Raw genomic sequence first — 144179 nt, forward strand, 5'->3', positions numbered from 1 at the left:
TGTTGAAGGTGTTGACGAATCTTCTGGAAATAGATGCGGGTATTTCTTCTTCATCTGATCTTCACGCTCCCAGGTGAACTCGGGTCCTCTACGAGCATTCCATCGAACCTTAACAATTGGTATCTTGTTTTGCTTAAGTCTTTTAACCTCACGATCCATTATTTCGACGGGTTCTTCGATGAATTGGAGTTTTTCGTTGATTTGGATTTCATCTAACGGAATAGTGAGATCTTCTTTAGCAAAACATTTCTTCAAATTCGAGACATGGAAAGTGTTATGTACAGCCGCGAGTTGTTGAGGTAACTCAAGTCGGTAAGCTACTGGTCCGACACGATCAATAATCTTGAATGGTCCAATATACCTTGGATTTAATTTCCCTCGTTTACCAAATCGAACAACGCCTTTCCAAGGTGCAACTTTAAGCAAGACCATCTCTCCAATTTCAAATTCTATATCGTTTCTTTTAATGTCAGCGTAGCTCTTTTGTCGACTTTGGGCGGTTTTCAATCGTTGTTGAATTTGGATGATCTTCTCGGTAGTTTCTTGTATAATCTCCGGACCCGTAATCTGTCTATCCCCCACTTCACTCCAACAAATCGGAGACCTGCACTTTCTACCATAAAGTGCTTCAAACGGCGCCATTTCAATGCTTGAATGGTAGCTGTTGTTGTAGGAAAATTCTGCTAACGGTAGATGTCGATCCCAACTGTTTCCGAAATCAATAACACATGCTCGTAGCATGTCTTCAAGCGTTTGTATCATCCTTTCGCTCTGCCCATCAGTTTGTGGAAGATAGGCAGTACTCATGTCTAGACGAGTTCCTAATGCTTGCTGTAATGTCTGCCAGAATCTTGAAATAAATCTGCCATCCCTATCAGAGATAATAGAGATTGGTATTCCATGTCTGGAGACGACTTCCTTCAAATACAGTCGTGCTAACTTCTCCATCTTGTCATCTTCTCTTATTGGCAGGAAGTGTGCTGACTTGGTGAGACCATCAACTATTACCCAAATAGTATCAAAACCACTTGCAGTCCTTGGCAATTTAGTGATGAAATCCATGGTAATGTTTTCCCATTTCCATTCCGGGATTTCGGGTTGTTGAAGTAGACCTGATGGTTTCTGATGCTCAGCTTTGACCTTAGAACACGTCAAACATTCTCCTACGTATTTAGCAACATCAGCTTTCATACCCGGCCACCAAAAATGTTTCTTGAGATCCTTGTACATCTTCCCCGTTCCAGGATGTATTGAGTATCTGGTTTTATGAGCTTCTCTAAGTACCAATTCTCTCATATCTCCAAATTTTGGTACCCAAATCCTTTCAGCCCTATACCGGGTTCCGTCTTCCCGAATATTAAGATGCTTCTCCGATCCTTTGGGTATTTCATCCTTTAAATTTCCCTCTTTTAAAACTCCTTGTTGCGCCTCCTTTATTTGAGTAGTAAGGTTATTATGAATCATTATATTCATAGATTTTACTCGAATGGGTTCTCTGTCCTTCCTGCTCAAGGCATCGGCTACCACATTTGCCTTCCCCGGGTGATAACGAATCTCAAAGTCGTAATCATTCAATAATTCAATCCACCTACGCTGCCTCATATTCAGTTGTTTCTGATTAAATATGTGTTAAAGACTTTTGTGGTCGGTATATATAATACTTTTGACCCCATATAAGTAGTGCCTCCAAGTCTTTAATGCAAACACAACCGCGCCTAATTCCAAATCATGCGTCGTATAATTTTGTTCGTGAATCTTCAATTGTCTAGACGCATAAGCAATCACTTTCGTTTGTTGCATTAATACACAACCGAGACCTTGCTTTGATGCGTCACAATAAATCACAAAATCATCATTCCCTTCAGGCAATGACAATATAGGTGCCGTAGTTAGCTTTTTCTTCAATAACTGAAACGCTTTCTCTTGTTCATCATTCCATTCAAATTTCTTCCCTTTATGCGTTAATACAGTCAAGGGTTTTGCTATTCTGGAAAAGTCTTGGATGAACCTTCTGTAGTAACCAGCTAGTCCTAAAAACTAGCGTATGTGTTTCGGAGTTTTTGGAGTTTCCCACTTTTCAACAGTTTCTATCTTTGCCGGATCCACCTTAATACCTTTTTTGTTCACTATGTGACCGAGGAATTGAACTTCTTGTAACCAAAATGCACACTTTGAAAACTTAGCGTACAGTTTTTCCTTCCTCAATACTTCTAACACCTTTCTCAAATGTTCACCGTGTTCTTGGTCATTCTTTGAGTAAATAAGTATGTCATCAATGAAAACAATGACAAACTTCTCAAGGTATGGTCCACACACTCGGTTCATAAGGTCCATGAACACAGCTGGTGCATTAGTTAAACCAAACGGCATGACCATAAACTCGTAATGACCGTAACGTGTTCTGAAAGCAGTCTTTGGAATATCATCTTCTTTCACCCGCATTTGATGATACCCGGAACGTAAGTCAATCTTTGAATAAACAGACGAGCCTTGTAGTTGATCAAATAAGTCGTCAATTCTCGGTAGTGGGTAGCGGTTCTTGATGGTAAGTTTGTTCAACTCTCGGTAGTCGATACACAACCTGAATGTACCATCTTTCTTCTTAACAAACAAAACAGGAGCTCCCCACGGTGATGTGCTTGGTCGAATGAAACCACGCTCTAAAAGTTCTTGTAATTGGCTTTGCAGTTCTTTCATCTCGCTGGGTGCGAGTCTGTAAGGAGCACGAGCTATTGGTGCAGCTCCTGGTACAAGATCTATTTGAAATTCAACGGATCGATGTGGGGGTAATCTCGGTAATTCTTTCGGAAATACATCGGGAAATTCTTTTGCAATGGGAACATCATTGATGCTCTTTTCTTCAGTTAGTACTTTCTCGACGTGTGCTAGAACAGCATAGCAACCTTTTCTTATTAGTTTTTGTGCCTTCAAATTACTAATAAGATGTAGCTTCGTGTTGCCCTTTTCTCCGTACACCATTAAGGGTTTTCCTTTTTCTCGTATAATGCGAATTGCATTTTTGTAACAAACGATCTCTGCTTTCACTTCTTTCAACCAGTCCATACCGATTATCACATCAAAACTCCCTAACTCTACTGGTATTAAATCAATCTTAAATGTTTCGCTAACCAGTTTAATTTCTCGATTCCGACATATATTATCTGCTGAAATTAATTTACCATTTGCTAATTCGAGTAAAAATTTACTATCCAAAGGCGTCAATGGGCAACTTAATTTAGCACAAAAATCTCTACTCATATAGCTTCTATCCGCACCCGAATCAAATAAAACGTAAGCAGATTTATTGTCAATAAGAAACGTACCCGTAACAAGTTCCGGGTCTTCCTGTGCCTCTGCCGCATTAATATTGAAAACTCTTCCGCGGCCTTGTCCATTCGTGTTCTCCTGGTTCGGGCAATTTCTAATAATGTGGCCTGGTTTTCCACATTTATAACAAACTACATTGGCATAGCTTGCTCCGACACTACTTGCTCTGCCATTACTCGTTCCGACACCATTTGTTCCTTTCGTTCTATTAACCCCTGGTCCGTAGACCTCACACTTCGCCGCGCTATGACCATTTCTTTTACACTTGTTGCAAAATTTGGTGCAGAACCCCGAGTGATACTTTTCACACCTTTGGCATAGCTGCTTCTGATTGTTGTTGTTGTTGCGGTTATTATTGTTGTTGGGATGATTGTTGTAGTTGCTGTTGTTGTTGTTGTTGTTGTTGTTGGGCCGTTTGTTGTAGTTGCGATTGATGTTGCGATTGTTGGGATAATTGTTGCGATTGCTGTTGTTGTTGTATTGGTGATTCTTATCACCATTTTCCTCCCACTTTCTTTTGACTTGCTTCACATTGGCCTCTTCAGCAGTCTGTTCTTTAATTCTTTCTTCAATCTGGTTCACTAGTTTGTGAGCCATTCTACATGCCTGTTGTATGGAGGCGGGCTCGTGTGAACTTATATCTTCTTGGATTCTTTCCGGTAATCCTTTCACAAACGTGTTGATCTTCTCTTCCTCATCTTCGAATGCTCCCGGACACAATAGGCATAATTCTGTGAATCGTCTTTCGTACGTGATAATATCAAATCCTTGGGTTCGTAACCCTCTAAGTTCTGTCTTGAGCTTATTGACCTCGGTTCTGGGACGGTACTTCTCGTTCATCAAGTGCTTGAATGCTGACCACGGTAGTGCGTACGCATCGTCTTGTCCCACTTGCTCTAGATAGGTATTCCACCATGTTAACGCAGAACCTGTGAAGGTATGCGTAGCGTACTTCACTTTGTCCTCTTCAGTACACTTACTTATGGCAAACACCGATTCGACCTTCTCGGTCCACCGTTTCAATCCGATCGGTCCTTCGGTTCCATCAAATTCCAAAGGTTTGCAGGCAGTGAATTCTTTGTAGGTGCATCCTACACGATTTCCTGTACTGCTAGATCCAAGGTTATTATTGGTATGTAGCGCAGCCTGTACTGCGGCTATGTTTGAAGCTAGAAAAGTACGGAATTCCTCTTCATTCATATTCACGGTGTGTCGAGTAGTCGGTGCCATTTCCTTCAAAATAGTCAAATGGAACAAGTTAATCATACAGAATATTAAGAGTAGTTAATAGTATTTCGTAGCATAATATGAACTCATTTATAAAAGCCTTTTCTTCATATTAGCGTTTTATAAGTTTAAATTCGGGTAGTACCTACCCGTTAAGTTCATACTTACTAGCTAATATACAATTCAACTACTACAATTCTATATGAAAAACTGATTATAATAATATTTCGCGTTCAAACTTTTTCACAATATTTTACAAACTTACAATACCGCTTATTTTACATATAGCATGAAATATAGCACACAATAAATTTGATACAAGATGGTTGTGAAGATAATTCTAGCTAGTACACAAGTCGTTCAGCAAAGGCAATAAAGACACGTAATTCATACGTCCAGAAACAAGTCATGCATTCTGGTTTTACTAGGATTACTTCCCATCCTTGGTCTTGTGGAACATAACCGTTATGGCCGTTGATAAGACAGCGTGTTGTAACGTCGTCAAAGGGACGAGGTTTACGTAATGTCCAACAGTCCCGTAACAATCTAAAAACCTCATTTCTTACCCCAATTACCGACTCCGTCACTTGTGGGAACGTTTTGTTTAATAGTTGTAGCCCGATGTTCTTGTTCTCACTTTGGTGAGAAGCGAACATTACTAATCCGTAAGCATAACATGCTTCTTTATGTTGCATGTTAGCCGCTTTTTCTAAATCACGAAGTCCAATATTCGGATATATTGAGTCAAAATAATTTCTTAACCCATTGCGTAAAATAGCATTTGGGTTCCCCGCAATATATGCATCAAAGTAAACACATCGTAACTTATGGATTTCCCAATGTGATATCCCCCATCTTTCGAACGAAAGCCTTTTATAAACCAAGGCATTCTTGGAACGTTCTTCGAATGTCTTACAAACTGATCTCGCGTTAAATAGTTGTGCCGAAGAATTCTGACCGACTGTAGACAAGATTTCGTCAATCATGTCTCCGGGTAGGTCTCTTAAAATATTGGGTTGTCTATCCATTTTTTGTTTTTATACTGTAAAATAGACAAGAGTTAGATTCATAAAAAAAAATACTTATTAATACAAGCAATTTTTACATATATCATAAAGCATAAGCACGCTATATTACTTATATTACACCACACGAATACAACTATCTTATTCCAACTCGCTTGTTTCTTCTTCTTCGGTTTTGGTTCGTTTTGCCAAGTTTCTAGGGATATATGATGTTCCCCTAATACTAACTGTCGTTTTCCACAACGGTTTAGAAAAACCTGGTGGTTTAGAGGTTCCCGGGTCATTGTTACAACTTAAGGACTTCGGGGGTTGACGATACATATAAAGTTCATCGGGGTTGGAATTAGATTTCTCTATTTTTATGCCCTTTCCCTTATTATTTTCTTTTGCCTTTTTAAATTCAGTTGGGGTAATTTCTATAACATCATCGGAATTCTCGTCGGAATCCGATTCATCGGAGAATTGGTAATCCTCCCAATATTTTGCTTCCTTGGCGGAAACACCATTGACCATAATTAACCTTGGTCGGTTGGTTGAGGATTCTCTTTTACTTAACCGTTTTATTATTTCCCCCACCGGTTCCGATTCTTCTTCCGGTTCCGATTCTTCTTCCGGTTCCGACTCTTCTTCCGGTTCCTCTTCGGGAACTTGTGAATCAGTCCACGAATCATTCCAATTTACATTTGACTCTTCATTATTATTAGGTGAGTCAATGGGACTTGTTCTAGAGGTAGACATCTATCACATAATATCAAACGCGTTAAGAGATTAATATATCACATAATATTCACATGTTAAAAATATATAGTTTCCAACAAAATTTGTTAAGCAATCATTTTTCAAGTAAACACGGTCGAAGTCCAGACTCACTAATGCATCCTAACAAACTCGATAAGACACACTAATGCAAAATTCTGGTTCTCTAAGACCAACGCTCGGATACCAACTGAAATGTCCCGTTCTTATTGATTAAAAACGTTCCATATTAATTGATTTCGTTGCGAGGTTTTGACCTCTATATGAGACATTTTTCAAAGACTGCATTCATTTTTAAAACAAACCATAACCTTTATTTCATCAATAAAGGTTTAAAAAGCTTTATGTAGATTATCAAATAATGATAATCTAAAATATCTTGTTTACACACGACCATTACATAATGGTTTACAATACAAATATGTTACAACAAAATAAGTTTCTTGAATGCAGTTTTTACACAATATCATACAAGCATGGACTCCAAATCTTGTCCTTATTTAAGTATGCGACAGCGGAAGCTCTTAATAATCACCTGAGAATAAACATGCTTAAAACGTCAACAAAAATGTTGGTGAGTTATAGGTTTAACCTATATATATCAAATCATAATAATAGACCACAAGATTTCATATTTCAATACACATCCCATACATAGAGATAAAAATCATTCATATGGTGAACACCTGGTAACCGACATTAACAAGATGCATATATAAGAATATCCCCATCATTCTGGGACACCCTTCGGATATGATATAAATTTCGAAGTACTAAAGCATCCGGTACTTTGGATGGGGTTTGTTAGACCCAATAGATCTATCTTTAGGATTCGCGTCAATTAGGGTGTCTGTTCCCTAATTCTTAGATTACCAGACTTAATAAAAAGGGGCATATTCGATTTCGATAATTCAACCATAGAATGTAGTTTCACGTACTTGTGTCTATTTTGTAAATCATTTATAAAACCTGCATGTATTCTCATCCCAAAAATATTAGATTTTAAAAGTGGGACTATAACTCACTTTCACAGATTTTTACTTCGTCGGGAAGTAAGACTTGGCCACTGGTTGATTCACGAACCTATAACAATATATACATATATATATATCAAAGTATGTTCAAAATATATTTACAACACTTTTAATATATTTTGATGTTTTAAGTTTATTAAGTCAGCTGTCCTCGTTAGTAACCTACAACTAGTTGTCCACAGTTAGATGTACAGAAATAAATTGATAAATATTATCTTGAATCAATCCATGACCCAGTGTATACGTATCTCAGTATTGATCACAACTCAAACTATATATATTTTGGAATCAACCTCAACCCTGTATAGCTAACTCCAACATTCACATATAGAGTGTCTATGGTTGTTCCGAAATATATATAGATGTGTCGACATGATAGGTTGAAACATTGTATACGTGTCTATGGTATCTCAAGATTACATAATATACAATACAAGTTGATTAAGTTATGGTTGGAATAGATTTGTTACCAATTTTCACGTAGCTAAAATGAGAAAAATTATCCAATCTTGTTTTACCCATAACTTCTTCATTTTAAATCCGTTTTAAGTGAATCAAATTGCTATGGTTTCATATTGAACTCTATTTTATGAATCTAAACAGAAAAAGTATAGGTTTATAGTCGGAAAAATAAGTTACAAGTCGTTTTTGTAAAGGTAGTCATTTTAGTCGAAAGAACGACGTCTAGATGACCATTTTAGAAAACATACTTCCACTTTGAGTTTAACCATAATTTTTGGATATAGTTTCATGTTCATAATAAAAATCATTTTCTCAGAATAACAAATTTTAAATCAAAGTTTATCATAGTTTTTAATTAACTAACCCAAAACAGCCCGCGGTGTTACTACGACGGCGTAAATCCGGTTTTACGGTGTTTTTTGTGTTTCCAGGTTTTAAATCATTAAGTTAGCATATCATATAGATATAGAACATGTGTTTAGTTAATTTTAAAAGTCAAGTTAGAAGGATTAACTTTTGTTTGCGAACAAGTTTAGAATTAACTAAACTATGTTCTAGTGATTACAAGTTTAAACCTTCGAATGAGATAGCTTTATATGTATGAATCGAATGATGTTATGAACATCATTACAACCTTAAGTTCCTTGGATAAACCTACTGGAAAAGAGAAAAATGGATCTAGCTTCAACGGATCCTTGGATGGCTCGAAGTTCTTGAAGCAGAATCATGACACGAAAACAAGTTCAAGTAAGATCATCACTTGAAATAAGATTGTTATAGTTATAGAAATTGAACCAAAGTTTGAATATGATTATTACCTTGTATTAGAATGATAACCTACTGTAAGAAACAAAGATTTCTTGAGGTTGGATGATCACCTTACAAGATTGGAAGTGAGCTAGCAAACTTGAAAGTATTCTTGATTTTATGTAACTAGAACTTGTAGAATATATGAAGAACACTTAGAACTTGAAGATAGAACTTGAGAGAGATCAATTAGATGAAGAAAATTGAAGAATTAAAGTGTTTGTAGGTGTTTTTGGTCGTTGGTGAATGGATTAGATATAAAGGATATGTAATTTTGTTTTCATGTAAATAAGTCATGAATGATTACTCATATTTTTGTAATTTTATGAGATATTTCATGCTAGTTGCCAAATGATGGTTCCCACATGTGTTAGGTGACTCACATGGGCTGCTAAGAGCTGATCATTGGAGTGTATATACCAATAGTACATACATCTAAAAGCTGTGTATTATACGAGTACGAATACGGGTGCATACGAGTAGAATTGTTGATGAAACTGAACGAGGATGTAATTGTAAGCATTTTTGTTAAGTAGAAGTATTTTGATAAGTGTATTGAAGTCTTTCAATAGTGTATAAATACATATTAAAACACTACATGTATATACATTTTAACTGAGTCGTTAAGTCATCGTTAGTCGTTACATGTAAGTGTTGTTTTGAAACCTTTAGGTTAACGATCTTGTTAAATGTTGTTAACCCAATGTTTATAATATCAAATGAGATTTTAAATTATTATATTATCATGATATTATGATATATTAATATATCTTAATATGATATATATTCATTTAAATGTCGTTACAACGATAATCGTTACATATATGTCTCGTTTCGAAATCCTTAAGTTAGTAGTCTTGTTTATATGTATGTAACTCATTGTTAATATACTTATGGAGATACTTACTTATCATAATATCATGTTAACCATATGTATATCCATATATATATCGTCATGTCATTTTTACAAGTTTTAACGTTCGTGAATCGCCGGTCAACTTGGGTGGTCAATTGTCTATATGAAACATATTTCAATTAATCAAGTCTTAACAAGTTTAATTGCTTAACATGTTGGAAACATTTAATCATGTAAATATTAATCTCAATTAATATATATAAACATGGAAACGTTCGGGTCACTACAGTTGATATCTCGGTTCGAGATTGGTTGAGTTTTTCCCGATGTGAGGGATTGAGCATGGTTTTAGTGATCGGATTGTGGAATTGATAAATCGCGGGTGACGATTTAGTTGTTAAAGGCATTTCAGTGGGAAGAATTGCTTAGGAAAGTCGGTTGGGACTTATGTTTGAGGACCGTGAAGTGTGGTCCGTTTGGTTAAGTGACGAGGATCACGAGGACGTGATCGAATCTAAGTGGGGGAGAGTTGTAACACCCCGTTTTCCCCGTACATGATTTATAGGTGTATTGTGTATGTACGATAGGCGTATGAAGGGTTCGGGACATATTCGGGTGTTGAGGTCTTGTATGCAAGGAAAGGTGTTAGACCACGTTGAACGTCGCGGCGCGATAAAGGAGGCCGCGGCGCGGCATTTAACTGAAATCCAGATCAGAATCATGATTAAAAATGATCCCAGAACTAGGCAAATGTCGCGGCGCGACATTTATGGCCGCGGCGCGGCATACTGCACGGACTGGCACCAGATTCTTGTAATTTTAAATGAAGTTGAAGGGCAATTTGGTCTTTTTGCGTTTGAGCCAGATTTGAGGATTTAACCTCATCCATTCATTTCATTTCTCATTTTAATTTCCCTTTTCTTTTCATTTTTCTCCCAAGAAACTCAAACACCCACTTGATTTCAAAGGGATTTTTGGAAAGGAAGAAGCGGGATTTGATCTTTGGCGTAGTTGACTAGTTTGTTCTCCTCGTTCTTAGCTACACGGTGATACTAGTGGTAAGCTCTAACTCCAAATTTCATTTTCGTGTTCATCATTCAAATTTGGGGCTTTTGATTGTATATTCATAGATGGAACCCATGTAGTTGTTAATTGGAGATTAACACCAAGATTCGGGTTTGTAAGAGTTAAAGGCGGGTTTTGGGTTGGTCAATAATTTAACCATGTTTAAGACTTGTGAATGATGTATAATCACTAGCATTAGTGATTATTAATGTTTTGGAGACTTTTAGGGTTTTCGTGGTTGACTAATTTTGACTAGAGTCAAAATTAGGGTTTGTTGAGGATTATGACCCGAATGTCGATTCGTTGAGGTTTGTAAACTTAAAATGGATTAAGTTGAAGTATAAAAACGAGTTAAACATGTTTTGGTGTCAAAACTTGTAAATGGTGAGATTTTGACCTTATGGGTCAAAATTAGGGTTTATGGGCGATTTTGAGAACGATAAGTGTTTAACACTTGTGTTTGGGTTTAATTGGCATAATAGGACCATTATCACTTGTGTCAGTGATAATTGGTTAGTTTGGGCACGGTTTGTGCCTGGAAGTGCATTTGGGTCAAAATTGCACTAAGGGTCGAATTGGGTTGGTTTGTAAATCCATCCTAATTGTGTTGAGGTATTTATGATAATGGAATAGGTACATTCCTTCGGCGAGTTGCGGATTATTCGAAAGCGTTCATCAAGGTGACAAGGTGAGTGTTAATATCCTATATGCATATGTATGTGTAGGATGCGTGCGGGTCGGGTGAAGTGGTTCTCAGTTATAGAGCTCACTTCACATATAGGTGGATTGATGGACTTGTGTATAGGTCCAATTGGCACGGTTGTGCGTTTTGGTTAACCACCTTTGACGAGGTGTACACCTTGTGTGTACGTTACCACATGGGCGTGTGATGTGGATTATATAACCCCAATGGCGAAGGGTTAATATTGTGAGTGGAATAATTATACGTATGTGTATATGGCGTATTTATTTGTGAATGTTATGGTATGAACCATCGAGCCGGTAGTGCCATAATGTGTGTGTGTGATAGGATGTGAACCACGAGCCGGTAGCATCGAGTGTGAACCACGAGCTGGTAGCACTATAAAATAATTGGTGTGAACCACGAGCCGGTAGCATCGAGTGTGAAACACGAGCCGGTAGCACTATAAAATAATTGATGTGAACCACGTGCCGGTAGCATCAAGTGTGAACCACGAGCCGGTAGCACTATAAAAGAGTATGACTCAAATGCGTATGGTGTGAACCACGAGCCGGTAGCACCATAGCGTTATGGTTAACCTTGGGTGTTTTACGCGTTGTTATATATATATATATATATATATATATATATATATATATATATATATATATATATATATATATATATATATATATATATATATTGTATACGTATAATGTTGTATTGACGTGATTTAGCTAACCTTCTGGTTGTAGCTTATTGGCATTGTTTACAACGTTGTTTGCGAACTTACTATATTGTTGATGTTGTTAGCTTGTGCTTAGTGAACGTACGGTACGCTAGGTTTAGCTTGCCTTATACCTTGATGCTTCGGTATGCGCTATTTGATTATTATTGTGGCGTGTCCATTTTATGCATATATATGTATGTAGTATATTTTCACTCACTAAGCGTTAGCTTACCATCTCGTTGTTTATATTTTTATAGATTTGCATGGAGGCGGTGACTCGGGTAAACGTGGGGACTAGTGGACTCGCGTAGTTTGCTTTAGAAGATGTGCTTTTGGATTTATTAGGATTGGGTAGCGTATCCCCAATCACCATGCTCGATTTTGTGGAAACTAAATTAGTCGGGTCGTGTATGCCCGTTTGGATAATTAACTCACGTATTAAATGTTTTAAGGTTATTAAACCTTCTATTGTATTAAAGATGTTTATGGAAACACAATTGGGACCTAAAGTGTTATTTAAAGCGTATTAAAAGGAAAAAATTTTATGGGCCGGTTTTAATACGGATTGGGTCATTACACCTTGGTATTCTGAAATATTATTTTGGGTATTGAAGTTATTAATGTCGATAATGGTATATATTTATCTCAAAGAAAGTATACTCTTGATTTATTATCTGAATTTGGTCTTTTAGGATGTAAATCTAGTAAGACACTTATTAAACCCAATAACATTTTTGAAAGTCAAAAGGATTTAAATGATTTATTATTAAAGAATATTAAAGAGTACCAGAAGTTAGTGGAAAAATCAATCTATCTAACCCTAATCAGACCTTATATTTCCTACTATGTTCATGTATTAAGCCATTTCATGCATTCTTCGAGAGTTTCACACTTTAAGTGTGCATTCAGAGTGTTGGAATACTTAAAGTCTTCACCTGGTAAAGGTGTTTGAATCAACATATTTGATACCTTTAATTTATGTGCTTATGTTGATTCTGACTGGGGAAAAAAGGTTATGATTTAGAAATCTATCACTAGATTATGTTTGTTTTTAAATGCTTCTTTAATATAATGGTATAGTAACAAATAATTAGTTATCTCAATATCATCAGCTGAGGTTGAATATAGAGCTTTAGCTAATGCCATTTGTAATGTGATTTGGGTTTTAAAATTGTTAGATGAGCTTAAATGGAGCCCTACTATTCCTATTAAAATATATGTTGATAACACTATTAGTATTAAAACTGCTTCTAATCCCGTTTTTCATGAAAAAAAACAAAACACTTTGAATTAGACTTACATTTTGTAAGAGAAAAGATTAGCAATGGTATTATTCAAACAGAAAAGGTTTATTCAGATAAGAACATAGCCGATGTCTTTACTAAAGGTTTAAACATTAGTCAACCTAATACATTGTGTATTAAATTGGGTTTGTTCAATTTATTTATCAATTAGATTGAGGAGGGATGTTAAAATGATCAATCTAATTGTATTATTGTTTGACATTATCCTTGGTATGTGATTAATTGTGCAGGTTTATGTTGATCACATTGTTTTCAAGTGTTGGAGTCTAGAGTTGAAGCTAAGAGTAGAAGATGTTAAGCTGGTTTGAAGGGTTAATCTCTTTGTGAATCATGTGTGATTCATATTTGGTTAACATACCATACCTAGTAAGGGGACTAAACTGTAATTGCACAAAGATGGAACACAGTTGAGATTAACTTCCATCACTTGAGGAACTTAAAGTGTAAATTAGCATAGGTCGGTTTATAATTCTGTATAAAATAGAATTTAGGGTTTAGTTTTATTAATTCAATCATATTATTTCTCTCCAGTTTATCTCTGATTCATGGTGTTCATTTTTTAAGTTGATCATCATCTTGATACAAAACTGAGAAGACTGTAATTCGTTTTTTGTATTTAGTAATACATATTATTGCCTTGGTTATTGTTCGATGAAAAGGGAATAATTTTCTTTATTGTTCAAATTTTAATCAATTTGGTGTTTGTTATCTATTGATAAAGTGATAATCACATAGTTTGTGATTTTGTTCAATAGGTGAATCATTTATTAAGGACCCTGACTACTTATGGTTTATTCACATTTCTTTCATTGATATAGAGCACAACAATGTCTAAAAACGTGACTACAAGTGGACTGCTATTTGGCTGACCATCTTCTTCCCATTCGGGTTGGGTTTTGAAACATAGGGTAGATGTTCTAGCTACCCACTTGTAGTTGCGTTATGTACACTGTACCTCCTTGGTCAGTAGTCGGTAGTTAGTGTGTAGGAAACTGATAATGCTAAAAACGAACATATAATTCATAGCATTATTTCTCAAGGAAGACAAACTTTTAGTTGCAATTGTTCTATTTACAAGTGATATTCATTTAAATAATAAAAGGTGAAGACAAAAGACATATTCGACGAATTGAATACGCAAACGACCAAAAAGATCAAAAGTACAAAATACAATAAAAGTGGTTCAAATTATTGATGAGAAACGTCTCAAAATTACAAGAGTACAAGACGCGAAACGCAAAATACAAGATATTAAATTGTACGCAAGGACGTTCGAAAATCCGGAACCGGGACCAAAGTCAACTCTCAACGCTCGACGCAGCGGACTAAAAATTACAAGTCTACTATGCACAAGAATAAAATATAATATTTAAATAATTATATAAATTATTTATATATTATATATTATTATATAAACCGTCGGCAGAATGCAAACAACAACATGTGGGCTGGAAAAAGGAGCCATGCGATCGCATGGCCTGGAAGGCAAAAAGCCATGCAATCGCATGGTGAGCAGTATCAGGTCTGGTCCTATAAATTCGCGTGTTTTGGCTCAGTTTTTAGAAGATATATATCCATCTCTCTATCTATAAACGTATATATATATATATATATATATATATATATATATATATATATATATATATATATATATATATATATATATATATATATATATTTAATTTTAATTTTAATTTTAAATTCTAATAATAAAGGTATGTTAGCGAATGTTGTAAGGGTGTAAGTCGAAATTCTGTCCATGTAACGCTACGCTATTTTTAATCACTGTAAGTTATGGTTAATGTTATTTTTAAATTAATGTCTCGTAGCTAAGTTATTATTATGCTTATTTAAGATGAAGTAATCATGATGTTGGGCTAAAATATTAAAATTGGGTAATTGGGCTTTGTACCATAATTGGGGTTTGGATAAAAGAACGACACTTGTGGAAATTAGACTATGGGCTATTAATGGGTTTTATATTAACTAAACGATACCTCGTTAAACTAATATATAGACTTATAATTTGACGTATTTATATATAACCACATACGCTTGACTGGGTACGGTGGGCGGGATATCTATAAATACCAATAATTGTTCATTTTACCGGACACGAAACTGGATTAATAGTTAATAGACTTGTTAAAACAGGGGTGGATTACATTCAAGGGTAATTGGTGTAATTGTTAACAAAGTAGTAAAACCTTGGTTTACACGCAGTCAATAACCTGGTGTATTCATTAAACAAAGTATTAAGACCTTGTTACAATTCGAATCCCCAATTAGTTGGAATATTTGACTTCGGGAATAAGAATAATTTGACAAAGACTTTCGCACTTTATATTTATGACTGATGGACTATTATGGACAAATCCGTATGGACATATTGAATAATCCAGGACAAAGGACAATTAACCCGTGGGAATAAACTAAAAATCAACACGTGAACCATCATGATTATGGAAGTTTAAATAAGTATAATTCCTTTATTTCATATTTAATTTCCTTTATTTTATATTTAATTGCATTTTTAATTATCGCACTTTTATTTATTGTCATTGTATTTAATTGCACTTTTAATTATCGTACTCTTTAATTGTCATACATTTTATTTATCGCACTTTTATTTATCGCAATTTCATTATCGTTATTTACTTTACGCTTTAAATTAAGTTGTATTTATTTTTAATATTTTAAATTAGGTTTTAACTGCGACTAAAGTTTTAAAATCGACAAACCGGTCATTAAACGGTAAAAACCCCCCTTTTATAATAATAATATTACTTATATTTATTTTTGTATTTTTACAATTATAAGTTAAAAATATAGCGTTAAGCTTGTTTAATTTTCCCTGTGGAACGAACCGGACTTACTAAAAACTACACTACTGTACGATTAGGTACACTGCCTATAAGTGTTGTAGCAAGGTTTAGGTATATCCATTCTATAAATAAATAAATATCTTGTGTAAAATTGTATCGTATTTAATAGTATTTCGTTGTAAAAATAATACTATTTCATATACCCCTCGCATAACATCAAGTATTTTTGGCGCCGCTGCCGGGGAAATTCTTGCTTAAACGCCGGAAGCGCAACGCTATAAAAAAAAGATTTTAATTAATTTTAGTTTACTTTTATAAAAATACGCTTTTGTAAAAATACATTTTAAATATACGAAAATATAAAAAGAAAAACAAAAATATAAATATTTTTAATAGTTTGTTAAATATATATATATATATATATATATATATATATATATATATAAAACTATAAAGTTTCTTTATTTTTATTTTGTAAAAATATAAGTTTTATTTAATTTATATAAATATATTATTTATATATAAATCAAAAAAAAGAAAAAAAAATAATAAAAATTACCCGAGGCCCGGTACTGTAGCAGCCCGTAACCTGGCCCGAAACCCTAGCTCATGCGATCGCATGAGCCCGAAGGCAAAACTTCATGCGATCGCATGAAGCTGTCTGACACGCCACAGTTAACCCTAATTCAGCATTAATTACGGTGTATTAATTATTATTATTATTAAAACCCTAATTAGGTTATATTTATTTAATTATTTAGTTTAGTTTTTAGTTTTAATTTATTTTAGTTAGTTTAATTAGTTTAATTAAATTATAAAATTAATAGTTTTATAAAATAAATAATATAAAAATAATATTTTTATAAAATTGTACTTTTTACAACTTTAAGTTTATTTTTATATTTTGTATCTTTTTATTCGTTTTAGCGTAATATTTGTATTTCTCGCTCGTATTTAGTTTTAATATATAGTTTTTGCCATAGTTATTTTTATTTTTAGATTTTTAAGATTTGCCATAAAATCCCTTAAGTGCTTTTTCTTTAGACTAAGATTTAAGTGCTTTAGAATTTTGCGACGCCGTTTTTATATTTTAGTACCTTTTTAAGTTATTGCCGTTTTGGGATATAGTATTTCTCTAAGCTTTAATATTTTTAGACGTAACTTTTAATTATTAGTTTTTAGTTCCTTTTTAAGTATCGACGCGCTACGTTCTTTTTATTATTTTTCGACCTTTTATTTTTCGCCATTTTCCGAGGCAATTTTTTTCTTTCTTATTTCTCGACGCTCTAGTTTTTAGGACTTAGATTTTTTCTATTTCTTATCTAAAATTTCTTTAAATTAAAACAAAAAATTATTTTAAGTGGTTAAATTGATAGACATTAAAATTTTGTGGTTCGTAGTAATAGTTGGATTTGTACGTGGACCGGGTTATTGGAGCCAAACAGTACTCAATTATATTGAGACCAAACGAATCCTGCCCCTCTGCTGCATCTTTTGGCTATTCGAAACGTGGGCAAAATCAGAAAAGTCTATTAATTGGATAACTTATATAATTTTTCTTTCTTTTTAAAAACTAATAGGATATTCAGTGAATGCACCTAGCAAAACGTTCACCACCTTTTGTACGTTCACCACCTGTAACTCGATCAAGACATCTAGCAAATATTGTCGCCGTTGATTTTTCTTTAGAATCGACATCCAGTCGTCCAAGTACTCCAACTCAAATTTTCGATAATCCATTTTTTGAACCCGACCTCACAATTGAAATTCGGAGAATATTCAGGGACAATTCATAGATCCTGAACCACTAATCTTTCCTCTGGAACCACCAATCATTCAAACAGAGATTGTAGAGGAACCAACCATTAAATCAGAATCCTTTAGTGATTCAGATTCAACAAATTCAATTATGGAGAATCTGGAACATCTAAGTATGGAAGACCGAATGAGAGCTAAACGCAATGGCCAAGGTCACGCAATTACTCAACCAGACATTAATGCGCCAGATTATGAAATCAAAGGACAAATTCTACACATGGTAACAAATCAATGCCAATTTAGTGGTGCGCCAAAGGAAGATCCAAATGAACATCTTCGTACATTTAATAGGATCTGTACACTATTTAAAATCAGAGAAGTTGAAGATGAACAGATCTATCTCATGTTATTTCCCTGGACTTTAAAGGGAGAAGCCAAAGATTGGTTGGAATCGTTACCTGAAGGGGCGATTGATACATGGGATGTTTTAGTTGAAAAATTTCTTATACAATTCTTTCCGGCATCTAAAGCCGTGAGACTTCAAGGAGAAATTGTTACGTTCACACAAAAGCCAAATGAAACTCTATATGAGGCGTGGACAAAATTTGGAAAGTTATTAAGAGGATGTCCGCAACATGGTTTAGACACCTGTCAAATAGTACAAATATTCTACCAAGGATGCGACATCACTACAAGAAAAGACATCGATATAGCAGCTGGTGGTTCCATTATGAAGAAAACCGCAACTGACGCTTACAAAATTATTGATAACACTGCTTCTCACTCACATGAGTGGCACCAAGAAAAAGATATCGTTAGATCATCTAAAGCAGCTAGAGCCGATTCTAGCCATGACTTAGATTCCATTTCTGCAAAGATATATGTTGTCGAGAGATGAATGAAAAAGATGACTAAGGATATTCACTCAATAAGAATTAGTTGTGAGCAGTGTGGAGGATCACATTTAACAAAAGATTGTCTCAGTATTGAATTAACAATGGAACAAAGAGAAAATGTTTCATACATAAACCAAAGGCCTGGAAATAATTATCAGAATAATTATCAACCGCCAAGACCGATCTACAATCAAAACCAGAATTATAACCGAAATATTCCATATAACAACCAACAAGGTCCTAGTAATCAACAAGTATCCAATAATACTTATAATCAGCAAAGACCTAATTTTCAAAATAAACCACCATAAATCGATGATAAAAAGCCAAATTTAGAAGATATGATGTCAAACCTAGTTGAATCTCAAACACAGTTTTTCACATCTCAAAAACAAACCAATGAACAAAATGCTCAAGCATTTAGAAATCAACAAGCTTCTATTCAAAATTTGGAACAAGAAGTAAGTAACCTAGCAAGATTGATAGATGAAAGAAAACCCGGAAGTCTACCTAGTGATACAAATGCTAACCACCGGAATGAAACAGCTAAAGCCATTACCACAAGAAGTGGTATTACACTTAAACCACCTGAAATACCTGTAATTTCTGATGAAGCTATTCCTACTCCACAAGAACCACAATCTGATCAAGATAAGGAAAAAGAACCGGTACTTGAAAAGGTTAATGAAGATAACACAGTTAAGGCTAAACCTTATGTTAAACCATATCAACCACCACTTCCTTACCCGAGTAAAATGAGAAAAGAGAGACTTGAAGCCGAGCAATCCAAATTTTTAGATATGTTTAAACAGATAAATGTAAATCTTCCTTTCATTGATGTGATTTCAGGAATGCCTAGATATGCTAAATTTCTGAAAGATCTAATCACAAATAGAAAGAAAATGGAAGAACTCTCGGCTGTTACTATGAATGCTAATTGTTCTGCAGTGTTGTTGAATAAGATACCAGAAAAACTTTCAGATCCAGGAAGTTTCACAATTCTATGTTTTCTGGGAAGTCTTAGTTCAATAGAAGCATAGGAAGACTTAGGTGCTAGTATAAATTTAATGCCGTATTCATTATACGTTAAACTAGACCTTGGAGAATTGAAACCAACAGGAATAAGCATACAACTAGCCGATCAATCAGTAAAATATCCTAGAGGGATAATGGAGAACATGCTAGTTAAAATTGGTACTTTAGTATTTCCAGTAGATTTTGTTATTCTGGATATGGAAGAAGATTCTCGAGTTCCTCTCATATTAGGAAGACCATTCTTAAACACAGCTAAGGCAATAATAGACGTGTTTGGTAAGAAACTGACCCTAAGTATAGAGGACGAGAGTGTTACCTTTTCAGTTGATAGAGCAATGCAACAACCGCAATCTGCAGATGATACATGTTATTATATTCAAACTATAGAATCACATGCAGAATTGTTAGAATAATTTCCAGAATTATAAGGAACAGGAGAATGTTCTTTAGGAGAAGGAACTAAACCAATTGATGAAACTGAAATGTTAGCTACACTTATGGCTAATGGATATGAACCAACAACAGAAGAAATTCAAATGCTAAAAGAAGAAGACAGATATCGATATAAATCATCGATAGAAGAACCACCGACATTAGAGTTAAAGCCACTTCCAAACCATTTGGAATATGCTTATTTACATGGTAAATCTGAATTACCTGTAATAATATCGTCTTCTCTTACTGAAAATGAAAAATCTCAACTCATTTCTGTGCTAAAAGCTCATAAACCAGCTATTGCATGGAAGATTCATGATATTAAAGGAATAAGTCCTTCGTATTGCACACATAAAATCCTTATGGAAGAAGGTCATAAAACATATGTGCAACGCCAAAGAAGACTAAATCCTAATATGCAAGATGTTGTTAAGAAAGAAATTATTAAACTGCTAGATGCAGGTTTAATTTATCCAATCTCTGATAGTCCATGGGTAAGCCCAGTTCAATGCGTACCTAAGAAGGGTGGCATGACTGTCATCACAAATGAGAAAAATGAGCTTATTCCTACTAAGACTGTAACAGGATGGCGTGTTTGTATTGATTATAGAAAATTAAATGACGCCACCAGAAAAGATCACTTTCCCTTACCTTTTATTGATCAAATGTTGGAAAGATTAGCCGGAAATAGTTACTATTGTTTTCTTGATGGTTTTTCCGGATATTTTCAAATTTCAATAGCACCCGAGGACCAAGAGAAACCACATTCACGTGCCCTTATGGTACTTTTGCTTACAAACGCATGCCATTTGGACTTTGCAATGCCCCTGCAACCTTTCAAAGGTGCATGATGGCGATTTTTCATGACATGATAGAAGAATGCATGGAAGTTTTCATGGATGACTTTTCAGTCTTCGGTGATACTTTTGAAACATGTCTAGTTAATCTTGAACGAATGCTTATTAGATGCGAACAATCAAATCTAGTATTTAATTGGGAGAAATGCCATTTCATGGTTAAAGAAGGCATCGTTCTTGGACATAAAATCTCAAAGGAAGGAATTGAAGTGGATAGAGCTAAAGTAGATGTAATTGCTAAACTTCCACATCCCACCAATGTTAGAGGAGTTAGGAGTTTTCTAGGGCATGCCGATTTTTACCAACGTTTCATAAAAGATTTTTCTAAAATTGCCACTCATATGAATAAACTCCTAGAAAAGTATGCTCCATTCATCTTTTCAGATGAATGCATCAAATCTTTTAATATTCTTAAAGAAAAACTCACTAATGCGCCGATCATGATAACTCCAAATTGGAATCTACCGTTTGAACTTATGTGCGATGCAAGTGATTTTGCAATGGGAGCCGTTTTAGGACAAAGGATTAAAAAACGATTTCAACCTATTTATTATGCTAGTAAGATGTTACAAGGAGCACAAACGAACTATACAACTACTGAAAAAGAACTCCTTGCTATTGTCTTTGCTTTTAACAAATTTCGATCATATCTCGTTCTAGCTAAAACGGTGGTCTATACCGACCATTCTGCTCTTAGATACCTGTTTTCAAAACAAGATGCCAAGCCACGATTAATCCGTTGGATCTTACTCTTACAAGAGTTTGATATTGAAATCCGAGACAAAAAGGGAGCAGAAAATCTCGTCGCTGATCATCTTTCTCGTCTTGAAAATCCCGAATTAGAAGTTCTAATTGAATCGGCCATACAAGACAACTTTCCTGATGAATATCTATTGAAGATAGATTATAATGAAATTCCATGGTTTACAAATTATGCAAACTACTTAGTATGTGGATTCCTTGAAAAAGGATTATCGTACCAAAAACGAAAGAAATTCTTTAGTGATATAAAACACTATTTCTGGGAAGATCCACATTTGTTTAAAAGTTGTCCCGATGGAATAATACGCCGATGTGTATTCGGGGATGAAGCTAGTCAAATCTTAAACCATTGTCACACAGGACCAACAGGAGGGCATTATGGGCCTCAACTTACAGCAAGAAAAGTTTACGATGCTGGATTCTATTGGCCTACAATTTTCAAAGACGCACACCTTCTTTGCAAATCCTGTGATGCTTGTCAAAGGGCCGGAAAAATAAGTCAACGTGATGAAATGCCACAAAATGTCATTCAAGTATGTGAAATATTTGACATTTGTGGTATTGACTTTATGGGTCCATTTCCAAAATCTCAAAATAATCTCTACATTCTCGTTGCCATTGATTATGTATCTAAATGGGCGGAAGCACAAGATCTCCCAACTAACGATGCACGAGTTATAGTCAACTTTTTAAAACGTCTTTTTGCAAGGTTTGGAACACCGAAAGCTTTAATAAGTGATCGGGGTACTCATTTCTGTAATAATCAACTTGAGAAAGTTCTCAAAAGATATGGAGTAACTCATAAAATCTCCACTGCTTATCATCCACAGACAAGTGGACAAGTTGAAAATACCAACCGAGCATTAAAACGTATTCTAGAAAAAACCGTAGGATCAAATCCGAAGGAATGGTCCATGAAATTGGAGGATGCACTCTGGGCTTTTAGAACAGCCTACAAAACTCCAATTGGAACCACACCTTTTAGACTCGTTTACGAAAAAGCATGTCATCTTCTAGTAGAAATTGAACACAAAGCATTTTGGGCTTTGAAGACATGTAATCTTGATTTACATGAAGCCGGACGTCTACGATTAAGTCAACTAAATGAATTAGAAGAATTAAGACAAGAAGCATATGAAAATTCGTTAATCTATAAGGAAAGAACGAAGAAATGGCATGATAAAAGAATCAGAAGTTCAAAAGAATTTAAAGAAGAAGACATAGTTCTTCTTTTCAATTCACGATTCAAGCTATTTCCTGGAAAATTGAAATCAAGATGGTCTGGACCATTCATAGTCAAAAGAGTTTTCCCATACGGAACAGTAGAATTAATAAATTCAAATGGGATTGAATTTAAGGTTAATGGTCACAGAGTTAAACATTACATAGATAGTCCAATGGAAGTTGACAACGAAGTTAATCACAATTTCGACACCACAGCTAACTAAGTGTAGGGAGAATCAAGTCTTTAAAGGATAATATGTATTTCTGTTAGAGTTAGATGTTCTGTTTTCGTGTAGTTCTCGAAAATGGAACCCGAATGGTCTTTCCCTAGCAGACCCTAAAGAACTAGTCTTCTCCCCCCATTCTGAATTTTTATTTTTTTTAGGTTTTACGAGATGAAGACTTCCTGTGAACTAAACCATGGTCTAATGCTACACGCTTTGATCACTAAATGTAATAATGACACCCTTCCAAGTGAAATAGTATCATTAATCAGAAAAAAATTGGACGAAGTAAGAAAAGAATCCAGGAACGAAAATAATAAGTTACAATTTGGTAAAGGAAAATCAAAATCCGCAGCGAAAAGGAGAGCTCGACACCTTGAAAGATGTCACAAATGCGGAAAATGGTCACACGAAGGAAAATGTTCGACGAATCAGACATATTCCAATATCGAATTCGTTACTTTATGCAGAGATGGACCGTTCATATGTTTCGAAGAAAAAACATTGAATGCTCGAGGTTACGCCTATGTAGCTATGGAAAACCAATTAGTCCGACTATCTTATGAGTGGGCTAAAGCAGGTCACTAAGAATTCTATTTCACAGGTAAGTATGTACAGTTTTTATTTTTATTTTTATTATTTTTAACCTTTTGATAATAAACGCTAAATCGTTTGCTATAAATTATTAAATTGGTACTCAATAAAATTAAGTTTTGCGACCGAAATTATTGATATCATACAAAAATTTACTACATCACTGCGAAATTTACCGTTTATTCTTAAGGTATAAATATCTTTAATCAACCCAAAATATTTCAAAAATTCGTCAGGAGTAAAACTAGGTAATATAGCCGAAATTACTTTACCGAAAAGAGGGGCGTGTATTTTTGATAATATTTGATTGATTAAAGTGGGATAAAAGACCAAAAAGATTTTTAATTTTATTTTACCATGTTTTTAAAATTAATATTTAAATATTAATTTATTATTGTAAACTTTTTAAAATCAATATATTTAAGTTTGTAAATATTTGAAAAATTAATATTTGGTGTGAAATTAATATTTTAAATATAAGTTTGTATGTATAAAATCAAAAATATAATTTAAGTTTGGTGTGAATTTTTAATATGAATTTTTGAATTTAATGCATTTTAAATTTAATTTTGGTGTGAATTTAAAAACAAAAATTTACTTTATTTCGCTAAGTTAAAAATATGATTTTTAAAATTCGTCGTGAGTTGAAGACTAGGTCGTTGAACCGAAATTGCTCTACCCAAGGGAGGAACCAGAACTTTTATTATCATTATTTTAATCTTATTGAACTAAAGTATGCCAAAAACATTTAAAAAAGCCAAAAATCTTTACTTTTAAAACCGCGCTTTGAATTGACAAATTTTAAAATTTTGTCGAGGGACAGACTAGGACAACGATCCGAAACGCCCTCATCTTAAAAAGAAACAAATTTTTAAAATTTTATTAATTTTATGTTTTATTAAAGTATAAGGTTTTTATAAAATAAAAAAAAGCGCCAATATGTTTGGAAACTTTGGTAAAATTTAATCATTTTTCTACGCTAATCACCCTCAATAATTTAAATTGTACTGATTTCTTGCAAATGAGGGCATTGCAAGATCTTAAGTGTGGGAAGGGATTAAATTCTTTCGGATTTTTAAAATTTTTAGACCTAAAACACTTGGTTACCATTAAAAATACTAGTAACGCAGTAGTTGTATTAGAATCTAGTGCTCTCTGATAATAAAGAACAGCCCTAGTCTTATATACTGACTACCCAATTCTAGTAAAAATTTTCAAAATTTTCAATTAAATGAACTCAAAATCATGTTTATACATATTTATGAACGATAAAACTAGGTGTTAAACATCGAAATTATTGTTACCTCAGAAAGGACATAAATTGAGAAACAAACCAAAATGTTAGAATTCATTTAAAATGGAATAGAGGACAATAAAAAGGAAAAGAAAGGAAAATAAAAGCCAAGTGTGGAAAAAATTTACCAAGTTATTTAAAACATAAGTCACATATTTTTGTAACAAATAACTGCAGATACTTTTGCTTTAGACTAATCTAAACAGTTTTACCCAATTTACTGTAATACCTTTAAAAGAAAGATGGATCTACACGATGAATCAATTCCATCATTAAAAGGAAGTAAAGTCTTCCGAAAAAGAAACGCACTTCTTGATTTAGGTCATGAAGTTGTCGTCCAGACCAGCTGTAGGTTGACGAAAAATCTAGAAAAGTCATCTCTAAAATCAGCAGGAAATCCACGGACTTCAGCATCAAACAGGGTCGCCAAGTGGTCAGACTTATCCTAACCATGAGAGGATCTGTCTCATAAAATGGGGAGGATGCCGTGCAAATTAGCTTGATAAGACTAATGAATCAAACCCCCAGAAAGGATAATCTCTTTAAAAGATCAAAAATCAGCTTTTAAGCCTGATATTACTCAATCCTAGAGATTGACCTTAAAGATTGAGAATTACAAACTCATGGAATTCGATGATATCTAAACTCGAGCTTGAACGAGAAAATATTTTGATCAAAATTACAAATCCATTTGTTTTCTAAAAACCCATTTTCAATGCGTTCATTACCATTGAACGTACAATCCTAGGAATTCACCTGAAATTCATTAGGTCACCTGAACCAAATCGGGTGTCAACCGTAAGAACGGTGGTTGCATAGCATGGTCAAAGACAGGAACTTGTGCCAGACCGAAGAAAATTATAAGGGTGAGCTTTACTATTGCTCCTACCAAGGATAGTAATTGCATCCGACACGTTATAGACCATAATTAAAAACATGTCAGGGGACATTGCCTTAACAGTTGCTTGTTCAACGCTTTCCTTTACAACCGGACGGTAGTTTATCGAAAGGTAATATACGGAACAAGTAAACTGGACGTGTTGCTTTCCCAATACAAGGATAGCAAGTGGGTGACACAAAACAGCAAGTTTTGAGCTAAAGTTTTCAAATCTGAAACCCACCAAACCCACAAAAACAATTTGCAAACACCGGTGAAGGGTTATTCCAGAAAACTTATCTAGGGTAAAAGCTAGATTGTATTTTCAAAAGATCAAATGTTTTCATAAAGATCCAATTTCCTTAAAGGATCTAAAATTTTATAGTCATGTGGGACTGTAAACCACATCGTTACTACCATTGTTTATACCGCCGTATAGAAATCACTGATGTACAAAGTGTGAAGAATAAAGAAGTGATTCTAGTGTTTTTATTTCAAGACTATATTGCTTGAGGACAAGCAACGCTCAAGTGTGGGAATATTTGATAATGCTAAAAACGAACATATAATTCATAGCATTATTCCTCAAAGAAGACAAGCTTTTAGTTGCAATTATTCTATTTACAAGTGATATTCGTTTAAATAATAAAAGGTGAAGACAAAAGACAGATTCGACGAATTGAAGACGCAAACGACCAAAAATCTCAAAAGTACAAAATACAATCAAAGTGATTCAAATTATTGATGAGAAACGTCTCAATATTACAAGAGTACAAGACGCAAAATGCAAAATACAAAATATTAAATTGTACGCAAGGACGTTCAAAAATCCGGAACCGGGACCAAAGTCAACTCTCAACGCTCGACGCAGCGGACTAAATTACAAGTCTACTATGCACAAGAATAAAATATAATATTTAAATAATTATATAAATTATTTATATATTATATATTATTATATAAACCGTCGGCAGAATGCAAACAACAACATGTGGGCTGGAAAAAGGAGCCATGCGATCGCATGGCCTGGAAGGCAAAAAGCCATGCGATCGCATGGTGAGCAGTATCAGGTCTGATCCTATAAATTCGCGTGTTTTGGCTCAGTTTTTAGAAGATATATATCCATCTCTCTATCTATAAACGTATATATATATATATATATATATATATATATATATATATATATATATATATATATATATATATATATATATATATTTTAATTTTAATTTTAAATTCTAATAATAAGGGTATGTTAGCGAATGTTGTAAGGGTGTAAGTCGAAATTCTGTCCGTGTAACGCTACGCTATTTTTAATCACTGTAAGTTATGGTTAATGTTATTTTTAAATTAATGTCTCGTAGCTAAGTTATTATTATGCTTATTTAAGACGAAGTAATCATGATGTTGGGCTAAAATATTAAAATTGGGTAATTGGGCTTTGTACCATAATTGGGGTTTGGATAAAAGAACGACACTTGTGGAAATTAGACTATGGGCTATTAATGGGTTTTATATTAACTAAACGATACCTCGTTAAACTAATATACAGACGTATAATTTGACGTATTTATATATAACCACATACGCTTGACTGGGTACGGTGGGCGGGATATTTATAAATACCAATAATTGATCATTTTACCGAACACGGAACTGGATTAATAGTTAATAGACTTGTTGAAACAGGGGTGGATTACATTCAAGGGTAATTGGTGTAATTATTAACAAAGTAGTAAAACCTTGGTTTACACGCAGTCGATAACCTGGTGTATTCATTAAACAAAGTATTAAGACCTTGTTACAATTCGAATCCCCAATTAGTTGGAATATTTGACTTCGGGAATAAGAATAATTTGACGAAGACTTTCGCACTTTATATTTATGACTGATGGACTATTATGGACAAATCCGTATGGACATATTGAATAATCCAGGACAAAGGACAATTAACCCATGGGAATAAACTAAAAATCAACACGTCAACCATCATGATTACGGAAGTTTAAATAAGCATAATTCCTTTATTTCATATTTAATTTCCTTTATTTTATATTTAATTGCATTTTTAATTATCGCACTTTTATTTATTGTCATTGTATTTAATTGCACTTTTAATTATCGTACTCTTTAATTGTCATACTTTTTATTTATTGCACTTTTATTTATCGCAATTTCATTATCATTATTTACTTTACACTTTAAATTAAGTTGTATTTATTTTTAATATTTTACATTAGGTTTTAACTGCGACTAAAGTTTTAAAATCGACAAACCGGTCATTAAACGGTAAAAACCCCCCCTTTTATAATAATAATATTACTTATATTTATTTTTGTATTTTTACAATTATAAGTTAAAAATATAGCGTTAAGCTTGTTTAATTTTCCCTGTGGAACGAACCGGACTTACTAAAAACTACACTACTGTACGATTAGGTACACTGCCTATAAGTGTTGTAGCAAGGTTTAGGTATATCCATTCTATAAATAAATAAATATCTTGTGTAAAATTGTATCGTATTTAATAGTATTTCGTTGTAAAAATAATACTATTTCATATACCCCTCGCATAACATCAGAAACCTTGTCCACCAACTAAATAATTTATTGACACTATTGTTACTTGATATTTAGGTATATATTTGTAAATATGAGCTGAGCTTATATGAAATATATAATTGTAAGTATACATATAAGTTTGTATTCAGATTTTGAGTATTCGTATACAATATAATAAAAATGTTTTAGGTTTTGTAGAAAAATAGATGAATCATTTATCAAGGAATGTAACTACTTATAGTTCATTCATGTTTCTATCATTGATACAGATTACAACAATGTCTAATATCATTGATATAGATTACAGCAATGTCTAAAAACGTGACTACTTTATCATGTGTTTGATGAAAAGTGTCCGTGGAGGGGATTTTATTTTTGGATCCTGTTGGTACTATTTTCTGTTTAGCGGCTATAAGGTATCAGTACAATACTAGAACTGCTCAGCGTGATGAGGTGTGTTGCCAACTGATGTTTGTCCTCGGGATAAGATTCCTGCAGACCCGAAACACGGATGAGATCTTCGTGGGGTGGCCTTATCAGTCTTCTAGGACCAAACTGTAAGTTGGTCCGTCTAGCGTGTTGTTGCTAAGCGGTGAAGTTCTAGAGTGAGAAAGTACTGTGTGAGAGAGAAAGTGTGTTCTCTGCCACAAGTGACTAAACTATGAAATGTGGTGACCCAGGGGGTCTATTTATAGGCACGGATCCTCCTGATTTTTCAGAAACACGTGTCAGATGCTGATTAATTCAAGTACGTGAAATATCCGCAATTGACTTGGGCTTGACACTGATGTGGCATGTGTGTTTCTCACGCGCTAATTTAAGGGCTTAAGCATAGAAGCTCCCTTCAGGGCTTACGCATGACGCTGAGCGGCTTGGCATAATCCGTAAAACGATGGACGACCAATTAATAAAATATGCTATTATTACTGTCTTTTACGCGTTTCAAGCCCTTCTTTCGTACAAAAATGATGTTTTTATGCGTGCAGCCCACGTGATACACCATTAAGTCCCCCAGTTTAATGTCTTTATTTTCACAAAAAATAAAGTCATTAAAATATAAAAAAATAAGAAGTGCCTTTTTTCTCGAGAACATAAACCTGTTGTAGCCGTCTGTGTCTCTGAATTACTAGTCTCTTTTTGTTGATTACCTCCAAAATTCAGCTTTTTGAATTTTGAATTTTTATAAATTATTTGCAAATTCCACATATTCTTTTAACCTTACACGTGGGCATTTATCAACTGTGTGAGTTGAATCAACTTTTCCTCTGTATTTAAACCCCTTTTTACTGTTCTTCATTTACTTCGAACCCTAATTACTTCAACTACCTTAATTGTTCCAAAAATTCCTTCCTTTATTGAACGATCATCGCTCCATTAAATGTAGAAAACATTCGCAGTGGTGTCACATCTGCGTATTTGGATAACGTCAGGAAATATTTTCTTAAATTGTTTGGGGCTGGTGTTGTTATACAACTACCACACAAACGTGCTTCAAAACCACCACCTGGTAAAGTCGCCATTTATGTTCGTGTCCTATTTTATTCAAATCTTCGTATTCCTTTTACAGATTTTTATTTGAGGGTATGCAGTTATTATGGTGTTAAGTCGGCCAATTTGAACCATCATCAATTCGGAAAATCATTCTTTTGGAAATGTATTATCGAGCCCGTAATTTAACTCCTTAAATTAGTATCTTTTCCCATCTTGTTCATATTAAGTCCTATGATAGAGGATGGTTCTATTTTGAAAAATGCCAGGGATTATTCCGTACATCTAGTGACTCTCCAGACGATAGGCATAATTCTTTCTTCTTTATTAATAGCGACGTGATCCCCAATACATCAACCAAAGCTCGATATTGGCGTACTTCTATTGAGCCTCCTACCGTTACCCTTAGGAGACTGTCATTGGATGAACGAAAACTGTTACATTCCATTATGAATGAAAAAGTTCCTGATCGACGGTATCCGGAGCATATGATATCCATGTGTTCAGTGAATGCTGAATGGGATATTGTGACTCGTAGTTGTCCCAATCATTCTATTGAGGAATAAAGGTATGCTTAACATAATAACCATCTTCTGAAATATATTATGTGTGCTTCTAATGGTTGCATAATTTTGTTTTTGCAGAAATTAGCCCGCTTTCCGCTTTGCATCATGAAAAATTTGATGACTTGCAATTTACATCATAAATGCTTGCAGATGAAAATCTTGATGTAGAAAAGGCTTCTGAACATAAGCCTTTGGAAAACTCTAGCTTAACCCGAGCAGGTGCTCGTAAGCGTCGTGCTGCTGGTAATGTTTCTTTTGATCTTATTGCGGATGGAAACTTGTTTTGCTTTTACAAAATGCCAAGTACCGAGGATTATTATAATCCTGATCCATATAAGTATCCCTTGTTGAAATTTGAGTCGTCGAGTTTAGTCTGGAAGAATTTTATGAGTAATAAATTCTATTTTGATTCAGCCATGCCGTCTGAAGCAGGGTCATTGACAGTGCTCCAAATAAACATATATTTAATATAAATATCCTTCCAATATGTAAAGTTTTTAGTTGCAATTGTTCTATTTCCAAGTGATATTCGTTTAAATAAATAAGTGTGAAGACTGAAGACGCAAATGAAGATTTGAAGACGCAAATGTCCAAAATGCTTAAACGTACAAGCTACAATCCAAGTGGTTCAATTTATTGATGATCAACGTCTAAATATTGATAAAAGTACAAGTCGTGGAACGCAAAGTACAAGATATATAAGCATACGAAAAGACGTTCGAAAATTCGGAACCGAGACATAAACGGAGCATCAACGAGCGAGTCAACGGACCTAAAATTACAAGTCAACTATGCACAAGAATATAATATATATATATATATATATATATATATATATATATATATATATATATATATATATATATATATATATATATATATATATATATAATTATATAAAATTATATGTATTATATTATATATTATAAAAATACAGCAGCCCACATTTTAAAAATGTTGGTGAGCTGGAAGACGTACATCCACGATCGCGAAGCTACAGAGGGTAAAACCTCCACGATCGTGGAGCAGTCAAAATCAGAATTTGCCTATAAAAGGCACGAGCTTCTGCTGAATCCATTACACCATCATTAATCTATCTCTCCCTCTGTATAATATATATATATATATATATATATATATATATATATATATATATATATATATATATATATATATATAAATATAAATTAGTTTAGTTTTATATTAGTTTAGATTAGGTAATGTAATGGTTATTTACGGGTTTTAAAGTCGAAGTTTTGTCCATGTAAAGCTACGCGATTAATAATCACTGTAAGCTATGTTCTTCCTTTTTAAATTAATGTCTCATATTTAAGTTATTATTATGCTTATTTAAGTCAAAGTAACCGTGATGTTGGACAAAATATTAAGACGGGGTTATTGAACTTTGGACCATAATTAGGGTTTGGACAAAAGACCGACACTTGTGGAAATTAGACTATAGGCTATTAATGGACTTTATATTTGATTAATATAGAGATTTACAATTTGACGTATTTATAAATAGCCACATACGTTCGATCGGGTACGATGGGCGGGATATTTATAAATACTAATAATCTTTCATTTGACCGGACACGGGAATGGATTAATAGTTAATGGACTCATTAAAACAGGGGTGGATTACATACAAGGGTAATTGGTGTAATTGTTAACAAAGTATTAAAACCTTGGATTACACGCAGTCGATAACCTGGTGTAATTATTAACAAAGTATTAAAACCTTGTTACAGTTCGAATCCCTAATTAGTTGGAATATTTGACTTCGGAAATAAGGTTAATTTGACGAGCATTTTATAATTATGACCGATGGATTATTATGGGCAAAAACCAGATAGGTTTCAAATAAACCAGGATAAAGGACAATTAACCCAAGGTAATAAATTAAAATCAAAACGTCAAACATCATGATTACGGAAGTTTAAATAAGCATAATTATTTTATTTCATATTTTATTTCATCGCAATTTTATATATCGTCATTTAAATATTGTTATTTATTTTACGCACTTAATTATCGTCATTTATCTTTACGCTTAAAATATAAAATCGACAAACCGGTCATTAAACGGTAAATCCCCCTTTTATATATTATTATATATAATTATATATATTTTGTACAAATATAGTTATATAAAAATATAGTGTAAAATAAGCCAGCTCACTGTGGAACGAACCGGACTTACTAAAAACTATACTACTCTACGATTAGGTACACTGCCTATAGTGTTGTAGCAAGGTTTAGATATATCCCATATGTAAATAAATTAAATTAAAACTTATGTAATTTGTATCGTATTCCGTAATAAAAATAATAGTATTTTCGTACCCCTCCGCTGCATCATCAGTCATCAAAGAGACTTGCGCTTCCGTCCTCCGACCAGCACAATACAGTCGGAGAAAGTAGCTCACAAATAAACCTCCCTCATTTGGACACAGCTAGTCTGTCTTCATTTCTTGCAGGTCCACCTGGCAGTTATGCTGAGTTTATAAAATATCTGGAAGCCATGGTGTCGTCTTCGCTTGTTGAATTCTTTCATACTCTATCTAAAAGTGATGCCCGTAAATCTCGTTCTCAAGGTATAATCTTTAATATTGCTTCGGAACTTGATAGTTTAAAATGCTTGGAGTTTTCTGACCAAGTTCACCGTGAAAAATCCAAAAGGATTGAGAAAGATATAGGAAAAATTACCCAATTAGAAGGCGCTGAAAAGACTGATAAGCTTGAGTTAGATGTTGCAATTACTACTCAGTGTTCTGCGAAAGCTCGTGTTGCTGAGCTTGAATTGAAGGAAAAGTGGTATCTGCACAAGATTGACACTTTAACTGAATCAAATAAATCTTTGGAGGAAAAACTGCATGTAAGCAACAATGACACCAAACGCCTTGCTGCAGGTATTCCCATCATTATGAATAAAGCTTTTGACTCTGAAATACTGACAAAACCGTTCAACAATTTCATTAATTTTGCGCTAGACGCTGAACAGATAAAGTTTCTTGATGCGCTGAGAGAAAAAGTGCCAAATTTCCCAGATCTATTGCCTGATGTTATTACTTCCAAAATTAATCTGGATGCTGTGAACAAGGTTGCTATTGTAGGAAAACAAGTAGAGGAGCTATCATTTCCCGATTTAGATGCTATTTGTAATGATCCTCGATCATCTGTGGATGATATTTGAACTTTAAACTTTGATATGCAATGTTTATTATGATTAAATGTGCATGTGTTGTATATTTTAATACTTTGTACGTATTTGCCAAAGCTTTATATGTTTGATTAAAAAATTAATTGAAGTGGATAGCCCTGTATTTTTTAGAATTTTACGTCATGACGGTCGTAGATACAATCTATTGTTTTGATGCTCAGCGGAGTCTACGTCATCCGCTGCCGATTCAACCTTTTATTTATGATTGAACTTCTGCCAACGAGAATAAACTTCTCTTATGTGGGCAGGGATGACACACAGCTCTTTGTCACCTGAATTAAAAAATCCTTGGCCGGATAAAAAATATGAATATTATGCCATAAGAATAATTGCATCAATTCTTATTTCTTACGGCTTAGAGAAATTTGTACGTTTATAATTGCATCTCATATTCAAAATAGGTGATCAAGCTATTCGAATATACAATATATATTACGCTTAAAATTTCTCTAAATTCATTGCATTCCATGTTCTCTGCATTTCCTCACCGGAGGGCGCTGCAAGGTTGTAGGAATCATTGTTATGTGTTTTTATGATCTTGTAAGGTCCTTCCCATCTTGGTCCTAACGAACCGTGTTTTACTTGCCTACTTGCTTCATTATCTCTTAACACCAAATTCCCTTATGTAAATTGCACATGCTTCACTCTCTTATTGTAATATGCATTGCTTAGCATCTGCTTGACGTATGGCAGCCATTATACGTCTTTCTTCCATCACGCAAAACGGGTGAATTGTTGTCAATATCAAATGCCAAAACTCTGTGTGTTGGTACACGAATCTCTGTTGGTATTACTGCTTCAGTACCATACACTAGGCTGAACGGTGTTTCACCCGTGCTCCGTTTTGGCGTTGTGCGGTGAGAGCCCACAAAACATATGAAACTTCATCAACCCATTTTGTTTTACTTAAACCCAATCTAGCCTTTATGCCGGCCATAATTTCTTTGTTTTTCACTTCAACTTGACCATTCGCCTGTGGATGAGCAAAAGAAGTGAATGTTTGTTGAATGCTCAGCTCTTCACACCAACTTTTGAATGGATTTTAAGCAAATTGCTTTCCATTATCACTTACAATTTCATGTGCCAATCCATACCTACACACAATATCATTCCATACAAACTTCTTCATATTCTCTCCCATTATGCATGTTAACACCTTTGCCTCTACCCACTTGGTATAAAAATCAATTGCAACGACCAGAAATCATGCATTTCCCACACTTCGTGGAAATGGCCCCACTATATCAATGGCTCACTTACATAATGGCCACGCAGATGATACTGAAATTAAGTCATACTTTGGCAAATGCTGAATTGTTCCGTGTCGTTGACACGCATCACATATTTTGATTACCTCAAACGTATCTCTGTAAATTGTTTGCCAGTAATAACCTCGTGCTACAATGGTTCTATACCCAGAATGTTGTGTGCATAATCCTTTACCACATTCATTGCTTGTTGTGGTGTTAAACATATCTGATTTTGACCATTATAAGAGTTTCTATAAAGTATGTCATTCTCCAATACGTACAACGGAGCAGAAACCTTTATTCGCCTTGCTTCAGCGGCATCTGCTGGCAGCGTTCCGTCTTGCAAATACTGAATATATGGGGTCATCCAACAGGGTCCTTCCTCTTCTATTGGGGAAACCAAAACCTTCTCATCTATTGATTTTTCTTTCAACACTTCCACCAAAACTTTCTTATGCAAATGATCAAAAGTTAATGTTGCCAATTTCCTCAATACATCTGCCTTTTTGTTCTTGTTTCTTGATATTTGCACAACTTCTAAACTCTCGAAATTCTTAGAAATCTTTTCAACCATCTGTAAATACCTTTTCATTGAAATATCTTTTGCTTCAAATGCCCCATTTACCTGATGTGTTACAATTTAGGAGTCTACATAAGCACACAGACGTTTTATTCCCTTTTCTATGGCTATGCGCAAGCCGAAAAGCAATGCTTCATACTCTGCTTCATTGTTAGATTCATAAAAAACTTGAGTGCATATGTATGCTCTTCTCCATCTGGATTGGTAAGTACTAATCGTGCTCCTACACCTTTTTTGCTTGATGTACCATCTGTATGTAATTCCCACAACAGATTGTTTTCTTTAGAATTATTAAATTGATCAATTTTCTCAGTTGTTTTGAGTAGAAAGTCTACTAAAATCTGCCCTTTTACTGTATTCCTTGGGGAAAATTGATTTCGTATTCTCTCAATTCCACTACCCATTTTGATAAATGCCCTGATGACTCTGAATATTTCAAAATCTGCTTAATTGGTTGATCAGTGAGAACTAAAATTGGATGCCCTTGAAAATACCTCCTTAACCACCTAGCAGTGTGCACTAGAGCGTATACCAACTTTTCAATTGGTGGATAATTTGTTTCACTCTGCTGTAAAAGTTTACTAACAAAATATATAGGCATTTGGGTTCCACTCCGCTCTGCAATTAAAACAGAACTAATTGCTTCTGCTGACACTGCCATGTAAAGTATTAATGTCTCCTGTGATTGATTCAGTCAAAGTTGGTAATTCTTTTAAGAGTTTTTTAACTTCTTGAAAAGCTGCTTCAGCTTCCGTCGTCCACATAAAATCATTTTTATTCAAACAAGTTTTTAACACTTTCGTAAATAGCAATGAACGTTCTGCTGCTTTTGATAAAAACCTAGTCAATGGTGCAAGGCTTCCATTTAAACTTTGCACTTCTTTCTTTGTTTTTGGAGAGGTCATATCTTCAATTGCTTGAATCTTCTTGGGATTTGCCTTTATTCCCGTTTCCGTGACAACATAACCCAAAAATTTTCCATCCTCAACACCAAAAGGAAATTTCTTGGGATTTAACTTCATATTGATTTTGCGTAATGAATCAAAGGTCTCAAGAATATCTCTAATCATTTTTTCCTATGTATTGCTTTTGATAACAATTTCATCCACATAGGTTTCCACATTCCTGCCAATTTTCTCTCTTAGTTGCTCCAGCATTCCTCAGGCCAAAAGGCATCTTCATATAGCAAAAAATTCCCTCCGTCGTGTGAAAAGTTGTCTTATCCTCATCTCTTTCCGCAATGAGAATCTGATGGTATCCTTTATAAGCATCCAAAAAGCACTTATAACGAAATCCAGCCAAAGATTCTACTTTCCAAGCTATTTCTAGTAGAGGATAACTATCCTTTGGACAAGCTTTATTTATGTATGTAAAATCAACACCAAGTGTTATCTGGCTTCTTAACCATTACTGGATTTGCTACCCAAATTTGGTATTTAACCTCTCCTAAGATTTTTGCATATACCAAATTTCGAACTTCTTCTCTAAGGAATTTACTCCGTTCTAGAGCCATGCCTCTTTTCTTTTGGCAAACTGGTGGAATATTTGGATTTACATTCAACTTATGCACATCAATGTTTCTTGTCACCCTAGTCATATCAGAAACTTGCCATGCAAATACGTCCAGGTTTGTTGCTAAAATGTTGTAAAGTTTTTCCTTGATTTCTTTTGATAACGTGCTTCCAATCTTGATTTTTTGGTCTGGAAATTCTGGATTTGGAGATATAGATCCATTGCTATGTATTATTGGTTTGACAGTTGTTTGATTTATTTGCACACATTCAATTGTTCTTCTCCGTTCTGCATATAAAGTTGCTATTCCAGCTGGTGTGGGAAAATTCATCATGCCATGTACTGTTGATGTTATAGCCCCAAAAATCATCATTGCAGATCGCTCCAAAATGACATTATATTGAGAATTTCCCCTTGACGACAAGAAATTCTATGTGAGCCATTCTCTTATATGGAGCTTTTCCCAATACTACTTCCAAAAGAATGCTTCCTTCTGACCATGATGGATCATTAGCAAAACTTGCCAGTGGAACAAGTGTATCTTTCATTGTTTCTTTCACTCTTTCTGGTAGCTAAACGAAACAGTGTTCATACATAATATCTTCCCCCGCGCCATCAGTGTATATTCCCCCCAACAATGCAATTTACAATTCTGGCTTCAATTGCCACTAGGCATCGGATGGATGAGTATTAAATAGTGAAGCGAATCCAATTAATTCTTACTTCCAATCTTCCAAAGCTTCTGCTTTTCTGTGTTGTCTAGCTTTCCACTTGTGTCTCATGTGTATTTCAATAGGAGTTGTCTTCTTGTTTTTCGCTTCCTGCTGTGCTTGGTTGAGTGATTCTTTAAAAAGGATGACGCCATATGTTGGTACTATTTTCAATCTAGCAAAAAGGTACCAGTACAATACTAGAACTGCTCAGCGTGATGAGGTGTGTTTCCGACTGATGTCTGCCCTCAGGATAAGATCCCTGTAGACCCAGAACACGGATGAGATCTCTGTGGGGTGGCCTTATCAGTCTTCTAGGACCAAACTGTAAGTTGGTCCGTCTAGCGTGTTGTTGCTAAGCAGTGAAGTTATAGAGTGAGAAAGTACTGTGTGAGAGAGAAAGTATGTTCTCTGCCACAGGTGACTGAACTGTGAAATGTGGTGACCCAGGGCGTCTATTTATAGGCGCAGATGCTCTGGATTTTTCGGAAACACGTGTCAGATGCTGATTAATTCAAGTATGCGAAATATCCGCAACCGACTTGGGCTTGACGCTGACGTGACATGTGTGTCACTCACGCGCTAATTTAAGGACTTAAGCATAGAAGCTGCCTTCAGGGCTTACGCATGACGCTGGGCGGCCTGGCATAATCCCTAAAATGTTGGACGGCCAATTAATAAAATCTGCTATTATTACGAACTTTTACGCGTTTCGAGCTCTTCTTTCGTACAAAAATGATGTTTTTATGCCGGTAGCCCACATGATACACCATTAGATCCCTTGCAATATGATTTTATTTGGCCAAAAAATGATAACTATACAACCAATCTTTGTTGAATGATAAAACTCGTAGGCTATTCTGTTATTACTAATATGAATATATAGAGTACATGCAAACCCTAGAAACCTAGTAAACCTCGAAATCGTAGCAGACCCAAGTCAATAATCAACTTGGGCCTAACTTATCATCTAACATTCCCCCGCAGGCCGAACGGCAAAATTGCGAAAGTTCGGACTGGAACAAAACACCATATATTACATATTACATTAAGAAAATAAAATAAACTTTATATTTTTTTTTTCTCATTTGTTGCATCGAATAGCCGATATTCATTGATTGAGTTACATATTTCTTGACGGCTTCTCCTTTTCCGTAACGTTTTTTTTATGTCGTGGCTTGCTATGCCTAAGGATCAAGTACCGCTTTAATATGCTACTTTTGTCGATGATAACTGTATTCTTCAATGATGCAAACAAATATTTTGACTATATTCTTTTTTTTTAAGTTTGGAACTTAGTCAAGTTAGGCTGCTCAACCTCACGCCAATTATTATATTAGAGTAATATAAAAGAGATAAAACTGGACGACTTGAAAGCCGCGTGTGAGGGTACGTTACAAAAGCCGATTAAGAACATTTTTTATAATCACGATAAATCATATGTGAAGGAAATAAATAAATAAAAAGGAGGTATATGGAAACTAACTACAAAGAAATTCAAAGGATGCAAATAGGTTTGTTTGATGAATTATCACTTTTTTGCTAATTTTTTATACTATCTTGCGTCAGAGCCCAAAAATAAAAATTAGCAAAATGCCCGCGCAAGTCGCATGACAACCTGTGAGCAGGCCCGCGCAAGGTGCAAATTCATTGGTCTTGTGACCTTGCGCCTTGCATCCTTGCGTCTTATCCTGTCAAGATAGGATTTTCTGGATAAGATTTTGTTGGATTTCTTATATTTTTACGGATAATATTTTGTTGGGATATATAGAATGGCCCTGGTAAAGTTTATTAACACTCTAATATTCCAGTATTTCAAATTAATTTCAGAGATTATAGGCACGTAAAGGTACACATTTAAGCATTTTTGCACTTATTTAATTGTTAATGAATTGTTGTAATGATGATAAATTTGTTGTTCATCTATGTTGTGGGGGTTCTTTCCAGTTTATTAACAACATTCCCATATATTTTCCCCTAGATTGTTTTAGAATTCGGTTAAAACTCCCAATTGCACCCCAAAAACCCATGAATCGAAGAATATTGTTGAAAAACGTTCTTAATAAGCTTAATATGCCACTCAATGCAGCTGTTTCAATGAGATATTTGGTAGATAATCATGTTTTTGATATTACAGATGATTATGAAGAATTTCATGAGTTTTTACAATACGCAATTGCAAACGCTCCTATTGATATTTTTATTGTCGAGAGAGTACGAACGCACCAGCTACAACGAAACCCAGAAACACACCAGCTACAACTAAACCCAGAAACACACCACCTATAACCAAACCTAAAAATACACCACCCACAACCAAACCAAGATATACACCATCACCAACAAAACCCAGAAACACACCTGCTAGAACCAAACCTCTATAATAACAATTTAGAAGAGGATCTACCTGAAATACCACCTCTAAACATAGAAGAGTTTGATTTGTTTAACCATGGTGTTGAGAACATATGTAAAATTAAAAAAAAACAGACCACTTGTTCGAATCTATTGTCGCATCTAGTGATTCGGATGAAGCAAAAGACGGAGACAATGAAGATGAAGATGAAGAAGAAAAGCAAGATTTAATCTGGAATATGCCACGTCTTTTGAGTCAGCAAGAAGAAGAGCCTGAATTTACCACCCAAATACTAACCACGTATCAGGTATTTGATTTAATTAAAGGTCGACATACATTTTTAAATAAGGATGACTTTATAAACCATCTGTTTAGAAAATGCCTTGAAGAAAACTTTCAAATCAAGCCGATAAAGTCAGAAAAATCTCGATACACAGCTAAATGTATGTTGCCAAACTGTGATTGAAAATGTAGTGCTTACAAAATAAGACACACTGAGAACTTTATGGTTAAAAAATTGCATGACGTACACACATGTTCACGCACACAAATTATGGTAAACAATAAACATGCAAGCAAAAAGGTGTTAGATAGTATTCTTATGGATTCATTCAAATCTGCAAATCAAGAATATAAACCAAAAGATATACGCGAGGACATAGGCAACCTGTTTGGTGTGAGCATATCTTATGTAATGACCCGGAAATTTCTGACCAAATTTAAACTTAATCTTTAACGTTTCCGACACGATAAGCAAAGTCTGTAAAGTTGAATCTCAAAATTTTTGAACTATTCAATTACCTTTCGATTGTTCTCAACGATTCGTGAACAATTATATGTAAATAGATACATATATATACCATAACTTGAAAACGTAACAAAGTGTTGAGTATATGATACTGTGCATTAAACTTATTGGTTTGATTATCTGATTGATATATTTAGATACAGAGTTAAAAGATTATGCCAAACGATTGAATTAAAAGATAATTATTGAGTCCCTTAAGGATTAGGATATTATTACGGGTCTCTGTTGTAAGGTCCACGTTGATTTGGAAAATCATTCATTCTTAACGGTATTCGGAATAAATGGTAAAGTGTTTGTTTAAATAACGTAATTTGGACACATACAATAATAAGGAATATCAACTGTTGGAATTAGATATATGAATAACTTGCGATATGTATTTTAAAACGTGTTTATTAATATTGAAAATATATATTTAACAATACGATAAAATATAATATTAACTTGGTCATAAAAATAAATTGTTATTATATATATATTAACAAATAGCGAGACGATGATTTATAGAAGTAAATGATCAAAATACTCGAAAGTTTAAGATATACTTTGAGTGGTATAGTTTAGGGATAATTTAAGGATATATTTTGACAAAGGTACGTGACACGAAATGTAAAATACAAGTTTTCTCAGCGTACGAAAGGACATTTGAAAAACCGAAACCGGGACATAAGTCGAGTGATGACGTACGACTTATCGGAAAAAAAATTACAAGTTAACTATGCATGTGAATTTAATATAATATATAATTAATTATATAAATTAAATATATTATATATATTATATAAAATTATGTCGACAAACAAAAAGTTAAAAGTTTGTGAGCTGGATCAGAGGGCCATGCGATCGCATGGCCTTGAAGCACAAATCTCATGCGATCGCATGGGGTACTTTTCCAGAAAAGGTTCTATAAATTGATTGAGTTCTGGCTTAATTCATACACAGTTATATTTATCTATATCACTCCGTATTATATTTATTATTTATTATTTATTATTATTATTATTATTATTATTATTATTATTATTATTATTATTATTATTATTATTATTATTATTATTATTATTATTATTATTATTATTATTATTATTATTATTATTATTATTAAGATTAATATTATTATTATTATTAATCTTAATTAGTAGTATTAGTATTATACATAAAATATTACGACGAGGTTTTGAGCGTGTCACTTTCAAAATGGGTTTTCAAGCGGGATAGAGCTAAGGAAATTATGGGTAATGTTCGGGGGTATATTTATGAATCAAACCTATGTTTATCATCTCCGTTACGTCTACGTACTTTTCTGAAATATTGAATCACAATATTGATACGTAAGCATTTATATTTTATCTTTTATATACTAATAGTGTATCCATGTCTAGTGCTCGAGTATATATATTTATACAAGCTTGTATGATAAATTTCGTCGTTAAACAGTTTATGATGAATCATGAATTAAATACATATATTACTGGTAAAAGGTATATGATATACATGTTTTTGGAAAGCTGGCGAAAAATCAATTACTTTTCTTTTAGACACCGAATAGTTTCGATAAACGGATTAAAAGATATGATCAACTGAATTATGATTGACGTTAATTGAAATTGCTTTTGAATCTGCAATTAAGATTTAAACAACTTGTTTACGAAATTGATAAAGTGAACTTTTAAATATTACCAACCGAGTAAATGAATCCTTATATAAGGCACGTCTCGTTTTGTTGAACTATTGTCAAAATTGACTTTTTGAAACGACTTTGGATAACTATTATATGTTGATCTCGAGCATTAGGATTGTGATACACTATGACCTGACCTAGCTTGATAGACATTTATTGATCAACATATGTTCTCTAGGTTGATATCTACGATTATTTGGTAATCCGAGTTTCGGTCACATTATGATGAACAACTTTATGTGCTGCTAAGGTGAGTTTCATTGATCCCTTTTTAATTGCTTTTGCAATATATTTTTGGGCTGAGAATACATGCAATTTATTTTAAACGCAATGGATACAAGTACATACTTAATTCTACACTGAGTTTAAACCAAAAATCCCTTAGCTTTGGTAACTAGTAACTGCCAGTACATAGGATGTCGACTGGTGGGCGCGAATAACAGTATATGGATCCAGAGCGCTAGCCTTTTAACGGACGTGTGTTATTTGAGTTTAGGACACGTTGGTTTGCGTGTATTAAAACGAATGGGGTATTTATCATTATAACATTAAAGCTTAGTTATCAGGGTGCTCTGTTACGTAGAATCTATTGACAAACTTTTGATAAACGTTTCTGGATGAAACAACTGAAATCTTGTGATCCACTTTTATATACAGATTATGTAAAACACTAAAACTATGAACTCACCAACCTTTGTGTTGACATTTGTTAGCATGTTTATTCTCAGGTTTCCTAGAAGTCTTCCGCTGTTTGCTTATATGTTAGACAAGCTATGTGCATGGAGTCGTACATGGCATATTTTTCAAGGAAACGTTGCATTCACCAAATCATCACCATGTATCTTATTTTGACTGCATTGTCAACGGAAGTACTATTGTAAACTATTATTTACAGTGATTGTCTATATGTAGAAATCATCAGATGTCGAAAACCTTTGATTTAAATATTCATTTATGGTGTGCCTTTTCAAAAGAATGCAATGTTTACAAAACGTATCATATAGAGGTCAAATACCTCGCAATGAAATCGATGAATGACGTGTTTGTCCATATGGATTTGGAGCGATCGTCACAGTTGGTATCAGAGCGTTGGTCCTAGTGAACCAGGTCTTGCATGAGTGTGTCTAACTGATAGTTGTTAGGATGCATTAGTAAGTCTGGACTTCTACCGTGTCTGCATGTCAAAAGTTTTGCTTATCATTTCTTGTCGGAAATTACCTGCTTATCATTCCTAGTCTAGACACGTTTTACTGCATTGATTGCATGAATAGTGTATAGACAAAATTCATATCTTAGCGTATCTGTTACTGTAAACTTTTTCTGACATCTTCCTAAAATTTCTCCGTGATTTATGGAATTTAGTATTATATATACATATGTAAATTATGTATTGAAGAATACCAAACTAAATTCTATAATCTAATTCATATCAAAAATCATCTCCCTAATTATACAAGATGGATCCCGTATCTAGTTCAAATTCCTTAAACTCTAACAGCTATTCCGATATGGATATTCACCTGAATTCTGAACACAGTATAACCGGAATGGATCAACCAATTAACCATCATCTATTCTGGATGAATTGGGGATGGGTTCGTAGCCTACTTAATTATTGGAGACAAGAAGAAGGCGATCCCTTCCATCCACTACATTGCCCTCTTGGCGAAGAATCTGAAGCACTTACCGGCGAACCTGTTCGAGACACCATTTTCTCTCTCATTTCCAGAGTATCTCGTCACGATAATATACTATCTCAAATTCTGGATCTTATTCATCCGCTCGTCCGAACCGCCAATCATCCCGGTGTAGTAGAAGAAGTCAACGAGCTTCGCGCTCGGGTAGTAACTTTAGAGAATATGGTGCAAAGGTTACATGCACCAGCAGCATCACCGGCATGAACAGTACCACCAACAACAACACCAACAGTATCATTACCATCACCATCAACATCCGCATCGCAAACCTCAACTTCACAATCAGTCCCACGAGCATCAACGTCATACGCACCGTAGTTACCAAGAAATACCAGCAACAATAACCGATGAAGTATTAACTCATTTCCCCTGAAGAAATTTTATGTATATTTAATATAAATGAATTTTGAAATAAAAATAAATCTTTTCGTACTAAGCTATTACGTGTGAATCTTAACTGGTAGGTACTATTTGGTTAGTTCATATTACTAATATGCAATGATGTACATCCTTCGTTAACAACTTAACCATTGTTAACTACAATCTCTGTTTCAACTTAATGAATTCCATTTCATAATAAACCAAGTGTATTATTCAATTACATAATTGATTTTACATTTTCATTTTCGATGTACTCAAAACTTTCCAGAAAACATCATCTGTGCCTTGTAAGGTTCACAAAAATTCCACGAGCGTCAACATCCTTCATCGAGGAATAAGAATAAATAATGAAGTATCGATTACATTAGCGAAATACTCCGCAAAGATTATGTAATCTTTAATGTTTTAGAGATTAATCATTTCTAAGTCAAGCCGAAAATTAAATGAGCTTAATATGATATTAGCTCATTAAATCTGTGTTACATCTGATGAAAATATACATACATATATTTTCATAAAGACGGTAATAAAAATTCTTTTGTACAAAGTATTAATTGTGAAATCTTTAACGGGTAGGTAAAACCCGAGAAATATATAAGTTCGCAATTAATATGTTACACTGTACATTCTTCAACTTTGATTCAAAAATTATTAACAATCCTCACAACGATATACAATCGTTTTCATACAAATTCAATTACATATTCTGATATTGACGGATCAGAATCCAAGTCATAACTCTGAACCGGTGACATCATTCTTAGATCTCTACATCTTTCAAAGCTATACTTTGACTTTAAATCTGTGCAAGATCCATTAGCATTGTTTTTTTTTTACCGAAAATAACCTTTCAATTCGTTTTCAAAAGTATCCAGTATTATCAACCGTTCAACCAGTCAACGACGACCTTTCAGACTTGTAACTTTGGCATATACATTTTTGTTACTGGGGAACCTTTCATGTTCCACCACATTAACAGTAAATGTACCAGCAAATTCATTAATATGTGACTTAAAGTCTCTCCGAAAAACTATTATAATTGTTCATTGAAACCCTATCATGTACTCGTCTACATCTTCTAACAATAATTGCCATACCAACTACCGGGAATTAGCAATCAGTATTTTGAATCTCGCAACATTTTCTACGACAAAAGTTATATATAGATAAACATCTATCTTCTAGACTTACATACTTTGAATGTGAAGTTTCTGAAAAACATCCCAAACTACGAAACTAGTTCTCTAAATTTTGAAAAATGCTGATGAAGCAGCAAAAACTGTAAACGACCTTAACAGTCAAAAGTTTGATGATAAAGAATAGTATGGTGGTAAAGTTGAGAAAAAGAGAAGGTTTAGAACTGGAAAACGGATTGAGCAGACCATGAAGGAGGTTGTGGACAAATCACAAAAACGAAATCTACCTTCAAAGAATACAAATGATTCAGTGTCTACTGAAATCCTTAGTAAATACCTTGCTCCTTACTCTAAAACCTTTGCGGACAATATTCTTCATCATCATCTTATCTTAAATATTCTAAGATATCATCGTATCTTCCATTATAAATATCCTCCATATTTCTGAAGATACATTTTTTTATAACCATTCTTATCTGAAATCATTCATCTCTTCGCGCTATCTGTGTTACATCATAAAAGAAACTATTTTAGTTTCTAAAATCTGAAAAATTCAAAAAATAGATGTTTTGAAGTAATGTTGGGAATTGAAGCATGAGTTAGTATAATATAATGACACTTGAACAACGTGATTATATTACAGTAAGTCATGCTGAGTTTCTAATAGAACGTGATAAAGGTTCACAGATCCCACCCTCATCATGAACCATGTTACATAACTCTTTAATTCCATATAATCCCTAAATATATCAAGAAAATATATTTCTTGATGATTCGGTCTTTTCCGGATATTCTGATAATTTGACAAATCAAGATCGTGTCATTACAATTTCTTTCTTAGAACATTAACTATGTTCATCCAAAACTCCATACCTACGAATTCTGGACCATTATCCGCTTGACTTAAGGTCGGGAAGAGAAAACGAAAGCATGAAGCTCCGAAATATAATGGTGAATATAAAGCCCAATAACAACCCCGAAATTACAAACCGTGTATATCAATGCGTATAGCAATATAAAGACACAGGAGAATGAAAAACACTATAACCCCAAGGTAATAGTAGAAGAAAATAACTTCCTCTGGTGGCAGATGAAAAAGAAGAATGAAGGATACGATAGCCAGGAAAATATCAAGAATCAGAACTGGATTAAGCATTTTCACAATCTATTGGGATGTATGAAATAAGAAAGAAGATTATAGGAGCGGTGAAAATAAATGAAACGGAAGAGGTCAATTTATAGCGAAATATCAGACATAGCAATCGAGGCAGATTATGCATTTAATCAAAGAAAATCCTAATTTCCGCAAATTCCGAAGAATCAAATCTTATATAGATTATGAAGATTTTCTATTCCTTAAATTCCAAAAATCAATCGTTACTACGTCAAGAGTTAAAAACGAATCACTATTTCCTCATTTCACTCTTTTACGATAACTTCTCTCATACGCTTCGAGTAATTGGATTGTTTTATCCATATTATTCAATGGTGATAAAAATTCTATTTATCAACACATATTCATCATGAAAACATTTTTATTGTTAGCCATAACGAACTCACTCAAATTTCGGGATGAAATTTTTTTAACGGGGAGGTACTGTAATGACCCGGAAATTTCTGACCAAATTTAAACTTAATCTTTAACGTTTCCGACACGATAAGCAAAGTCTGTAAAGTTGAATCTCAAAATTTTTGAACTATTCAATTACCTTTCGATTGTTCTCAACGATTCGTGAACAATTATATGTAAATAGATACATATATATACCATAACTTGAAAACGTAACAAAGTGTTGAGTATATGATACTGTGCATTAAACTTATTGGTTTGATTATCTGATTGATATATTTAGATACAGAGTTAAAAGATTATGCCAAACGATTGAATTAAAAGATAATTATTGAGTCCCTTAAGGATTATGATATTATTACGGGTCTCTGTTATAAGGTCCACGTTGATTTGGAAAATCATTCATTCTTAACGGTATTCGGAATAAATGGTAAAGTGTTTGTTTAAATAACGTAATTTGGACACATACAATAATAAGGAATATCAACTGTTGGAATTAGATATATGAATAACTTGCGATATGTATTTTAAAACGTGTTTATTAATATTGAAAATATATATTTAACAATACGATAAAATATAATATTAACTTGGTCATAAAAACAAATTGTTATTATATATATATTAACAAATAGCGAGACAATGATTTATAGAAGTAAATAATCAAAATACTCGAAAGTTTAAGATATACTTTGAGTGGTATAGTTTAGGGATAATTTAAGGATATATTTTGACAAAGGTACGTGACACAAAATGTAAAATACAAGTTTTCTCAGCGTACGAAAGGACATTTGAAAAACCGAAACCGGGACATAAGTCGAGTGATGACGTACGACTTATCGGAACAAAAATTACAAGTTAACTATGCATGTGAATTTAATATAATATATAATTAATTATATAAATTAAATATATTATATAAAATTATGTCGACAAACAAAAAGTTAAAAGTTTGTGAGCTGGATCAGAGGGCCATGCGATCGCATGGCCTTGAAGCACAAATCTCATGCGATCGCATGGGGTACTTTTCCAGAAAAGGTTCTATAAATTGATTGAGTTCTGGCTTAATTCATACACAGTTATATTTATCTATATCACTCCGTATTATATTTATTATTTATTATTTATTATTATTATTATTATTATTATTATTATTATTAAGATTAATATTATTATTATTATTAATCTTAATTAGTAGTATTAGTATTATACATAAAATATTACGACGAGGTTATGAGCGTGTCACTTTCAAAATGGGTTTTCAAGCGGGATAGAGCTAAGGAAATTATGGGTAATGTTCGGGGGTATATTTATGAATCAAACCTATGTTTATCATCTCCGTTACGTCTACGTACTTTTCTGAAATATTGAATCACAATATTGATACGTAAGCATTTATATTTTATCTTTTATATACTAATAGTGTATCCATGTCTAGTGCTCGAGTATATATATTTATACAAGCTTGTATGCTAAATTTCGTCGTTAAACAGTTTATGATGAATCACGAATTAAATACATATATTACTGGTAAAAGGTATATGATATACATGTTTTTGGAAAGCTGGCGAAAAATCAATTACTTTTCTTTTAGACACCGAATAGTTTCGATAAACGGATTAAAAGATATGATCAACTGAATTATGATTGACGTTAATTGAAATTGCTTTTGAATCTGCAATTAAGATTTAAACAACTTGTTTACGAGATTGATAAAGTGAACTTTTAAATATTACCAATCGAGTAAATGAATCCTTATATAAGGCACGTCTCGTTTTGTTGAACTATTGTCAAAATTGACTTTTTGAAACGACTTTGGATAACTATTATATGTTGATCTCGAGCATTAGGATTGTGATACACTATGACCTGACCTAGCTTGATAGACATTTATTGATCAACATATGTTCTCTAGGTTGATATCTACGATTATTTGGTAATCCGAGTTTCGGTCACATTATGATGAACAACTTTATGTGCTGCTAAGGTGAGTTTCATTGATCCCTTTTTAATTGCTTTTGCAATATATTTTTGGGCTGAGAATACATGCAATTTATTTTAAACGCAATGGATACAAGTACATACTTAATTCTACACTGAGTTTAAACCAAAAATCCCTTAGCTTTGGTAACTAGTAACTGCCAGTACATAGGATGTGGACTGGTGGGCGTGAATAACAGTATATGGATCCATAGGGCTTGACATCCCCGTCCGAGCTAGAGCGCTAGCCTTTTAACGGACGTGTGTTATTTGAGTTTATGACACGTTGGTTTGCGTGTATTAAAACGAATGGGGTATTTATCATTATAACGTTAAAGCTTAGTTATCAGGGTGCTCTGTTACGTAGAATCTATTGACAAACTTTTGATAAACGTTTCTGGATGAAACAACTGAAATCTTGTGATCCACTTTTATATACAAATTATGCGAAACACTAAAACTATGAACTCACCAACCTTTGTGTTGACACTTGTTAGCATGTTTATTCTCAGGTTTCCTAGAAGTCTTCCGCTGTTTGCTTATATGTTAGACAAGCTATGTGCATGGAGTCGTACATGGCATATTTTTCAAGGAAACGTTGCATTCACCAAATCATCACCATGTATCTTATTTTGACTACATTGTCAACGGAAGTACTATTGTAAACTATTATTTACGGTGATTGTCTATATGTAGAAATCATCAGATGTCGAAAACCTTTGATTTAAATATTCATTTATGGTGTGCCTTTTCAAAAGAATGCAATGTTTACAAAACGTATCATATAGAGGTCAAATACCTCGCAATGAAATCGATGAATGACGTGTTTGTCCATATGGATTTGGAGCAATCGTCACATCTTACAATCAATCATGGAGGGCCAAATGTCATACATTACAAATGCTTCTTAGCAGTAGTGATGACTCATTCCGAATGCTTCCAATTTACCTATATAGCATCAGGATCCACAACCCGGGAAGCGTAACTAATGTGATCACTAACAAGGAAAATAAATTTCTGATGTGTTATGATATCGGCTAAAAAGTCACGTTTTCACCCCGGTATTAAAGGCCAAAAACAAGAAAGATTCGAACTTTGTCTACAAAATACCTACTTCGTTGGTTAAGAATTGAAGAAAAAGTAATTACGAAGACGGTGCAAAAAGAATCAAGAGAATCGGAGCCAAAACGAAGATTCTAGAGCGAAAATGGTAACAATTTACGATCCAGGGAACCAGGCAAGCCAAACGGCCTGCCTGGATCAACAACGGCCTGCCAATTGGCCCAGACAAACGGCCCCTACAAATGGCTTGCCCTGGCAAATGGCCCCTGCAAACGGCCTGCCAGCCGTTTGTAGGAAAAATCATAGCTTATTTAAAGGGTCATTGTCATTCATTCCAACAGAAACTTCAATTCACTTCTTTCTCTTTCTTGTACAATATTAGTCATACTTTCAAGGTCTTCGACTCCGTGTGGGAAACCTAGTACACGGAGAAGAACGCTGAAGATTGTATTAGGAGCGGTCTGGAGTTTGAAGTTGTCACTTTTGTATTCGGAACTAGTTTAATCTACAGGTACTTCTATCCTTAATCTTTATATAATGTCTTCTATCATTATGTTCTGTGATATTGTTGCCATGATTAGCGAGTAGTTATCTTTAGTGTATGCTATGATGTAAGCAGTTATCATGCCGAAATAATGTTATGGTTTGTGTATGTTGTCGAAATGCTTTCCGATTATGCTTTAAACTCAATCGCTTTTCCAACTAATAGAACGTAGTTATTGGCTCTATTAATGGGAAGTCGCGAACCCCGATTCAGAGTACACTATCTGTGTCACCCCTTGGTAAGAGAAGTCTTTCGGATACAACGTAAGATCGACTGAGGCACACCGGTTGTAGTAAGTCTATCGAGCTTTGGATTCCGACTGAGGACTCTTTTGTAGTGAAACATCTGACTAGACCCTTAGTACATTGTCGGTCTCAGACCATGCTAGTGTAGTCACCAAGCATATAAACTTCGTACGTGCATGCTGAAGCACAGCGGTTGTTGTAAGCTGTACCTCTACTAAGTAAGGCCATGGAACCCGGTCAGTGTAGATTAGTACACTGCACCATAATGCGGTCTCAAGCATTGTACCCCGCTTGAGGGATTCTTAGTTAATTACGGAACTGTTTGTTTAGATACATAAATGATTGGACCATTAGGATAACCGAACGTGTTCATGGAAGTCAACTTGACTTGGCCATGGTGTTCTTTATGGTTGAACTCTTTTTAAGGGCCTAACTATCTTTTAAAACCAGTCATTAATGAAAGCATTGAAACACATCACGTCTCTCGAATATGGTAAGCCATGTATTCTATTATGCTTAAGAAAGTTTAGACCTTTGTGGAATATTAATACGTCACCCAAGCGAGTCGCTCAATTGGATGAGCCGTCTGAACATGTATGCCTGTAGTCAGACTGCACGGGCTTCGGGGGTAAGGGACGTTGCTGTATATTCAGAATCTTCAAGCCTATCGCATTACCCAGTGACATGTCTTACGACACGGGCGTTTAAGACCAGTGTAATGAATACAAGGCCTCTGCCTATTCATGAGCCAGCATTCCATAATCTCGGTAGAATAACTGATGAAATCATAGTATGAACTTACTTTAACCTTATCTGAATTACGAGTTTTATCGCATTTACTTTATCTGTCTTATAAATTAGAAAATCCCAAAATTAAGCAACCACTACTCCTTCATAACTATCTTAGGCTTTAATATAGGTTCGATTATATTGATATCACAAAAATACGACTCTCGGTCATACTTTCCTTACTCATACTAAGGAGTAGTATGATTTAGGCCCCGCTAAATATAAATTTAAAACAGTTACCCCCTCTTGGTGGTTGATTCTGACGGATTGCGACCTAACGACACCGCACAAATAAAACCGTTCGTTTCGGCCATATCAAGAGGAAAGCTAGTTTTTGGTGCCGCTGCCGAGGAACTGGTATCAAAAAATACTGCTCTCTATCAAACTTATTCACAAGCATTTAGTGGTGTCTAAGGAAGACAATTATCCACGGACTTGGTTGTTGGATTTTTCGAACAGTCTCCAATTATATTGGGACCAAAAGGATCCTGCCTCTCCATAGTCGGCCTGACCACTTGGTTTATTGAATAGTTCGTGCAGAGCTCTGTTATCGAGATACCAGGGAATCAGTAGCCAGAACCAAAAACATATTCAACCTTAGGATAGTTAGTTAAAATTAGATTACTTTAAATTAGACTACCTTAGATTAAGACTACCTTAGACTACCTTAGATTACCTTAGATTACTTTAGAAATCTAGTTTATCTGCTTAAAATTAAAAAAAAAAGGCATACCCAGTGTATGACCCAAACCCGATCTAGACCAGGGCTGTTGTTATTTGTACCTGATCCAGACACTATAATCTCTAAAGCATGCAGGGAAGCACGAATCAGAAATCAAAAGGCGGTACGCGTTACTTTAGCAAAAAATACAAAACCCTCGATTGAAGGTCGAGAAGGACCAGTCAGATTTCCAGAGATTCAAGGACACTCGTTCGAGTTAAAACATCACATCATCCAGCTCATCCAAAATAGCTGTCAGATTCATGGATTACAGAATGACGATCCTAATTCTCACCTTGATAAATTCATATCTCTTTCGAACTCCTAAAAACAGCCAGGGATAGTACAAGATATAGTCCGGATATATTTGTTTCCCTATTCTCTCACTCATCATGCTCAAACATGGTTCGAAGGACTGGAAAAAGATTCCTTCACATCATGGACGGAGATGGCAACTAAATTCCTAACCAAATATTTCCCTCCTTTTAAACAAACCAAACTAAAGAATGACATCATTAACTTCAAACAAAGTTATGATGAATCTCTTTACACTGCATGGGAGTGATTCAAAACCCTGCTGAAGAAATGCCCTAATCACCAGCTAGAACGGTCAGCTCAAATCTGTACCTTCTACAATGGTCTTACGGTAAATCATAGGATGATGATCGATGCAGCAGCTCAAGGAAATTTGATGAACCAAACCGCAGACGAAGCATGGGAATTTCTCGAGAATATGACAATGCATCATCATGACTGGAACAGTGGTGAAACAACTTCATCATCTGGACCACTCTCTGCACTTAACAATCAAACGGAGGACATCAAATCCCTCACGGATAAAACGGAATCTCTCGCTAACCAACTCGGAGAATTGAAGACGCAGCCACAGAAGGTCAACCAAGCTCAGGCTTGTGTTAATTGTACCAACCCGCAACCTATTGAAGAATATCAAGCTGAGTACGAAAACCCTAACGGTTCAGTCTGTTATGTTCAATACCCAACTCGTCTACCAAATTCTGGATTCAATCAACAACCCAGGGTCAATCAATTTCATCGAAGCAACCAGCCTTTTCGCTATCGCTACCCACCTTATCTAGCTCAATAATCTCAATTGACCTACGATCAACCACTTCCACTCACTGGTCCACCAGTCGAGGAAAATTCCCCTACCACCCAGATTACAAAAGCAACTAACCCCACTCTCGGAGCTGATCAGTTGACTCAGTTCATTCAAGGACAACAACAGCTAAATCAGAGAATTCTAGCCAGTCAAGATCAGACAGAGATACTAATGAGAAATAAATTGGCTCTGCTCAAAAGCCTAGAGACGCAGCTCGGACGGTTATCACAACGCCTTGAAACCCGACCACAGGGAAGGTTACCCAGTAATACTATCCAAAATCCCCACATAGAGGAAGCGAAGCAAATGGATTCCTTGATCCCAGAGTCAGAACCACGGAGAAGGTCAGCTAGGCTCAAGAACAAATCAACGTATACTCAGAAGTTGACCCCTGCAACTCCAGTTCGTGTACCTTATCCTGGAAGGCTACAGGAGGAACCATCCAAGCTTGATTCTTTCAAACTTGATGGGAGATTCCTAGACACTATGTCCAAAGTTCCCAACCCAAAGAGATACATCCGAAGGCTTCTCTCTACAAAGGAGAGGATACCATATTCTAATAAAATTCCCCTGAGTGAAGAATGCTTTGCATTACTCAGAAACTCTCTACCACCAAAGCTAGAAGATACGGGCCGATTCGTTTTCCCATGTTTAATCTACCAATCTGGAACCATTCATGCGCTAGCAGATTTAGGAGCAAGTATAAACCTAATCCCCTACTCTCTCTACAAGAGATTAGAGTTAGGAGAATTATCGCCAAATAAATTGACAATCCAACTTGCCGATCACACAATTCGATATCCTAAGGGCATAGTTGAGAACGTCTTGGTAAAAGTTGACAAATTCTTGTATCATACGGATTTCATAGTAATGGATATTAAGGAAGACCTACACACACCAGTAACGTTAGGAAGACCTTTTGTGAATATGGCTAGGACTGTCATTGATGTGTACAATCAAACCTTGATCTTGCGATCACATAGGGAGAGCGTTACCTTCAAAATTGAACGACCAACCAATCTTTCTGGACAGGCAGAGATGTTTTCTATTTCCACCGGACGGATCACTTCCGATGACCAGCAGATGATATCGAGATAGGTGTCGAGTCATAGTCTGTAGATGACCCAGAAATGGAAGAAAAAGATCCCAGCAAAGAAATAGAGGAAGAGGAGGAATCTGAAGAGAAAGAGGAAATGGAAGACATAAAAGAAACTACGATAATACCCTCTCTAAGCATTAAGCGTCACGAAGAATTAATGAGGCTTGAGACGGAAGATCACAGTTTAATCATTCGTTTCAAGAAGAAGACTAACAAGGTTAAGGTTAAGGATATAGAAATTGACCATGCAAGTGTCAAAGTGGAGAATCAGAATATTAAAGAAACCCGTTCATCAAACGCATCCTCAGAAGAACACTATACCGATGATGACGAGGAAGAGCAACATGAAGACATTCTGGATAACTCACACTCTCTAACCGAACCAGATCAAGGGGAGTCAGACTCTTCTTCAGATTGGATTCCGGTCATATCTACACGCGCAGACATGATAACCTTCATCAATGATACCGATGAATTTGAAGATATTCTCGAGGCCATCCGTAAATCAACAATTGATTTCACGCTACGCTTAATAGAATGAATTATGGATATCTGAGAGGAATACAACCTATATCTCCAAATATAAGAAAATGATGTTGAAATCCTAGAAGAACGCTGTCACGACCCTACTTTTTCCGTTACCTTTTACCGTTTATTATTTAATGCCCGTTAATTGTTATTCATGCCAGGTCATTTCTATGATCTATATTATTACTTTTGTAATAATATATTAATTATTATGTGTTAAGTGGATATTTATATTCATATTTAAAGTTGTACGTTTCTACGTGTCGTGGATTTCTATCCGGCGAATCTTTTCGGTTTTCAAACCAACTGTCAGACTTTTGAGATTTTTGAATCCCAATTATTTTAAATATGATATTTTTATATCATATGTTTATATATAGTGTTTATATATTTTATTCGTCGCGTGTGCGTTATCTCTCTGAAGATTTAATCGCGTAACAGTGTTTCCGCGTTTCGGGCTTCGTTCGGGCGTTCGGGCTAAAAGCTATTAGTATTTTTATCATTTTGGCCCACAAATGGGGCCCACCCAAACCATGTGGCTGGACATACCCCATATCCCTCGCATTTTTCCCATTTTGCAATTTACTAGTATTTTGGTTATTTTCACATTTTAATTCCAAACCTATTTTCTCTCATTTTTCTCTCCTTCCACTTTTTCTCTCTTTGAAGCCACCACCATCACTCACCATTATCATCATCATCTTCATCAATCAAGAGCTTATTTCAAAGGGCTTTTAGTGTAATCGGATTCACCGCATCGTTCTCTACGCGCTCATATCTTTCATTTCTCGATTAGGGTATAAACCCTAACCTTATCTTTTTTATTTTTATTTAATTTTACAGATTTTGATGTTATTATGATAGTATAGCACTTGTGTATTGTTGTATTGATGATTGTATGCGTAGAAGTGCTCGATTGTGCATGTTTTCGGTTTGATAAAATTGAGACAGCGGACTATTTGATCATTTCAGTACATTTAACTAATGTTTTTGATAAATTAAAGTATTTAGATGTGTTCCTCTCATCAAAACATTGATTTTAGACTCCGGATTCATGTTATTTTGAGTCCCGGATCTTATGTTATGATTAATTTGGTGTTTTCATGGAATTAAAATATAAAAACGAATGTAATCAGTTGGGGTCCAACTTTGTGACTATTTTTGAAGGCTCTAGGGTGTACTAGTGGGTTAGTATTGATTATTAAATGAACATTCATGTTCGGGTCATCGAAATCCGAGCCACGAATCACCCGGAATGGCCAAAATAAGATTTTGAACGGATTAAAATTCCAAGTTGATTTATGGCTGTAGGTCACGACTTGGGGACTGACTTTAGGGTGTTCTTGAGTGCACTAATGTGTAGGGTTGTTTGGTTAGACGAAGATATATATAAAATTCGTCAGAAACCGACACCCGGGGCTCAAGTTATGACCCGACGAACGTTTAATTAAACTTATGGTTATAAAATTTGAATTTATGATATAAATAATGATTTTTGTTATTATTAAATTACTTATGACATAAAATTAATTATTTTAATTTAAGAATTATGATATATATATTTATTATATCATTTATTAATTACATTATGATTTAATTAAACTTTTAATTAAATTTATGATTAATAATACTTTTATTATTAATGAAAAACACTTACGATAAGTATTAAACTTATGTATGAGATTATTATTATAAGACTTATAATAAAGATTGATTAATTATTTAATTATTATAAGGCTTAGTTATTATTTAATTATAATTAAATTATTAAATACTTATGGTTTAATAAATATTAATTAAATACTTATGATATGATTAATAATTCATTATTAATTAATAATACTTATGATATGATTAAAAAAATTTTATTAATTAATAATACTTATGTTATGAATGATATTTAATTAATAAATTAAATACATATGTTTTATTAATTATATCATTTAAACTTATGTTAACTTTATTAATTCAATTTAATTTAATTAAACTTATGATATGACATGATTATACATATATGACTTTAAATAACATTATAACTTATATTATTACTATAACTTATACTTTAAAATTTAATGTTGACTATGTTTGACCAAGGTTGACTTTTGAGTTGACTTTCGATGGACTTTGACTTTCAGTTGACTTTTGTTGACTTTCTAATTAAGAAAACTTTTCTAAGTTAAAAACTTTTCAAAAATAGAAACTTTCTAAATATGGAAACTTTCTAAATATAGAAACTTTCCAAAAATAGAAACTTTTCAAAAATAGAATTTTTCCAGAAATGGAAACCTGCCAAAAATAGAAACTTTCTAAAAATAGAAAGTACGTGTTTTTACGCTGTCCTGATCAAACTGAAGCATACTGAGTGTTGTTCTATGTTTACTTGCAACAAGTACTATAGCTATCATACTAAGACTTGGCATAAGTTAGTTATTTATATCGACCTGCTTTATTTATAGGTCGGCGTTGTGATCATTCTTGATCACTTTATCATTTGCGGTTCACATTTCTGTGTTGTTACTTAGATTTCGTTAAGGTGAGTTATAGTTCCATTTTTCTATTTTAAATCTTTTGGGATGAGAATACATGCATTTTAATTCTACATATTGGACACAAGTGGAAGATGGTTTAAATTATTCATTGTGAGTCGAACAAAAATATTCCCTAATCTGGTAATTGTAATCACTGGTTTCTACTGGTGAACGCGAATCCTATGGATAGATCAATCGGGTTTGACAACCCCATTTCGAGCTAGTCGCGCTAGCAATTTATAATCGAAATGTATTAGTACTTCGTAATTATTTGAAGATACACCTGTTCAGTATACATTGTTGTTTGGTAAGGGTATGGAAATGGTTAAGTGATTACCAAGTGGCTCCTGGGTTAATGAAATAATGTTTTTATATGTTTTCGAGCATATAATTTTGTGGTCCAAAATGAGTCTTTTTGTTTTCAAACATAAATTTTTATGGTTTAAATTGATTGTTGTTTGCAATATCAAACCTATAATTCACTCAATATTTTTATTGACAGTTACTCGCATGTTTTATTCTCAGATTCATGATTGATTGCTTCCGCTGTGCTTAGAGTGCATATTTATGATGGAAGCTTTTGTAAAACATTAACTTGCATTCTATTTTGATACATTAAATTGTGGGCGTTTGTTGACTTTATTTTGGTCAACTTTTGGTTAAGTATTTATGTATGGTTTTTCTAAACTTACATATTTTGGTAGGTTTCCTTTATAAGAAATCATTTTTAAATAAAGAATGCAAGGTTATTTATTAAATTCATTTAGAGTTATGATCAAGCTGTGGGACCAAGATAACGATGGTCGTCAAGTGTACTTTGACGGGTCGTTAAAGTTTGTATCAGAGCCAGGTTGTAGGGAATTAGGCTGCATTGATGTCGTTACCCGAGTTAATAGGGTGCATTAGTGAGTCTAGTCTACAGTCCAACCTATAGCATATTATTATATGTGATTATTTGTATTCTATGGTATGTATTTTGTTATCATACATACAACTCTGTTATGTTCTGAATCTGGGAGGAACTCCCATTCCGATTTAGACGTATTCTCCAACTCGTGCGAGTTTATCTTTATAAGAACACCTCGGATAGTGAAACCGAGGGATGTCATTCTTGACATCTGAAATTCTCAAAATTTCTATGTCATCTATTATGGTTATGTATATAACGTTTGAGTTATATTACGCGAGATGTCATTCTTGACTTCTAAATGCTCGGCATTTCAATGTCAGCTATTATGTTTAGGTATATAACATTCTTGTTATATTACGTGCCTTTGTGCTGTTGTGCCTTTGTGCTTTGGGTTGCGAACCGGAAACGTCATTCTTGACATTTAAAGATTCTTAATACTTCAAAGACATTTTTATGTCATAGTTACTCTTATTCATTACTTTTGATGTTTTTTTCTCTTGTGCCATCCTTAGCACATTGTTTAAGAAATCGTTTTAGAAAAATTGTGTGGAAATTCGAGGTTGATCGCGTGTCCTGGCCCCATGTAGTGCTATTGGAATGGAACTATGAATTAGTATAATATAATGACGTCAGGCCAACGTGATTATATTACGGTAATTCATATAAAAATTCCAATATTGTGACATGAGGAATATAAAGTGAATCAAAGAAAATCCTCACGCTACTCATTCAGAAATTCCAATGTTATTACACGAGGAATGAAAATACTCATTATCTTATTTGTGGATATACAAAGAACTCGTTTTAACCAAACAATCCATCTCGTGCTTATGAGTGGATTTACAGTCTCTCATATACCATAAAGGTTGTGAAGCGAGGAGCTGTGGAATTTTACATTCATTCTTGTTAATGGCATACCTCTTATTCCTTGATAATCATCATCACTTGTTGAATCTGGGTTCACCCTATTACACTTTTTTTTAGTTAAATGTTAGTTCGATACTCACCACCATATCCTTGCTGGGAGGCACGGTACATATTCTTATGTGACTGGTAGTGACACCCCCTGAAATTTCCTAAAGCGTGCATCTTGTTATCTATTATTAAGCTTTTGGCGTAGATTTTCATATGACTTCCATGACCACATTTGGAAATTCAACGGAGATAATCGACAATCACTTGTAGGAAATTTACTTGAACCCTCAAGCGTCGAACTTATAAACACCTTACTACTTCGTTCCTTATGTTAAGATGGTAATTAACTCATAGACATAACCTTTTGAAGAATCAAACCTATCTACGGTACCTTTTGATTACAATGACCAATAAAATTTTCACCCTCGTACGTTCGTTAAATAGCAGATTGCTCGGCATCATACGAGTAATGATGTTGTACCCGACTAAAAATCGTTCACTATGAATTTAAATACTAGGGTGAGATACATCCTGTGAAGTTCTCCCATTTACCTGCGGGCTGTGATATGAACTAAATCCATCCTAATTACATCCAAAAATTTCTATGATAATATTTTTCTCAGCTAGAGAGGCTCACATGGATCCTGATTTTGATGATAGTGTATTCCTTCTCAAGATTTTATGATTTTGAAGTTGTTTAGCACTGGTACGGTAGAAGCCGTATACCCGAGGAATTTGGTGTTACGACATATGATCCACCAACAACCATGGACGTTAAAAATTCTATAGAACCAAGTAAAGGGTAAATTGACAAACTTGAGTGGATGATTTGAAGTTATGCTTTAAATTTAACAGGAAGGTCATTTGAAGATGACCTCATACCAATAAAGCTAAGGAGGTTTGAAGTCGTGTTTGGTATGGATTGGTTATCTGCGAATCGTGCTGAAATTATGTGTTATGAGAAAGCTATTTGTATTACTAGTGTGGTCGGAGAGCCGCTGATGGTTTTTGGAGATAAGAAATGCAGACAGTTGAATCTTATTAGCTGTTTGAAAGTTCATAAATATCTTCACAAAGGCTGTCATGCTATTCTAGCCCATGTTGTTGATTCTGATAAAGAAGAGAAGAGCATTAATGATGTTCCCATCGTTAGAGATTTTTCCTGAGGTGTTTCCCGAGGATTTACCTGGCCTTCCGTCGCAACACACGATAGAATTTCAAATTGATCTTGTTCCCGGTGCTGCTCGTATAGCACGTGCTCCTTATCGACTCGCTCCTTCCGAACTTCAAGAATTGTCGAGTCAACCCCGTGAGTTGTTAGACAAATGTTTCATTCGTCCCAGTTCGTCCCCTTAAGGAGCTCCTATTTTGTTTGTTAAGAAGAAAAATGGTTCGTTTCGGTGGTGTATTGATTATCACAAGTTGAACAAGCTTACCGTTGAAAATCGTTACCCTCTTCTGAGAATTTATGATCTGTTCGATCAGCTTCAAGGTTCATCCTTTATTCTAAGATCGATCTTCGTTCCGGTTATCATCAACTGCGGGTTAAAGAAACTGATGTTTCGAAAACCGCATTTCGTACCCGTTATGGTCACTACGAATTTCTTGTCATGTCGTTCGGATTGACTAACGCACCTACTGTGTTCATGGACCTCATGAACCGTGTGTGTAGACCGTATCTGGACAAGTTCGTTATTGTTTTCATCGACGACATCCTTATCTATTCCAAGAGTGATCAAGAGCACGAAGAGCATTTGAAGTTAGTGCTCGATTTGTTAAGAAAAGAAGAACTGTATGCTAAGTTTTGAAAGTGTGCATTATAATTGAAAGAAGTTCAATTCCTTGGACACGTTGTTAGTAAGAAGGGAATTCAAGTTGATCCTGCTAAGATTGAGGTGATAGAGAAGAGGGAAATTCCGAAAACTCCTACTCAGATTCGTTGGTTTCTAGGATTAGTAGGCTATTATAGAAGATTCATTCAAGATTTCTCTCGGATAGCTAAACCTATGAATGCGTTAACGTACAAGGGGAAAAAGTATGAGTGGAAGGATGAATAAGAGGCCACTTTTCAAACTCTGAAGAAGAAGTTAACTTCTGCTCCGATATTATCACTACCTGAGGGTAATGACGATTTTTTTTTCTATTGTGATGCATCGCGTCAGGGCTGTGGTTGTGTATTGATGCAACGAAAGAAAGTCATCGCCTACGCGTCACGTCAGTTGAAGATCCATGAACATAATTACACAACCCATGATCTAGAATTGGGAGCTGTTATGTTTGCACTTAAGATTTGGAGACATTATCTATATGGGGTCAAAAGTACAGTGTACACTGATCACAAAAGTCTTCAACATATTCTTGATCAAAAACAGCTAAACATGAGGCAGCGAAGATGGGTTAAGATGTTGAATGATTATAATTGTGAACTTTTATATCATCCAGGAAAGGCCAATGTTGTGGTCGATGCATTAAGTCGTAAAGAGAGAGTTGAACCTCGTAGGTTTAGAGCCTTGAACATGACCATTCGGACAAACCTCGCAAGGCAGATTCTTGCAGCTCAACAAGAAGCCTTGAAGGATGAGAATTCTGTGGACGAGAATGTCAGAGGCATGGGTAAGAAATTTGAGGTACAAGCAGATGGTACAAGGTATTTTGCGGGATGACTTTGGGGGTTCCGAAATTTGGTGGATTACGACAACTTGTGTTAGATAAGGCTCATAAGTCAAGGTACTCTATTCATCCTGGTTCAGGAAAGATGTATCATGATCCTAAGGAGCTATGCTGGTGTCCTAACTTGAAAGCTGATGTGGCTACTTATGTGGCTAAGTGTTTGACCTTTGCTAAGGTTAAAGCTGAACATCCGAAACCTTCCAGACTTCTAGTGCAACCTGAGATTCCCGAGTGGAAGTGGGAAGGTATTACGATGGACTTTATTACTAAGTTACCGAGAGTCGTGGGTGGATATGATACCATTTGGGTGATTGTAGATCGACTCACAGAGTCAGCTCACTTTTTGCCGATTAAAGAAACGGATTCGATGGAGAAACTTACTCGTTTGTATTTGTAGAAGATTGTTTCGAGATGTGGTGTTCCCGTATCGATTATTTCAGACCGAGACAGTCGATTCACATCGAGGTTTTGGCAGTCCTTACAAGAAGCTTTGGGAAATAAGTTGGATATGAGCACTGCTTATCATCCACAGTCGGATGGTCAGAGTGAAAGGACCATCCAAACGTTGGAAGACATGCTGCGAGCTTGCGTAATTGACTTTGGTAATGGTTGGGATAGGTACTTGCCACTGGCTGAATTTTCTTATAATAACAACTATCACGCAAGTATTAAAGCCGCACCGTTTGAAGCTCTGTAAGGTAGAAAGTGTAGGTCTCCTATATGTTGGAATGAGGTTAGGGATGCTCAACTCATAGGCCTGGAGATTATTCATGAGACTACCGAGAAGATCGTACAGATTAAGGAAATATTGAGAACTGCTAGAAGTCGGCAAAAGAGTTACGCTGATGTTAGAAGAAATGATTTAGAATTTCAGGTCGGTGACCATGTTATGTTGAAAGTATCACCTTGGAAGGGTGTGGTACGTTTTGGTAAAAGAGGAAAGTTGAATCCTCGATTTGTTGGACCATTTGAAATTACAGAGAGAGTTGGACCCGTGGCTTATTGTTTGAAATTGCCACAAGAACTTAGCGCCGTTCATGACGTTTTTCATGCATCGAATTTGAAGAAGTGTTTGGCCGAGGCCGATGAAACCATTCCTCTAGATGAACTTCATGTTGATAAATAACTCCATTTTATTGAGGAACCTGTCGAGATTATGGATCGAGAGGTTAAGACCCTCAAGCAAAGTAGAATTCCTATCGTTCGAGTGAGATGGAATACCAGATGCGGACCCGAGTTCACTTGGAAACGTGAAGATCAGATGAGGCAGAAGTACCCGCATTTGTTCCCAGATGACGAGTCAACCCCTGCACCTGCTTAAATTTTGGGACGAAATTTCCGTAACGGGAAGGTACTGTCACGACCCTACTTTTTCCGTTATCTTTTACCGTTTATTATTTAACGCCCGTTAATTGTTGTTCGTGCCACGTCATTTCTATGATCTATATTATTATTTTTGTAATAATATATTAATTATTATGTGTTAAGTGAATATTTATATTCATATTTAAAGTTGTACGTTTCTACGTGTCGGGGATTTCTATCCGGCGAATCTTTACGGTTTTCAAACCAACGGTCAGACTTTTGAGATTTTTGAATCCTAATTATTTTAAATATGGTATTTTTATATCATATGTTTATATATAGTGTTTATATATTTTATTCGTCGTGTGTGCGTTATCTCTCCGAAGATTTAATCGCGTAACAGTGTTTTCACGTTTCGGGCTTCGTTCGGGTGTTCGGGCTAAAAGCTATTAGTCTTTTTATAATTTTGGCCCACAAATGGGGCCCACCCACACCATGTGGCCAGCCATACCCCATATCCCTCCCATTTTTCCCATTTTGCAATTTACTAGTATTTTGGTTATTTTCACATTTTAATTCCAAACCTATTTTCTCTCATTTTTCTCTCCTTCCACTTTTTCTCTCTTTAAAGCCACCACCATCACTTACCATTATCATCATCATCATCATCAATCAAGAGCTTGTTTCAAAGGGCTTTTAGTGTAATCGGATTCACCGCATCGTTCTCTACGCGCTCATATCTTTCATTTCTTGATTAGGTTATAAGCCTTAACCCTAGATTTTTGATTTTTATATAATTTAACTGATTTTGATGTTATTATGATAGTATAGCACTTGTGTATTGTTGTATTGATGATTGTATGCGTAGAAGTGCTCGATTGTGTATGTTTTCGGTTTGATAAAATTAGGACAGCGGACTATTTGATCATTTAAGTACCTTTAACTGATGTTTTTGATAAGTTAAAGTGTTTATATGTGTTCCTCTCATCAAGACATTGATTTTAGACTCCGGATTCATGTTATTTCGAGTCCCGGATCTTAAGTTATGATTAATTTGGTGTTTTCATGGAATTAAAATATAAAAACGAATGTAATCAGTTGGGGTCCGACTTTTTGACCATTTTTTAAGGCTCTAGGGTGTACTAGTGTGTTAGAATTGATGATTAAATGAACATTCATGTTCGGGTCATCGAAATCCGAGCCACGGATCACCCGGAATGGCCAAAACAAGATTTTGAACAGATTAAAGTTCCAAGTTGATTCATGGTTGTAGGTCACGACTTGGGGACTGACCTTAGGGTGTTCTTGAGTTACTAATGTGTAGGGTTGTTTGGTTAGACGAAGATATATATAAAATTCATCAGAAACCGACACCCGGGGCTCAAGTTATGACCCGACGAACGTTTAATTAAACTTATGGTTATAAAATTTGAACTTATGATATAAATAATGATTTTCGTTATTATTAAATTACTTATGACATAAAAGTAATTATTTTAATTTAAGACTTATGATATATATATTTATTATATCATTTATTAATTACATTATGATTTAATTAAACTTTTAATTAAACTTATGATTAATAATACTTTTATTATTAATGAAAAACACTTATGATAAGTATTAAACTTATGTATGAGATTATTATTATAAGACTTATAATAAATATTAATTAATTATTTAATTATTATAAGGCTTAGTTATTATTTAATTATAATTAAATTATTAAATACTTATGGTTTAATAAATATTAATTAAATACTTTTGATATGATTAATAACTCATTATTAATTAATAATACTTATGATATGATTAAAAATTTATTATTAATTAATAACACTTATGTTATGACTAATATTTAATTAATAAATTAAATACTTATGTTATATTAATTATATCATTTAAACTTATGTTAACTTTATTAATTCAATTTCATTTAATTAAACTTATGATATGACATGATTATACATATATGACTTTAAATAACATTATAACTTATATTATTATTATAACTTATACTTTAAAATTTAATGTTAACTATGTTTGACCAAGGTTGACTTTTGAGTTGACTTTCGGTTGACTTTGACTTTCAGTTGACTTTTGTTGACTTTCTAATTAAGGAAACTTTTCTAAGTCAAAAACTTTCTAAAAATAGAAACTTTTTAAATATGGAAACTTTCTAAATATAGAAACTTTCCAAAAATAGAATTTTTCAAGAAATGGAAACGTTCTAAAAATAGAAACTTTCTAAAAATAGAAACTTTCTAAAAATAGAAAGTATGTGTCCTTACGCTGTCCTGATCAAACCGAAGCATACTGAGTGTTGTTCTATGTTTACTTACAACAAGTACTATAGCTATCATACTAAGACTTGGCCTAAGTTAGTTATTTATATCGACGTGCTTTATTTAAAGGTCGGCGTTGTGATCATTCTTGATCACTTTATCATTTGTGGTTCACATTTCTGTGTTGTTACTTCGATTTCATTAAGGTGAGTTATAGTCCCATTTTTCTATTTTAAATCTTTTGGGATGAGAATACATGCATTTTATTTCTACATATTGGACACAAGTGGAAGATGGTTTAAATTATTCATTGTGAGTCGAACAAAAATATTCTCTAATCTGGTCATTGTAATCACTGGTTTCTGCTGGTGAACGCGAATCCTATGGATAGATCTATCGGGTTTAACAACCCCATTTCGAGCTAGTCGCGCTAGCAATTTATAATCGGAATGTATTAGTACTTCGTAATTATTTGAAGATACACCTGTTCAGTATACATTGTTGTTTGGTAAGGGTATGGAAATGGTTAAGTGATTACCAGGTTGCTCACGGGTTAATGGAATAATGTTTTTATATGTTTTCGATCATATAATTTTGTGGTCCAAAATGAGTCTTTATGATTTCAAACATAAATTTTTATGGTTTAAATTGATTATTGTTTGCAATATCAAACCTATAATTCACTCAACATTTTTGTTGACAGTTACTCGCATGTTTTTGATGGAATTCAACATAACAACAAGTTCTTAATGTGAACATGATCACAAAACCAATTGATTTAGAGTTATAGCAAGCGGAAGCACAATTATTAAGAAAACAAGTTTGCATGTTTAACCATTTAAATTGAATCCCATGTAGATATCAAGTCATGAATATATGCTTACATATAATAACAAGGAAGTAAGATTGTACCTCCTCAAGATTAATTAAGGGCTGAATTTGATGAGCAAGATGATGGAAAAAGATGATGAAAGTAAGCTTCTAACTTGAAGCCTCAAGCAAGTAATACCCCAAGCTTTCAATCACCAACACCTACCTTTGTTTAGTTAGGATTTTAGGACACTTAATCACTTAATTTAGCAAGCAAAACCCTCTCTTTTTCCTTGTTAAATTTTCGGCCAGCAGCATCAGGAGTTGAGAAGAGAGAGTTTTTCCAACTTGCCACTTCTAATCTTTGGTCAATACTTGGTATAAGTGTTTAGCATGCACCTTAGAAGTTGTGATCTCAAAAGTAACAAAAGGAATAAGCATGGGAGGTTGTCTTGGGCTTCCAAAACCGCCACCATCCCCATCCATTTAATAAACACACTAGTTTTTTTTATAAACTTGTAATAAACCATGTAATTTTAATGTTACTTGCATATTTTATAAACCTTTTATAAAATATAACACAATATAATTATTTAAACTTATAAATAATTAAATGTAAATTATCCAAATAATTTATCTCAAGTGATAATATTTTAGAAAACCCATTTTCTAAAATCCAAGTGTCGCGTATTTATTTAACGACCCAATCGTTAAGATTAAATACATATAAAGTGTCGGTAAGCTTGTTATTGGGTATGACCCGACTTGGATCATAACACATTAGCCACATTAATTTAATATGTCTCTCGGGCATACGAAATACCTTCAATCTCTCACTTGCACGAGAAACATAAGAAATTAATGCAAGTGACGGATACCACCTAATGACCGTCCATCACCCCCAATATGTTATGACTTTGTGCCATTCAATAACATCATCCCTTTCGAGTTCCCATCTCGAATATGAATAGGTGAATCTTTCATTATATCCTTTCGTCCTAGATGTCATGTTAAATCCAAGAGATACAGAGTGATCACTCTCTTCTAGATTTAAATTTATCAGGCCTTAAACATCTGAATCTCAACGAATAAGAGGGACAAATTCCATCTTGACTACATACGTCCTAAATATATACCTTGTATTATACCTGAGCTATTCCTTATGAACTACCATATTTCAGAATAGCGAAGGAAAGAATCAAGGCGTAATACCGGTAAATATCCGAACCCCATATGTATCTCAGGTCAGAGGATACAATGATATTCGCCTTTACTCAAGATTACATGTGGTCAACCACAAAGGCTCCATTTAGTAAATCTTGAGAGCGGGTCTTCCAATATTTGTATCCCACAAATATCTATGAACTTTGGTTGCAACCTTGCTCCACATTCAGCCTATGAATGTATACCAATCCAAGTTCATAATAGTCTAAACCTCACACTTGTTCCCACAAATGCGATCGACTACGGAATTTAGAATAATAGCTTATTCATGGATAAAATATGCAAAATAGGAACTTAACTCAAAATGAATTAACACCATAGTTATATTAATGAGTTTGAACAACTTCGTTCCATTACAATACTTAAAACAGATCATGACCAATCACTAGAATATCGAAGCCCCAATGCACAAACATGCCCTTGAAGTATTGCACCATGTAAGAGTTTCGTGAGTGGATCTGCTATATTAAGATCTGTGTGAACTTTACGAATACATATCTTTCCCTTTTCAACTTCATCCCTTATGTAGTTGAATCTCCACTCAATGTGACGGGTCTTTTGGTGAGCACGAGGTTCTTTGATTTGAGCAATCGCACCCTCGTTGTCACAAAAGATCTCAAGAGGGTCCTGAATGGAAAGGACTACTCCTAAGTCGTCGATGAATTTCTTCATCCATGCAGCTTCCTGAGCTGCCAATGAGGCGGCAATGTACTCTGACTCTATAGTGGATAAGGCAACAACATCCTGTTTGAACTCTTCCAAGAGACCGCACCTCCATTTAATGTGAAGACATAACCAGATTGTGATCGAGAATCATCTCGATCAGTTTGGAAAATCGCGTCCACGTAACCCTTTACTGCCAGTTCCTCCTCACCAGACCCATATATTAGAAACATATCCTTAGTCCTCCTAAGGTATTTTAATATACTTTTGACAGCAATCCAATGACTGTTTCCTGGGTTATTCTGGTATCTACTTGTCAAGCTAAGAGCGCATGACACATCCAGTCTAGTGCATATCATTGCATACATGATTGACCCAATAGCAGACGCATATGGGACTTTCTTCATTCTCTCTTATTCATCTTTTGTAGTAGGGCACTGAGATGAATTGAGAAGCGTTCCTCTTTGAATAGGTACCAAACCTTTCTTAGAGTTCTCCATCTTGAACCTCTTCAAGACCTTTTCAATGTATGCACTTTGATTCAAACCTATCAATTTCTTGGATCTATCCTTGTAGATCCCAATCTGTAACGACCCGGAAATTTCCGACCAAATTTAAACCCTAATCTCTATATGTTTCCGACACGATAAGCAAAATATGTATTGTTGAGTCTAGAAAAGTTTGAAATCTATTTTTTTTTTTTTTTTGACAATTAGTTCCCCTTTGACCAAGCCTGACGATTCACGAACAATTAATTGTAATTAGATATGTGTGTATATATATATAATAATCGGAAATAATAAAATATAATATATTAAACAAATTACTTATGTATTGTTAAAATGAATAAATAGTAAATATTCAACATATGTTATTGTATAATATATAATTGTAATTTAATGATATATTTGCTATAATATTGTTATCATTATTTTCCTTATTAATAACACATTATCTGTAGTATTAATATTATTATATAAAATTGAAAATATGTAACATGATATATTTTAATTATAAATTGTATTATTATTAGATATTATTGATACATTATCATTAATAATTATTATTAATATTAATATTATAAATGTTATTATTTGTATTTAAATTATTATTATTAATTATTAATAATAATCATATAAAAATTCATATGCGTGATTTTTGGGATTCAATCCTATTTCCTGTCTCACTCAATTTTCTTCAAACTTTGTTCGTGTCCCGGAATCTATTACAGAAACGAATTCAAACACTGAAATAAATCCAAATACAGTTGGCTATTGTTATCACTTTCCAGTTCTTTTATTTTTTTTACCTGTATGAGTAATTAAACAGATCAAACCTTTCCTTGCTATAAAAATCAATCACATGGTCTGTGTTATGAACTCACTTTGCTTAACCACCATAAACTCACCTCTACTTGTTTCCTATTTGGATCAAACGCTCATCGAATCACCAACTATCAACGAAAACCATCACAACCTCACCACCTCTAAACTATCTAGCAACCACCGTATATCTTCTCCTTCCTACTTCATCTTGTCGAGCACCATAGCAACCATCTACACCTACAACCACTCCAACATTGAGCAAACCACCATCTACGCTAACTATCCTATTCCCATTGTGATCACCACATGTTGCCATAATTCCTGTTTCTGACTAAAACGATGTATCTGTTTCCATTTCCAATTTTTGCTGCAACACCATTTTTTTTTTCTTTATCGCCACCTATCACTTCCATCTCCATCATTACTTCATCACCAACGACTTCCATTCTTTTTCTTCTCATTTTGTTTTTTCTGTTTGGTTCGAAGGGAAACCCATCACCCTACAACCGTCGATAGCCACCACCTTTCTAATCACCCTGATCACTGTCACAAAATACCTTAAACCACCACCATACCTATTGTTATTTTTTTTTTCTTCTTCTTACGTGACCACACCATAACCGTCCACCATTTTCTTCACCATCTCTTTATCCTATCTCTTCTTGTGAACGTGAACTGAAGCAAACAACCATACTATTATGTGTTTCAACACCAACAAATCATCGAGCTCATATTGTCACTTGCTTCATGATTACTTATCTACTCTCGGTCCGTATTCCACCACTTTGTGAAAATTATCTTCGCTATTTTTATATTTCCTTTTTCTTCGTTCCTTCTGCTACTCGGACTCATGGTTGCTGTTTGGAATTAATACGCAAAGAAGATAAGTTTGAGGATGATATTGATTTGAATACATGATTAAAGAAATTGATGGTGGGATTCTAGGAAGTAAAACCGATACATGTGGATAAAGTGGAAATTATGGCCGACAATCTTGAGTCACCTAAATTGACAACTTGTAATTGTTTAATCAAGCACATGAGTTGTAATCTGTTATTTTTTTTTTCGCAAAACATCAAACGTAACCTTATTCTTTTTCGGCTTTGGGCCGTGGGAGCTATCGGGCTTAGACAATAAGTTGGGCCAAAATCACTTTTAATTAAAATGAAAGAAGAAAGCCCAGATAGATATACGGGTTAAGTTATTTTGGATCCGCGATTTAAACAGAAAAACGAGTATAGTAGGATGGTTAAGGCGTTAGTATGGGATCCAAAGGTCATGGGTTCGAGTCTCACTTGGGGCATTTTTTTAAGAAAAGTCTCTAAGGTAATTGTTATTATTATTATTATTATTATTATTATTATGTTTATTAAATTAGGTATTATTATTATTGTTGTAATTAAAAAAAAATAATAATAAAATAACTCATTATTAATATTATTGTTAAAGATTATCAATATTATCTTTATTATTATTAATAAATCATTATTATTAAACTACCATTTTAACAAACAAATATATATAACATATTTTTTTTGATACAAAATAAACATATATATATATATATATATATATATATATATAGTATATGATTTAAGATATAATACAGGGACAAAATATAAAATCTATATAAACTACAACACTAAATATATAGATATTGTATAATAAATTATTTGATTACAATATTATGTGTTAATAAATATATAAATGATATAGGTTCGTGAATCCGAGACCGAGACCAACTCTACACTTGTTCAATGATGTTATATGTATTTTTACTACAAAAATACAGTATGGTGAGTATATAGTCCCCTTTTAAACTTTAAATGTTTTTGGGCTGAGAATACATGCGCTATTTTTATAAATGATTTACGTTATGGACACAAGTGACTAAAATTACGTTCTACATGGGTTCGAATCAAAAATCCCCTAGCTTGGTAACTTTAACTATTGGTTTATGAACTGGTAGGCGCGAATCCTAAAGATAGATCTATCGGGTTTTACACCCCCACCCAGATGTTGTTCTAGTCACTACTAAACTAGAAGAACGGGTGTTTAGTACTTCGAGGTTAACGGAACGCACTTGATTCGGTGCACATATTATTATAACTCAGGGGTACACACTCTTGTTAAGGCTAGTTACCGGGTGCCCATTGCTTGGAATGCTTTTCATACACTTGCGAGTGTATTATGTTTATAAATATGAAATCTTGTGGTCCATAGTTATTACGCTGCTAGCATCAAACCTATATATCTCACCAACTTTATGTTGACATTTTAAAGCATGTTATTCTCAGGTACGAATTAAGTCTTTCGCTGTGCATAATCTCATGTTAAGGACATTACCTGGATTCGATCATCGCGATGGGACCAACAGTTGAAGATTCCGTCCGGGAGGATTAGTCGCGGACATTTCAGTTGGTATCAGAGCGTTGGTCTTATCGAACCAGGCCTTGCATTAGTGAGTCTGGACTTTGACCGTGTCTACCTGTCAAAAAGTTTTGCTTATCATTTCTAGTCGGAAACCATCTGCTTATCATCCTTAGGAAATTGTCTGCTTATCATTCTTTAGTCTAGACACGTCTTACTGCATTTAGTGCATCGATAGTGTATAGACAAAAATTCATATCTTAGCGCATCTGTAGACTTGCTTGTCATATGCCGTAAGTTCCTCTGTAGGCTACGAAATTTTTATTATTATAGATATTCTATGGAGTTAGAATATCATCCTATATTCGAAAATCATTTCACATCAAAGATTCTTCTCAAATTTCTCTCTTGGCAATGAACCTGAAAGCACTTACCGGCGAACCTATTCGAGAAACCATTTACCCTCTCATTTCTAGAGTATCCCGTCACGATTATATATTATTCTATATTTCGAATCTTACTCAATCGCTTGTCTCAACCGTCAATCATTTCGTAGTAATAGAAGAAGTTAACAAACTACGCGCTCGTGTGACGACTTTGGAGAACCTGGTGCGAAGATTACGAACACCAGCAGCGGCATAATCAGTACCACCATTAGCGACGTCGACAGTACCCTTATTATCCCTAAACCACAATCACGTCATAAATCTCAACGTCACGATCTGTACCTCGGATATCAACATCACACGCTTCAATATCATCATCTGTACTTCAAGTGTACTCCTTGTTTTACATATCATTCTACATCGATTAATTTCGTTCTACGTATTGTTCTACCTCATTTACCTTCGTCCGACATGGCAATTATGTAATCCCTAAAGTTTTAGAGATTATGTAATCTAGTATTAACGATAAATCCGATGAGTTTTTGACTCATTAAATCCATGATTACATCCGATGAAAATATATATGCAAGTATATTTTCATAAAGATCGTAATTAAAAATTCTTTCGTACAAACTGTTAATGAAGAAAATATTTTAACGGGTGGGTAGTACCCAAGGAATATTTAAAATTCACATTAACAAGTTACACTGTACATTCTTCGAATCTGATTCAACGGTCGTTTACTATCCTACTTACAATCACCGATATACGTATCAATTGATCACAGAATAACCATTTCCATTCAAATTTCATATTTGGATTTTTACCTATCCGAATCCAACAAGTGGCATAAAGAAGAAACATTGGACAGATTAAAAAAAAATTGTTAGAAACACACGAATTAACTAATTGAAAATATGTTAAGGATTCCACGCTAACTGTTCCGGCTAACTGTTCCCAGCTAACTGATTAACATTTAATTTATCGCAACTTACATTCTCGCAATTTTATTTATTGTTATTTAATTTCCGCACTTTACATACCGTCGGGACACGTATGCAAGGTTTCGACTTATCATATCGACCCATCTATATATATATTTCGGAACGACCATAGACACTCTATAGTTGGCTATACAGGGTTGAGGTGGATTCCAAAATATATATATGGTTTGAGTTGTGATCTATACTGAGACCGGTACACGGGTCACGATACGTATTAATTAATTCGAATATTATAACTGTATATGAATCATCGGACTATTGGACTGCTAACTTTGGACAATTAAAATGAATTAAAATGTTGATTATAACATATGAAACTAAACAATACTTCAAGTTTGCCACTTGAATCCATCTTAAACCTCATTCGTATCTTGATTATTACAATCCGCGTTCAAACCTATCATGATTCTTGAACACACCTCGATCGAGAAGTTGAACCAGCTGCACCTCATCTATGGAAGAGAGATTTATGCATACAGTTATGCGCCTGAAAAACTTTCGAAACCAAAGTGATAGTTAAAACCTATCCGCGTCGAATTCCTTATCATTCATTATCAAAAACAACCCTACAATTCCTTTTCAAGAAGCTAATTTTGTCACAGCTCCATTTCGACTTCTCAGTAAAACTACTCCTACTATAACCTCGATATTTATACTTTGTCTTTTTGCCGTCGTTACCGGATAACCTTTTATATTTCACAAACACCATCAGCAGATGTACCAGCAACTCGTTATCTCTTTGGCGAAATCCGCAATCAGTATTTTAAAAATCTCGTAGAAATTCTCCCAGTTATACCGAAAACGTTTATCTCTAAAGAATTACATATTTCAAATGTGAAGTTTCTGAAAAACACCCTGGACTATGAAGTAGTTCTTGAAATGCTGATGAAGCAGCAAAAATCGTAAACGACTTTAACAGTCAAAAGTTTACGATGAAGTAAAGTATGTTGGAAAAGGTCAGAAAAAGAGAAGGGTTGAAATTGGAAAACGGATTGAGCAAAGTATGAAGGAAACCGTGAACAAATCATGAAAACTAAACTCGACTTCAAAGGATTCAAATGATTCAGTGCCTGCTGAAATCGTTAGTAAGAACCCTACTCCTTATTCTAAACATTTTTGGATGATATTCTTCATCAACATTTTATCTTAGAGATTATAAGATATTTCATATCTCCCGTTATGCATATTCTTCAAATTTCTGGAGATATTATTCCCATCTGAAATCATTCATCACTTTGTAACATCTGCGTTACAATATAAAAGAAACTGCATTAGTTTCTAAATTCTGAAACCTTCAAGTTTAAAATAGGAATGTTATGAAGTAGTGTTAGGAACTGATGCATGAATTAGTATAATATAATGAAACTTGATCAACTTCATTATATTACAGTAAGTCATGTTAAGTTTCGAATGGAATGTGATGATTCACAGTACCGTCATCATGTGCCATGTTACACGGCTCTTACATTCTATCCAATTCAGAAACATATTAGGAACATATCATCTTGATAGTTCTATTTTCTGGATATTCTGGTAATTTGACAAATCAAAATCGTGCTATTACCATTTCTTTCTAAGAACATTAGCTATATCCATTCCAAATCTCATATATACGAATTCCGAACCATTGCTCGCTTGGCTTGAGGACGGGAAGAGGAAATGAAAGAATGAAGCTCCAAAATAGAAACTAGAGTATAAATCGCAGTAAATAGGAGAAAGAGTAGAAGATGTGGGATATGGAAATAAGGGAACGAAGGGGGTAGTTTTATAAGTGAAATCCGACAAAGAAATCACAACAGATTTGCCGCATTAATCAAAGAAGATTTTGATCTCCTAAATCGTCGCGAAACTAAATCTTATTACGAAGATTTTCTTTCTTAAATCCCGGAAATCAATTATAACCACATCATCGGTTAAAACGATTTCATATTTACTCATTTCATTTTTGTGATAGCTTCACTCGTGCGCTTCACATGATCGAATCGTTTTATCTACATCACTCAATGCTGATAAAACTCCATTATCACCTCATAACCGTCATGAAAACATTCCTATTGTTATCCATGACAATCTCTACCGAATTTCGAGGACGAAATTTCTTTAACGGGTGGGTACTGTAACGACCCGGAAATTTCCGACCAAATTTAAACCCTAAACTCTATATGTTTCCGACACGATAAGCAAAATATGTATTGTTGAGTCTAGAAAAGTTTGAAATCTATTTTTTTTTTTTTTTTTTTTTTTACAATTAGTTCCCCTTTGACCAAGCCTGACGATTCACGAACAATTAATTGTAATTAGATATGTGTGTATATATATATAATAATCGGAAATAATAAAATATAATATATTAAACAAATTACTTATGTATTGTTAAAATGAATAAATAGTAAATATTCAACATATGTTATTGTATAATATATAATTGTAATTTAATGATATATTTGCTATAATATTGTTATCATTATTTTCCTTATTAATAACACATTATCTGTAGTATTAATATTATTATATAAAATTGAAAATATGTAACATGATATATTTTAATTATAAATTGTATTATTATTAGATATTATTGATACATTATCATTAATAATTATTATTAATATTAATATTATAAATGTTATTATTTTTATTTAAATTATTATTATTAATTATTAATAATAATCATATAAAAATTCATATGCGTGATTTTTGGGATTCAATCCTATTTCCTGTCTCACTCAATTTTCTTCAAACTTTGTTCGTGTCCCGGAATCTATTACAGAAACGAATTCAAACACTGAAATAAATCCAAATACAGTTGGCTATTGTTATCACTTTCCAGTTCTTTTATTTTTTTTACCTGTATGAGTAATTAAACAGATCAAACCTTTCCTTGCTATAAAAATCAATCACATGGTCTGTGTTATGAACTCACTTTGCTTAACCACCATAAACTCACCTCTACTTGTTTCCTATTTGGATCAAACGCTCATCGAATCACCAACTATCAACGAAAACCATCACAACCTCACCACATCTAAACTATCTAGCAACCACCGTATATCTTCTCCTTCCTACTTCATCTTGTCGAGCACCATAGCAACCATCTACACCTACAACCACTCCAACATTGAGCAAACCACCATCTACGCTAACTATCCTATTCCCATTGTGATCACCACATGTTGCCATAATTCCTGTTTCTGACTAAAACGATGTATCTGTTTCCATTTCCAATTTTTGCTGCAACACCATTTTTTTTTCTTTATCGCCACCTATCACTTCCATCTCCATCATTACTTCATCACCAACGACTTCCATTCTTTTTCTTCTCATTTTGTTTTCTGTTTGGTTCGAAGGGAAACCCATCACCCTACAACCGTCGGTAGCCACCACCTTTCTAATCACCCTGATCACTGTCACAAAATACCTTAAACCACCACCATACCTATTGTTATTTTTTTTTTCTTCTTCTTACGTGACCACACCATAACCGTCCACCATTTTCTTCACCATCTCTTTATCCTATCTCTTCTTGTGAACGTGAACCGAAGCAAACAACCATACTATTATGTGTTTCAACACCAACAAATCATCGAGCTCATATTGTCACTTGCTTCATGATTACTTATCTACTCTCGGTCCGTATTCCACCACTTTGTGAAAATTATCTTCGCTATTTTTATATTTCCTTTTTCTTCGTTCCTTCTGCTACTCGGACTCATGGTTGCTGTTTGGAATTAATACGCAAAGAAGATAAGTTTGAGGATGATATTGATTTGAATACATGATTAAAGAAATTGATGGTGGGATTCTAGGAAGTAAAACCGATACATGTGGATAAAGTGGAAATTATGGCCGACAATCTTGAGTCACCTAAATTGACAACTTGTAATTGTTTAATCAAGCACATGAGTTGTAATCTGTTATTTTTTTTTCGCAAAACATCAAACGTAACCTTATTCTTTTTCGGCTTTGGGCCGTGGGAGCTATCGGGCTTAGACAATAAGTTGGGCCAAAATCACTTTTAATTAAAATGAAAGAAGAAAGCCCAGATAGATATACGGGTTAAGTTATTTTGGATCCACGATTTAAACAGAAAAACGAGTATAGTAGGATGGTTAAGGCGTTAGTATGGGATCCAAAGGTCATGGGTTCGAGTCTCACTTGGGGCATTTTTTTAAGAAAAGTCTCTAAGGTAATTGTTATTATTATTATTATTATTATTATTATTATTATGTTTATTAAATTAGGTATTATTATTATTGTTGTAATTAAAAAAAATAATAATAAAATAACTCATTATTAATATTATTGTTAAAGATTATCAATATTATCTTTATTATTATTAATAAATCATTATTATTAAACTACCATTTTAACAAACAAATATATATAACATATTTTTTTTGATACAAAATAAACATATATATATATATATATATATATATATATATATATATATATATATATATATATATATATAGTATATGATTTAAGATATAATACAGGGACAAAATATAAAATCTATATAAACTACAACACTAAATATATAGATATTGTATAATAAATTATTTGATTACAATATTATGTGTTAATAAATATATAAATGATATAGGTTCGTGAATCCGAGACCGAGACCAACTCTATACTTGTTCAATGATGTTATATGTATTTTTACTACAAAAATACAGTATGGTGAGTATATAGTCCCCTTTTAAACTTTAAATGTTTTTGGGCTGAGAATACATGCGCTATTTTTATAAATGATTTACGTTATGGACACAAGTGACTAAAATTACGTTCTACATGGGTTCGAATCAAAAATCCCCTAGCTTGGTAACTTTAACTATTGGTTTATGAACTGGTAGGCGCGAATCCTAAAGATAGATCTATCGGGTTTTACACCCCCACCCAGATGTTGTTCTAGTCACTACTAAACTAGAAGAACGGGTGTTTACTACTTCGAGGTTAACGGAACGCACTTGATTCGGTGCACATATTATTATAACTCAGGGGTACACACTCTTGTTAAGGCTAGTTACCGGGTGCCCATTGCTTGGAATGCTTTTCATACACTTGCGAGTGTATTATGTTTATAAATATGAAATCTTGTGGTCCATAGTTATTACGCTGCTAGCATCAAACCTATATATCTCACCAACTTTATGTTGACATTTTAAAGCATGTTATTCTCAGGTACGAATTAAGTCTTCCGCTGTGCATAAGCTCATGTTAAGGACATTACCTGGATTCGATCATCGCGATGGGACCAACAGTTGAAGATTCCGTCCGGGAGGATTAGTCGCGGACATTTCACAATCCCCAAATGTATTGTGCTTCTCCAAGATCCTTAATGGAGAAGCATTCACTTAGCCAAGTTTTAACACTTTGCATTGCCGGAATATCATTTCCAAATAACAATATATCATCCACATATAGTACAAGGAACATGATAGTGCTCCCACTAGCTTTCTTGTATACACAAGCTTCATCACCATTTTTAATGAAGCCAAATTTCTTGGCTTCCTCATTAAAACGATGATTCCACATTCTAGATGCTTGTTTCAATCCGTAGATTGACTTTTTTAACTTGCATACCTTTTTAGGATATTTCGGATCAACAAAACCTTCAGGCTGAACCATATAGACATCTTCCTCAAGATGTCCATTTAGGAAAGCGGTCTTGACATCCATTTGTCATATTTCATAATCATAATGAGCAGCAATGGCAAGTAATATCCTAATAGACTTTAGCATTGCCACAGGCGAAAAGGTTTCATCATAGTCAACCCCTTAAGTTTGAGTGAAACCTTTTGCTACTAGTCTAGCTTTATATGTATCCAAGTTTCCATGTATATCAGTTTTCATTTTGAAAAGCCATTTACAATCAACTAGCCTTGAGCCAGTAGGTTGTGCAACAAGTTCCCAAACTAGGTTGTCATACATGGATTGCATCTCAGCGTTCATGGCTTCCTGCCATTTATCTTTATCAATCCTTGATAAAGCATCTTGGTAGTTTGTTGGTTCATCCAAATCAACCACATAGCAACCATCCATGACAAACCCATATCTCTCAGGAGGATTACTAATCCTACCAGATCTATGAACGTCTTGTACACTTTGATCATCCATTTGATCATTCTCAACATTTTCATGATGAGTGCTAGTGTCAACCAATTGTGTATCATCTATTTGATCTTGAACCTCTTCAAGATCTATCTTCCTTTCACTATTACCTTCCATTAGGAACTTAGTTTCAAGGAATTCAGCCTTTCGAGCAACAAATACATTTTGCTCGGTTGGATCATAGAAATAGTATCCAATATCATCCTTGGGATATCCTATGAAGATACACTTCGTGGATCGAGCATTCAACTTATTAGGGATGTAACGGTTAGGATAAGCTTCACATCCCCATACCTTTAAGTATGATAGAGATAGAGGTTTTCCAAACTACATCTCATGAGGAGTTCGTTCCACTTTCTTGGTTGGGGCCATATTTAAAATACGAGCCGCGGAGCATAGACAATAACCCCAAAATGATAGAGGTAACGAGCTTCTAGCCATCATAGATCGAACCATATCCATTAGGGTTCGGTTCCTCCTTTCGGAAACTCCATTAAGTTGGGGTGTTCCAGGAGGAGTGAGTTGCGAGATAATCCCACAACTTTTAAGATGATCTTGGAAAGCATCGCTTAGGTATTCACCTCCTCTATTGGTATGAAGTACCTTGATTGTCTTATTGAGTTGATTTTGTACTTCGTTTTGATATTCCTTGAATGCTTCAAAAGTTTCGTCCTTATGTCTTAACATGTAGACATATCCGAAATGACTGAAGTCATCAATGAAAGTAACGAAGTATTTTTCACCTTTCCTAGTCATGGGCTTAAAGGGTCCACATACATCCGAATGTATTAATCCCAATAAGTCTTTAGCCCTTTCATAGGTCCCTTTGAAAGGTGCTTTAGTCATTTTGCCTTGTAAACAAGATTCACATACATCAAACGAGTCTAGTTCATTTGATTTCAAATGTCCATTCTTTTGAAGTGTATGCATTCGATTCGTGTTTATGTGACCAAGGCGACAATGCCATAAGTAGGAATCACTCAAATCCCTTTTGTGTTTCTTGGTGTTTGCATGGTATATTGAGCTATTGTATGATGTGTCATTATGAACCAATTCATAAATACCATTCAAAGGCGAAGCCTTGAAATAGAACACATTATCTAAAGAAACATGGATATCATCATTAATGAAATTAAGATTAAAACCACATTGTTTCAAACGGGATACAGAAATAATGTTTCGAGATAAATCGGGTGCATACAAAACATTTTTCAAAATAAGCTCTAAACCACTTGGAAGCTTCAAAATAAAGTCTCCTTGAGCTACTACTTGCACCTTAGCTCCATTTCCCATGAAGAGACTTGATGTTCCCGCTTCTTGTCTACTTCTTTTGAACCCCTGCATAGAATTGAAAATGTGAGTTCCACATCCTGTGTCTAATACCCATGTATTAGAAGAAGTAATACTAAGCTCAATGTATACCATATATACATTACCTGAGGTTTGCCCTGCATCCCTCTTTTCTTTCAACTCCTTTAGGTAGACCGGGCAGTTGTGTTTTCAGTGACCCATTTCACCGCAACCAAAGCACGGATCTTCCTTGGGGTTAGCTTTACCGGCAACCTTTTGCTTCTTGTTATTGTTGGTTGGGGTAACCATCTTCCCCTTTCCTTTGCCCTTGCCTTGGTAGGTGGGTCCTTTCCTCTTAGCCACCTTTGGCTTAGAAGTGTTATTATTTTTGGACCCGCCTTCATTGATCATAAACATGGATGAAGCCCTTTTACCCATGCTCGCTTCGGCCGTCTTAAGCATGGCATGTAATTTGCCAATGCTCTTATCTCATCCATTCATGTTGTAATTCATTACAAATGTGTCAAACCTCTTTGACAAAGAATTAAGGATAAGGTCTGTGGCTAATTCATTAGACACGTTGTAGTTTAGACGGTTCGCTCGATCAATTAGGCTTTTCATCTTAAGGACATAAGATGAAACGGATTGGGAGTCGTCTATCCGACATGCATGAAGCGCTCGAACTGTTTCGAAGCGCTCGACACGAGCTTGTTGAAGGAACATCTCCTTCAATTGTGTGATCATGTCATATGCACTATGATGCTCGAAATCCTTTTGGAGTTCTGGTATCATAGTCCCAAGCATGAGGCAAGTAACTTGCACCGAATCGGTGCAATATTTCTCCCAATAAGCCATGCCTTCCGTATCATCCTCGTCCGGTTGATAGGGAATGGGGTCTTCCAACACATACGCCATATCCTCTAGTTTGAGGACAATTCTTAGATTGCGAAACCAATCCATGAAGTTCGTATGATTGAGTTTTTCCTTTTTGAGGATTGACCTCAACGATAGGTTGTTAAAGTTGATTGGTGCGTTTGGAATGTTGTTGTTATTGGTGGCCATCTACAAAATTTAACAAAGTTGTTTAAGTATCAATTTTAATTTAACAATCAATACCCTTTAAATCCAATTGATATTTATTAAATTTTAGAATCCAACGGTAAACCAAATTTCGGTTAGGTGACCTTTTTCTCATCATTTGATTTAGCTAGGTAGTTATTATATGACAATTGCAATCCTTTTGCAACTTCTAAGTTATGGGATCATGCAATCCTTTTGCATGGCATATTTATCCCATCAACGCCTATTTTTTCCTCATGCTTCGGTGACCCTAAGTTCATGATTTCCAAATCAAGTCGTCCTACTTGTGTAAACGTGTAAATTCAACATACAAGTGGTTAGGTGACCTTTATCCCACAAGTGTGCGAAATTCACCTTAATCATATTAGTTTGCTCATAATGGTTAGGTGACCTTTATCCCATCATGAGTTCCCTAATACGCCTAAGTGTCACACAAAAGGATGGCGTTTAACTTGTTTACCTTATTAATAAGGGATTTTAAGTTTTCATTATTTCTAGTTTAAGAAAACTTTTACGCCATACACCAACATGCATTTAGTGTATGGTACTTATGAAAAACCATTTTCATGTCTTGTAATTAAGCCAATTACATGATATAAACCATTTTATATATGTGATCCTTTTATATTCTTAATAACCGTTTATCAACGTCCTTTTGCCACTTTTAATTTAACCAATTAAATTGTCGTTTCGCATGTCGTTAATAATGTCTAATTTAACCAATTAAATTGTCATTTTGCTAGTTGTTAACATGTGATTTACTTGTAGCAACCAAACATACAAACACAATAAACAACCATGCATTCAAAATAAATATGTTTACAATCAAACCAATTTGGTAGACATTTGTTTAGCCGAAAACAAATGCCACCGGTTAAGGGGTTATAACACTAAGTAGGAGATTTTAAATCTCCCACTTAATCTTGCATACAAATGCTTCTTCTTGTGTTCTTCCAAGTCTTCAACATCTTCATCTTTTTACAAAATATATCCTAATACATTTTGTCTAGAAAATGAAATACAACCTAATCCATTTTACATACCAAATATAAAATAAATTACATAACTAAAATAATATTATTATAAACCAATTGAATGAATATTACAACCAAATTGAAAGATTAACAAATCAACCAAACAAACATTCATTCAAACACAAGGTCATGGCTATGATTGTGAACATTAATATACAACAAATATGACCAAAATGGAACAACCCAAAACCCATTTGGGTCCTCCAAGAATTTGGCCAAATCCAACAACCCTCCCAAACCCGAAAATTTTTGCATTCCATTTCATGCATGTACTTAGAATGCAAATATAGTGGGTTTAAAGAACATATATAAGAAGCATATTTCATAGACCTCGGGTCTAGATACCATTGATGGAATTCAACATAACAACAAGTTCTTAATGTGAACATGATATCAAAACCAATTGATTTAGAGTTATAGCAAGCGGAAGCATAATTATTAAGAAAACAAGTTTGTATGTTTAACCATTTAAATTGAATCCCATGTAGATATCAAGTCATGAATATATGCTTACATATAATAACAAGGAACTAAGATTGTACCTCCTCAAGATTAATTGAGGGCTGAATTTGATGAGCAAGACGATGGAAAAAGATGATGAAAGTAAGCTTCTAACTTGAAGCCTCAAGCAAGTAATACCCCAAGGTTTCAATCACCAACACCTACCTTTGTTTAGTTAGGATTTTAGGACACTTAATCACTTAATTTAGCAAGCAAAACCCTCTCTTTTTCCTTGTTAAATTTTCGGCCAGCAGCATCAAGAGGGGAGAAGAGAGAGTTTTTCCAACTTGCCACTTCTAATCTTTGGTCAATACTTGGTATAAGTGTTTAGCATGCACCTTAGAAGTTGTGATCTCAAAAGTAACAAAAGGAATAAGCATGGGAGGTTGTCTTGGGCTTCCAAAACCGCCACCATCCCCATCCATTTAATAATCACACTAGTTTTTTATAAACTTGTAATAAACCATGTAATTTTAATGTTACCTGCATATTTTATAAACCTTTTATAAAATATAACACAATATAATTATTTAAACTTATAAATAATTAAATGTAAATTATCCAAATAATTTATCTCAAGTGATAATATTTTAGAAAACCCATTTTCTAAAATCCAAGTGTAGCGTATTTATTTAACGACCCAATCGTTAACATTAAATACATATAAAGTGTCGGTAAGCTTGTTATTGGGTATGACCTGACTTGGATCATAACACATTAGCCACATTAATTTAATATGTCTCTCGGGCATACGAAATACCTTCAGTTTTATTCTCAGGTTCATGATTGATTGCTTCCGCTGTGCTTAGAGAGTCTGCATATTTATGATGGTAGCTTTTGTTAAACATTAACTTGCATTCTATTTTGATACATTAAATTGTGGGTGTTTGTTGACTTTGTTTTGGTCAACTTTTGGTTAAGTATTTATGTATGGTTTTTCTAAACTTACATATTTTGGTAGGTTTCTTTTATAGAAAATTATTTTTAAATAAAGAATGCAAGGTTATTTATTAAATTCATTTAGAGTTATGATCAAGCTGTGGGACCAAGATAAAGATGGTCGTCAAGTGTACTTTGACGGTTCGTTAAAAATGCATTCAAGACTTTATCAATACGCTTCACGATCATATCTACCAAGAAGAAAGGCAACAAGAGCACAATTCAGTTGGTCGCACTATTCTTGAGACAAGATTCTGTCAAGATCAGAAGATCATTTACTCTAAGGTTTACAATGCCTTAACCGGATCTGCACTTCCGTTTTCAGTAAACCAACGAGCACTACTGACTCTCATCCGGAAGCACATGGATCTTTCCACCGGACGCCCGACTTATCACTCTGATTTGCAAATGATCAAGGATATTCACAGCTTTTTCGCTATCCTGGAAAAAGATAATTTCAAAAGCACACCAGACAGGCTAGTGATTTATGTAACAATTGATCACCATGCTGATCTGATTATCAAAGAGTTACGAGACGCAGTTACAGAGGATGTAAGGTGCAACAATCCGTTCTCTCATCTTGAACCAGGATTGCGTCAACATTGCCACCTATGTTACGAAGCAGATATCACGTATCTTCCACGAATCCACAGATCCAAGTTTCACATTCAAAGCTGGATGTCGGGAGATATACTCAAAGACGGTGACATTGATGCTCGGGTCAGGATTGTTGTTCACTTCTTTTCAGCTTCGTATTTTAACAAATCTGTGCAAAGCTACAGACTCTTACTGTGGAGATCACCATTCCAAAGATTTCGAGATTCTAAAGATACATTTTCTAACATTGTTTGAAGACTTCCGAAATAAGCATCCCATCAGAGAAACAATCACCACCAACACTGTTTCTATGATTGAATTCCATGGGTCAACCAGCAGAGCCGTGGATCATATTCTTATCAGACTTCAAGACTTATCACGAGCCGAAACTGCGCACTACTTATCTTTCAGAAGATCTTCAAGAGAAGTACCAGATCTTCTACCACTATTGGTCCGACACTTTCTCAGGATTTACCCACCAAGACTCACATTCCCTCGAGAAGACCAAGATTACAACCATCAGAGAGGAATGTTTGCTTTCTAAGGCATCACTACGGTCGAGCCAATGACCTTAAACAAAAGCGCTTCTCGGGAGGCAACTCGTGTAATAAAGTAGAGTAGAAGAATAAAGGATGACAAATGATCGATAAAAGATGAAAGGATTGAAAGCCATCCAGTATCATCACAAGCAACATCTGCTAGGGGTACTTCTTTCTTCCAGCTACTAGCTCAAAAATTTAAACTATGCCACATCCTAGCTTATCACTAAGTGTGGGATCCCAACCCACTTAAACACTAGACAAATACTTCCAAATCTTCAACTAAAACTCCTAAGTGTGGGATACACTAGGAACATTGAGAACAATGTTCGTCTAAGTGTGGGATGTTGGTATAATCTTTTTATGCTATATTAAAATAACCCATTACAAAGATTCTAAGTTCTTAAGCCAGTTTTCAAAATTTTTAACAAGAGAAAGCCTTTTCGAAAAAGTATTTTTGAAAACCCAAAACGTTTTTAAATAAAAGTAAGGCTCAAGAATGGTGGAAATCTTGTTAGGTTGAACCAAATCTCTAATAGATCATTGCATGACTAAGGCATTATCGACCTAAATTGATTATGGTGATTCACCCCAAATAAAATACTATTAAATTTTACAAGGAAATACTATTAAATACGATACAATTTTACACAATATATTTATTTATTTAGAGAATGGATATACTTAAACCTTGCTACAACACTTATAGGCAGTGTACCTAATCGTACAGTAGTGTAGTTTTTAGTAAGTCCGGTTCGTTCCATGGAGAAAATCTTTAAACAAAGCTTAACGCTATATTAGTTTACTTTTATAAAAATACAAATATATATATAAGTAATATTATTATTATAAAGGGGGTTTTTACCGTTTAATGACCGGTTTATCGATTTTAAAACTTTAGTCGCAGTTAAAACCAAATGTAAAATAATAAATAAATACAAGACTTAATTTAAAGCGTAAAGTAAAAAACGATAATGAAATTGCGAATAATAAAAGTGCGATAAAATAAACTTGAGATAATTAAAAAGTACGAAAATTAAAGTGCAATTAAATACAATAACAATAAATAAAATGCGATAATTAGAAGTGCAATTAAATATAAAATAAAAGAAATTAAATATGAAATAAAAGAATTATGCTTATTTAAACTTCAGTAACCATGATGTTTGACGTGTTGATTTTAGTTTTATGCCCATGGGTTAATTGTCCTTTGTCCTAGATTATTTAATATGTCCGTCTGGTTTTTGTCCATAACAGTCCATCAGTCATAAATATAAAGTGCGAGTGTCCTCGTCAAATTATCCTTATACCCGAAGTTAAATATTCCAACTAATTGGGGATTCGAATTGTAACAAGGTTTTAATACTTTGTTTAATGAATACACCAGGTTATCGACTGCGCGTAAACCAAGGTTTTACTACTTTGTTAACAATTACACCAATTACCCTTGAATGTAATTCACCCCTGTTTCAACAATTCTAGTGGCTATTAATCCATTCCCGTGTCCGGTTAAATGAATGATTATTTGTACATATAAATACCCCGCCCATCGTGTCCGATCGAGTGTATATGGTAATTTATAAGGACGCCCAATTGTAAATCTTTATATTAACATTAACAAACTATCATTTAGTTAAACAAATATAAAGTCCATTAATAGCCCATAGTCTAATTTCCACAAGTGTCGTTCTTTTGTCCAAACCCCAATTATGGTACAAAGTCCAATTACCCAATTTTAGTAATTAGCCCAACATCATGATTACTTTGGATTAAATAAGCATAATAATAACTTAGCTACGAGACATTAAATTAAAAAGGTTGAACATAACTTACAATGATTAAAAATAGCGTAGCGTTACACGGACAGAATTTCGACTTACACCCTTACAACATTCGCTAACATACCCTTATTATTAGGATTAAAATTAAAATTAAAAAATAAATTATAAATATAAATATTACGTATATAGATAGAGAGATTGATGGATATTGGATGAAAAATTGATCAGAATTCGTTGGGCTTTATAGGGAGTTTCAGTTTTTGGGGCTCCACGACTCGCGGCCCATTCCTTCTTCAAACTCCGCGAGTCGCGGAGTTTGTAATTACAGCTCACTCCATTTTGGTTCTTTGTTTACCGACGGTTTATTATATAAATATAATATATATATAATTTATATAATTAATTATATATTATATTATATTTATATACATAGTTAACTTGTAATTTTTAGTCCGTTGCGTCGAGGTTGAGAGTTGACTCTGGTCCCGGTTCCGGATTTTCGAACGTCCTTGCGTACAATTTAATATCTTGTACTTTGCGTTTTGAATCTTGTACTCTTGTAATTTCGAGACGTTTCTTATCAATAATTGGAACCTCTTTGATTGTCTTTTGTACTTTTGAGCTTTTTGGTCGTTTGCATCTTCAATTCGTCGAATCTGTCTTTTGTCTTCACCTTTTATTATTTAAACGAATATCACTTGTAAATAGAACAATTGCAACTAAAAGCTTGTCTTTCTTGAGGAATAATGCTATGAAATATATGTTCGTTTTTAGCATTATCAAATATTCCCACACTTGAGCGTTGCTTATCCTCAAGCAATATCGTCTTGAAATACTAGAATCACTTCTTTATTCTTCACACTTTGTACATCAGTGATTTCTATACGGCGGTATAAACAATGGTAGTAACGATATGGTTTACAGTCCCACATGACTATAAAAATTTAGATCCATTAAGGAAATTGGATCTTTATGAAAACATTTGATCTTTTGAAAATTAAATCTAGTTTTTACCCTAGATAAGTTTTCCGGAATAACCCTTCACCGGTGTTTGCAAAATATTTTTGTGGGTTTGGTGGGTTTCAGATTTGAAAATTTTAGCTCAAAACTTATGGTTTTGTGTCACCCACTTGCTAACCTTGTATTTGGAAAGCAACACGTCCAGTTTACTTGTCCCGTATATTACCTTTAGGTAAACTACCATCCGGTTGTAAAGGAAAGCGTTGAACAAGCAACTGTGAAGGCAATGTCCCCTGACATGCTTTTAATTATGGTCTATAACGTGTCAGACGCAATTACTATCCTTGGTAGGAGCAATAGTAAAGCTCACCCTTATAATTTGTAGGTTTGGCACAAGGTCCTGTCTTTGACCACTATGCAACCACCGTTCTTACGGTTGACACCCGATTTGGTTCAGGTGACCTAATGAATTCCAGGTGAATTCCTAGGATTTTACGTTCAATGGTAATGAACGCATTGAAAATGGGTTTTTAGAAAACAAATCGGTTTGTAATTTTGATCAAAATATTTTCTCGTTCAGGCTCGAGTTTAGATATCATTGAATTCCATGAGTTTGTAATTCTCAATCTTTAAGGTCAATCTCAAGGATTGAGTAATATCAAGCTTAAAAGCTGATTTTTGATCTTTTAAGGAGATTATCCTTTCTGGGGATCTGATTCATTAGTCTTATCCAGCTAATTTGCATGGTGCCCCCTATTGTACGAGATAAATCCTTCTCATGGTTAGGATAAATCTGACCACTTGGCGACCCTGTTTAATGCTGAGGTCCGTGGATTTCCTGCTGATTTTAGTGATGACTTTTCTAGGTTTTTCGTCAACCTACAGTTGGTCTGGACGACAATTTCCTGACCTAAATCAAGAAGCGCGTTTCTTTTTCGGAAGACTTTACTTCCTTTTAATGATGGAATTGATTCATCGTGTAGATCCATCTCTTCTTTTCTTTCATCGGGTAAAACAGTTTAGTTTAGTCCAAAGCAAAAGTTTTTTCAGTTATTTGTACAAAAATATGTGACATATGTTTTGAATAACTTGGAGAATTTTCCCACACTTGGCTTTTATTTTCCTTTTTATTGTCCTCTATTCCATTTTAAATGAATTTTAACATTTTGGTTTGTTTATCAATTTATGTCCTTTCCTAGGTAACAATAATTTCGGTGTTAAAACCTAGTTTTATCATTCATAAATATGTATAAACATGATTTTGAGTTCATTTAATTAAAAATTTTGAAAAATTTTACTAGAATTGGGTAGTCAGTATATAAGACTAGGGCTGTTCTTTATTATCAGAGAGCACTAGATTCTAATACAACTACTACTTTACTAGTATTTCTAATGGTAACCAAGTGTATAAAGTAAAAATTTTAAAATCCGAAAGAATTTAACCCCTTCCCACACTTAAGATCTTGCAATGCCCTCATTTGCAAGAAATCAGTAACAATTTAAATTATTGAGGGTGATTTGTGTGAAAATGATTAAATTTTACTAAAGTTTCCAAACATATTTGTGTTTGTTTGCTGAATGATAAATGGTGCACATCATTTGTTCATTCCGTCTTGTTGTTATTTCACATATATTTTGCATCTTGTCGTCAAAATTAGTTGCTTTTGCTGAACTTAATGCCAGTCTTTGAAAATGCGTTGTTTTACCCTGTTGTGTACATAAGATAAACTGCATACATATATACATATTTTTGAAGTTTGGTATATTACCCCACATTAAAAAATTATTAAAATCTAAGAATAAAAGTTAGAAAATTATAAAAACTATTACAATATTAAATAAGTATTAAACGTATCAACATTACAAATTACAAAATAAATAAAACTAAGTAGACTAGGGATGATACTGATACCAGTAGGGGTTCCATGCATAACCATAGGTGCTATAAAATGCTTCGGATGGGTTATACGTAGGATACGGTGGTTGAATCTCTATAGACCAGGGAGGGAATATGGGCGATGGAGTAGGAATATAGTTTCTACCTATATGTTGGTAATAAGCTATGATTTGGTTTTGATGAACTTGCCAATCTTCAAATGCTCTATGTCTAGCATTTTCGTACTCCTGTGAAGCTATAAACCTTTGCATTTCTTGCATTTCATTTCCCCCTCCTACATTACCTTGCTGTTGGTTTCTCTCAACCTGTGGATGTCTACCATGGTATTGTACTGCGGCGTTATTTCGCCTCTTCAAAACTTTCGCACCATGGTATACATTTAAACCTATTGTATCGCGGGGTTCTGGTTCTTCGACTAATAATCCCCCCCGACTTATATCCACACCGAGATATTCAGCAATCAAAGTAATAAATATACCACCTCCTATTATGCTATGCGGTCTCATCCCCCTAACCATAGCTGATAAATAATAACCCACACAATAAGGTATACTTACAGCGCTTTGTGGGTCTCGAATACACATATGGTAAAACAAATCCTGTTCATTTACCTTTTCCTTGTTCTTACCTCTTTGTGTAATCGAATTAGCTAAAAACCTATGAATTACTCTTAATTCAGCTCTATCTATATCCAAATAAGAGTAATTTCCCCCTTTGAATCGGTGATGGCTTGTCATTTGACTCCATACACCATGTGTATCAAAATTTTCATCTATCTTTCTACCATTTAGTATCAACCCTCTACAATCGGCAGATGCTAACTCCTCAGGCGTATATATACGTAAAGCCTGAGCCATGTCTAGTAAAGACATGTGGCTCATCGAACCTCCTAACAAAAATCTAATAAAAGATCGATCGGTTAAACTAGCTACCCGATCATTTAATTCTATACTACACAACAATTCTTCACACCATACTTTATATACAGGTCTACGCATGGTGAATAAACGTACCCAATCGTTAAAAGTAGAATTACCATACCTATGTGCAAGTAATTCCCTAATTGGTCCGGCCAATTCTACAGGTTCTAATGGTCCCCATTCTATGACCCTAGGTACCTCAACAACTTTAGAATGAAGAGTATGCAAACCCCTTTGGTATTTTGGATAATCTATCCAAAGTCTGTCAAATCTCAGGTTCGGGTGCAAATCTTCCAAGTGCATATCAGAAAATGTCATGACTGGATGAGGTATATCTTGTTTGTAGTAGTTATCCACCTCCTGTTGTTCCGCATTCTCAGTAGGAGCATTGCGAGCTTGGGATGAAGATTCACCCCTTTCAGTCTGCAAAACACATCAAACACAATTTTTGTGCATCCAAATATGCATTAGTGTCAGCAAAATCATCAATCAAAATAATTACAATGACATGATCAATTTATATCAAACTTAAGCTCATATTCATATTTTCATTAAATCTACACTTTTTCAAATAAGCATATACGAAAATGTTCGCCAAGTTCATAAGCATTCAACTCAAATAACATGTCAAAATAATCATTACTAGCAATTAAACAAGTTTCAAATGGCATTATCTCTCAAAAATCAAGTTCATGAATTTTAGACTTGAAAAAGTCCACTTTAATTCTCAAAATCATGTTTAGGCTCAAAGTTTGGATCATTTAACTACCTAAACATGTTACACTACTTAATTTAGCAATAATTCATGACAAAAATCGGCCATAACCTGTTAATATCAAAAAGCCCCAAATTACTCAAGAACACAAACCCTAGATTACTCAAAATTTGAAGTTTAAGGCTTCTAATCATGTTAAATAGCATCAATCTAGGTTATACAAGCATAATACCTAAGCAATTTAAGCATAATTACACTAAAAAGCATCAAAATCGAATTGGGTATAAAATTGCTCAAGAACACTAATTTTCGGATTAAATGGTGTTTAGGTGTAGAAATTTACCGTTTTTCTTGAGTAATTCATTGATAGCATCCTTCTCAACATGATTTTAGTAAAATATTTGATGATTAATGGTGAAAAAATTCGATTTTTGTGTGATATTTTCGGGTTTTTTCGCAGTATGTTTTGTGGGTGTTGTGTGGATTGAGCTGTTCCAGCTCCTTTATTTTTTATTTTTTATTTTTTTTAATGTTTTTGGCATACTTTAATTCAATAAGATTAAAAATAATGATAATAAAAGTTCTCGTCCCTCCCCTGAGTAAAGCAATTTCGGTTCAAAGACCTAGTCTTCAACTTACGACGAATTTTAAAAATCATATTTTTAACTTAATGATATAAAGCAAATTTTTGTTTTTAAATTCACACAATTTAAATATAAAATTCAAAATTAATATTAAAAATTCACACCAAACTTACAATTTAAAATGCATAAAAATAAAATTCACATTTTAAAAATTAAAAATTCACACCAAACTTAATTTAAAAATTCATATTATAAATTCACACCAAACTTATATTAATTTTTCAAATATTTACAATTTTAAATATATTGTTTTTACAAAGTTTACAATATTAATTTAAGATTTATATATTAATTTTAAAAACATGGTAAAAATAAAATTAAAAATCTTTTTGGCTTTTTATCCCACTTTAATCAATCAAATATTATCAAAAATATGCGCCCCTCTTTTCGGTAAAGTAATTTCGGTTCCATGACCTAATTTAACTCATGACGAATTTTTAAAATATTTTGGGTTGATTGATTAAAGATATTTATACCTTAAGAATAAACGTTAAATTTTGCAGTGATGTAATAAATTTTTGTATGATATCAATAATTTCGGTCGCCAAACCTAATTTTATTCAATACCAATTTAATACTTTATAGCGAACAAATTAGCGTTTATTATCAAAAGGTTAAAAATAAAAATAAAAAAAATAAAAACTGTACAAACATACCTGTGAAATAGATTTCTTAGTTATATGATCTATCCCATTCATAAGATAGTCGGTTTAATTGGTTTTCCATGGCTACATAGGCGTAACCTCGAGCATTCAGTGTTTTTTCTTCTAAACATATGAACGGTCCGTCTCTGCATAAAGTAACAAATTCGGTGTTTGAATAGGTTTGATTATTTGAACATTTACCTCCATGTGACCATTTTCCGCATTTGTGACATCTTTCTAGGTGTCGTGCTCTTCTTTTCACTGCGGATTTTGATTTTCCTTTACCAAATTGTAACTTATTATCTTCGCATCTGGATTCTTTTCTAACTCCGTCCAATCTTTCTCTGATTACTGATACTATTTCACTCGGAAGTGTGTCATTATTACGTTTAGTGATCAAAGCGTGTAGCATTAGACCATGGTTTAGTTCATAGGCAGTCTTCATTTCCTAAAAAAATAAAAATTCAGAATGGGGAAGAAGACTAGTTCTTTAGGGTCTGTTAGGGAAAGACCGTTCGGGTTCCATTTTTGAGAACTACACGAAAACAGACAATCTAACTCTAACATAAATACATAAACCCCCTATACTTAGTTAGCTGTGGTATCGAAATTGTGATTAACTTCATTGTCTTCTTCCATCGGACCATGTATGTAATGTTTAACTCTATGACCATTAACTTTAAATTCAATCCCATTTGAATTTATTAATTCTATCGTTCCGTATGGGAAAACTCTTTTGACTATGAATGGTCCAGACCATCTTGATTTCAATTTTCCAGGAAATAGCTTGAATCGTGAATTGAAAAGAAGAACTCTGTCTCCTTCTTTAAATTCTTTTGAATTTCTGATTCTTTTATCATGCCATTTCTTCGTTCTTTCTTTATAGATTAACGAATTTTCGTATGCTTCATGTCTTAATTCTTCTAATTCATTTAGTTGACTTAATCGTAGATGTCCGGCTTCATGTAAATCAAGATTACATGTCTTCAAAGCCCAAAATGCTTTGTGTTCAATTTCTACTGGAAGATGACATGCTTTTCCATAAACAAGTCTAAAAGGTGTGGTTCCAATTGGAGTTTTGTAGGCTGTTCTAAAATCCCAGAGTGCATCCTCCAATTTAATGGACTATTCCTTCGGATTTGATCCTACAGTTTTCTCTAGAATACGTTTTAAAGCTCGGTTGGTATTTTCAACTTGTCCACTTGTTTGTGGATGATATGCGGTGGAGATTTTATGAGTTATTCCATATCTTTTAAGAACTTTCTCAAGTTGATTATTACAGAAATGAGTACCCCGATCACTTATTAAAGCTTTCGGTGTTCCAAACCTTGCAAAAAGATGTTTTAAAAAGTTGACTACAACTCGTGCATCGTTAGTTGGGAGAGCTTGTGCTTCCGCCCATTTAGATACATAATCAATGGCTACGAGTATATATAGATTATTATGAGATTTTGGAAATGGACCCATAAAGTCAATACCCCAAATGTCAAATACTTTACATACTTGGATGACATTTTGTGGTATTTCATCACGTTGACTTATTTTTCTGGCCCTTTGACAAGCATCACAGGATTTTCAAAGAAGGTGTGCGTCTTTGTAAATTGTAGGCCAATAGAATCCAGCATCATAAACTTTTCTTGCTGTTAGTTGAGGCCCATAATGCCCTCCTGTTGGTCTTGTGTGACAATGGTTTAAAATTTTACTAACTTCATCTCCAAATACACATCGGCGTATTATTCCATCGGGACAACTTTTAAACAGATGTGGATCTTCCCAAAAATAGTGTTTTATATCACTGAAGAATTTCTTTCGTTTTTGGTACGATAATCCTTTTTCAAGGAATCCACAAACTAAGTAGTTTGCATAGTCTGCAAACCATGGAATTTCTTTATAATCTATCTTCAATAGATATTCATCAGGAAAGTTGTCTTGTATGGTCGATTCATTTAGAACTTCTAATTCGGGATTTTCAAGACAAGAAAGATGATCAGCGGCGAGATTTTCTGCTCCTCTTTTATCTCGGATTTCAATATCAAACTCTTGTAAGAGTAAGATCCAACGGATTAATCTTGGTTTAGCATCTTGTTTTGAAAATAGGTATCTAAGAGCAGAATGGTCGGTATAGACCACCGTTTTTGCTAGAACGAGATATGATCGAAATTTGTCAAAAGCAAAGACAATAGCAAGGAGTTCTTTTTCAGTAGTTGTATAGTTCATTTGTGCTCCTTGTAACGTCTTACTAGCATAATATATAGGTTGAAATCGTTTTTCAATCCTTTGTCCTAAAACGGCTCCCATTGCAAAATCACTTGCATCGCACATTAGTTCAAATGGTAGATTCCAATTTGGTGTTATCATGATCGGCGCATTAGTGAGTTTCTCTTTAAGAATATTAAAAGATTTGATACACTCATCTAAAAAGATGAATGGAGCATCCTTTTCTAGGAGTTTATTCATAGGAGTTGCAATTTTAGAAAAATCTTTTATGAAACGTCGGTAAAAACCGGCATGCCCTAGAAAACTCCTAACTCCTCTAATATTGGTGGGATGTGGAAGTTTAGCAATTACATCTACTTTAGCTCTATCCACTTCAATTCCTTCTTTTAAAATTTTATGTCCAAGAACGATGCCCTCTTTAACCATGAAATGGCATTTCTCCCAATTAAGTACTAGATTTGATTGTTCGCATCTAATAAGCATTCGTTCAAGATTAGCTAGACATGTTTCAAATGTATCACCGAAGACTGAAAAGTCATCCATGAAAACTTCCATGCATTCTTCTATCATGTCATGAAAAATCGCCATCATACACCTTTGAAAGGTTGCAGGGGCGTTGCAAAGTCCAAATGGCATGCGTTTGTAAGCAAAAGTACCATAAGGGCACGTGAATGTGATTTTCTCTTGGTCCTCGGGTGCTATTGGAATTTGAAAATATCCGGAAAATCCATCTAGAAAACAATAGTAACTATTTTCGGCTAATCTTTCCAACATTTGATCATTGAAAGGTAAGGGAAAGTGATCTTTTCTGGTGGCGTCATTTAATTTTCTATAATCAATACATACACGCCATCCTGTTACAGTCCTTGTAGGAATAAGCTCATTTTTCTCATTTGTAATGACAGTCATGCCACCCTTCTTAGGCACGCATTGAACTGGGCTTACCCATGGACTATCAGAAATTGGATAAATTAAACCTGCATCTAGCACTTTAATAATCTCTTTCTTAACTACATCTTGCATATTAGGATTTAGTCTTCGTTGGCGTTGCACATACGTTTTATGACCTTCTTTCATAAGGATTTTATGTGTGCAATACGAAGGACTTATTCCTTTAATATCATGAATCTTCCATGCAATGGCTGGTTTATGAGCTTTCAACACAGAAATGAGTTGTGATTTCTCATTTTCAGTAAGAGAAGACGATATTATTACAGGTAATTCATATTCACCATGTAAATAAGCGTATTCCAAATGGTTTGGAAGTGGCTTTAACTCTAATTTCGGTGGTTCTTCTATCGATGATTTATATCGATATCTGTCTTCTTCTTTTAGCATTTGAATTTCTTCTGTTGTTGGTTCATATCCATTAGCTATAAGTGTAGCTAACATTTCAGCTTCATCAATTTGTTCTGTTCCTTCTCCTAAAGAACATTCTCCTGTTCCTTGTAATTCTGGAAATTCTTCTAATAATTCTGCATGTGCATCTATAGTTTGAATATAATAACATGTATCATCTGCAGATTGTGGTTGTTGCATTGCTCTATCAACTGAAAAGGTAACACTCTCATCCTCTATACTTAGGGTCAATTTCTTACCGAACACGTCTATCATTGCTTTAGCCGTGTTTAAGAATGGTCTTCCTAATATGAGAGGAACTTGAGAATCTTCTTCCATGTCCAGAACAACAAAATCTACTGGAAATACTAAAGTACCAACTTTAACTAGCATGTTCTCCATTATCCCTCTAGGATATTTTACTGATCTATCGGCTAGTTGTATGCTTATTCTGGTTGGTTTCAATTCTCCAAGGTCTAGTTTAGCGTATAGTGAATATGGCATTAGATTTATACTAGCACCTAAGTCTGCCAATGCTTCTATTGAACTAAGACTACCCAGAAAACATGGAATTGTGAAACTTCCTGGATCAGATAGTTTTTCTGGTATCTTATTCAACAGCACTGCTGAACAATTAGCATTCATGGTAACAGCCGAGAGTTCTTCCATTTTCTTTCTATTTGAGATTAGATCTTTCAAGAATTTAGCATATCTAGGCATTCCTGAAATCACATCAATGAAAGGAAGATTTACATTTATCTGTTTAAACATATCCAAGAATTTGGATTGCTCGGCTTCAAGTTTCTCTTTCTTCATTTTACTCGGGTAAGGAAGTGGTGGTTGGTATGGTTTAACATAAGGTTTAGTCTTAACTGTGTTATCTTCATTAACCTTTTCAACTACCGGTTCTTTTTCCTTATCTTGATTAGGTTGTGGTTCTTGTGGAGTAGGAATAGCTTCATCAAAAGTTACAGGTATTTCAGGTGGTTTAAGTGTTGTACCACTTCTTGTGGTAATGGATTTAGCTGTTTCATTCCGGGGGTTAGCATTTGTATCACTAGGTAGACTTCCCGGTTTTCTTTCACCTATTAACCTTGCTAGGTTACTTACTTCTTGTTCCAGATTTTGAATAGAAGCTTGTTGATTTCTAAATGCTTGAGCATTTTGTTCATTATTTTGTTTCTGAGATGTGAAAAATTGCGTTTGAGTTTCAACTAGCTTCGTCATCATATCTTCTAAATTCGGCTTTTTATCATCGGTTTGTTGTGGTGGTTTGTTTTGAAAATTAGGTCTTTGCTGGTTGTAAGTATTATTGGATACTTGTTGATTGCTAGGACCTTGTTGGTTGTTGTATGGAATATTTCGGTTATAATTCTGGTTTTGATTGTAAATCGGTCTTGGCGGTTGATAATTATTCTGATAATTATTTCCAGGCCTTTGGTTTATGTATGAAATATTCTCTCTTTGTTCCATTGTTAATTCAATACTGAGACAATCTTTTGTCAAATGTGGTCCTCCACACTGCTCACAACTAATTCGTATTGAGTGAATATCTTTAGTCATCTTTTCCATTCGTCTCTCAACAGCATCTATCTTTGCGGAAATGGAATCTAAGTCATGGCTAGAATCGGCTCTAGCTGCTTTAGATGATCTAACGATATCTTTTTCTTGGTGCCACTCATGTGAGTGGGAAGCAGTGTTATCAATAATTTTGTAAGCATCATTTTCGGTTTTCTTCATAATGGAACCACCAGCTGCTATATCTATGTCTTTCCTTGTAGTGATGTAGCATCCTTGGTAGAATATTTGTACTATTTGACAGGTGTCTAAACCATGTTGCGGACATCCTCTTAATAACTTTCCAAATCTTGTCCACGCCTCATATAGAGTTTCATTTGGATTCTGTGTAAACGTAACAATTTCTGCTTGAAGTCTTACGGCTTTAGATGCCGGAAAGAATTGTTTAAGAATTTTTTTAACTAAAACGTCCCATGTATCAATCGCCCCTTCAGGTAACGATTCCAACCAATCTTTGGCTTCTCCCTTCAAAGTCCAGGGAAATAACATGAGATATATCTGTTCATCCTCCACTTCTAGGATTTTAAATAGTGTGCAGATCCTATTAAAGTTACGAAGATGTTCATTTGGATCTTTCTTCGGTGCACCACTAAATTGGCATTGATTAGTCACCATGTGTAGAATTTGTCCTTTGATTTCATAATCTGGCGCATTAATGTCTGGATGAGTAATTGCGTGACCTTGGCCAGTGCGTTTAGCTCTCATTCGGTCTTCCATACTTAAAGGTTCCAGATTCTCCATAATTGAATTTGTTGAATCGGAATCACTAGAGGATTCTGATTTAATGGTTCGTTCCTCAACAATCTCTGTTTGAATGATTGGTGGTTCCGGAGGAAAATTTAATGGTTCAGGATCTACGAATCGTCCCTGAATATTCTCCGGATTCTCAATTGTGAGGTCGGGTTCAAAAAATGGATTATCGGAAATTTGAACTGGAGTACTTGGTCGACTAGATGACGATTCTAAAGAATAATCAACGGCGGTAACATTTTCTAAATGTCTTGATCTAGTTACAGGTGGTGAACGTACAAAAGGTGGTGAACGTCTTGCTTGGTGCATTCACTGAATATCCTATTAGTTTTTTTTTTAAAAGGAAAGAAAAATTATATAAGTTATCCAATTAATAGACTTTTCTGATTTTGCCCACGTTTCGAATAGCCAAAAGATGCAGCAGAGGGGCAGGATTCGTTTGGTCTCAATATAATTGAGGACTGTTTGGCTCCAATAACCCGGTCCACGTACAAATCCAACTATTACTACGAACCAGAAAATTTTGATGTCTATCAATTTAACCACTTAAAATAAATTTTTGTAATTTTAAGAAATTTAGATAAGAAGTAGAATAAAAATCTATGTCCTAAAAACTAGAATAGCGAGAAATAAGAAAGAAAAAGAGCGCGTCGAAAAAGATCGAAAAAGAGAAGGGGTGAAAAATAAAAGGTGATGGAAAAATAAAAGAAACTTAAAACACTTAAAGACACTTGACTAACCTAACCTTATTACTACAACTAACTTAAAATTATAATCGCAAATTGAGATTACTAATTGGAATGATAATTGATACATAGGTAAAAGGTTTCTAACCCAAATGGAAATAACTTAAAAAGAAACTAAAACTTAAAAAGGCGTCGCAAAATTTTAAAGTACCTAAATCTTAGTCTAAATAAAAAGCACTTAAGGAATTCTACGGCAAAGCCTAAAAATCTAGAAGTAAAAATAACTATGGCAAAAACTAAGTTTAAAACTAAATATGAGCTAAAAATACAAATATTACGCTAAAACGATTAAAAAGGGAAAAAATATAAAAATAAACTAAAAGTTGTAAAAAGTACAATTTTTATAAAAATATTATTTTTATATTATTTATTTTATAAAACTATTAATTTTTATATATAATAAAACTAATTATAATTAATTAAAACTAAATTATATTAATAATAAACTAATTAGGGTTTAAATAATAATAATAATTAATTACACCGTATTAAATGCATATTAGGGTTTTGATCTGGCCTGTCAGGGTGGCTCCGCGAGTTGCGGTGCCCGAAGCAGAAAACTCCGCGAGTCGCGGGGTTCCAAAATTCAAATGACAGGTTGTTTAAAATTCGACGCGTTTTTTTTTTTATTCTGTTTTATATTTTCTGTTTTAATCAAAATATTTATATAATAAAAACTTATATTTAAAAACTAAAATAAAAATAGAACTACTTTATAATTTTAAAAATATCTTAAAAATAGAATTATATATATATTAATTTTTTTTTTATATTAGCGTTGCGCTTCCGGCTTTTAAGCGATTCCCCGGCAGCGGCGCCAAAAATACTTGATAGTTAAAGCTAAGGGGTATAAAATACTATTAAATTTTATAAGAAAATACTATTAAATACGATACAATTTTACACAAGATATTTATTTATTTAGAGAATGGATATACTTAAACCTTGCTACAACACTTATAGGCAGTGTACCTAATCGTACAGTAGTGTAGTTTTTAGTAAGTCTGGTTCGTTCCACAGGGAAAATCTTTAAACAAAGCTTAACGCTATATTAGTTTACTTTTATAAAAATACAAATATATATATAAGTAATATTATTATTATAAAGGGGGGTTTTTACCGTTTAATGACCGGTTTGTCGATTTTAAAACTTTAGTCGCAGTTAAAACCAAATGTAAAATAATAAATAAATACAAGACTTAATTTAAAGCATAAAGTAAATAACGATAATGAAATTGCGAATAATAAAAGTGCGATAAAATAAACTTGCGATAATTAAAAAGTACAAAAATTAACGTGCAATTAAATACAATAACAATAAATAAAATGCGATAATTAGAAGTGCAATTAAATATAAAATAAAAGAAATTAAATATGAAATAAAAGAATTATGCTTATTTAAACTTCAGTAACCATGATGTTTGACGTGTTGATTTTAGTTTTATGCCCATGGGTTAATTGTCCTTTGTCCTGGATTATTTAATATGTCCGTCTGGTTTTTGTCCATAACAGTCCATCAGTCATAAATATAAAGTGCGAGTGTCCTCGTCAAATTATCCTTATACCCGAAGTTAAATATTCCAACTAATTGGGGATTCGAATTGTAACAAGGTTTTAATACTTTGTTTAATGAATACACCAGGTTATCGACTGCGCGTAAACCAAGGTTTTACTACTTGGTTAACAATTACACCAATTACCCTTGAATGTAATTCACCCCTGTTTCAACAATTCTAGTGGCTATTAATCCATTCCCGTGTCCGGTTAAATGAACGATTATTTGTACATATATATACCCCGCCCATCGTGTCCGATCGAGTGTATATGGTAATTTATAGGGACGCCCAATTGTAAATCTTTATATTAACATTAACAAACTATCATTTAGTTAAACAAATATAAAGTCCATTAATAGCCCATAGTCTAATTTCCACAAGTGTCGTTCTTTTGTCCAAACCTCAATTATGGTACAAAGTCCAATTACCCAATTTTAGTAATTAGCCCAACATCATGATTACTTCGGATTAAATAAGCATAATAATAACTTAGCTACGAGACATTAAATTAAAAAGGTTGAACATAACTTACAATGATTAAAAATAGCGTAGCGTTACACGGACAGAATTTTGACTTACACCCTTACAACATTCGCTAACATACCCTTATTATTAGGATTAAAATTAAAATTAAAATTAAATTATAAATTATAAATATAAATATTACGTATATAGATAGAGAGATTGATGGATATTGGATGAAAAATTGATCATAATTCGTTGGGCTTTATAGGGAGTTTCAGTTTTTGGGGCTCCACAACTCGCGGCCCATTCCTTCTTCAAACTCCGCGAGTCGCGGAGTTTGTAATTACAGCTCACTCCATTTTGGCTCTTTGTTTACCGACGGTTTATTATATAAATATAATATATATAATTTATATAATTAATTATATATTATATTATATTTATATAAATAGTTAACTTGTAATTTTTAGTCCGTTGCGTCGAGCGTTGAGAGTTGACTCTGGTCCCGGTTCTGGATTTTCGAACGTCCTTGCGTACAATTTAATATCTTGTACTTTGCGTTTTAAATCTTGTACTCTTGTAATTTCGAGACGATTCTTATCAATAATTGGAACCTCTTTGATTGTCTTTTGTACTTTTGAGCTTTTTGGTCGTTTGCGTCTTCAATTCGTCGAATCTGTCTTTTGTCTTCACCTTTTATTATTTAAACGAATATCACTTGTAAACAGAACAATTGCAACTAAAAGCTTGTCTTTTTTGAGGAATAATGCTATGAAATATATGTTCATTTTTAGCATTATCAGGTATGCTAATTATGTAACTAGCATGTATGCGGATTTGGTAAGTGTTATAAGTAAGTAGGTTATATATATATATGTATGTATAATTGTTGCACTCACTAAGCCTTGCTTACCCTCTCGTTGTTTACCATTTTATAGGTTCCAGCTTGGACAAGGGTAAGGGCATACGTTTGGACTAGTGGTCTCCCGCTTATGTTGTCGGGGGGTGCTTTTGGTGTTAGCTTTTTGAAGTTGGCCTAACGTTTTGGGTAGTTTAGCCCCAAACCATGCTCGGGTGTTGTTTGGATTATAAACTATCATTGTAGTGGGTCAAACTTGTATTAAACTTAATTAATGGCCTTCGTGCCTTTTGTAAACATTTAAATTGATGTACGTTTAAATGGAACTTGTGGAATGGTTTACATATTTAATTGGCGCTTAAATGTGTATATATAAAAAAAAAATTATCGTAGGGAATACGAAGTTGGGTTGTTTCAAGTGGTATCAGAGCATGGTCTAAGGGATTTAGGCGACTTGAGATAGGTGCCTAGACTTAGACTTTATTGTGTAAGCTCTTTATGCGGGACTTGTAGGACTTTGAGTCTAATCGGGAATTGTTAGTGCTTTGGTTTATGTGAGCTAACCTTGTGCTAATTGTTTTGTGTTGGGTTTAGCAATCATCAAGCAAGACGGACATTGTATTATCAAGTTAATGCGACGTGCTCGCATAACAACGATTAGCTACCGTTGTTACGTGTGAAAATCGTGTCAAACGAGTAATGTACGATGATTGTTGAGCAAGATGTAGTAGTGTGGTGCGCATGCATATAATTACGTGTTATGCCTTTCGTTCATGGTTTAACCTTTTCCGTTTTATAGAATGAAGACGAGAAATGGACACGATAATGATATCGGAAGTACGAGTGAGGACGTTGAACTCACGACCAAGGTTGAGGCCATCTTTAAAGGGCTAAAGAAGGATTTTCTTGACGATGTCCGAAAGGTCTTCCAAGAGTTGGTCGATGGACAAGTGATCGAAATGATCAATGATCAAATGAAAGCCGCAATAGAGGAGGCTTTAGAGGCTAGAAACATTTACCCTCGAGGCGAAGGGGGTGAAGGTAATGGTGGGGATGGAAGACGGGACTTCCACTACAAAAATTTCAAGGATACTCAACCTCCGATGTTTAATGGGGTGAGGGATCCATTGAAAAGCACTTGTTGGATTTCCAATATCGAGGGAGCGTTCCGTACTGCGGAGTGTCCTCCCGAGAAGAAGACGAGATATGGGTCTAGCATGTTACGTGAAGAAGGCAAGTTGTGGTGGGACGATAAAATCAATTTATATGGTGAAGAGCAATGCATGAGCTTGACATGGGAGGAGTTTAAGAAGGAATTCTTCTAAGAATACTGAACTTCTTCCGACCTTGATAGAATCCGAGACGAGTTGCATCATTTGCAACAAGGTTCGATGGACTTGGTTACTCTCAAGTCTACTTTTTTGGCAAAGACTCGTTTTTGCCCGGAGTATGTTGGTGACGATCACAAGCTAATGAAAGATTTCTACCGTACCTTGAACGACGAGTTCAAGGGTAAGATTAGTCGGGGAATGGCTAAGACTTTTGAAGAGCTATTCGAGTTGGCTCGGGGTTTTGAGCCGGAGGTTTCAAGAAAAAGCGATTTCACTTTTTCAAAAAGAAAGTTTGAAGGTTCGAGTCATTCGAATTTTTCAAATAAAAAGAACAAGAACAAGAAGGGTTCCGAAGGTGTCAATAGTGTGAAGAAGGGCGCTACCGGTGGTTTTGGGAACTTTGTACCTACTTGCTACAATTGTGGGGTATGTGGACATATGGCTCGAGATTGTCCGAAGCCATCTTCAACAAACAAGCTCACTTGTTTTAATTGCAACAAAGAAGGACACCGAAAGTCAGAGTGTCCCGATTTGAACAACGATAATGTTAAAAGGCTAGAGAAGGCGGTGGGTACGGCTCGAGGGTGAAACTATTTGATGACTAACGACGAAGCCAAGAAATCCAACGAAGTTGTCTCAGGTACTTTCTTGGTTAATTCCAATCCGGCAAGGATTCTTTTTGATAGCGGAGCAAATTTGTCGTTTGTGTCTCCAAAATTTGTGCCTAAACTTGATAGACTGTTAGATAAGTTAAGTCATCTGGTAGAAGTCGAAATAGCGGACGGCAAGACGGTGCTAGTGGTTGATGTGTGTAAGAATTGTGACGTTGTTTTTGGTGCCGAAAACTTTAAAATTGATCTCATCCCGATGACTTTGGGCGACTTTGATATAGTTGTTGGTATGGATTGGCTCGATCGAAATAGAGCCGATATTGCATGCCATGAGAAATTTATTTGTGTGAAGACCCCAAGTGGGGGAGAGTTAATTATTCATGGCGATAAACGAAGAAGACTTGTGCCGATATGTTCTTTTGCACGGGCACTTCGTTTTCTTGTTAGTGGTGGCATGGCTTTTCTTGCCCATGTTGTTGATACTCGTGATGAGCTACCACCCATTCGTGAAATTCTGGTGGTCAGTGAATTCGAAGACGTTTTTCCGGACGAATTACCGGGTGTTCCGGCGGAAAGACAAGTTGAATTTCGCATTGAGTTGGTTCCGGGAGCTACTCCCATTGCTAAAACTCCTTATCGTTTAGCACCAACGAAAATGCAAGAGTTGTTAAATCAAACCCAAGAGTTGCTTGAGAAGGGTTTTATTCGACCGAGTGCTTCGCCATGGGGCGCTCCGGTTTTATTCGTGAAAAAGAAGGATGGAAGTATGCGGATGTGCATCGATTATCGGGAGTTAAATAAGGTGACAATCAAAAATCGTTATCCATTGCCTCGGATTGACGATTTATTTGACCAACTCCAAGGTGCGACATATTTCTCAAAGATTGACCTACGGTCCGGCTATCACCAAATACGGGTCCGTGAGGAAGATATTGAGAAAACGGCTTTTCGAACACGTTATGGGCATTTTGAGTTTGTAGTTACGCCTTTTGGTCTTACGAATTTACCGGCAGCATTCATGGATCTTATGAACTGAGTGTGCCAACCTATGTTGGACAAGTCGGTGATTGTGTTCATTGACGACATACTAGTCTACTCAAAGAGTATGAACGAACATGAACGTCATTTGCGGGAAGTATTGAAGACATTACGAAGGGAGAAGTTGTACGCTAAATTCTCCAAATGTGAATTTTGGCTAAGGGAGGTTCAATTCCTTGGCCATATTGTGAACAAAGACGGTATTCAAGTAGATCCGGGGAAGATAGAGACGGTGAAGAGTTGGAGACAACCGACTACGCCTACGGAAATCCGGAGTTTTCTTGGATTGGCCGGTTATTATCGTCGATTTATCTAAGACTTTTCTAAGATCGCTTCTTCGTTGACGAAATTAACTAGCAAGAACGCAAGGTTTAATTGGGAGAACGAGCAAGAAATTGCTTTTAAAATCTTAAAAGAGAAGTTGTGTCAAGCTCCGGTGTTAGTATTGTTGGAAGGAGTGGAAGACATGACGGTTTATTGTGATTCTTCGTTAAATGAACTCGGGTGTGTTCTAATGCAAAGAGGTAAAGTCATCGCTTATGCCTCTCGACAATTAAAGGAACACGAGACGAGATATCCGACTCATGATCTTGAGTTGGCGGCGGTTGTGCATGCGTTGAAAATTTGGCGCCATTACTTGTATGGTGTCAAGTGTACGATTTATTCGGATCATAAGAGTTTAAAACATCTCTTTAATCAACGAGATTTGAATTTTCGTCAATGTAGGTGGATGGATGTGGTAAAAAACTATGATTGTGAGATACTTTATCATCCGGGCAAGGCGAATGTGGTCACAGATGCGTTAAGTCGAAAGAGTCATCACCCGGCGTTACGATTGGGATTGTTACGTATGATTATTACTAACGACTTTCTCGAAAAACTTGGTGTGACTCAAATAGAGGCTTACGTTCACACCAAGCATGCGGAGCGAATTGCGGGACAATCGGAGTTCATTACTATGGGCTCGCGGGGTTTGTTGTCTTTTCAAGGAAGAGTGTGGGTGCCTAAGATGGGTGATTACCGACAAGTGCTACTCGATGAAGCACATAAGTCAAAGTATTCCATTCATCCGGGCGCGACGAAAATGTATCTTGATTTAAGGAAGGATTATTGGTGGCCGGGCATTAAACGTGATGTTGTGAAGTATGTTGAGCAATGTGTCACGTGTTTGCAAGTTAAGGCCGAGCACCAAAAGCCGTATGGTAAGTTACAACCGTTGGAAATCCCGAAATGGAAATGGGAGCACATTACCATGGATTTCATCACGAAGTTACCTAAAACGGCGAGAACCCAATTTGATTCGATTTGGGTTATAGTTGATCGATTGACGAAGAGTGCTTTGTTTCTTCCCATTAAGGAAGCGATATCGTCAGAGACTTTGGCTAAGTTGTTTATCAAGGAAGTCATCTCTCGACACGGTGTTCCTATATCTATTATTTCAGATCGAGATACTCGCTTTACATCTCGGTTTTGGGAAAAGTTTCATGAAGATATGGGTACGCAATTGAAGTTGAGCACTGAAATGTCCCGTTCTTATTGATTAAAAACGTTCCATATTAATTGATTTCGTTGCGAGGTTTTGACCTCTATATGAGACGTTTTTCAAAGACTGCATTCATTTTAAAACAAACCATAACCTTTATTTCATCAATAAAGGTTTAAAAAGCTTTACGTAGATTATCAAATAATGATAATCTAAAATATCCTGTTTACACACGACCATTACATAATGGTTTATAATACAAATATGTTACAACAAAATAAGTTTCTTGAATGCAGTTTTTACACAATATCATACAAGCATGGACTCCAAATCTCGTCCTTATTTAAGTATGCGACAGCGGAAGCTCTTAATAATCACCTGAGAATAAACATGATTAAAACGTCAACAAAAATGTTGGTGAGTTATAGGTTTAACCTATATATATCAAATCATAATAATAGACCACAAGATTTCATATTTCAATACACATCCCATACATAGAGATAAAAATCATTCATATGGTGAACACCTGGTAACCGACATTAACAAGATGCATATATAAGAATATCCCCATCATTCCGGGACACCCTTCGGATATGATATAAATTTCGAAGTACTAAAGCATCCGGTACTTTGGATGGGGTTTGTTAAGCCCAATAGATCTATCTTTAGGATTCGCGTCAATTAGGGTGTCTGTTCCCTAATTCTTAGATTACCAGACTTAATAAAAAGGGGCATATTCAATTTCGATAATTCAACCATAGAATGTAGTTTCACGTACTTGTGTCTACTTTGTAAATCATTTATAAAACCTGCATGTATTCTCATCCCAAAAATATTAGATTTTAAAAGTGGGACTATAACTCACTTTCACAGATTTTTACTTCGTCGGGAAGTAAGACTTGGCCACTGGTTGATTCACGAACCTATAACAATATATACATATATATCAAAGTATGTTCAAAATATATTTACAACACTTTTAATATATTTTGATGTTTTAAGTTTATTAAGTCAGCTGTCCTCGTTAGTAACCTACAACTAGTTGTCCACAGTTAGATGTACAGAAATAAATCGATAAATATTATCTTGAATCAATCCACGGCCCAGTGTATACGTATCTCAGTATTGATCACAACTCAAACTATATATATTTTGGAATCAACCTCAACCCTGTATAGCTAACTCCAACATTCACATATAGAGTGTCTATGGTTGTTCCGAAATATATATAGATGTGTCGACATGATAGGTCGAAACATTGTATACGTGTCTATGGTATCTCAAGATTACATAATATACAATACAAGTTGATTAAGTTATGGTTGGAATAGATTTGTTACCAATTTTCACGTAGCTAAAATGAGAAAAATTATCCAATCTTGTTTTACCCATAACTTCTTCATTTTAAATCCGTTTTGAGTGAATCAAATTGCTATGGTTTCATATTGAACTCTATTTTATGAATCTAAACAGAAAAAGTATAGGTTTATAGTCAGAAAAATAAGTTACAAGTCGTTTTTGTAAAGGTAGTCATTTCAGTCGAAAGAACGACGTCTAGATGACCATTTTAGAAAACATACTTCCACTTTGAGTTTAACCAAAATTTTTGGATATATTTTCATGTTCATAATAAAAATCATTTTCTCAGAATAACAACTTTTAAATCAAAGTTTATCATAGTTTTTAATTAACTAACCCAAAACAGCCCGCGGTGTTACTACGACGGCGTAAATCCGGTTTTACAGTGTTTTTCGTGTTTCCAGGTTTTAAATCATTAAGTTAGCATATCATACAGATATAGAACATGTGTTTAGTTGATTTTAAAAGTCAAGTTAGAAGGATGAACTTTTGTTTGCGAACAAGTTTAGAATTAACTAAACTATGTTCTAGTGATTACAAGTTTAAACCTTCGAATAAGATAGCTTTATATGTATGAATCGAATGATGTTATGAACATCATTACTACCTTAAGTTCCTTGGATAAACCTACTGGAAAAGAGAAAAATAGATCTAGCTTCAATGGATCTTTGGATGGCTCGAAGTTCTTGAAGCAGAATCATGACACGAAAACAAGTTCAAGTAAGATCATCACTTGAAATAAGATTGTTATAGTTATAGAAATTGAACCAAAGTTTGAATATGATTATTACCTTGTATTAGAATGATAAACTACTGTAAGAAACAAAGATTTCTTGAGGTTGGATGATCACCTTACAAGATTGGAAGTGAGCTAGCAAACTTGAAAGTATTCTTGATTTTATGAAACTAGAACTTTTGGAATTTATGAAGAACACTTAGAACTTGAAGATAGAACTTGAGAGAGATTAATTAGATGAAGAAAATTGAAGAATGAAAGTGTTTGTAGGTGTTTTTGGTCGTTGGTGTATGGATTAGATATAAAGGATATGTAATTTTGTTTTCATGTAAATAAGTCATGAATGATTACTCATATTTTTGTAATTTTATGAGATATTTCATGCTAGTTGCCAAATGATGGTTCCCACATGTGTTAGGTGACTCACATGGGCTGCTAAGAGCTGATCATTGGAGTGTATATACCAATAGTACATACATCTAAAAGCTGTGTATTGTACGAGTACGAATACGGGTGCATACGAGTAGAATTGTTGATGAAACTGAACGAGGATGTAATTGTAAGCATTTTTGTTAAGTAGAAGTATTTTGATAAGTGTATTGAAGTCTTTCAAAAGTGTATAAATACATATTAAAACACTACATGTATATACATTTTAACTGAGTCGTTAAGTCATCGTTAGTCGTTACATGTAAGTGTTGTTTTTAAACCTTTAGGTTAACGATCTTGTTAAATGTTGTTAACCCAATGTTTATAATATCAAATGAGATTTTAAATTATTATATTATCATGATATTATCATGTATGAATATCTCTTAATATGATATATATACATTAAATGTCGTTACAACGATAATCGTTACATATATGTCTCGTTTCAAAATCATTAAGTTAGTAGTCTTGTTTTTACATATGTAGTTCATTGTTAATATAATTAATGATATGTTTACTTATCATAATATCATGTTAACTATATATATAACCATATATATGTCATCATATAGTTTTTACAAGTTTTAACGTTCGTGAATCACCGGTCAACTTGGGTGGTCAATTGTCTATATGAAACCTATTTCAATTAATCAAGTCTTAACAAGTTTGATTGCTTAACATGTTGGAAACATTTAATCATGTAAATATCAATCTCAATGAATATATATAAGCATGGAAAAGTTCGGGTCACTACAAGCACGGCGTATCATCCTCAAACGGAGGGTCAAACCGAACGTACGAATCAAACTTTGGAAGATATGTTACGGACATGTATTATCGATTTTGGTGGTAGTTGGGATGAGCACTTGCCTTTGGTGGAATTCTCGTACAATAATAGTTATCATACTAGTATTGGGATGCCACCTTATGAGATGCTTTATGGGCGTAGGTGTCGAACCCCGATTTGTTGGGGTGAAGTGGGACAAAAGGAAATCGGGAGTACCGATTTGGTTTTAGAGATGAATAGTAAGATTGATATGATTCGAGAGCATTTGAAGAAGGCTCAAGATAGGCAAAAGTCGTATGCCGACAAACGTAGACGAACGATCGAATTTCGAGAAGGTGACATGGTGATGCTTAAGGTTTCGCCATGGAAAGGTATTATTCGATTCCGGAAAAGAGGAAAGTTAGCTCCTCGGTTTATTGGACCATTTAAGGTTTTAGCTCATGTTGGTGAAGTCGCGTATCGTTTGGAATTACCCGAAGAGCTTGCGGGGATCCATAATACATTTCATGTTTCCCATCTCCGTAAGTGTCTTGTGGATGATTCATCTTGGGTGCCATTAGACGAGATCGAGCTAAACAATAAGTTAGAATATATCGAGGAACCGATTGCCATACTTGATGAGAAGGTCAAAAGGTTGAGACATAAAGAGGTTAGGACTTTTAAAGTTCAATGGCGTCGTAGTAAGGGTTCCGAGTTTACTTGGGAGCCCGAAGAGTTTGTGTTGGTTTATCTTCCGGCTTGTCATGCGGCTTGGATCGCGAGGACACGCTCCGATTCAAGTGGGGGAGAGTTGTAACATCCCGTTTTTCCTGTACATATTGAAAGGTACATACTTAATCATTGTACGTTTGTAACTCGCTAGATTATGCGTAATTGTATATATATATATATATATATATATATATATATATACACTTGATAATGGGTGCATATACAAGTTATACATGGGTTTTGATAGCGTTAAGTCTTGTGAGACCATTGTTGAAGGTTAGGCGAATATAGGAAGTGGGATTTAAGTGTACGAATTAAATAAAATCAAAATTTTTTAAGGTTGTCGAGGTGTCCAGGTGACGGCTAATGCCGCGCCGCGACAAACTGGGCCGCGCCGCGACACATAAAGCAATTCCAGATCAGAAGTCAAGTTAACAGGGGTCGTTTTTCCTTCGATACGCCACACCGTGAAAAATGGGCCGCGCCGCGGCATCTCTGCTGTTCTGACTCCGATTTCTGCTCTATTTAAAAGGTTTTTAGGGGTAATTGGTCTTTTTGCGTGTAGATCAGATTGGAGCATTAAATCACAACCACTTATCCATTTATTTCATTTCCTTTTCTCTTTTCTTTCCAATTTCTCTCCTAAAACACAAAACCCACTTAGTTTAATCTTGAGATTTGAAGGTGAAGATTTGTGAATCAAACCTAGGAGCAAGAATTAAAGTTGTTCTCTTTGTTGTTAGCTACAAGAAGATAGTCTTGGTAAGTTCTAACTCTATGTTTCGAGTTTTAATTAGTTATGCTAGGGTTTTGGTTCATTTGGAACTTATGTGACTCATTTGGGGTTAAAATGGGTGAACTTGGGTTGTGTTGATGAAAGGAAACCCTAAGTAACTATAATCTAGGGTTTGGACTTAAGATTTGAAGTTGAAAGTGTTAAATGGGTTCTTTATCACTAATACACTTGTTAATGATGATGAAAATAGTTAATGAACTAAGTATGACTAGTTTGTGAGTCAAAGTGTTAAAATGGGTCAAAAAGGGGTGATGTTGACCTAGTTTGGAGGAAATGGGTATGAATTACCCTAGGTTGTGCTAGTTAATGTTAGTAGACTTTAAATCACTAGCTTTGGCGATTTAATATGAGTCTTGGCCTTTATGGGCGGTTTTGGGTGTAAGTGAGCTAATAAATGCTAATGGGTCATTAAATGCTCAAAGTGTAAGTAATGTGGTAAATGCCATTAGTTGTGTATTGAATGTGTACCTATGTACTAGGTACTTTGCTCGAGGTATACGGAAGCATTTAAATCACCACCGAAGTGTTAAGGTGAGTGGAATATTTATATATGCATGTATATGATTTATTTGCTTGTGGGGTATGGGTTAAAGTTCGATGTTGACGATACCATACCCTAGAGTATATTGTGTTATTGATGAGGGTTTAAAGTTCGTTGTTGATGATACCTCATACGTATGGAATTAAAGTTCAATGTTGACGATGCCATACGATTATTGTAGTGACGTTGATGAGCGTTTAAAGTTCGTTGTTGACGATACCTCATATGTGGGTTTAAAGTTCGGTGTTGACGATACCACATTAATATAGGTGAATGGGATTTAAGTTCGATGTTGACGATACCATTCGTTGGGCTAGCCTTGAGATCTTGAGTACTATGGATGTTGTGAACATCATCGTTATACTTGTGTTTTAGCATATTGTATTGTTGTGTTATATGCTATTGTCATACTAGTCTTGTTATCGTGGTACTTAGCGTTATACATGTGAAAGGTATGCTAATTATGTAACTAGCATGTATGCGGATTTGGTAAGTGTTTGCAAGTAAGTAGGTTATATATATGTATGTATAATTTTTGCACTCACTAAGCCTTGCTTACCCTCTCGTTGTTTACCATTTTATAGGTTCCGGCTTGGACAAGGGTAAGGGCATACGTTTGGACTAGTGGTCTCCCGCTTATGTTGTTGGGGGGTGCTTTTGGTGTTAGCTTTTTGAAGTTGGCCTAACGTTTTGGGTAGTTTAGCCCCAAACCATGCTCGAGTGTCGTTTGGATTATAAACTATCATTGTAGTGGGTCAAACTTGTATTAAACTTAATTAATGGCATTCGTGCCTTTTGTAAAGATTTAAATTGATGTACGTTTAAATGGAACTTGTGGAATGGTTTACATATTTAATTGGCGCGTAAATGTGTATATATATAAAAAAAAATTTATCGTAGGGAATACGAAGTTGGGTTGTTTCAAATGTACAGCCGCGAGTTGTTGAGGTAGCTCCAGTTGGTAAGCTACTGGTCCGATACGTTCTATAATCTTGGATTTAGTTTCCCCCGTTTACCAAATCGAACAACACCTTTCCAAGGTGAAACCTTAAGCATGACCATTTCTCCAATTTCAAACTCTATATCTTTTCTTTTACTGTCCGCGTAGCTCTTTTGTCGACTCTGGGCGGTTTTCAATCGTTGTTGAATTTGGATGATTTTCTTGGTAGTTTCTTGTATTATCTCCGGACCCGTAATCTGTCTATCCCCCACTTCATTCCAACAAATCGGAGACATGTACTTTCTACCATAAAGTGCCTCAAACGGCGCCATCTCAATACTAGAATGATAACTGTTGTTGTAGGAAAATTCTGCTAACGGTAGGTGTCGATCCCAACTGTTTTTGAAATCAATAACACATGCTCGTAGCATGTCTTCAAGCGTTTGTATCGTCCTTTCGCTCTTCCCATCAGTTTGTGGATGATAGGCAGTACTCATGTCTAGACGAGTCCCCAATGCTTGTAGCAACGTCTGCCAGAACCTTGAAACAAATCTACCATCCCTATCAGAGATAATAGAGACGGGTATTCCTTGTCTGGAGACAACCTCCTTCAAATACAATCGCGCCAACTTCTCCATTTTGTCATCTTCTCTCATTGGCAGGAAGTGTGCTGACTTGGTGAGATGATCAACTATTACCCAAATAGTATCATAACCACTTGCAGTCCTTGGCAATTTAGTAATGAAATCCATGGTAATGTTTTCCCATTTCCATTCCGGGATTTCAGGTTGTTGTAGTAGACCTGATAGTTTCTGATGTTCAGCTTTGACTTTAGAACACGTCAAACATTCTCCTACATATTTAGCAATATCGGCTTTCATACCCGGCCACCAAAAGTGTTTCTTGAGATCTTTATACATCTTCCCTGCTCCGGGATGTATTGAATATCTGGTTTTATGTGCTTCCTTAAGTACCATTTCTCTCACATCTCCAAACCTTGGTACCCAAATTCTATCAGCCCTATATCGGGTTCCGTCTTCCCGAATATTAAGATGTTTCTCTGATCCTTTGGATATCTCATTCTTCAACTTTCCTTCTTTTACAACACCCTGTTGCGCCTCCTTTATTTGAGTAGTAAGGTTAGTACGAATAATTATATTCATAGCTTTTACCCGTATAGGTTCTCTGTCCTTTCTACTCAAAGCGTCAGCTACCACATTCGTCTTCCCCGGGTGGTATCGAATCTCAAAATCATAATCATTCAACAGTTCAATCCACCTGCGTTGTCTCATATTTAGTTGCTTCTGATTAAATATATGTTGGAGACTTTTGTGGTCGGTATATATAATACTTTTGACCCCATATAAATAATGCCTCCAAGTCTTTAATGCAAAAACAACATCACCCAATTCGAAATCGTGAGTCGTATAATTTTGCTCGTAAATCTTCAATTGTCTAGACGCATAAGCAATCACCTTCGTTCGTTGCATTAATACACAACCGAGACCTTGCTTTGATGCGTCACAATAAATCACAAAATCATCATTCCCTTCAGGCAATGACAATATAGGTGCCGTAGTTAGCTTTTTCTTCAATAACTGAAACGCCTTCTCTTGTTCATCCTTCCATTCAAATTTCTTCCCTTTATGTGTTAATGCAGTCAAGGGTTTTGCTATTTTGGAGAAATCTTGGATGAATCTTCTGTAGTAACCAGCCAATCCTAAACATTGACGTATATGCTTCGGAGTTTTTGGGGTTTCTCACTTTTCAACGGTTTCGATCTTTGCCGGGTCCACCTGGATACCTTCTTTGTTCACTATGTGACCGAGGAATTGAACTTCTTCCAACCAAAATGCACACTTTGAAAACTTAGCGTACAGTTTTTCTTTCCTCGATACTTCTAGCACTTTTCTCAAATGTTCTTCGTGTTCTTGATCATTCTTTGAGTAAATAAGTATGTCATCGATGAAAACAATGACAAACTTGTCAAGATATGGCCCACACACTCGGTTCATAAGGTCCATGAACACAGCTGGTGCGTTAGTCAATCCAAACGGCATAACCATAAACTTGTAATGACCATAACGCGTCCTAAAAGCAGTTTTTGGAATATCAACCTCCTTTACTCGCATTTGATGATATCCATAACGTAAATCGATTTTCGAATAAACCGATGAGCCTTGTAGTTGATCAAATAAGTCGTCAATTCTAGGCAGTGGATAACGGTTTTTGATGGTAAGTTTATTCAACTCTCTGTAGTCAATACACAACCTAAATGTACCATCCTTCTTCTTGACAAACAAAACAGGAGCTCCCCATGGTGATGTGCTTGGCCGAATGAAACCACGGTCTAATAGTTCTTGCAGTTGGCTTTGCAGTTCTTTCATCTCGCTGGGTACGAGTCTGTAAGGAGCACGAGCTATTGGTGCAGCTCCTGGTACAAGATCTATTTGAAATTCAACAGATCGATGTGGAGGTAGTCCCGATAATTCTTTCGGAAATACATCGGGAAATTCTTTTGCGATGGGAACAATCTTACATCAAAACTCCCTAACTCTACTGGTATCAAATCAATCTTAAATATTTCGCTACCCAGTTTAATTTCTCGATTCCGCATATATAATCTGCTGAAATTAATTTACCGTTTGCTAATTCGAGTAAAAATTTACTATCCAACGGCGTCAATTGACAACTTAATTTAGCAGAAAAATCTCTACTCATATAGCTTCTATCCGCACCCGAATCAAATAAAACGTAAGCAGACTTATTGTCAATAAGAAACGTACCCGTAACAAGTTCCGGGTCTTCCTGTGCCTCTGCCGCATTAATATTGAAAACTCTTCCGTGGCCTTGTCCATTCGTGTTCTCCTGGTTCGGGCAATTTCTAATAATGTTGCCCGGTTTTCCACATTTATAACAAACTACATTGGCATAACTTTCTCCGACACTACTTGCTCCGCCATTACTCGTTCTGACACTATTGTTCCTTTCGTTCTGTTAACCCCTGGTCCGTAGACCTCACACTTCGCCGCGCTATGACCATTTCTTTTACACTTGTTTCAAAATTTGGTGCAGAACCCCGAGTGATACTTTTCACACCTTTGGCATAGCTGCTTCTGATTGTTGTTGTTGTTGCGGTTGTTATTGTTGTTGGGGTGATTGTTGTAGTTGTTGTTGTTGTGCCGTTTGTTGTAGTTGCGATTGATGTTGCGATTGTTGGGATAGTTGTTGTTGTATTGGTGACTCTTATCACCGTTTTCCTCCCACTTTCTTTTGACTAGCTTCACGTTGGCCTCTTCGGCCGCCTGTTCTTTAATTCTTCCCTCAATCTGGTTCACTAGTTTGTGAGCCATTCTACATGCCTTTTGTATGGAGGCAGGCTCGTGTGAACTTATATCTTCCTGGATTCTCTCGAGTAACCCTTTCACAAACGCGTTGATCTTCTCTTCCTCATCTTCGAACGCTCTCGGACACAATAGGCACAATTCTGTGAATCGTCTTTCGTACGAAGTAATATCGAATCCCTGTGTTCGTAACCCTCTAAGTTCTAACTTGAGCTTATTGACCTCGGTTCTGGGACGGTACTTCTCGTTCATCAAGTGCTTGAATGCTGACCACGGTAGCGCGTAAGCAGCATCTTGTCCCACTTGCTCTAGATAGGTATTCCACCATGTTAACGCAATACCTGTGAAGGTATGCGTAGCGTACTTCACTTTGTCTCCTTCAGCACACTTACTTATGATAAACACCGATTCAACTTTCTCGGTCCACCGTTTTAATCCAATTGGTCCTTCGGTCCCATCAAATTCTGAAGGTTTGTAGGCAGTGAATTCCTTGTAGGAGCATCCTACACGATTTCTTGCGCCGTTAGCTGTATTGCTAGATTCAGAGTTATTGTTGGTATGTAGCGCGGCCTGTACTGCAGCTATGTTTGAAGCAAGAAAGGCACAAAATTCCTCTTCGCTCATATTCAAGGTGTGTCGAGTAGTCGGTACCATTTCCTTCAAAATAGTCAAATGAAACAAGTTAATCATACAGAATATTAAGAGTAGTCAATAGTATCTCGTAGCATAATATGAACTCACTTATAAAATCTTTTTCTTCATATTAGCATTTTATAAGTTTAAATTCGGGTATTACCTACCCGTTAAGTTCATACTTAGTAGCTAATATACAATTTAACTACTACAATTTCATATGAAAAACTGATTATAATAATATATCACATACAAATATTCTTCAAACTTACAACTTCACTATATTACATATAACATGAAATATAGTACACTATGATACAGGACAGTTTTGAAGATAAATCTAGTTAATACGCAAGTTGTTCAGCAAAGGAAATAAAGACACGTAATTCATAAGTCCATAAACAAGTCATGCATTCTGGTTTTACTAAGAGGACTTCCCATCCTTGGTTTTGTGGAAAATAACCATTATGACAATTGGCTAGGCAGCATGTTGTAATGTCATCAAAAGGACGAGGGTTTTGTAATGTCCAACAGCCCCGTAATAATCTAAAAACCTTGTTTCTCACCCCAACTACTGAATCCGTCACTTGTGGGAAAGTTTTATTTAAAAGCTGCAATCCGATGTTCTTTTTCTCACTTTGGTAAGAAGCGAACATCACTAACCCGTAAGCATAACATGCTTCTTTATGTTGCATGTTAAAAGCTCTTTCTAATTCACGAAATCCTATGTTGAGATATGTTGAGTCAAAATAGGTTCTTAACCCGTAGCGTAAAATTGCATTTGGGTTCCCCGCATTTAACGCTTTAAATAAAACACGGCGTAACTTAAAGTCTCCCCAATGTGATATACCCCACCTATCAAAGGAAAGCCTTTTATAAACTAAGGCATTTCTGGAAAGTCTTTCAAATGTTTGACAAGTTAATTTCTCCATAACTAAATATGCTGATGAATTCTAACCGACTCTAGACAAGATTTCCTCAATTATATCCTCTGGTAGGTCTTCTAAAATATTCTGTTGTCTACCCTTAATGTCTATTTTTTTTATACTGTAAAATAGACAAGGATTAGATTCGTAATAACAAACAATACAAGCAATTTTTACATTGAACATAAAAGTACAAGCACACTACAATACATTTATTACACAACATGCTCACACCCCTCTAATCTGAATCACTAGTTTCTTCTTCTTCGGACTTGGTTCTTTTTCCTAATTTTCTAGGAATATCTGATGTTCCTCTAATACGAGCCGTCGTTTTCCACATTGGTTTAGAAAAACCTGGTGGTTTAGAGGTTCCCGGGTTATGGTCACGATATTGAAAATACGGGTGTTGACGGTACATATAAAGTTCATCGGGGTTGGAATCAGATTTCTCTATTTTGATGCCTTTTCCCTTATTATTTTCTTTTGCCTCATTAAATTGGGTCGGGGTAATTTCTATAACATCATCGGAATCCTCATCAGGATCCGATTCATCAGAAAATTGGTAATTTTCCCAATATTTTGCTTCCTTAGCGGAAACACCATTGACCATTATTAACTTTGGTCCATTGGTTGAGGATTTTCTTTTATTTGACCGGTTTTCTGTGGTTCCTACTATTCCCCCTCCGGAACCTCTTCTTCTTCCGGTTCCTCTTCTTCTGGTTCCTCTTCTTCCGGTTCCTCTTCTTCCGGTTCCGTTTCCTCTTCTTCCGATTCTTCGGGAACTTGTGAATCTTGCCAATATATATTCGACTCTTCGTTATTATTAGGTGAGTCAATGAGATTTGTGCTAGAGGTAGACATCTATCACACAATATCAAACATGTTAAGAGATTAATATATCACATAATATTTACATGTTAATAATATATAGTTTCCAACAAAAATGTTAAGCAATCATTTTTAAAGAAAACACGGTCGAAGTCCAGACTCATTAATGCATCCTAACAAACTCGATAAGATACACTAATACAAATTTTCTGGTTCTCTAAGTCCAACGCTCAGATACCAACTAAAATGTCCCGTTCATATTGATTATAAACGTTCCATATTAATTGATTTCGTTGCGAGGTTTTGACCTCTATATGAGACGTTTTTCAAAGACTGCATTCATTTTTAAAACGACCATAACCTTTATTTTATCAATAAAGGTTTTAAAAGCATTGCATAGATTATCAAATAATGATAATCTAAAATATACTATTTACACATGACCATTACATAATGGTTTACAATAGAAATATATTACATCGACATATGTTTCTTGAATGCAGTTTTTACACAATATCATACAAACATGGACTCCAAATCTTATCCTTATTTTAATATGCAACAGCGGAAGCTCTTAGTATTCACCTGAGAATAAACATGCTTTAAACGTTAACAAAAATGTTGGTGAGTTATAGGTTTAACCTATATATATCAAATCGTAACAATAGACCACAAGATTTCATATTTCATTACACATCCCATACATAGAGATAAAAATCATTCATATGGTGAACACCTGGTAACCGACATTAACAAGATGCATATATAAGAATATCCCCATCATTCCGGGACACCCTACGAATATGATATAAATTTCGAAGTACTAAAGCATCCGGTACTTTGGATGGGGTTTGTTAGGCCCAATAGATCTATCATTAGGATTCGCGTCAATTAGGGTGTCTGTTCCCTAATTCTTAGATTACCAGACTTAATAAAAAGGGGCATATTCGATTTTGATAATTCAATCATAGAATGTAGTTTCACGTACTTGTGTCTATTTTGTAAATCATTTATAAAACCTGCATGTATTCTCATCCCAAAAATATTAGATTTTAAAAGTGGGACTATAACTCACTTTCACAGATATTTCCTTCCTCGAAAATGAGACTTGGCCACGGATCGATTCACGAACCTATACAAATATGTACATATATATCAAAGTATGATCAAAATATAATTACAACCATTTTTATTATGTTTTAAAGATTTAAGTGTATTAAGTCAGCTGTCCTCGTTAATACACTACAACTAGTTGTCCAAAGTTAGATGTACAGAAATAAATCGATATATATTATCTTGAATCAATCCACGACCCAGTGTATACACGTCTCAGGGAAGATCACAACTCAAAGTATATATATTTTTGGAATCAACCTCAACCCTGTATAGCTAACTCCAACATTACTGCATATAGAGTGTCTATGGTTGTTCCAAATAATATATATACATGGGTCGATATGATATGTCAAAACATTTGCATACGTGTCTATGGTATCCCAAGATTACATAATATATTAGAATACATGTATAATACAATATAAGTTAGCTAGGATATGATTTGTATAGATTTGTTAAAACATTTCCCGGTAGCTAAAAAGATCAAAAATATCCAATCTTGTTTTACCCATAACTTCTTCATTTTAAATCCGTTTTGAGTAAATCAAATTGCTATGGTTTCATATTGAACTCTAATTTAAGAATACAAACAGAAAAAGTATAGGTTTATAGTCAGAAATTTAAGTTACATGTCAATTACTAAAGAGGTAGTCATTTCCGTCGAAAGAACGACATCTTGATGACCATTTTGAAAAACATACTTTCACTTTGAGTTTAACCAAGATTTTTGGATATAGTTTCATGTTCATATGAAAAATCATTTTCCCAGAAGAACAACTTTTAAATCAAAGTTTCTCATAGTTTTTAATTATCCAAACCAAAACAGCCCCCCGGTTTCACTACGACGGCGTATATCCGATTTTATGGTGTTCATCGTGTTTCCAGGTTTTAAATCATTAAGTTAGAATATCATATAGATATAGAACATGTGTTTAGTTGATTTTAAAAGTCAAGTTAGAAGGATTAACTTTTGTTTGCGAACAAGTTTAGAATTAACTAAACTATGTTCTAGTGATTACAAGTTTAAACCTTCGAATAAGATAGCTTTATATGTATGAATTGAATGATGTTATGAACATCATTACTACCTCAAGTTTTCTGGATAAAACTACTAGAAATGAGAAAAATGAATCTAGCTTCAAAGGATCCTTGGATGGCTTGAAAGTTCTTGAAGCAGAATCATGACACGAAAACAGTTCAAGTAAGATTTTCACTCGAAATAAGATTGTTATAGTTGTAGAAATTGAATCAAAGTTTGAATATGAATATTACCTTGAATTAGAAATATAACCTACTATAAATAACAAAGGTTCCTTGATCTTAGATGATTACTTAGAATGGATTAGAAAGCTTGGAAGTAGACTTGCAAACTTGGAAGTATTCTTGATTTTTATGAAACTATACTTATGGAATTTATGAAGAACACTTAGAACTTGAAGATGGAACTTGAGAGAGATCAATTAGATGAAGAAAATTGAAGAATGAAATTGTTTGTAGGTGTTTTTGGTCGTTGGTAAATGGATTAGATATAAAGGATATGTAATTTAGTTTTCATGTAAATAAGTCATGAATGATTACTAATATTTTTGTAATTTTATGAGATATTTCATGCTAGTTGCCAAATGATGGTTCCCATATGTGTTAGTTGACTCACATGGGTTGCTAAGAGCTGATCATTGGAGTGTATATACCAATAGTACATACATCTAAAAGCTGTGTATTGTACAAATACGAATACGGGTGCATACGAGTAGAATTATTGATGAAACTGAACGAGGATGTAATTGTAAGCATTTTTGTTAAGTAGAAGTACTTTGATATGTGTCTTGAAGTCTTTCAAAAGTGTACGAATACATATCAAAACACAACATGTATATACATTCTAATGGAGTCGTTAAGACTTCGTTAGTCGTTACATGTAAGTGTTGTTTTGAAACCTTTAAGTTAACGATCTCAATTAATGTTGTTAACCCAATGTTTATTATATCAAATGAGATGTTAAATTATTATGTTATCATGATATTATGATGTATGAATATCTATTAATATGATATATACATTAAAATATCGTTACAACGATAATCGTTACATATAAGTCTCGTTTCGTAATTCTCGAGTTAGTAGTCTTGTTTTTACATATGTAGTTCATTGTTAACACACTTAATGATATATTTAAATATCAATTTATCATGTTAAATATAGTGTATCAATATCTTAATATGATAAATATGTATTTAGTAGACGTTATCATAACGATAATCGTTATATATATCATTTCGAGTTTCTTAACTTAGTAATCTCATTTCTTATGTATATCACACATTGTTAATATACTTAGTGAGATACTTACTCATCATAATCTCATGTCAACCATATATATATATGTCTATATATACCAAAACATGTAGTTTTTACAAATTTGTAACGTTCGTGAATCGCTGGTCAACTTGGGTGATCAATTGTCTATATGAAACTTATTTCATTTAATCAAGTCTTAACAAGTTTGATTGCTTAACACGTTGGAAACATTTAGTCATGTAAATATCAATCTCAATTAATATATATAAACATGGAAAACTTCGGGTCACTACATTCACATCATCTTTACAATTACTCGAAAAATCAAAAAAATGAGATTCCTTCCGAAAACCCGATGTTATAAACCTCTCAAGTATCATGGCAAAGGTCTTGAAAAAAATTTACCGGCAAAAAGTTTCTCGAGATGAAATCTGAAAAAAAAATAAAAAAAAATTCAAAGTTCTGAAAAAGGGGGCAGAACTTATAAAGAGAAATGCCGAAGAAGAACTTGACCGAAAATGATTATCAAAAGTTCAAAAGTGCTTCTCAAACATTTCAGCACTCCTATCTATCCGAATAAAAGTCTACATAAAGACTACATTACCCTTTTTCTCACCCCTGAAAAACAACTTCACTACCACTCCAAAATCCCTTTCCGTCATTGACAAATGACCTAGAAGCTAAGATTATTACCTTTCTCACATTAGTAGCAAGGATTTGAGTCTTTATCAAGCCTATGAAGATGAGTGCAGCATGACTGGCTTTGAGTGAATTCATTTCTTAGATCTATAGGGAACCCTAAACACTTATGTGATTTGAGTGACCCGTGAAAGCTAGCCTGTGTCATGTAACCTCCTCGCATGCTTGCAGAGATAGTTTCAATCATAACTGATCAAGCATAGAGTAATCTGGTCGGGTTCGGTCCATGATTGACATCATTGAGGGGGGATTTAAGGGTCAACTGAGTTTAACTCTCTGGTCCGGAGTACCGTGAATAACCCCCTGCGAGATGAGGATCTCAGCGGGGGTGGTTAAATATAGACCCACCATCTACGGGTAGTCCGGTCAGTGGTGGCTCGCGCTGGGTAGTAGGGGTTGTGTTCGTAGAACGTTACCTGTATATCCAGAATGTCTAGTGTGGTGCTATAAGTCCGGTAGCGCGGGTATAATTGTGCTATGCGCTGCTGTTCTCAGAGTGTGTGTGTGTACAAGTGAATTCAGGTCCTCTGTGCTGTGGACGAAGTCTTGTATTTATAGGATAATCATTCTTGTCTTCTAACGCCACGTAATAAGGTCAAAAGGATCGTGGCCTGAAAATAGTACGTCTTCAAGCGAGCTGATCTGACAAAAGTAAAAAGTGTTCTTGTCGGTTCTGACCTTCTGTCTGCCAGGTGTCCTCTGCCAGCTACAGCATCGCCTGACATGTGGATGCCGCCAATGCGCGCGGATGGGACTGGCGCCATGGTTGTGAATATAGCGCTCTATGCCTTAGCGTGCACCCTTGTAAATCCTTGTAGCGATGTTGTTTGTTGCGCTACACAAGCTGATCGGGTATGCGTATCATTAAGTCCCCCCAATTCAATGGTATGTGCAGGTACGGTACATGGCGTTGAACTTAACTTGTAACCACTGTTCAACCGTATGCGCAGGCACGGCGCATGGCATTGAACTCAACTTGTAACAATCCGCTCAACAGCGTGCGCATGTGTCGCGCATGGTGTTGTCCTCAACTTGTAACAACCGTTCATCTATTCTTCTACTTATGCTTCAATAAAATGTTTTGTCCTGCTGCATTAAATGCAAAGAAATTGAAGCGACGTTTGTCAGTTGCTACAGTTGTCATTCCGCCGTCTTCGCCGCCTTTAGTTACCTCGTACTCTTCTCCTTCCATCTTTGGACACGTGGCTCCATCTCCGCCTTTCATATTTTAACAGCCCTTTTCGACTTCTCTTGAGGCCTCTTCCATGTTTTTACTCTCCTATAAATACTTCATAAGCATCTATTTCAGTTTTTACTACAGCTGTGCTCTCTAATCCTGCGCAAATCTTATCGGCTTATAACTTCAACTTTGCTTCTTTAGCTTTTTCAAGTTAGCGTGCGCTTAGTTTCTTTTCTTACAATCTTTTGATTTACTTGTTAATAGATGGCGTCTTCTTCATCTACTTCTGAGCCTCCAAACTGTGAGGTTATTAGGTCTATTATGATAAAGCGCAAAATCGCGCTGTTGGTAGATTGGTACCCACCTTTGGCCGATTTGAATCCTATAGCGCCCTTGCCTGACCAGCGCGCGAATGACGTTATTGACGGTAAGGTTACCGTTTATCGACAAGTAATGGTAGAAGGGAATGTTCGCTATCCTTCCACTTCTTTCTTCATGGAGGTCCTTAGCCATTTTAATATTGGTATTGGCCAGCTGCACCCTTATAGCGCGTGTCGTGTTACCCTTTTCGAGATGATTTGCCACTACTATCAATTTCTTCCATCGCTGGATTTGTTTAAGAACGTATTTTTGTACCGTAAAAACCAACAAACTTGGTATTCTTTCAATGACCGGATTAACTTTGTAAAGAGCCTTAAGGCCGGTGTGCACAAGAAGTGGAAGAACTCATTCTTCTTTATCGATGATTCTTTTATCCCTCTTGCGTATAGAAATATTTACGCATGGCACACGGATGCTACGAATGCGCAGTTAAATGTCAGGCCTCCCCTTTCCCCAGATGATCAGCAGAGACTTGGGCATTTCTACAACCGCCAGCTCCCTATCCGCCAATATAGCTCAGACATTTTACGGATTGCTAATATGTGCCCTTATCCGCCTGCCCTGCTAGTTATCAAAGACGCCGATGATAATGGTAGGTGGCAGATTGGCTTTATTTTTATACTTGTTCTCCTTTCATCACTTTTTTCTAACTTAGCTTGTTGAATTTGCAGAGATACGTCTAGACAGACTTCTTGCTTTACGCGATATCGAGGGCTTTCATACTGAGATGCCCGAAGTGGAGAATCGGGGTGATCAGGGTATGGACATCGACAAGCAAGTTCATGGTGACGCTACTGTTGGTGCCAGCGAATCTAGTAGCGCCAGTCAGCGCGAGAGTCGTGCAGGTGATGATTCTCATCAAACAGACGTTAAAGGGGGCGAGGCGAGTGAGCCCCCAACCAAGAGTGGGAGTAAGCGCAAGCGCGCTAAAAAGGAAAAGGTAATCTTACTTTCCTCAAGTGCTGGGAAATTGCGGTGTCTTTTTTGTTGCTAACCAGTTGTCTTCTTATTTTCAGAGGCTTACCTGCAGTTCTACGGTATGAACGATTTGCTATCGATACCTGATGCTACAGCGACCTCTCAGTTCAACTATTTGGAAGACATTAAGCTTCCCAACTACTTCGGGCATCTCTCGCCCGTGGCGGCATGGCGCTTTGATGTTCAATTGGTTATGCTGAACTTGATGCGCGCTAAGTGTTGCCTTAAGGAGGCGAAGGCTCGTTTGGACGGCGTTGGCTCTTCTACACCAGGCGCACTGACTGCTGAACAGTTGCATGACCGTATCTTGCATCTGAAGTCAGATCTCGAACAGTCTGAAAAGGTGCGCAAAGAGGTGGTCAGTGCCTTGTCGGTTCTAGCTGAGGAGAAGGCGTCTTTGGCTTCTCAAGTTGAAGGTTTGACTAAAAAGGTCAAGTCCCTCGAGTCTGAAAAGATCTCTTAGGAGGGAGAGCGCGAAAGCTTGACTGATCGCTTAACCACTTGTCAGGTTGATTGCGACACGGCAAAGTGTCAATTCGAGACCTTAAAGAAGGGTCTCCCTACACTTTTTGCTCGTGCCTGTGATTCCAAATATGTGAGTGATCTGCTTGTGGACGCCATTCTTGTCTTCAAGGCGGAAGAGCGGCTTAAGTTCTGGAAGAAGATCCAGCCTCATGTCGAATTTTCCAAGGCTCTAGACGCTATCATTGCTAAGGAGGCGGATCCTCTTGCGACACAAAAGAGCGAGGAGGTGGTGCCAACACTGATGAACATCATGCTCCCTTCATTGGTAGCTCTGTCCAATGATCCTACTGCGGATGCTCAGCGTTTGTTGCATGATAAATTGTAATTTGTAATTTTCCTTGGGAATGTAATTACCCTTTTATGAATAAAAAATTTTGTCTTGTGAACTTCTCTCCATCGTGTATGACTTGCATGTTGTAATGCGTTTAAAGTTTGCAAATGTGCGTTAGCAATTTATACTTAAACATATTTCATTGTTAACCATAGGTCGTATTTACGCGCTGGACTTGATCCTGTCTTTTGCGACTTGTATGTTCCTAAGTGACGATTGTTAATCACTAGCGTAACCAAATACATGGGGTTTGTTTGCGATTATAGTATGATCATGAACGTAAGATCGTTCATTTAAAACGTCTGGCTAAGTTTTCATTAATTTTCATCGTAATTATACTCGAGGCATGTCAACGCTTAACTTATCACAAATATTGTTGTGCACAAAATATATGCTTAAGTTAAGTATCCATGTGTGCGCATCGGGAGTCTTCTAAGTGCGCCAACACTTAGGATTGAGGTCAGGCGCGACCAACGCCTTCGTTTATAGTCATGACTTGCAGATCTCAAGTTCTGCGCGGGTTGGTTAGGTCAATCCAATGACGCTTAATCGTCCAATTATAATAGACTAGCTTGTCGCCAAACAAGCTTCTGCCGCACGGGTGCCGGAGAAAGCAACCCTTCAAAGGCAGGAGTGCGCTGCCTAAAATATTGTGCACACCATTTTCAAGTTAAGGAGCTACTTTACATATAATGGTACAAAGATTATGGCAGACGATAACTTGGTGACAATAATTAAACATAGATAGATCATGCGCGTAAAGCGCTTTATAGGTTGTCATCATTACAATTTAGAATGCGCTAAACAGGGCGCGCTCAATAACTTCCTATCTTTCTAATACCAGTAATAGCTGTATCCGTCTTGATCATAACTGTAGCCACATGTTCTCTCCTCCCTCAACTTCTCATCCTTGTATTCTTCGAACCCGTAGTCCACGCCAGCAATCTCGTCTCCCTAGTTATTTCTAGCTCCAGAAGAGCCGTCCCTATCTTTCTTCGCCTTTTCCGCGGCTTGAATACTTCGGATCTGTGGATACCAGTCAAATAGTGTTACAAATCAACGAATACGCTAGTATGTGTGCAAGCGCACTCTAATATGCATCTTATGTTTTAGAGTATGTAAGATTGTGCTCATTTTAATGCGGTAAGTGCGCATACTGGTTGCGCATTTTATGAATTTCATCCGGCGAAGTATGCAAGCACCAATTTTGCGGTTATATGGATGCGCGTGATCTGTGATTTTTCAAAACGATTAGCTACATATGTTTTATGCGTACCTATCGAAGTCGATAGCCCTCTGTGGTTACTTTGGACTTGAGTGTGGCTTCTCCTAGCGGGGTGGGTAGCGTTATGGTTCCTCGGTAAAGGCAGGTGCTGATGGTGAAGTGTGATAGCACCGGTTGTCCAAGGATTACATCGTATTCCGATTCAGCACGTATCACTTTGAAGTCAACCATCATCGTGTGCTCCCTTTCCTTGTGTTGATCGTCCCGCAAGGTTAACGCTGCCCCGAGTATCCCCTTTGACCAAGCGGGGTCCCCACTAATCCCTCCGAACTGTTGTTTTACCTTTCTTAAGTTGCGCTTCACTGTGTAGGCTAGGTTCTCGAAATAGTGAAGGAATATAACATTAACGCAGCTGCCAATATCGATGAGAATTTTGACAATGTGTTGAGTGCATTCAGGAATGTAACCTTCTACCACTAGCGGGGCGCATTTCCTCTCAAAAATGGGCTCGCGCAGGAGGTGCGTGAAAGGATTCGTTCATATACATTATAAACGATTCACAAAAGTTGATTACATCGCGAGGTATTTGACCTCTATATGATACATTTTACAAACGACAAAATTACTCCCGTCGTCCTTGTACTTGTATCAAAATCATTGACGTCGTCCTTAAACTTTTTTTTTTGCTTGAGTCGTCACTAAACTTTCAAAAAATAACGTTCGTCGTCCTTCCGTCTACTTTCCGTCCATTTTTCTGTTAAACTGAATCATGTGTCAAACATGTGAGGGTATCTTAGTCTTTTTACTCTCTCTCTCTCATAATCTCCTTTTTGACTAAAACATAACTTGTACATTATGAATATTTATTTGTACCAAACATCTTTATGAAACCCATTATTTTTATCATCCATTATTATCTTCATCATCCACCATTCTTCTTCATCAACATCATCATCTATCGTCATCAATTTCTTTTCTTTATCATCCATTTCACCGACCTACCTTCTTCTCTTTCTCTCTGATTCTCTAGTTAAATCAACAACCATAATTTCAGTTCATTCTAAAATCATAACATCAATTTTTTTTTGGATAAGGAAAATCATAACATCAATTGTACAGTGTAAAACCACCACTGAAAACCAATTTGTTGAAAAACCCATTTGTTGAAAAACATATTAATTGCCATCAGAGTCGAAATCATTAGATTCAGGAACTATTATCATATTCAATTGAATTTTGAGATCAATCTTCTTCACAATCAAACTAGGGCTTAAAATTACTTGAAATCAACTGCTATTTGCCTTTGCGGTTTGCAGATCTGAAAATCAAAGTCGATGCCTTCAAACCGTCGGAGAACTACTTGAAGACACATTCAACCACCCAAGCACCGCCGTTTTAGTGGTGGCTGGAAAAATGTCGGAGCTCCGATCCGGTGCCCCGTGCGAAGAAGAACGGAAGATGGTGGTGATTCTGACCAAGTGATGGTTGCCAATTGTTTATGATCCTTGAAAATTGTTACTGTAAATACTTGACTTCAAATATGCAGATGGTTGATGGGATTTTATTTAATGGGTTTTGAAGGTTGCCAATTGTTTATGAAACTAAAAGAAAGGATAAGTTAATTTATTTAAATAAAAAATAGAAAGTCCAAAATACCCTCATGTGCTTCGCACATGGGATGAGATAACAGAGAAATGGAACGGAAAATAGACGGAAGGACGACAAACGTTATTTTTTGAAAGTTTAGTGACGACCCAAGCAAATAAAAAAGTTTAAGGACGACGTCAGTGATTTAAATACAAGTTCAAGGTCGACGGGAGTAATTTTGTCTTTACAAACATTGCATTCGTTTTTAGAAGACAAACTTTCTTTACAACGAAAGTTGACGGCATGCACACCATTTCATAATACATCCAACTATAATTGGCTTAATAATAATCTTGATGAACTCAATGACTCGAATGCAATGTCTTTCAAAATATGCCATGAATGACTCCAAGTAATATCCTTAAAATGAGCTAATGCACAGCGGAAGATTTCTTTAATACCTGAGAATAAACATGCTTTAAAGTGTCAACCAAAAGGTTGGTGAGTTCACAGGTTTATCATAACAATCATTTCAATATATTAATAGACCACAAGATTTCTGTTTATAAATATATGTACACTCGCAAGTGTATAAAAGTATTCTATAAGTTGTAGGCACCCGGTAACAAGCCTTAACGTTCATGTTTTACCCTCTGAAGTACACCAGATCAGGTGTGTTTAAAATAACCTCGAAGTACTAAAGTATCCCAAAGTCAGGATGGGGTTTGTCAGGCCCAATAGATCTATATTTAGGATTCGCGCCTACCATACATAGACAAGTAGTTTAATGTTACCAAGCTAAAGGTATATTTCTGGTTTAAACCCACGTAGAATTAGTTTTAGTACTTGTGCCTATTTCGTAAAACATTTATAAAAACAGCGCATGTATTCTCAGTCCCAAAAATATATATAAAAGGGAACAAATGAAACTCACAACACTGTATTTCGTAGTAAAAATACATATAACGTCATTGAATAAGTGCAAGGTTGGCCTCGGATTCACGAACGTATCAATATTGAGATTCAATATTGCAGGAAAGTACGTAGACGCAACGGAGATGATAAACACTAGATTGACCTCACGAGCATACCCATGAACCATACCCATCACCTCCATAGCTATAACCCATAATTTCCTTAGCTTCGACTCATTCAAAAAAACTATTTTGAAATCACTCGGACAGCACTCCGTCGTAATATTTTATGTATACTAATAATATCTTGAAATAATACAGAGCATATATATATATATATATATATATATATATATATATATATATATATATATATATATATATATATATATATATATATATATATATATATATATATATATATATATATATATATATAAATCAATTGAGAGAGTTTAGAGAAATATATTTTCAATTTTCTATGAAATAATGAAACCTATTGAATTCTATTTATAATAGATTTTTGAATTATAAAAGTGAATTATTAAAGTATGAATTATTAAAGTGAATTATTAAAGTATGAATTATTAAAGTGAATTATTAAAGTTAAAGTAAAGTAAAAGTAAAGTAAAGGTAAAGTTAAAGTAGAGTAAAAGTATAAAAAACTATGTATCTATAATACGCGTATAAATATATATAATATTAATTTAAATCGTTATATATATTTAATGAAATAAAATATAAATATCATTATATTTATTATACTGGTTAAGTAATGAGTTGTCAAAAGTGATTCTAGATATTTATAAAAGTTATATACATTTTAATAATAAAGTTATTTTTAAACTGAAAACATCTTTGTACGTTTGAAAATAGATTAATAGATTATTATGGAAACCAATTCTCCACTAACTTTTGTCTAACTTTCGTAAATAACACTTTTTGTTTTTATTTATAAATAGCTTTACAAATTATTCTGAATATCGTTAAGAGGAATAGATTTTCTCAAATCATAGTGGACCTCTCAACAGAGACTTGTAATCATAATTCAATGTTTCTGATAATTCAATCATTTAAAATATTTTTTTTCGTCGAAAATCATATTGAAACAAATACGTTCGTGTAAAGTATTATACTTTTAATACTTTATTAATATTCTCAAGTTATAATATATATATACATATACATATCTATTTATATATAACGGTTAGTGAATCGTCGGAATTTGGTCGAGGTTATAATGAATGTATGAACACAGTTTAAAATTCTTGAGATTTAACTTAACAAACTTTGCTTATCTTGTCGGAATAATATAAAGATTAAAGTTTAAATTTGGTCGGAAATTTCTGGGTCGTCACAGTACCTACCCGTTAAAGAAATTTCGTCCCCAAAATTTGATAGAGGTCATCATGACTAACAATGAGAATGTTATTATAACGATTATAGAGTTTTATCATGTTCAAGAAGAATGAATAAAATAATTCGATTACTCGAAGCGTATGAGTGAAGTTATCGTAAATGAATGAAATAAGATAATAGTGATTCGTCGTATCTTTTGACGTCATCACGATTGATCTCCGAAAAGAAAATCTTTGTAATCTATATTGGATTTGATTATTCGGCGATTAAGGAAATTATAATCCTCTTCGAATTAATGCGATAATCCATTTTGATTTCTCTGTCGGATATTTCACTATAAATCCACCTCATTTGTTTTCTTACAACTTACACCTTCTCAACTCATATTTTAAAGTATTTGTCAATATGCTTCATCCAGTGCTGATTCTTGATATACTCCTCACTTTCATATCTGTCGCTCTTCTTTTTCATCTGTCTCTGGAAGAATCTATTTACTTCTACTATACTCTTGGTTTTATAGTGTTTTTAGTTCTCCCGTGTCTTTATATTGCTATATGCATTGATATATACGGTTTGTGATTTCTGGGTTGTTGTTGGGTTTTATATCTTCTCTTATATTTCAAAGTCCTTGCTTCTTCTATAATCATTGTCATCCACAGTTAATGCTCTCTTCTATTTGCTATGATTTATACTCCCATTTCTAGTTCGGAGCTTTGTCCTTTCGTTTCTTCTTCTTGCGATTAAGCACCGCTTGTAATGGTCCAGAATTCGCAGATATAAATTTCAGAATGAACATTGTTAATGTTCTAGGAAGGAAATTGTAATGACACGATCTTGACTTGTCAAATTACCAGAATACCTCGGAAAAGGCCGAATCATCAAGAAATATTTTCTTGATATTTAGAGATCAAAGAGAATACAAGAGTCGTGTAACATAGCACATGATGACGTTATGATCTGTGAATCATCATGTTCCATTTAGAAACTCAGCATGAATTACTGTAATATAATCACGTTGATCAAGTGTCATTATATTATACTAACTCATGCTTCAGCTCCCAACACTTCTTCAAGAATATTCCTATTTTAAACTCGAATGTTTCAGAATTTAGAAACTAAAATAGTTTCTTTTATGATATAATACAGATAGCGCGAAGAGGTAAATGATTTCAGATAAGAATAATTATAAAAATATCTTTAGAAGTATGGATGATATTTATAATGAAAGATACGATGATATCTTAGAATGTCTAATATCAGAGGATGATGAAGGATATTGTCCGCAGGGGTTTAGAGTCAGGAGCAAGGTATTCGTTAATGACTTCAGCAAGTACTGAATCATTTGGATTCTTTGATGGCAGGTTCAGCCTTTATGATTTGTCCACAGCCTCCTTCATATTTTGCTCAATCCGTTTTCCAGTTCCAAAGCTTCTCTTTTTTTGAGCTTTGCCAATATACTATCCTTTATCATCCAACTTTTTACTGTTAAGGTCGTTTACAGTTTTTGCTGCTTCATCAGCATTTTTCAAAATTTCGAGAACTGGTTCGCAGTTTAGGGTGTTTTTCAGAAATTTCTCATTCAAAGAATGTAAGTCTTGGAGGTAGACGTTGTGTGTATATGTAATTGTTGATGTAGACATGCTGCGAGGTTTCAAAATACTGATAGCTGATTCTCAATAATTGGTATGGCAATTCTTGTTATAAGGTACGAATGAGTATATGATAGGGTTTCGATAATTATAATGATTTTTTTTTTTTGGAAAGTCAAAGATCAATGAAGTTGTTGGTAAGTTTATTGCTAATGTGGTGAATATAAACGATTCTCCGGTAACGTTGGCGAAAGGGCAACGTATCTATCGAGGTTATAATAAGACTGTTTTGATTGAGAAGTCGAAGATGACTTGCTGGAGCTGTGACAAAACTGTCTATTTTGAAACGGAATTGAAAAGTTATTTTAGCTAGTAAATGCCAAAGGGTCTAACACGGATACGTGTCGAACTATGACTTAGGTTTCGAGAGTTTTTCAGGTGTATAACTGTGGGTAACATGTGGTTGGATCATCATCTCGATTGTTCCTTAGTTGAAGTGTCATCAGAAATTTCGAAGGGTTTGAGCACATATTGTAATCGTTAATACATATGATGTTCTAACACAGTTTTGAAGTCAAAGTATAGCTTTGAAAGATATAGGAATCTAAGAGTGATGATACTGGTTATATTTCGAATTGAATTATGCGATTTCAAAATCAGAATATGTAATTGAATTTGAATGAGTATGATTGTTTTGATTTATATGAAAGAATGAATATTGTTGTGAAAGTAGGGAGTATAGTTGATGATTGCTGAATCAGTTTCGAAAAATGTAATATATTAATTGTGAATTTATATATCTCTCGGGTATTACCTACCCGTTAAAAAAATTTCACAATTAATATTTTGTACAAAAGAAGTTTATTACAGTCTTTATGAAAATATATGTGTATATTTTCTTTAGATGTAATATAGATTTAATGAGTTAATATTAAATTAAACTCATTTGTTTTATGGTTGGAACTAGAATTGAGTAATCCCTAAAACTTTATAAATTGCATAAGTATTTCTTCAATAATATTGAAATTATGAATCATTACTTTGTTATTTGTTGGTTTTCGTAAATTCTTGTGAACTTCGCAAGGTACGAATGATGTTATTTGAAAAGTTTCGAGTACATCGATGATGAAAGTGTAAAATCAAACATATATTCGAATAATACACTTGATTTATTATGAATTGGATTTTTTATTGTATTGAGACAGAGATTGTAATTAACGATGGTTAAGTTGCGGACAAAGGACGTACATCATTGCATATTTGTAATATGAATTAACTGAGTAGTTAAGATTCACACATAATAGCTTAGTACGGGAAGATTTATTATGGTTTAAAAATTTATACATATAAAATATACATATAAATCTTTCGATTGGAAATGAGTTAATACTTCATAACTCGTTGATACAATATATTTGTTGTTGATTCGTAATGATGTCCACAATGATTCTTGAACTGACAGAGTTTGTGATGTTACAGGTGCTGTTGATTCTGACGATACTGACGGCACTGACTGTGTTGATGATGCTGCGGTCCTGTTGATGCTGTTGGTAAAACAATTCTAGCTTGAAAATTGTACACCATTTTTGATCAAAGTTTCTACTCTACCATCTCCGTTCACTCATCCGATTTACGGTCAGAATTAAATAATCTCTAAGATTTTGGAGATTACATAACTGCCGCAGAGATATCTCTTCAATGAAGTTTATGAATTAATACTTCATCGTTTGTTGTTGTTGATATTCCTGGATATTTACAGGGCGTATGACGTTGATGTTTGAGATACATATTGTGATGTTGCGGTGTGGAATGTGGATGTTGTTGTTGGTGGTGGTGATGGTACTGTTGGTGTTGCTGATGGTGGTACTGTTTATGCTGCTGGTACTGCTGCTGGTGTTTGTGTAGTGACCCGAACTTTTCCATGTTTATATATATTAATTGAGATTGATATTTACATGATTAGATGTTTCCAACATGTTAAGCAATCAAACTTGTTAAGACTTGATTAATTGAAATATGTTTCATATAGACAATTGACCACCCAAGTTGACCGGCGATTTACGAACGTTAAAACTTGTAAAAATGACATGACGATATATATATGGATATACATATGGTTAACATGAGATTATGATAAGTAAGTATCTCCATAAGTATATTAACAATGAGTTATATACATATAAACAAGACTACTAACTTAAGGATTTCGAAACGAGACATATATGTAACGATTATCGTTGTAACGACATTTAAATGTATATATATCATACTAAGATATATTAATATATCATAATATCATGATAATATAATAATTTAACATCTCATTAGATATAATAAACAATGGGTTAATAACATTAATTGAGATCGTTAACTTAAAGGTTTCAAAACAACACTTACATGTAACGACTAACGATGACTTAACGACTCAGTTAAAATGTATATACATGTAGTGTATTTAGATGTATTAAAATACTTTTGGAAGACTTCAAGACATATATCAAAACACTCATACTTAACGAAAATGGTTACAGTTACTTTCCCATTCTTTTCTTTCATCAAGAATTCTAGTCGTATTCTTACCCGTATTATACACAGCTTCAAAACGTACTTACTATGGATATATACCAATAGGAACTAGCATGGGATTCCACTCTTGATTATGTCATGTATGACTAATCAATTTTAACTTCTACCATGAGCTAGTCAACTAACTAGAACTCCTTTTAACCCCACTCACCACTCACCAATTACCACTCATCATTCACTCCATTTCACTTCCAATTCTCTTTCTAATTCTCTCTCAACACACACACACACTATTATGAACGTATTTTTCTAGTAGTTAATCATCATCTTCATCAAAAATCACTTCAAGAATCAAGCTATAATCATCATAGGAAGAACACTTCAAGAACACTTCAAAAATCCCTTCAAGTTTACTAATTTACTTCCAAGCTTTCTAATCCATTCCAAGTAATCATCTAAGATCAAGAAACCTTTGTTATATATAGTAGGTTATCTTTCTTATTCAAGGTAATATTCATATTCAAACTTTGATTCAATTTCTATAACTATAAACTATCTTAATTCAAGTAAAAATCTTACTTGAACTTGTTTTTGTGTCATGATCCTACTTCAAGAACTTTCAAGCCATCCAAGATCCTTTGAAGCTAGATCATTTCTTGTCACTTCCAGTAGGTTTACCTACTAAACTTGAGGTAGTAATGATGTTCATAACATCATTCGATTCATATATATAAAACTATCTTATTCGAAGGTTTAAACTCGTAATCACTAGAACATAGTTTAGTTAATTCTAAACTTGTTCGCAAACAAAAGTTAATCCTTCTAACTTAACTTTTAAAATTAACTACACACATGTTCTATATCTATATGATATGCTAACTTAATGATTTAAAACCCGGAAACACAAAAAACACCGTAAAATCGGATTTACGCCGTCGTAGTAACACCGCGGGCTGTTTTGGGTTAGTTAATTAAAAACTATGATAAACTTTGATTTAAAAGTTGTTATTCTGAGAAAATGATTTTTATTATGAACATGAAACTATATCCAAAAATTATGGTTAAACTCAAAGTGGAAGTATGTTTTCTAAAATGGTCATCTAGACGTCGTTCTTTCGACTGAAATGACTACCTTTACAAAAACGACTTGTAACTTATTTTTCCGACTATAAACCTATACTTTTTCTGTTTAGATTCATAAAATAGAGTTTAATATGAAACCATAGCAATTTGATTCACTCAAAACGGATTTAAAATGAAGAAGTTATGGGTAAAACAAAATTGGATAATTTTTCTCATTTTAGCTACGTGAAAATTGGTAACAAATCTATTCCAACCATAACTTAATCAACTTGTATTGTATATTATGTAATCTTGAGATACCATAGACACGTATACAATGTTTCGACCTATCATGTCGACACATCTATATATATTTCGGAACAACCATAGACACTCTATATGTGAATGTCGGAGTTAGCTATACAGGGTTGAGGTTGATTCCAAAATATATATAGTCTGAGTTGTGATCAATACTGAGATACGTATACACTGGGTCGTGGATTGATTCAAGATAATATTTATCGATTTATTTCTGTACATCTAACTGTGGACAACTAGTTGTAGGTTACTAACGAGGACAGCTGACTTAATAAACTTAAAACATCAAAATATATTAAAAGTGTTGTAAATATATTTTAAACATACTTTGATATATATGTATATATTGTTATAGGTTCGTGAATCAACCAGTGGCCAAGTCTTACTTCCCGACGAAGTAAAAATCTGTGAAAGTGAGTTATAGTCCCACTTTTAAAATCTAATATTTTTGGGATGAGAATACATGCAGGTTTTATAAATGATTTACAAAATAGACACAAGTACGTGAAACTACATTCTATGGTTGAATTATCGAAATCGAATATGCCCCTTTTTATTAAGTCTGGTAATCTAAGAATTAGGGAACAGACACCCTAATTGACGCGAATCCTAAAGATAGATCTATTGGGCCTAACAAACCCCATCCAAAGTACCGGATGCTTTAGTACTTCGAAATTTATATCATATCCGAAGGGTGTCCCGGAATGATGGGGATATTCTTATATATATGCATCTTGTTAATGTCGGTTACCAGGTGTTCACCATATGAATGATTTTTATCTCTATGTATGGGATGTGTATTGAAATATGAAATCTTGTGGTCTATTATTATGATTTGATATATATAGGTTAAACCTATAACTCACCAACATTTTTGTTGACGTTTTAAGCATGTTTATTCTCAGGTGATTATTAAGAGCTTCCGCTATCGCATACTTAAATAAGGACGAGATTTGGAGTCCATGCTTGTATGATATTGTGTAAAAACTGCATTCAAGAAACTTATTTTGTTGTAACATATTTGTATTGTAAACCATTATGTAATGGTCGTGTGTAAACAGGATATTTTAGATTATCATTATTTGATAATCTACGTAAAGCTTTTTAAACCTTTATTGATGAAATAAAGGTTATGGTTTGTTTTAAAAATGAATGCAGTCTTTGAAAAACGTCTCATATAGAGGTCAAAATCTCACAACGAAATCAATTAATATGGAACGTTTTTAATCAATAAGAACGGGACATTTCAGTTGGTATCCGAGCGTTGGTCTTAGAGAACCAGAATTTTGCATTAGTGTGTCTTATCGAGTTTGTTAGGATGCATTAGTGAGTCTGGACTTCGCCCGTGTTTACTTGAAAAATGATTGCTTAACATATTTTGTTGGAAACTATATATTTTTAACATGTGAATATTATGTGATATATTAATCTCTTAACGCGTTTGATATTATGTGATAGATGTCTACCTCTAGAACAAGTCCCATTGACTCACCTAATAATAATGAAGAGTCAAATGTAAATTGGAATGATTCGTGGACTGATTCACAAGTTCCCGAAGAGGAACCGGAAGAAGAGTCGGAACCGGAAGAAGAATCGGAACCGGAAGAAGAGTCAGAACCGGAAGAAGAATCGGAACCGGAAGAAGAATCGGAACCGGATGAAGAATCGGAACCGGTGGGGGAAATAATAAAACGGTTAAGTAAAAGAAAATCCTCAACCAACCGACCAAGATTAATTATGGTCAATGGTGTTTCCGCCAAGGAAGCAAAATATTGGGAGGATTACCAATTCTCCGATGAATCGGATTCCGACGAGAATTCCGATGATGTTATAGAAATTACCCCAACTGAATTTAAAAAGGCAAAAGAAAATAATAAGGGAAAGGGCATAAAAATAGAGAAATCTAATTCCAACCCCGATGAACTTTATATGTATCGTCAACCCCCGAAGTCCTTAAGTTGTAACAATGACCCGGGAACCTCTAAACCACCATGTTTTTCTAAACCAATGTGGAAAATAACGGCTCGTATTAGGGGAACATCATATATCCCTAGAAACTTGGCAAAACGAACCAAAACCGAAGAAGAAGAAACAAGCGAGTCGGAATAAGATAGTTGTATTCGTGTGGTGTAATATATGTAATATAGTGTGCTTATGCTTTATGATATATGTAAAAATTGCTTGTATTAATAAGTATATTTTTTTATGAATCTAACTCTTGTCTATTTTACAGTATAAAAACACAAAATGGATAGACAACCCAATATTTTAAGAGACCTACCCGGAGACATTATTGATGAAATCTTGTCTAGAGTCGGTCAGAATTCTTCGGCACAACTATTTAAGGCGAGATCAGTTTGTAAGACATTTGAAGAACGTTCTAAGAATGCCTTGGTTTATAAAAGGCTTTCGTTCGAAAGATGGGGGATATCACATTGGGAAATCCATAAGTTACTATGTGTTTACTTTGACGCATATATTGCGGGGAACCCAAATGCTATTTTACGCAATGGGTTAAGAAATTATTTTGACTCAATATATCCGAATATTGGACTTCGTGATTTAGAAAAAGCGGCTAACATGCAACATAAAGAAGCATGTTATGCTTACGGATTAGTAATGTTCGCTTCTCACCAAAGTGAGAACAAGAACATCGGGCTACAACTATTAAACAAAACGTTTCCACAAGTGACAGAGTCGGTAATTGGGGTAAGAAATGAGGTTTTTAGATTGTTACGGGACTGTTGGACATTACGTAACCCTCGTCCCTTTGACGACGTTACAACACGATGTCTTATCAACGGCCATAACGGTTATGTTCCACAAGACCAAGGAAGGAGTAGTCCTAGTAAAACCAGAATGCATGACTTGTTTCTGGACGTATGAATTACGTGTCTTTATTGCCTTTGCTGAACGACTTGTGTACTAGCTAGAATTATCTTCACAACCATCTTGTATCAAATTTATTGTGTGCTATATTTCATGCTATATGTAAAATAAGCGGTATTGTAAGTTTGTAAAATATTGTGTAAAAGTTTGAACGCGAAATATTATTATAATCAGTTTTTCATATAGAATTGTAGTAGTTGAATTGTATATTAGCTACTAAGTATGAACTTAACGGGTAGGTACTACCCGAATTTAAACTTATAAAATGCTAATATGAAGAAAAAGCTTTTATAAATGAGTTCATATTATGCTACGAAATACTATCAACTACTCTTAATATTCTGTATGATTAACTTGTTCCATTTGACTATTTTGAAGGAAATGGCACCGACTACTCGACACACCGTGAATATGAATGAAGAGGAATTCCGTACTTTTCTAGCTTCAAACATAGCCGCAGTACAGGCTGCGCTACATACCAACAATAACCTTGGATCTAGCAGTACAGGAAATCGTGTAGGATGCACCTACAAAGAATTCACTACCTGCAAACCTTTAGAATTTGATGGAACCGAAGGACCGATCGGATTGAAACGGTGGACCGAGAAGGTCGAATCGGTGTTTGCCATAAGTAAGTGTACTGAAGAGGACAAAGTAAAGTACGCTACGCATACCTTCACAGGTTCTGCGTTAACATGGTGGAATACCTATCTAGAGCAAGTGGGACAAGACGATGCGTACGCACTACCGTGGTCAGCATTCAAACACTTGATGAACGAGAAGTACCGTCCCAGAACCGAGGTCAATAAGCTCAAGACAGAACTTAGAGGGTTACGAACCCAAGGATTTGATATTACCACGTACGAAAGACGATTCACAGAATTGTGCCTATTGTGTCCGGGAGCATTCGAAGATGAGGAAGAGAAGATCGACGCATTTGTGAAAGGATTACCGGAAAGAATCAAAGAAGATATAAGTTCACACGAGCCCGCCTCCATACAACAGGCATGTAGAATGGCTCACAAACTAGTGAACCAGATTGAAGAAAGAAATAAAGAACAGACTGCTGAAGAGGCCAATCTAAAGCAAGTCAAAAGAAAGTGGGAGGAAAACGGTGATAAGAATCACCAATACAACAACAACAACAATTACAACAATAATCGCAACAATTATCCCAACAATCGCAACTACAACAAACGGCCCAACAACAACAACAACAACAACAATAACAACAACAACTACAACAATCATCCCAACAACAATAATAACCGCAACAACAACAACAATCAGAAGCAGCTATGCCAAAGGTGTGAAAAGTATCACTCGGGGTTCTGCACCAAATTTTGCAACAAGTGTAAAAGAAATGGTCATAGCGCGGCGAAGTGTGAGGTCTACGGACCAGGGGTTAATAGAACGAAAGGAACAAATGGTGTCGGAACGAGTAATGGCGGAACAAGTAGTGTCGGAGCAAGTTATGCCAATGTAGTTTGTTATAAATGTGGAAAACCGGGCCACATTATTAGAAATTGCCCGAACCAGGAGAACACTGTAACGACCCGAAAATTTCCGACCAAATTTAAACCCTAATCTCTATATGTTTCCGACACGATAAGCAAAAACCCTAATGTTGAGTCTAGAAAGTTTGAAATCTATATTCGGATAATCAGTTACCCTCTGACCATACCTGACGATTTACGAACATTTGTGTAAATAAGTGTAATTATTAAGTTCAATATAGTTATCTGCTATTATTTTAGAAAATAGGTAAATATGATACAAATAATAAATTGTAAAAGTAATTACAAGTTAAAATATGATTATTAATATTATTATTACTTACTTTCAGATTAAAGATAAATGTTAATATTAATATTTTTGTTATCATTATTAGTATTATTGTTATTAGTAAAACTATAAACTTAATTATTGTTAGGATTATTAAAATTACTCTTATTAACTTATTTATTAAAAATGTCATTATCAAAATATTGATAACATCAATATTATTTTTTTATCCTTATTAGTTTGTTATTATTATTAATATTAGTATTATTATAATTAGTATAATTATTATTACTAATAATATTATTGTTATAAACCTAAAAGTATTTGTTATCAATATTTTTAATTACTTAAATTATTACTAATATTATTATTGTATTATTAGTATTTTTATTACTATTATTATTAGTATTAATGGTATTATATTTGTTAATATGTTTATTAATATGATTTAATCCGTATAATATAAATATATTGCATACAGACATGTAAACACGATATCTATATCATTATCAATATCTGTTTCCTATTATATTTTTTTTCTGACTTTCTGTGATGCTTGTGACCCCATAAGACACCTATATCTAATTCACATAAAGCAAATCGATTAGCCTTTATTCCCTTTCTTCAATCCCTTTTCACGAGACTTGTTTTATAGTTACTGTTTGCTTTGGATCCCTTTGTTTCTTCCACCAAAATTAACTTATCAATTCTCTCTATATATATATACATATATATGTATACAACTTCACATAGATAAATACTCCAATAACCACCATCATCGAACAAAACCATCAACACCATTTGATACCCTGCAAATTCGATTCTTTTCTTGTTTCATTCGTAAATAATTCAACACCACAGCCCGCCTATATCCTTGAGTGAGTCCTCGGTAACCCACCATCATCACAGCCATATAACTATCACCCTCTCTTAGTAGTTGTAATCGAAACAACCACCATGCATAGCTATCTATCCACCATCCTTCTCTTACAATTTCATAACCATCGACCATCTTTAACCGCCATCAATCACCATGAATTCCGTATCAGCCATATCTTCTCTCCTTTTTATTCGAAAACCCACTATCACTTTTTAACACCGTTGGAAGACACCAAAAACCGCCACTTAACTTACTATTTTCCGTTTCATCTAGACCTACACGAACACCTTCTATTTTTGATTTTGATAACAAAATAAGAACACTCAAATCACCTTGTAACCCTTATCGTTTTACTCTGGTTATACCCATTCTTGTACTATCATCAAATCATCATCCTCTTCTCATTATGCAACCATGAACCAACACCAATCCCCTTAGCCACCACGGTTTGCTAACTGCTACTGTTACGGTTAGTCTAGGAACCCCTCATCGAAACCATTGCAAATTGTTCTTTATTATCCATCTGTCTACCTGCTACGCTGTTCCTGTTTCTATCTGATTGAAAATAACACAAACCTGCGGCTGCTATCACGTTTCTTTTACTGGTCGACATAAATAAAAAAAATTATGGGGGAAGTGACAACGATAATGAAGATGATTTAATAGTAAACATTTATGGGGATGAGCTGTAAAGTTAAAAAGGGTGTGTTGCTTGCTCGAATTATTCCTTATACGGACAAAAACGTCGGCTGTGATATTTTCTTTTAGAAACCGAACCACCAAAACCCTTATTGGGTTATAACCTGAAATTTT

Source organism: Rutidosis leptorrhynchoides, chromosome 2 (assembly GCF_046630445.1).
Source record: "Rutidosis leptorrhynchoides isolate AG116_Rl617_1_P2 chromosome 2, CSIRO_AGI_Rlap_v1, whole genome shotgun sequence".
NCBI classification, from domain to species: Eukaryota; Viridiplantae; Streptophyta; class Magnoliopsida; order Asterales; family Asteraceae; genus Rutidosis; species Rutidosis leptorrhynchoides.